The 121,896-nt window shown below is 46.1% G+C and overlaps 3 protein-coding genes across 4 annotated transcripts; 2 read left to right on the plus strand and 1 right to left on the minus strand.

Moving 5' to 3' along the window:
* Positions 1-23,491: 23,491 nt before the first annotated feature.
* LOC144253882 (adhesion G protein-coupled receptor E2-like) lies at positions 23,492-48,036 on the plus strand. Its single transcript, XM_077796540.1, has 20 exons — positions 23,492-23,522; positions 25,099-25,152; positions 25,328-25,447; positions 25,966-26,121; positions 32,992-33,123; positions 33,605-33,751; positions 34,164-34,310; positions 34,442-34,488; positions 34,599-34,676; positions 35,070-35,247; positions 40,593-40,700; positions 41,030-41,257; positions 41,445-41,620; positions 43,280-43,477; positions 44,811-45,046; positions 45,277-45,343; positions 45,911-46,002; positions 47,028-47,196; positions 47,280-47,390; positions 47,951-48,036. The coding sequence occupies exons 1-20, from the start codon at positions 23,492-23,494 to the stop codon at positions 47,957-47,959; spliced, it is 2,484 nt and encodes an 827-aa protein (XP_077652666.1). The 3' UTR covers positions 47,960-48,036.
* Positions 48,037-50,758: 2,722 nt separating this feature from the next.
* Positions 50,759-69,297, minus strand: Znf333 (zinc finger protein 333). Of its 2 annotated transcripts, XM_077795738.1 has the most exons (10): positions 69,219-69,297; positions 66,805-66,848; positions 65,344-65,467; positions 61,998-62,080; positions 58,466-58,553; positions 54,860-54,939; positions 53,958-54,084; positions 53,464-53,559; positions 52,845-52,921; positions 50,759-52,281 (listed from the first exon to the last, which is right to left on the minus strand). In XM_077795738.1, exons 2-10 carry the CDS (start codon positions 66,805-66,807, stop codon positions 51,169-51,171), a joined length of 1,791 nt encoding a protein of 596 aa, XP_077651864.1. In that variant the 5' UTR covers positions 66,808-66,848; positions 69,219-69,297; the 3' UTR covers positions 50,759-51,168. The 2 variants fall into 2 exon arrangements, with proteins under 2 accessions (XP_077651864.1, XP_077651865.1); XM_077795739.1 differs by lacking the exons at positions 58,466-58,553; positions 65,344-65,467; positions 66,805-66,848; positions 69,219-69,297 and having other exon boundaries at positions 61,998-62,071.
* A 9,622-nt stretch (positions 69,298-78,919) lies between these two features.
* Adgre3 (adhesion G protein-coupled receptor E3) lies at positions 78,920-120,054 on the plus strand. Its single transcript, XM_077795740.1, has 13 exons — positions 78,920-78,992; positions 83,552-83,602; positions 85,608-85,730; positions 98,145-98,264; positions 100,724-100,908; positions 102,327-102,494; positions 103,825-104,022; positions 106,125-106,360; positions 113,580-113,646; positions 113,872-113,963; positions 115,057-115,225; positions 118,303-118,414; positions 119,991-120,054. Exons 1-12 carry the CDS (start codon positions 78,971-78,973, stop codon positions 118,411-118,413), a joined length of 1,542 nt encoding a protein of 513 aa, XP_077651866.1. The 5' UTR covers positions 78,920-78,970; the 3' UTR covers position 118,414; positions 119,991-120,054.
* Positions 120,055-121,896: the final 1,842 nt, after the last annotated feature.

Raw genomic sequence — 121,896 nt, forward strand, 5'->3', positions numbered from 1 at the left:
ATTTTTCGTTCCTGATTGGAGAGGCTCTGTTGGTCACTTCCCAGGATCTGGCCACATCAAACTGTACATAGACTGAGTCCCAGATCTTGAAAGTCGTAAAAACGTCACCAAATGTGTCTTCATGTGTGGTGTGCCCTCCTACATCCCCAGGGATCAAGTTACCTTGCCTGTCCTTGTAACCTGCCCCTCTTGATCTTTATTGGATGGAAGTTTCTAAGAGAGTCTCCCAAATAGAGGACCACTCCTGAACCTGCTCGCTGTCTCTCTCGCCAGCCTCTTCTGACATTCCTCGCTGTCCCATTTGGGGAGCTTGAGGCCAGGGGTAGAGGAGCCTTCCTGAGACTTGAATGAAAGGTAAATTGTGTGTCTATGGTTTATTTGATAACTTAGGAAATTCACTCCACTGACCCTTAGTTTAGCTGCCCAGGCTGCTCGGGGTGGCAGCTCCATTTTTAAAATTACTTTTCCTTCCTTTAGATCAGGATTTTGGATCACAAGAACTATTTGAGCTCAGGAGGTGATAGTCATGGACCCCCATGTGGGGAGCCACTCTGAATGCCTCGCACCTTCCATCCTGAAGCAAGAGGCTCTCACCAATCACAACATTTCCTGGTAACTTGGCATTGTCCCAATTCAGGAAGTTGAGGGCCTGTCTTCAGACGTAGGTGACACCCCTTGGGTTGAATTACAATTACCTGTCCCTTGTAACCCTGCCCTTTCTGGCCTTCTTGGGATAGAACTTTCTAAGAACAAATTCCCTCCAATACAATCCCACTTCTGAACGTGCTTGCTCCCTCTTGCTTGTGACTTTCTCTTTCTCTCCCATTTGGGGAACCTGAGGCTGAGAGTGGAGAAAATCTGGGCATGATGACTAACTGGAAAATTTGTAACCAGATCTCTGTGGGGCAAAATCAGAGAGGAAAACAGTTTATAATTTTGATGACAACAAAATTTACTAATTAGGGGCTGGCATTGTGGTTCAGTGGGCTGGCGTTTTGGCTCAGTGGTAGAGCACTTGCCTAGCACGTGTGAGGCACTGGATCAAGCCCTGCACCACATAAAAAATTAAATAAACAAAATATATGAATTGTGTCCAACTGGGGCTAAAAATATCTTTTTTAAAAAGGAGAGAGGAGAGAAAGAGAGAGAGAGAGAGAGAGAGAGAGAGAGAGAGAATATTTTAACATTTATTTTTGGTTTTCGGTGGACACATCTTTATTTTATTTTTATATGGTGGTAAGAATTGAACCCAGTACCCTGTGCATCCCAGGTGAGCACGTTACCACTTAAGCCACATCTCCAGCCCTAAAAATATCTTTTTTTAAGTGCATGAATGATATTTTATGGATTTGAACCAGAAATAGTGAGACGCAGTGGGGAAATAATTTGCTGTGCCAAGAAACATCTCCCCACTTTCACCCCCTCCCACTTCCCCATCCTCTACATTTGCAGCTTCTTCTGTGGACACTCCTCCTCCTCCTCCTCCTCCTCCTTCTCTTCCTCCTCCTCCTCTCGACACTCCTACCACTTCTGTTCCTTCCCCCCGGGTCCCTCCACCTCAGTTTAGTCCACCCGCCAACCGTTCATGCACTAATGCAGCACCTAACCCACAAGTCACCACATCTCATCACCCGACTCACACTTCACAGGTTGTGGCCCCACTTCATGAGGTCACCAGGCCAGATGGGATTTTTAAGGGTTTATTCTCCTATTTTGATGCTTGACCTTTCTCAAATAAAAAAAAAAAAATTATGATCTTACACTGCACACTGTCTCTTACATTAAAGAGTTTCAATATTAGCCCAGGCCTACAACCTCGTATTTCATGATCTCTATGATTGTGTCCGATACTCTCCTCCCTGAGGAAAGAAGGGTCTGGGGCCAGGCTAGGGCCTATGCACACCAGGTTCATCAGACTGATGCCCACCATCCCCTAGGGGCCCAGGCAGTTCCAGACCAAGACCCGTTGGGTTATAATGACCCCAAGACCTGGGACGCAGGGAACACCTCATTACCTGTCTGACAGCTGGCCTAAAGGTGGAGACACAAAAGGCTATTAACTTTGATAAACTCCAGGAAGTCGTCCAGGAGAAGAATGAAAACCCCTCGGCCTTCCTAGACAGACTAACAAGGCTCTCTTCAGTGCACTAACTAGGACCCTGAATCCCCGGATGGGAGGCAGCATCTTATGACCTGTTTTTTCTCACAAAGCTACTCTGAAATATGGGCAACGCTAAAAACAATTAGAGAGGGTCCCTTGACTCCTCAGATGGAGGTGCTGGCCATGGCCTTCAAGGTCTATCACCACAGAGATGAAAGAGCAAAACGCCCAAAAATGCCAGATGTGGGCCCAGGGGTCACAGGGCTCCTTCCAACCTATGGAAAGGGGGACACAACAATCCCCACAACGAGGACCCCCTGGGCCCTGCTTTAAGTGTAGCAATGAAGGACACTGGGCTATGGCTTGCCCTAACCCCAGGTCACTGCCCAGACCGTGCCCCAGAGGCCGACGTCCTGGCCACTGGGGATCGGACTGCCCCAATTCCCGGAGGGGAACTGAAGTCAGTTCCTCGCCAGTGACTTGCTGGGCCTAGCAGCCAAGGATTGATGGGGCCCTGGGTCTTCTATCCCGACCTACTCAATCACCAAGCAGGAACCCAGGGTGGTTATCTGAGTGGATGGGCGTCCCATAAACTTTTTTGTAGACACCAGGGCCACAGTCTCAGTTATGAGAGAGTTTTGAGGAACTACCTATCCCCCCAAATCTCTGATTGTCGGGGTAGGAATTCAAATCATCATCCCACGCAGAACTCCTCACCTTCTCCTTTTCACTCCATTTTTAGGTTATGCCTCAGTGTCTGGTCCCCTGGCTTGGAAGGAATATTATCCATCTTGAAGGCCTCCAAAACCTTATCCTTATTGTCCTCCCCTACTCATATCTTCATCAGGGCTTTACTCCCTGACAAAGAAGAGACTTTACCTCTGTATGTGGTGTAGAGACCCCAATGACCACCAGAACACACATTTGCCCCTCCCCTGTAAAAGAGTAGATCCAATTGTGTGGGACACTGAAACCCTGTTCTCAGCAAATTGCTCTCCTGGGGAAGTGCATCTTAAAGACCCTAACCACTTCCCAAACCAGGCCCAATACCCACTGCCAACTGCCACTCTTAAGGGCTTAAAGCCAATCATTCAGAGCTTCTTAAGAAACTGGTTTCTCCATCCCACACACTCTCCATTCAATAACCCAATTTTAGCAGTAAAAAAGCTTAATGGAACATAACGTTTGGTTTAGGATTTAAGGTTAATAAATTCTTCAACCAGGCCCATACATCCCCTGGTTCCAAACCCTTCTACTATCCTTTCCTCCATTCCTGTAAACTCCTCCTGTCTTTAAGTTACTGATCTTAAAGATGCCTTCTTTTTGATTTCACTATCTGTCTCTTCCCAAGACATATTTGCCTTCACCTGGACTAATCCAGAAACTAGGTATTCCTGACAGTTAACCTGGACTGTCTTGCCCCAGGGGTTTTGAGACAGCCCACCTATTTTTGGACAAGTACTCTCTGGAGATCTTGAGGATATTTGCCCTCTGTGCCCCAAATCAACCCTCCTACAATATGTTGATGACCTCCTCCTCTAAAATTCCTCATTAGAAACCTCAAAGTCTGACTCATGCATGCCACAGTCTGGCTGGGCACAATTCAGGAGCCTCTTGTCAAAAGAAACGAACTTTATTTTTAGAACACACACACCGCACCACACAGCTCTTCAGGAATTCCCTCAGAGCCCAACTGCTACCACTGGCTTCCCACAAGCCTCTCAACCTCCCCCACTCCTCCTGCTCTTGAGGCCGATTGGCTGGGTCGCATGGGCGGAGCAAAAAAAAAGTCCCCCAGTGAGCAGCTCCGTGGTCTGAAAGGGCTGGGAAATAGCCCAATGAGAATCACCTCAAAGGAGCCAATCAACTGTCAGCTGGAAGTTTGCTGGGGCCCCTTCGGCTGTGGCTCTCAACATCTCCCCCTAAGCATGTGGCTTAGGGACCATGCCTGCCTTAGGTTGTCCAATACTACATATAGTCCATACCCATCATCAGATGAGCTGACCTCAAGGCATCAGCCTCCTGTCTTAGGTTGGTACCATTGCATTTGGATCTTACCCGTCATTGACTACCGGTGCAGCATACAGCCACTACTGTGGATAAGTCTTTGAACTGGGGGGGGTGAGGTTCTTTGCCTCACCTCTGTTGGCCCCCAACATTTAGCTAGACAACCATCATAAGAAAGGGAGGAAGATACACCAAGCCAATTGACAGCTCCTTTTGGAAAAATTGTACCACCGATGACACCATCAGCAAAAATACCCCAACACTATCACAAGTCGCTGCACCAACAGATAGGTCACAATGCATACAAGTGATACATAGTCCAAGCTAGTTCTTCAAGCAGTTCAGTGATAGCTATTGCAGAAGCTGTAGATTGGTTTTATCTTTGTCTTCACCGGCACTGGGATGAAGTTAGGCATTCTTGCAATAATGGCTAAAGAAAAAATTATGTAACATTCCAGAAGGCACTAAAAGAAAACAATTTTCTGAACAATTTACATTATCTTGAACAGAATTATTAAATATAATGAAAAGGAAAGGTGAAAGTAAAAAAAAGATCTGTTAACCTCCTTTGTTGTTCACATATTAAAACAATCCTCAACAGCTGTTTACCCAATTTAAATTAACCATTTAAATCACGTGAATAAAAAAATTGGATACATTTTTTCATGAGCTCTCATCATATGTGATATATGGACATATGTACATACAAACATACAACAAAACACAAGTGTGCACACATAATATAATACATACAACACATAACATAACAGTAAAGGCCTTAATAGCTTTTTACAGGTAAAATCTCCATTGAAATGTTTAAAAACTCTATAGTCAAAAAATAGAACTGATAAGCAAAACATTAACCTAGGTCTGTATGAGCTCAAAAAACAAAATAGAAATTCATGATGTGGTAAAGGGTAATAATAAAATAGATATTGAAAAAAGCATCCTGGTTCTGTCAAAGATGTAAGGGTAGCCAAACTGGAGTTCTGGATATCAGCTGTTATGGATTTGAGCCAAATCATCTTCTTTTTGGTCTGTGGAAAACACTTTAGTTAATCTCTCTCGAATCCAAATTGGCTGCTGTTCTCCCTGTGGAAACACAGAAACAGACCCTCGACTCCAGACAATTACTGGGTCAGGACCTTTCCATTGTCCTGTTAGAATATCCTTCCAAAGTACCTTGGACTTATGTACATTTTTTGGACACATATGCCTTTCTGCAGCACTAAGCCCTGATGAATCCAAATTTAAAAAGTTTAGAGTAAAAAGTGTTATTTTAAGTTTATCTTTGGGGAATATATACCCCTTTCCAATTCCCTCTTTTTTTTAATAAGTACATTTTAATAGTTTGATGAGCTCTTTCAACTATGCCTTGTCCCTGTGGATTGTATGGGATTCCTGTTATATGAGTAATGTCAACTGTTGAGCAAAATTGTTTAAAAGAGGTAGAAGTATAACCAGGGGTATTATCTGTTTTTAAGTGTTTTGGAACGCCCACAGTGGCAAAATTTTGTAAGCAATGAACTATAATATCTTTAGTTTTTTCTCTGGCATGAAGGGAGCCCATCAAAAATTTGGAAGAAGTATATCAACTGTAACATGCAAATATTTTAATTTTCCAAATTCTGGCAAGTGTGTGACGTCCATCTGCCAAATATGGTTAGGTATCAGTTCTCTAGGATTGACTCCAAGATTAACTTGTGGTAAAAAGGTCACACAATTTTCACATTGTTTTATTATTTGTCTAGCTTTTTCCTTAGTTATTTTTAAATGCTTTTGTAAAGTATTAGCATTGACATGGAATTTTTTATGAAAATTTGTAGCTTCTTCTAGTGTAGAGAAAATATGTATGTCATGTGTAGTTTTATCTGCTAAATCATTGACCAAACTAAGGGCTCCAGGCAATCCTGTATGTGCCCTGATATGTCCTATAAAGAATGGATCTTTTCTGCCCCAGATTAAACTTTGTATAGCGGAAAACAAAGAGAAAACAGTAGGGGAAGGGGAAATCCTACCAGCATCTTCAAGGGATACTATAGCATTAACTATATACTGACTATCAGAAAATAAATTAAATACAGAATCTTTAAACATCACAAAAGCTTGTAATACTGCATTAAGCTTTACCTTTTGAGCTGATTGTTTGGGTACTAAAAATGTAAAAGTTTGATCAGGTGTAACTATTGCTGCTGTACCATTATTTGACCCATCAGTGAATACATTTGGAGCATTCATGATAGGTGTTTTTCTTGTCATTTTTGGAAAAAATCACAGGATGCAATGACCAAAAAGACAATAAAGGATTAGATGATAAGTGGTTATCAAATGAAACATTAGATTTGCACATGATTATTGTCCAAGTATTTAACTCATTAGCTAACTCATCAATTTGATCCATAGTATATGGAGTAATAATTTTATTGGGAGAAATTCCAAACACTCCCTTTGCTGCTTTTATTCCTTTGAGTATTAATTGTCCTACAGCCTCAGGATACCTAGTAATAATAGTGTTAGAAGAATAAGATAAATGTATCCATAATAATGTACCTTCTTGCCAAAATACTCCTGTAGGGATTTTTTTGTTGGTAGTACAATAAATAATAAAGGCAAACTTATATCAATTCTATCCAAATGCATATTTTCCATATATGTTTCAATGATTTTGAATGCCTTTCTTGCTTCAGGCGTCAACATTTGGGGTGAATTTGGATCTGATGGACCTTTTAGGATATCAAATAAAGGTCCCAACTTTCCTGTTGGTATACCTAGATAATGCCTTATCCAATTTATGTCTCCTAATAACTTTTGGAAGTCGTTAAGTGATTTGAGTTGATCTACTCGTATTTGAATTTTTGGTGGACGGACCAAGGTTGAGGATAATAGAACTCCTAAATAATTAATTGGAAAATTTAATTGTACTTTATCTATTGCTATCTCTAGATTATAATTTTTTAAGAAGTTTGTAAGTGTGGCATAACATTCTAGCAATGTGTTTTTAGCTTTGTGTGCTAATAATACATCATCCATACAGTGAAATATTTGTAGTTCAGGATTTTGATTTCTAAGTGGCTGGATTACTTGGTTAACATAAATTTGACACATAGTTGGGCTGTTAGCCATCCCTTGAAGGAGTAGTTTCCATTCATATCTCTGATCAGGACCTTCACGATTCAGTGCAGGGATAGTAAATGCAAAATGTGGACTATCCTCAGGATGAATTGGAATTCAAAAAAAATCTTTAATATCTATAAAACATACCAGGTTTTTGGCAAAGCAGACAATTGAGGAATCCCTGATTGAGCAGGTCCCATAATAACCATCTCATTATTAATGGCTCTTAAATCTTGCAACAATCTCCATTTACCAGATTTCTTTTTGATGACAAAAATGGGAGTATTATGGGGAGATACAGAAGGTTGTATATGTCCTTCCGCTAATTGTTGTTTGACCAGGTCATGGGCTGCTTGTATCTTTTCTTTAGTCAGGGGCCACTGAGGAAACCATACTGGGTATTTCTAATTTCCAAGTAATTTTTATTGTCTCAGTGACCCCTTCTGAAAATCCAACCCATGTCTGTCCGTTCCTTGATCTATTTGTATTGGTGCTGCTATACCTTGTTCTTGTTCTTCTAATCTTTTTCCTTTCCTAAAACCTTGTCTAGCCATAATAATGGGCGCATTTGGATTGATGTTATGTGTTAATGTTAGTCCTAATTGATCTAGGACATCTCGTCCCCATAAATTCACGGGAAGATGATCCAATACATATGGCTGTAGAGTTCCTTCACATTTTTCAGGATCCTTCCAATCTAATACCATTGCACTTCTATAGGGATTATTTGCCACTCCTAGGCCTCAAAGCGTTTGAGTGGCTTGTTGTAATGGCCAATGTTTTGGCCATTCTTCACAAGAGATGATGCTAAGGACTGCACCTGTATCCAGTAGCCCATTAAACTCATGTCCTTGAATATTTAGTTTTAGCATGGATCGAGAATCTAAATTTAAAGAAAGCATAGCCCAATCTACACCTGTGGAGCCTAATCCCCTGGAACCTCTTTCTACAGTACGACTGGAAAATTTATCATGTAGGCTGGGTATTATTAGTAACTGTGCTATTCTATCTCCTGGTGAAATTACTGATATACCCTTTGGAAAACTGGCTATAATTTTTATTTCACCTTCATAATTGGGATCAATTACCCCAGGACTTATCATAAGTCTTTTTGAGTTTGAGATTCTGTCTCAGGATCCCATCTATCAACTGCAGGGGTTGGGGGCCTCCCAGCATATGGAGGTGGTGCTGTTAGTTGGACACTTACGTCTTCTGGTGATAGAAAGGTGTTAGTAGCAGTCTCCTGTAGAGGTGGCGCTGTTGGTTGGACACTTATGCCCTCTGGTGATAGAAAGGTGTTAGTAGCAGTATCCTGTTATAACTTTTCCCCTGATGGATTTTTCTGCTCTAAACTTTCTTCCTCTGTCTGACTGCTCGAGAGACCTTCTCTTTTACTTGAATTTTTATGTCTTCTCCTTCCTCTACCATTGTCTGAACTGAAGGCTTTGGACTAAGCAAACAAGATACGAACGTCCACAATGGCAATGTGCCAACTGGCAGAGTCCCTGGGCTTTTCTTTTCTATTCTTTTTAAATCTTCACCATGATGGTTCCATTGTGATGTAGTTAACAACTCCTCATTAAAAAGCCATGGGCTACATTTTTGTATTGTATCAACGTATGCCCTGACTGCTCTTGATTTTACTCGGATGCCTCCTTCCTCTAACAATTTATTTAACACTCTTTCAGTTTGTTTTTTACTAATTTATGATCCCATATTTCTACTATAACTATAATACAACCCAACAAGATAATGCCAAACAAAACCGAAACAAAATGAAACAAAAATGGAACAACAAAAAAATATTATTATAGCCTTTCTATCCTCCTAAAATGTCCGTCCGTCCTTTCTCCCTATCTGTTCCTCAGATGTGAGCAGTTTTTCTTCCATCTTACACATCTCCAGGGACAGGCAACTTAAAACAGAAAAGAAACAAAACAAGAGAAGAATCTTAAAATGGCTACCCATCCTCTCGCCCTGCCCTTAGGGGCGAGCAGATTACATTATCACTTACCCTCAGCAGATCCCTGTACGGGCCACCAAATGCCACAGTCTGGCTGGGCACAATTCAGGAGCCACTTGTCAAAAGAAAAGAACTTTAATTTACAACACACACACCGCACCACACAGCTCTTCAGGAATTCCCTCAGAGCCCAACTGCCACCACAGGCTTCCCACAAGCCTCTCAACCTCCCCACTCCTCCTGCTCTTGAGGCTGATTGGCTGGGTCGCATGGGTGGAGCCAAAGAAAGTCCCCCAATGAGCAGCTTCGTGGTCTGAAAGGGCAGGGAAACAGCCCAATGAGCATCAACACAGAGGAGCCAATCAGCTGGCAGCTAGAATTTTGCTGGGGCTGCTGTGAGCCAATCATCACCTGGAAGCTGGAAGTTTTCTGGGGCCCCTTCAGCTGTGGCTCTCAACACAGGCACCCTCGTAAACATTCTTGCTTACAGAGGATATAGGGTTTCTCCACAAAAGGTTGATATCTCTCTCTCTCTCTCTCTCTCTCTCTCTCTCTCTCTCTCTCTCTCTCTCTCTGTCTCAATGTTTACTTAGGGTTCCACATTTCCCCTGGGAAGAAAGCTATCACAACTGACAGAAAAGGTCACACTGCAACTAAGCAACATGTCTTCCACAGCAACAGGTCCTTTAGGCTGAGTTTGGGGGAAAGACTTACAGACTGGTCAGTGGAAAGGACCAGATCCAGTGATTATGTAGGGCAGAGGTCATGACTGTATTTTTCCAGAAGGTGCTTTTCATCCTATTTGGATACCTGAAGATGCCATCAGGTGAAGGGACCTACAGAAATTGACGTTAAGAGCCACACAAATGATTCAACTCCAAGGGAGAACTAAAACTCCAATCATGAGGCTTGCTGCAGGAATAGCCCTATTGGGCTGTCAGGTAAAAAGGAAGCAGGGAGAAACCTACTAGAAGTATTTTCCAGATCCACCTCTAGTACACCCAGCAGTGGACTGGAGAATCCATCCCAGTATTTACTCATGACTCATATATGATGGGAGGATGCACAGACACTCATATTACCCCCAATCATGTGACTGGATTTAATTATTCTGACTATAGCGCCCACCTACCCTTGTGTTGGACCCACGATAAACATGCTGGCTGTCTAAAAGTGTCATTTGAGGTAAAGACAGCAGTTGGGAGACCCAGACCAAATAATCCTACAGTTAATGGAGACTCAAAACTTTATATTAAATCAGTTCTTAAAATGGGACTTTCTCGTAACAAACCAGTCATCTCAGCAGAATGTCCACGAATATCTCATTGTCCTAATCAGTCTGCGATAGAAATTGGCACCTTTCCTAAGTGGATAGATTGTATACATACCTTTCCAGTACACCATAAGGTGTCTAGAAAGAGTGGGTCTATTTTGGATGGGTCTCCTAAAATTGACAAAGGCAGTTACACAAGAGAACTGCCATGACTCCTGGAGGATTTGTTAGCAACATCCTGAACTTCAGCGAAGGTAGCATTCAGAAAGATGTTTGTCGCTTAATTGCTGCCTCAGAATTCTTACATTTTATGGACAAACCTTTACCAGAATTTGTAGGCAGGAACTGTAAAGAAGGTTCTTGTTATGGTTTATGAGCCTAGTTCAATCTCCTTGCATTTTAATTGCTGGAAATATAAAAGTTAAATGGAAAGATGAAAGATATCTTGTAACATGTAGGAAATGTAATATAACTCATTGTGCCACCAGATATAATACAGGAAAAGGGATATTGACACTCCATCAGCCCTCGTTTGTCTTATTACCAGCTAAGATTTCAGAACCTTGGTACACGGATGCTGATTTTCAAGTGTTACAGCAAATACATGCCCAGTGAGTGAGACCTAAACATCCTCTTGGGCTCATAATAACAGGACTTGTCGCCTTGGTTTCTTTTATTGCTTCAACAGTCACAGTTTTGGTGACTATATCTTAAAACATTCAACATTCAAATTTTCTTAATAATTTGTCTCAGAATACTTGCAAGGCTCCCCATAATAAAATAAATATTGATGAAAGGATTAAGACTAAGCTAAATGCCTTAGAGGTAACTGTCATAAATATAGGTAATAAACTTTCAGCTTTGAAGTTCAAGGAAAGACTTAAATGTCACGCTAGCTGTGAATATGTGTGTGTTACTGTGGCCAAACACAATGCTTCCCAACAGTATTTGGAGAAGGTTAAAAACCATTTGGGGGGTCTTTGGCAAAATAATAATAACAACTTGGATCTTTTGGAGCTCCATCATCATATTCAAGATACACAGGAAAGTAAGATTGATTTTGGGAACCTACTTCCTTAGCTGATCGAAAATTAACTGGAAACATTCTTACACTCTGCATGGTATATTCTTGTATTGTTCTCTTGCTATTAATTCTCTTTTGTATTGTAATTGTAGGATGGCCAGCCTTCAAACAAGGATTTGGGGACTCGAAAAAGTGACCCATAACCTGCTTTTTTCAAATAAAAAAGGGGAAATATGTGGGAGGCCGTCACAGCATGTGACCAGCATTTTTTTCTTTCCTGATTGGTGAAGCTCTGTTAGTCACTTCCCGGGATCTGGCCACATCAAAGTGGACATAGACCAAGGCCCCAATCTGAAAGTCGTAAAAAACGTCACCTAATGTGTCTTCATGCGTGGACATGCCTTCCTACATCCCCAGGGATCGAGTTTTCTTACCTGTCCTTGTAACCCGCCCCTCTTGGTCTTTATTGGATGGGAATTTCTAAAGAAGGCGAGTCTCCCAAATAGAGGACCACTCCTGAACCTGCTCACCGTCTCTCTCACCAGCCTCTTGTGACATTCCTCTCTGTCCCATTTGGGGAGCTTGAGGCCAGGGGTAGAGGAGCCTTCCTGTGACTTGAATGAAAGGTAAATTGTGTGTCTGTGGTTTATTTGATACCTTAGGAAATTCATTCCAGTGACCCTTAGTTTAGCTGCCCAGGCTGGTCAGGGTGGCAGCTCCATTTTTAAAATTAGTTCTCTTTCCTTTAGATCAGAATTTCGGATCACAAGAACTGTTTGAGCTCAGGAGGTGATAGACATGGACCCCCATGTGGGGAGCCACTCTGAATGCCTCCAACCTTCCATCCTGAAGTGACAGGCTCTGACCCATCACTACATTTCCTAGTGACTTGGGCATTGTCCCAGTTCTGGAAGTTGAGGGCCTGTCTTCAGATGTAGGTGACGCCCCTTGGGTTGAATTACACTCACCTGTCCCTTGTAACCCTGCCCTTTCTGGCCTTTTGGGATAGAACATTCTAAGAACAAGGTTCCCCCCAATACAATCCCACTTCTGAACGTGCTCACTCTCTCGTGACTTTCTCTTGCTCTCCCATTTGGGGAACCTGAGGCCGAAAGCAGAGAAAATGTGGGCGTGATGACTAATTGGAAAATTTGTAACCAGTTCTCTGTGGTGCAGAATCAGAGAGGAAAACAGTTTATATTTCTGATGGCATCAAAATTTTACTAATTAGGGGCTGGCGTTGTGGTTCAGCGGTAGAGTACTTGCCTAGCATGCGTGAGGCACTGGTTCAAGCCCTGCACAACATAAAAAAAAAACTAAATAAACAAAATAAAGGTATTGTGTCCAACTGGAACTAAAAATACCTTTTTCAAAAAAAGTGCATGAATGATGTTTTATGAATTTGAACCAGGAATAGTGAGAAGCAACAGATAAATAATTTGATGTGCCAACAAACATCAGTTTTGTACATTTTCCCAAGAGTGGAACACCCTAAAATAGCATTAAAGAGTCTGAACACCCTTACTGTGCCAACGTGCAGCCATCATGAGTGGATCAGAGATGATGTCCATGAGTCTAACACAGCACAGGGTGGTGGACCAAGGCTCTGAGCTTCCTGCCTGGGTCCTGGGAGGACATCCGCTCAAACACCACTCCCTGTCTCCCAGGAGCAGATCAATGCTGGCTCACATTCTGTGCCAGGAAACCCTTGTGACATCACAGTGACCTGGGCCAATGAGGAACAAGGTGATGGTCACAATGGCTGCTATCTGTGGAGCATCTGATCTGGGCAGGTCATTTCCTGTGAGCTTTAACACACAGCTTAGTTCACAGGGAAACGGCATGAAGAAGGGGAAACGATCCAGTTTGCACCTAATTCTGACTCTGGATCACAGCCTCAGTGCAAAATAATGGAACCACCATGTGACCCCACAGTCCCACCACTGGAAATGGTCACCCAAAGGGAGTGAAGGTGACATCTCAGAGACTTCTGCACTTCCATATCTCTGCAGCATCGGCCAGAGTAGGCAGATATGGAATCCACTCAGGTGTCTATCCATGGATGGATGGATAAAGGGAACTCCATATGTATACTCAGGGAGTATGGTTCAAACATAAAAATGGAAGAACTTCTGTCAATTGTGACAGCACAGATGGAAATGGAAGTCCCCAGCGAAGTGAAAGTGAGACAGGAAGACAAATGCTGCATGATCACTCTCACTTGTAGAATCATAAAATGTTAATTCATAGAAATAAAAAAGTAAAATGGTGGTCACTGGGGACTGATGTGGTTGTGGGGTTGTGGGGAGAGATGTTGGTCAAAGGATCTGAGGTTCAGCTAGACAGGAGGAGGAGTTCAGGAGACCTACAACCTGGTAACCATAGTTAGCAACAGAATCTTCAACAGTGGTGAGTGGATATCTAGTGTCTCACCACAGAAATAATAACCACAGGAAGTGATGCACATGATGATTAGCTGGAGCAGTCACTCCACAGTGCATGTGTTCTTGAAAACTTTCTTTTATAGGCCATTATCACAATTTTACTATGTATTATCAAAAAACAAGAGAGTCCACCAGCCAGGACTGGCAGACTCAATGCCAACTGGGAGCTCTTACAAAACCACAACCTCTGGCCACACCAACCTGCCCCATCACAACCTGCATTTCAACCAGATCCCCAAGTGATTCATATTCTCACTGAAGTTGGAAAGATTCTGGTCTGGAAAGTGTTTCTCAAACTCTCCACTCTCAACCTGCTAGGCCCAGTGCAAATCCAGGTTGTAACAACCCCAACTTCCTCAGCCATTGCCACCCGTCTCCAGGAGCCCTCATCCTGCCTGGTGGAAGACCAGGGCCCTGGAGCAGGAGACTTGGGAGGGCCAGGAGGAAAGCTCATGACACTCAGTTCATCATTGGAGGCAGGTCCTGCAGGAAACGTTCAGCAAGAACAGAAGCTGACAACATGGACCCACCCAGCCCAGAGCTGAGAGAGCTGAGTGCTGACTCACTCATCTGCCACTGGTTAACATGTTAAAAAGAGAAGCGACTCTCAGACTCTGCAATGCTTAGATCATTGCTGACAACATATAATGGGAACAGAGTCCAATTGGACAAGACTGGGAAAGTGTATCAAGCATTTTCCTTAAAATGAGAACATATCCAGGGAGCTCCCCAGTGGCAGGTTGGGCAAAATGAGTCTCAGGGGTGGCAGGTTGTGCAGTGAGGTGAGGGCATTTCTTCCTTTAATTTCAGCCTGGAGTATATTCAAGTCACTTCCATATTCATTACAAAGGGGAGACTAGGGCTGGGGTAGTGGCTCAGTGGTGAGCACTTGCCTAGCACAAGGCCCTGGGTTCGGTCCTCAGCACCACATAAAAATAAATAAACAAAATAAAGGTATTGTGTGCAACTAAAAAATAAATATTCAAAAATATTTTTTAAAAAGAGGTGAGACTAATGGGCTGCTTACAAATACTGCCTTGCCATCATCCTTCAGGGGACAAACATCTCACACCATCCTCTCTCTTGCTGGGTGGTCATGGAATAACTTTTATTTCATGGGTTAAAGTATAAAATTGAAGGGCCTTATTTGCAATTCTTTCCTTACTATATAGGCTAAACAAATTTTTAGATTGTGAGCCTTTTTCTGTCTTTGGTATTGCAAATTCTTTGCATTTAGAGAATGGGCATCTTTATATTCTGAGTTCAAAGAAAGAATTGGAAGTGATTTTCACTAAGGTCCTGTTTGCCATGTAGTTCTTTATATGTTTTGACAGTTTAGGGGGAACATGTGAGCTTATGAATTTTATGTGGCCAAACCTATGAGTGGGTCCCCTTGCTGACCCCCCTCCATTGCTTTTTATATTTAAAGTTCTGCATGATCCATGGTGATCAAGTTCCTCTTACACCATTTTGCATCTTATTTCTCATCTGTTTTTCTGAACTATTGCTTTTTGGCCTTTGGGTTGTTTCTATTCTATAAGCATCAATCAGCCTCTGCCTTTTGGTAGAACGTACTCTATTGCATTCAAGTGAACATATCATGAGTACATGTTTCATACACAGGAGTTTCGTTACATCTGCAGAGATGTCCCCTCTGCAAGATTGGAACAGGCACCTGGCCTCATGGGCCTACTGCTGGGAATAGGTGGGAAGATGCAGGTGACACTCCTGGCCCATGTGTGTGGTGGGATCTCATGAAGGGAGTGGTGGTAATGCTCTAACCTTTGTTTTTACTCACTCCATCACTCCTGCCATTATGTCCACTGTCCTAAGTAGTACACACTTAGGTTTTTACAGGATGAAATTGTACCTTTGAACACCACTTCTTTCACTACTCCTAAAAAAAAATATGCTTTTATCATTTTATATCCAGGTCTTTTTCAATCTCAAATTATTCATGATGACGGAATTAAATGATTGTTGTTTTAGTTCTTTTGATGTAAATTTTGTTTTAGATTTTCAATCTATTTTGTTAAAAGAACTTGTTTTGAAACCATGTGTTGTTCTGGGCAGAAACTCTAAATTTCCTTAATGTTTCTCTATATAAATTTCCACCATTGATAAAAAAAAAATAAACAGAAGAGGGAGAATCTCTTCTTGTTTGGACCTTACTTTATAATGGAAAATGTAGGATACACAAAAATAAATGCATGTATGTTATAATGTTCCCAGGGATAAATCCTCTGTAGGAAGATGACAGAATGTCAAAAGAGGTGCAGATTTTTATGGAGATCAGTCTAGATCAGAGGCACTCACTCATATATACCAAATTGGGAATGATCCTTTTAACACACTGTTGAACTCATTTTGCAATTCTTTTGTTGCAGATTCTATGCTTCGGTGTTTATCAAGGATATGGGGCTGTAATGTTTCCTCTCTTGTATGGTGCTGCCTGCAAAATTGACACCATTATAATACAGACCCCTGTTACCAACTAACAGGGAGAAATGAGGAGGGACCCACTCTGGTCCACAGGGTACCTTTGACGTCAAAAAAATGTGTGATTATAACCTCCATGAGATACCTCAAGTTGTCAGATTCATAGACACACAGAATAGAACAGTGGTGTCAGGGCCTGGAGTGGGGGGACATGTGGGCTGAGTGTTCAGGGTATAAAGTTAAAGTTGTACATGGGATTGATATCCAGACACCTGCTGTGCAGCACAGAACCAGCACAATGATTGTAATGGTATAATATCATGGAGGTGAAAATTCGCTGTTGGGGTAGACCATAGGATAAGAGGTCCTGCTAAAGGAAAAAAAACAAAAAAATAAGAAACACAAGGGATCTGGGGACACTTGTGGAGGAGATGCACGCATCTATGCCACTGAAGTGGTAAAGGGACAGCCAGGGTCACGTGTGTCTGAATTTATCCTCTCGTCCACATAAAGTATGTGCAGCTCCTCAGGGGTCAGCCACCTCAGTGAAGCCGCCTCCAGCAACAGTCACAAGAGGGGAACAAAGGCCCCTCCTGAGGATCTCAGCATCTCCACAGCAGCCAGGAGCAGCTCCCTCCTCAGCATTCACAGACGGGGCCTCCTGTGCACCCACCAGCTCACGCTTGCTGCCCCCGGGGCTCCTTTGAAATGTGGATGTGCCAGGCCAGCGCCATCCTCAGGACCCTGCACTGTGGCCCCTCCCACCAGACCCAGGCCTATGCAGACCACCTGTGAGCACCCTCCTCTCCTGTAGGCCTCTGCTCAAGGTCACCTTTCACCTCTCCTACTGGACCCCCATAGGACCACCACCTCCATCCCCTTCCCCTCTGACCTCTTCGTGTTTGATTGCTGTTGATCACAGAGCTCAAAGCCTCAGAGGAAAACAAATTTCAATACTTTGATCTGAGAGAGAGAAGTAAAACTTGTTCCTTCTCCTTGTTCTCTGGAGTTTCTGTTCCTTTGATTTCAGCTTCACCCTGCTAAGCTCTCTGCTCCCTCTGAGATCCGAGCAGTCTTCCTATTTATCATCTGCTTACTCCCTCAAAGTGACTTTTCAATCCTGGATTAGTGATATTGGAAATTCACTTTCTTCTCACAGGATGACATGCTTTTCTGAAAATCATTTCTTCTCCCATGATGGATCATATGGCGTAATTTTTCTTTTATTGATACTGAAAAACACAGTCGTGCATGGTACTCCTGTGGGGGGAATGCATTTGACAGTTAAGATGGCCTGTGTAATAATCCTATACTGGAGGGAATCCCACAGTATGGCTTTGCCCTTGTGGGTCCCTCATGCCTCTGCGTGTCCCCATCTCAGCTGCTCTTCCTGATGAGGCAGATTCTAACAGACCAGTGAGCTTCATGGCTGAGCACTGGCTTTTCTTCTCACCATTGGGATTCTTTTCTCCTGCCCAGCTTGGTGTCCACAGCCTCTACCATAATCACTGGCAAAGCTTATTTTCAAACACATGTCTCCACTTGAAGTCTACGTGGAAAGGAAAACTTAAAAGTTTGGTTGCTTTGGCCTCAGAATCAGAGAGGTCTTTAAATATGATGAGGAAAATCATCTACATTACACATTGTATTGCTATGTAAAATATGTCTTTTCATCTTTCAAATATAATCACTGAGGTGTGGAAGGTTGGTGTTCATGTGTTGGGGGGTTCTCTCACTGAGACTGGTCAGCATTTGTAGGTTGCATTATTGAGTCAATGATCTGCTTGAAAATGTGTACTGCTGCCTAGAAATATTAACCCTGGTTTTTTAATTTATTTTTTAAAAATAAATGACAGAGGAATGCATTACAATTCTTGTTACACATATACAGCACAATTTTTCATATCTCTGGTTGTATATAATGTATATACATAATTCGTGTCTTCATACATGTACTTTGGATAATGATGTCCATCACATTCCACCATCTTTGCTAACCCTCTTCCATTAATCTAAGTGAAATATTCCTCCCATTTCTGAATTTTGCCACGGCACTAGAAGGGAACTAAATGAGCAATATCCGTATCCTCCATATGTGTGTCCTTCAGGCTCAAAATGACTTCAGTCCTCAAGATCAAAGGATGGCTCATAAGGGAGATGAATTTCCTGCCCATCTTGTGATTTCTGGCCACAGGCTCTCGTGTGAACATGCATATTCTTTTCCTAAGCCAGACTCAGAAAACCCCCAACAGGTAGTCCCATAAAAACCCTATTAAACCATTTGCATTGAGGATTGCTTGTTCTGCAGCAATAACTAGCCCTTGCAATAACTAAAGAGAACAGAGCTGAGGGCAATTGTAATAGAGTGCCAGTTTCTTTGTTTGGTTGGTTGGTTTTTGGTATTTGTTCTGATTTTAAAGAAAATAGTCATAGATACAAAAGGTGGGGTGAAATGATCACTGTCAGGTTTCTGTTCTCACGACTAAACGGCTCAGGGGTCACTCCAGGTAAACTGGGCTAATTGGGCTGTATGAAATAACCACACAAGAGACACAAGTACCTTTTTCTTTGGGGTCACTGTGATGGCTCCTCTGACCTTAAGGGTCCGCAGGAAGAGAGAGAGAGAGAGAGAGAGAGAGAGAGAGAGAGAGAGAGAGCGCACATGCTCACCCATTTTATTGAGGAGAAGCTATTCAAATGAGACCAGAAGTCAGGTTTCAGGGGGCTGAATCTATCTTCATGATGTCCACTGTCAGCAGGTTAACTGACACCTGGGTAGGCCACACCCAAGGGCACAGTAAGAGAAGGGGACACACACAAGGCACTTCCATGGAAGATTCTACCCTAAACAGGGCAAGGGGTTATAATACAAAGGAACAGGTGAACATAGTTCCACCATGGGGCTGTAGCAAGACACACCCATGTACGAGACACCGTTCCTTGAACACAAGAAGGGTGGGGAAAGCTCTGCCTCATTTCTGTGACTCAGCACCTCAGCATCCACCCAGGGAGTGTGACTCAGGCATGTGTGAGGTTGGTCTCCCACGGATCACAGGTAGCACAGAGGAGGGCTTGGACAGCTATGGGGAACTGTCCTTCTGTCCATCACACCCCCCCCCACCCAGCAGCTCTGACCTAGAGAAGCTCATGCAACACACACAGACACACACACACACACACACACACACACAAACACACTCACTAACATGGGTCTCACCTTGCCTACTTGCTTGAGTGGAAGTCCTAGCAAACTTCTGTGAAGGGGCAGAGAGTCAATGTCTTGGGCTTCACAGGCCACATGGTGTCTTCCAGTGACTCAGCCCTGCCATGAGGGTGGCAGTCACCACAGATGCCAAAGGAGCGGGTGTGACATCTCCCAACCAAACTTTACTTATGGAGACCAAAATGTGAGCTTGATGCAAAACCACAGTGAGATGCACTTCACACCCCAGAATGAACATAGAGAGGCAAAGACTGCAGAATACCCTTGAGGTGGAACCCAGAAATGCTGGTGTCTGGGAGAGAGAGGAGACTAATGGTTACCAGGGATGGACAGGGAAGAGGAAGGGTAGTCGAGGTCGTCAACAGGCACAAAGTCACACTTAGGAGGAATGCATTCTGGTGTTCTGTTGCATTCTAGAGTCACTAAAGCTAATCAGAATGTAATTGTTTTTTAGTCAAGAAGAGAAGATTTTTGGATGATCTCAGCACAAAGAAACGATATGTGTTTAGGTTGCACATTTGGCAATGGCCCTGAAATGACCATTACACATTATTGACAATTCTGTTGTGAATAAGTAATATAAAAAGCAACATTTTAATCAGAGACTCTATGACTAATAGAATAAAAATTAGGCCCTAATCTTCATCATATGGGATTAGGCCCCAACTTCCTTAATAAGACTCCTATAGTGCAAGAATCAAAACCAAGAATCAATAAATAGGATTGATGCAAACTAAAAAGTTTCTACTCAGCAAAAGAAACAATCTGTGAGGTGAACAGAGAGCCTACATCCTGGGAGCAAATTTCTACCCTTCACACATCAGAAAGAGCACTAATCTCTAGGATATATAAAGAACTCAAAAAGCTAAGCACCAAAAAAAAACAAATAATCCAATCAACAAATGGGCCAAGGACCTGAACAGACACTTCTCAGAAGAGGATTTACAATCAGTCAACAAACACAGGAAAAAATGTTTATCATTGCTAGCAATTAGAGAAATGCAAATCAAAACTACTTAAGATGTCATCTCACTCCAGTCAGAATGGCAGCTAATATGAAGACAAACAACAAGAAGTGTTGGCGAGGATGTGGGGGAAAAGGCACATTCATACATTGCTGGTGGGACTGCAAATTGGTGCAGCCAATATGGAAAGCAGAATGGGGATTCCTTAGAAAACTGGGAATGGAACCACCATTTGACACAGCTATCCCTCTCCTCAGACTATACCCAAAGGACTTAAAAACCAGCATACTACAGGGACACAGCCACATCAATATTTACAGAAGCACAATTCACGATAGCTAAACTGTGGAGCCAACTGGATGCCCTTCAGTGGATGAATGGATAAGAACTGTGGCATATATACACAATGGAATTTTACTCAGCAATAAAAGAGAATAAAATCATGGCATTTGCAGGTAAATGGATGGCATTGGAGAAGATAATGCTAAGTGAAGTTAGTCAGTCCCAAAAAACCAAATGCTGAATGTTTTCTTTGATATAAGGATGCTGATTCATAGTGGGATAGGGAGAGGGAGCATGGGAGGAATAGACGAACTCTAGATAGGGCAGAGGGGTGGGAGGGGAAAGGAGGGGGCAGGGGATCAGCAAGGATGGTGGAAGGTGATGGACATTATTATCCACAGTACATGTATGAAGACACGAATTGGTGTCAACTTAATTTATATACAACTAGAGATATGAAAAATTGTGCTGTATACGTGTAATAAGAATTGTAATGCATTCCACTATTACTTATTTTTAAAACTCAATAAAAATTAAAAAAATAAAAAGCATGACAACGAATTCTAATTCTGAATGACTCAGATAAAAAGAAAACATTGAAATTCTTCAAGTTCATAGATGTAGGAAAGAAAGTTTTTAAAAAATGTAGAAATAAGTAAAAATTTCACCAAGAATGAAGAACTGTACTGTTTGTAAAAAAAAAAAAAGGAGAAGAAGAAGAAGAAAAGAAAAAACTAACATTTTTTAAAAAGAAAATAATAATATTGGTGAGGATGGGAAGAATCTGGAATCCTCATGCACTACTCCTGGGAATGGAAAATGGTCCAACCAGTGTGGAAAACAGTTTGGCAGTTCCTCAGAAAGTTAAACAAAGAATTATCACATCACGCAGCATCTTGACCCAATCCATGTGCACCCCAAAGAATCGAAAACTGGGACTCAAACAGATGCTTGCACACCAATGTTCATAGCAGCATTATTTAGTGCTGAATTGCTGAGGCTGGCTTTATACTTGAAATCCTCCTGCCTCAGCATCCTGAGCCACTGGGACAAAGAGAAATTTATATGTTCTTAACTGAAAGAGAAAAACAAATGGTAAATAAACACACAGCAATCAAGGAAATTGAAATTAATTTTTTAAAGGGAGCTAATATTTCAAGCATTAGTTTAGGAAAATCTGCAAAACTGATTATATTTAACAGTTGTTAGATCGGGGTGAAATGGATATTCCTGATAGTAGATATTGGAGTCAAGTCATGTAGACACTTTATTCAGCAATTTGGTACCAGTTATGAAAATTTAAGTGGTGCATACCTAGGGCCCAGCAAACACACTTCTTTTGATCTACATCACATTAAACAATCCCATGTTTACCAAAAGCTATTAGGTTGGCTGTGGTATATTTGCAAGAGTGAAAAATTTCATGACATACAAGCAACCATCAATAAAGAATAGCAAAATAAATAGGGTATGTCAGTATAAATTTTTAAAAGAGGACACACCAGTCCATACTACGTATTATACTGTAAGTATTAATTTTTGTCAAGTTAATACTTACAGTATAATATTGTATCTTTTTACAGATGCAAGGTAAGGAGCCTGAGTTTAGGAGAAGTGATTTGAAAATATAACAGAACAGTCCCCTTTGGGAATATAAGATTTTTTTCAATACTGCATATACTAATTAATATTATTTAGTTGCTACAAGTGTCGCTTAGAACTTATAAGGGAGAACACACACCATATTTATAACATATGAGATTTCTGCAAGTGAACTCATATTGGGCCTGGAAGCAATACAGAATTTGGTGTAACCTGGGGGCAGGGACATTCTAATCTACAGTGTATGCACGGCACACTAGCACACTTAACAATAAAGACTACAAAGAATAAGGTGTCTTCTGGGTATTCAAAAGAATAGTCTGATTTTTCACAGCAATTGCCCATTTTTATTTCAATGTGATTATGAAAGATAAATACAGAAAAAAAATGCTAAAATTTGTAACAACCAATAGTAGTGTGGGGACCAGGTGGCTCTGCAGGACCTGCCTTCTCAGACTTTCCAGGTGTCAGTGTTGGGAATGCCAAGTCTTGTCTCTGGTTGGGGACACGGTGCTTTTGGTGGAAAGGAAACAGTAAGACACAAACTTACACAGACTCACCTTCTCCCTGCCCCAGAGGAGAGTCACGTGTTGGGCTGTTTGATTTCTCCTGTCCCCATCTACTGAAGCCCTGAGTTCTATATTTAATCATGAGCTTGTTTTCATGTAAGTTACACAAGTAAATCTAGGGATAGGTAATAAATAGATAAGTCTATTCATTCTGAACCAAGGTCCTAATGGGGCAAGAAGACCAGGAGAAAGATCCTTCATGCTTGAGCTTCTAATGCCCAGTGTCCCACCTTCCTGTCTCGAAAGATGTGTGTCACCTCCAGGAGATCTTCAGCACGATTATTACCCAAACTAAGCAAATATTTGGCAACAAACCTCTGAGTTCTGAGAAATTCACCAGGGAACTGATCGGAGGAAGAAAGCATCCAGACCGTGATTTCCTCACTGTGGTCAACTTCGTCACGAGTCATATTTAAACAGGAAGCATTCTTAACTCCAACCAGAACCAAACGTCCTCTGTCACTGAGCTGGCTGGTCTCGGCACCATGAGGAGCAGATGTCTAAGACTGCTCCAAGGTAAGTGGAATCATGACATGTGACAGGCAAGAAAGGGACCTAAGAGCCACCAGCAAGTCCTTTGCTTCATTTCAACCTGGATTTCTCACTGTCCCTTAAGGGAGAGCAGGGAGGGTATTTGTAAAGGATGTCAGCTCCTTTTTTTAAATTATTGAGTTCTCAAAGGAGAAAGTTGTTCCTAGAAAGTTACTCCCTAGCGCAAACTTTAGCACACAAGGGGGTTTCTCATTTACTCCCTGATGCAGCAGGGCTCTCCGGATAAATGGGACAAATGGGGCGCTACAGAGAGAGGGGAAGATGGTTATTTTAAGAACATGGCTCATGCAATTGTGCAGGCTGAGAAGTCCAGACTCCGCCAGGTAGGTGCAGGATGGAGACCAGGGAGGAGGGGGCAGGATGGAGACCAGGGAGGAGGTGGCAGGTTGGAGACCAGGGAGGAGGTGCAGGATGAAGACCAGGGAGGAGGTGGCAGGATGGAGACCAGGGAGGAGGTGGCAGGATGGAGACCAGGGAGGAGCTGATGTTCCATCTCAGGTCCAGAAGTAGTCTGGACCAGAACTCCGTCCTCCGGGGGCCAGTCTTGGTCTCTTAGGGCCTCCATGGGTTAGATGAGCCCCACACAGGAGAGGGGATCCTGCTTTACTTGCATCTTCACATTCAATGGGGTCTCCTCTGATGAAGGCCTCATGACAATGTTTAGAGCCTGACCAGCTGTCCAGGCAGCGCATTAAATAAATTGACCAAGAAGGAACCACCAATACCCCTAGACTTTATTTTAGGGATTGAGAACCAGACTCTCTTTGAATCCTCGCCTGTCTCTTTGTTGAACAGCAAAAGGCTCATGTACCTAAGGCCCCGTTGACCTGAGGAGGGTCCCCAGGATATGCCCTGGGAGGGGGCAGCTGCTGAGAGGCAGAAACAGCAGGAGGAGGCCCCCCCAGCCTGAGCCCAGCACCTACCCACAGCACCTTCCTGTTGGGGGGTAATAGGGCACCACGGGGTCCCAGGACAGGCCGTGGGGCTGACAGTGGTGGTGGCAGATGTGGCTCTCAGGTGCTGCAGCTACAGCTGCAGGCCAGGTGGCTGGTGTGGTGTGTGTCCCTGAGGAAGGGGACAGGGCCAGAGCACCTGAGAGACCAGGCAGGGGACCTGAGAGACCAGCTGGCCCTGACCCTCCCTTCCTACCTAAAGGTCAGTGATGGTGGTAAACACCCTGACACACTGGGGTTTGTTTTCATATGACCCTAGGACGTGGGTGTCATCTTGTCCCCACTCCACAGAAAGGGAAACTGAGGTGGGGCAGTGAGGCAGCCTGCCTGTGCTCCAGGGTCTGAACCAGGGCCACCAGGCTCCAGTCCCCCACCCACAGGCCAGGAGAGCCATGGCTGGAGCCCAGAGCTTGCCAGGCTCAGCCCCCTTCCCATCCCCCAGACCCTCTGGGAGGCCCCACCTGGGCTCCCTCTGAGGAGTGGACCACATCTGAGCCCAGGAGGGTCCACAGCCCCTGCCCTCCAGTGCATCGCCTCCAGCCTCCTCTTCCTGCTGGGCCCGCTGACCTGCCCTCTCTGTGTCTCAGGGCTGCTGTGTGTCCTGCTGAGTCTCTCCAGAGCTGGAGCCCAGGGCTCTCAGGGTGAGTGTGGGGGAGCAGCGTGTCCACAGCCAGAGCCTGGGAGGGGCCCTGCACCCGCAGCCCAAAGAGGAGAGGCCTGGGCAGGGAGGCTCAGGGCAGCTCCCCACCTCCTGGGACCCTCTTCTAGCGACCTCATTGCCCCCTCCTAACCTCTGACCAATCTGTGCCCCCACAGCCTGTGCCCCCGGGTGCCCTCCTAACTCGGAATGTGTCAACGCCACCGCCTGTCGCTGCAAGCCGGGGTTTGCCTCTTCATCTACAGAGATCTTCACTGACCCCCTGGTCACCTGTCATGGTAAAGAGGATGGGGGAGGGGCCAGGGAACATCAGAGACTGCGAGTGCCCAGTGTCAGTGGGGGTCACGGGTAATGTTCAAGGGCTGAGCCTTTGACCTCAAGGCAATCATCAAAGACAAAAAAGAGAAAGGAAAGAGTAAGATGGCAGAGAGACCAGGGAATTGCATGGCTTCCTGCACAGAGAGGACCTGGGCCCCAGGAGTTGTTCTCAGCCTGCCCTTAGGTCTGAAGAGGATGATGCTGATCTTCTAGCCCAACTCCCACCTTGGCATTGTCCCCTGTGTCCAAACTGGGAGTGTCAGCCAGAGGACTGAGATGAACAGAGCAGACTATGTGGCCTTTAGGAAGGGCTTGCTCCAGCTACAGCACAGCCTCAGCAGTACAGCTCAGGATTCTGTCCAGAAGACACTAACTCAACGTCAGACCCCATGCTGGGGGTTTAGAAAGGGGACAGGAGTCTCTTGCCTGTAAGACTACACATCTATGGGAGGTGACCCTTGGTCCTATTATGTTGCAGACATCAATGAATGTGTGCCACCCATGAAAGTGTCCTGTGGAAAATTTGCTGACTGCCACAATATGGAGGGGAGCTACTACTGCATGTGCAGCCCGGGCTATGGGCTCCTTTCTGGGGCAAAAAAGTTCACTAATGAGAGTGAGAACACATGTCAAGGTAAGGCCCACCCCTCACCTCCCCCCACATGCAGTTCAGGGCACCAGAGCTGATCTGGGGACAGCGCCCAGTTATAGCCTCAGCACCTGGACTGTGAGATGGGGCAGCTGTGTGTGCACCTGTCACCAGCACAAGAGGAGGGAGAGGGTCAGGGCACTCTGGGACCAGCTGCTTGGCCCCATCCTCAGTGTGCCTGTGACGATGCCCAGGGTGCTTATCAGGAAACCCTGTGGACATGTGAGATGTAATGACATCATTGTGTTTAAAAAAAAAAGAAAGAAAGAAAATCCAGGTATAGTGGCCTGTGCCTGTGGTCTCAGCTACTTGGGAGGCTGAGGCAGGAGGATCACTCAAGACCAGGAGTCCAAGGACAGCCTGGGAAACAGAGAGACCCCATCCCAAAAGAGAAAAAAGTGGGGGAGAGACAAAGAAAAAACAAAAGCCACAGGAAGGAGCCCCTATCTCCTAAATCTACAAACAAAGGTAGAGGCTGGGGTGTGGATCCCGGGCAGAGCCCTTGCCTGGCATGAGCAGGGCCCTGGGCTCCCTCCCCAGCACTGAGAAAATCAAAACAAAACCAGAGGTAGCTTTGCTCTTGGTTCACGGTGTGACTTCAGACAAGTCACCTCACCTCTCTGTGCTGCAGTGTGTCCATCTGCAGAAGGGGAGTCCAGGACTGGGGCGTAGCTCAGTGGTAGAGCACTTGTCTAGCAGGTGTGAGTCTCTGGGTCAGTCCCCAGAACCAGGGGAACAAAGTAGGAGAGGGGAGAGTCATAAGGAGGGGAATGAGATCCAAAGGCACTGAGCAGGTCCTAGCTCCCAGAAAGTGCTGTTAGCAATGGCTTCTGAGCTAAACAGGGCCTGGCCCCAGGAGTTGTGCTCACCTGCCCTTAGGTCTGGGGGGATAAGGAGCTTCCAGCTCACGCCCACCTCAGCATTGTCCCCTGGGTCCATATCCAGGGGTGTCAGCCAGAGGACTGGGACAGAGCTATCCTGTGGGCATCCAGGGGCCAAGGCCCTGGTTGACACAGGTGGTGCCCACTCCAGGCCACTGTCCCAGCAGCACAGAGAGGGAGGGTGGTGTGGAGGCCAAGGTCAGAGGCAGGGATCAGCTCCCTGGGTCCAAAGCCTGGACTGGCCACCCGAGAGCAGCATGGGATCAGCAAAACCACTTCCTCTCTTGCAGCCCTCCTTGTGTCTACCCCCAGGAGCCTGGAGCCCCAGAGATCCCATGAGGTGGGGGCTCTCAGTGGCTCATTACTGGGGAACCCAGGGAGCTGGGGGGAGGCTGAGCCCAGGATGTGGGGAAATGTGGGAGTTGGTGGAAGGTCCCCTGGGGGTGCTGCTGCACCTCATTCCCAGCTGTCCCCACACGACCACACCCCACCTGGTCCCCTCCACCTATGGCACACCTCTGCAGCCATTGCTACCAGCTGGGAACAGGGGAGGGGACTGTGATGGCCACGTGGGGGCTGGACAGGGGCCCTTAGGGAGCATCAGCCCTGCCCTGGCCCGTCCTGCTGTTGATCCACACAGCCCAGATGAGGGGTCCCAGCAGGGCATCCTCAGGTGCAAAAATGGGTCCAGGAGACCAGAAGCCCTCCCTGCCTCATCCTGACCCCAGGAATCCTCTGGGCTCCGGGAACCTTTGGCCCCTTTCTGGGACACCCAGGGCCATCTGCCATGAGCTGTCACTCACTCCTGTCTGGGGTTCTCTGAGGCTGCTGTGTCGGCCATTCACCTCAGGCCTCTGTCCTGTGGGACCCTGTGGCACTCAAAGGGGACCTGCTTCCTGAGCATGTTCCCCTCACGTTTAGAGACCAGGAGAGATAAGACGCCAGGAAACACCCTGGGCCTCAGCTGGGAGCTGCTTCCAGAAGCTTCCTCATTTCCTGTCTGTGGCCCTCTCTGATAAGGGGGAACTTCCTCCAGGGGTGGGGACAGCAAGACTCCCCAGAGACAAGCTGGGCATCTTGGAAAGTCTGTCAGTGTCCACCCCCAGTTCTGAGTGCCACACTAGGAGCTGGGGGGTTCCTGGGGACGATCGAGGTGCATTTGTGTCACTGTGAGGAAAGGCAGGTGGGACCTGCTGGGGCCTGGGCACCTGGGGCCTTTGGTTTTCTAGTTGTTTGTTTGTTTTGGTCCTGGGGACCTAACCCTGGGGCCTTGCCACTGACCACATCCCCAGCCTCCTGAGTCACTGGGATTACAGGCCTGTGCCACCGCACCTGCTTGAGCACCTCACTTTAGTTCTTCTTGTTGTTGCTCAGTGGCAGGTTTTTAAAATTGTGATGAAACCTGCATCCATAAAACTTATCATTTTAACCACGTTTCAGTATACTAGTTCTGTGGCACTGAGCACATTCCTGTTACACAACCATCTCAGTCATCCCTCTAACGAGTGTTTTCTTGTTTTTTTTTTCCTTTATTTCTTTAACTGATAAATAAAAATATTGTACATATTCATCATATAAAGAATGATATTTTGAAACATGTGTGCACACTGGGATGGCTCACATGCTGAGAACACCTCAAATCTAATCCCTTAGTGATTTAAAGAATACAGAACATTGGCCAGACCCAGTGGTGCACACCTGGGATCCAGCAGCTCTGGAGGCTGAGGCAGGAGGATCACAAGTTCCAGGCCAGCCTCAACAACTTAGCAAGGCCCTAAGCAACTTACTGAGACCCTGACTCAAAATAAAAAATAAGCAGAGATGGGATGGGCTCAGAGGTAGTTCTATTTTTAATATCTGAGGACCGTCCCCACTGCCTTCCGCCACAGCGGGGCTCACTTACGTTCCCAGCCATGGTGTGCACAGCGTCCTTTGCTCTGCCTGCTGGCCACCAGTGTGACCATCCAGCTTCCCCAACAGCCACCCAGCAGGTGTGAGGTGACATTTCATCACAGTTCCTTTCTAGTCCCCTGAGGATTGGTGATGGCGGGGGATTTCTCCTGGGCCTCTGGGCCCTTCTCCTGTCGTCCTTTGAGAAGCGTCTGTTGAGGGACTTGCCCATTGGCGGATGGGGTGAGCGGGTTTCTTACTGCTGAGTTGCTTGATCAAGCTCCTCATGATACTTTGCATTTTGACACCTAATAAGACGCGTGGCATGTGAGTGTGCCTCCCGTTCCCTGAGTTGTCCCTCACTCTGTCCACTGTTTCCTTTGCTTTTCAAAAGCTGTTATTTGGCTACGATCCCCTTGGTCCGTTTGTATTTTGCTGCCTGTGCCTTGGGTCCCGTCCAAACCATCACTGACAGGCCAACGTCGCCAGCTCTCCCCTGTGCTCTCCGCTAAGCAGCAGGGAAGGTCCAATCTCACCTTCACTATTTAATCTGAGGTGATTTTTATGTGGTGTGAGGGGAGGCTCTGATGTCCTCCTGGTTGGCATGTCCAGGGTCCCAACTTTTACTGAAGAGTCCTTCCCATTGTGTGCTCTTGGCACCTTCATCAAAAATCAGCTGTAAATACGTGGGTTTTTCTGGGCTGTCTGTCCTGCTCCGTGGCTGTGTGTCTGTCCCCATACAGAACCACACTGTGTTGTCACTACAGCTTCCTAGGAGATTCTGAGGTCAAGTCATGGGATGTGCCCAGCTTTGCTCTGTTTCTGAGCACCCGGCTCTATCCTCAGGTGTTAATGATGAGTGTCACTCTGGGAAACCCTTGGCCGTGATCTCCCACCCCCCACTGCTTAGGCATCAAGGGTGGCCATCACTGCCACCTTCTCCCTGAGCCTAGACCACCTGTAGGACCCCAGTGGTGCAAGGATTCCCACAGGGGAGGGTCCAGGGAATGGCTGGGCCTCCCTCTGCCACTCCAGGATGGAGAGGAGATGTAGATCCCTTGCCAGGCCCCACCATGGCACAGAATCTGAACCCACATGTCCTTGGGCTCTGCTCCAGAGAGCAGAGTGGTCCTGGGACTTCCAGAGCAGCCCGGCTCAGGAGGTCCACCTGGGGTCTTAGGTCTGTCCACGTCTCACAGCAGGGTCAGGCTGAGCACCTGGGTCTCTTCCCTGAGAGAAAGCACAACTTTGGGAGGTGAGCCTCTGACCCGTCATGTTGCAGACATCACCAAATGAGGGCCATGAGAGTGCCCCGTGGAAAATCTGCAGACGGCCAGGTCATAGAGGGCACAATGGCTGCACGTGCAGCCCAGGCTGTGTGCTCATTTCTGGAGCCAAGAATCCTTTATTAATGAGAGGAGAACAGCTACAAGGTAGGCCCTTCCACCACCTCCCCATCATCAGGTTGAGGTTGCCAGACCCTTTCCTGTGACATCTAGATGGCAGAACCCTGGTTACAGGAGTGTGCCTGGTCTGAGACAGGCAGGTGTGCATGTACCTGTCACCCAGCACAGAAGCAGGGTAGCATGAATGCCAGGGTCCAGCTCTGCGACTGGCTGCCTGGGTCCAAAACCTGCCTGTGCCACCTGTTAGCTGCATGTTATTAGTCAAGTCACTACCTCTCTTTGAACTTGGTCTACCCATCTGTATCATGAAGGTGATCATAACAGTGCCTACCTCCTGTGTCTTCCAGGAGGATTATGAAAATTACAGGTGCCTGTAAGAGAGCCTGGCTAAACTGAGGATCAAGGGGACTCTGACCAGACAGGGTACCTGTGGGTGCACATTGTGTCATATGTACAAGCCTTGACCAAAGGGAAAAAGCTTTTTTTATGAGTTTTCAAAAAGCTCCTCCTCTCCAGGTGGACACAGCCGCATCTGATGACTGGAAAGGGGGTTGGTTTTCAGCCCCTGCTTACCATGTGCTTGGGCACCCTGATGCAGTGAGCAGCCTGGACAACTGCACCTAAGGGTCAGGATCCTCCTAAGTGCAAGCCCTCAGCCTCAGATGATGGCTATCGTTATTGGCACACCCTCTGTGCCCCACGCTGTGTTGCTAGGTTAAAAAGAAGCCAGGGCTTGTGGGGGTGAGGGGGCAGAGCTCATTCAGGTGGATGGGCAGAGGAGGGTGAGCAGGGGTGAGGTGGATGACACCCCCGCCCCCGTGGGCTCAGCTCAGTAAGGGTTCAGCTGGGCCCTACTCATTCCCTCCTCACCCTTCAACACTGTGGTCTTCACTGCACCTGAAGATACGACCACTGGCCTCACAGCCCATGGAGTCAGTGATGGGCAGACCTGGTACCCACTCCCTGGGCTCCTTGCCCCACATTCTCCAGGCATCTCAGAGCCGTGCAAGACTCTTGACTGCTCATATCTGTTCACTCCCCAAAACTCAGAACCCTCCTCAGAGGGCCACTTCTGAACCTTCAGAACACCCCGCTGCCTAACTGGCACCTGTTTTGCATGAATGGCAAGGGGGAGGGGTCAAGATATCCCAGGAGCCCGTGGCAAGCTTGTTCCAGTGCCATTCTGTCCTCTTCCCACTGCTAGGGGCTGCTGGGATGATCCCTGCCCCTTCCGGGGCCCACAAGGACTCAGCCACCTGGAACACTCCTGGGCCCCCTAGCCACCATGGACCCAGGGACCCAGTCGGGAAATTCAGGAGGAAGGAAACTCTAGGGTAGGTCCAGTCCACAGCCAATACTCTGGCCTGGAGAGGACGCCCCCAGTGCCCCACGCTTTCTCAATGAAGCCCTCCTTGGACACGCCCTCCTCGGACACGCCCTCCTCGGCCAGCCACACCAGCCACGCCCCCGCCTGCCACGCCCCCATCTGCTACGCCCTGCTGCACCTCTCAGCCTCATTCATTTCTCTACACTGCCCTCTTCAGATACGCCCCCACCGGCCAGCCCCACTAGCCACGCCCCCACCAGCCACGCCCTCATCAGCCACACCCTTCTTCACCTCTCAGCCTCATTCATTTCTCTACGCTGCTCTCTCCATCCTGACTTTGGTCCACTTGAGGACACTGAAGGATGGGGTGTCAGGACAGGGGTGGGCAGGGTGACACTGAGTCGGGTGGAAGAAGATGCTCCGGTTGGAACACACAGTAGGAGAGGATGAGGTAGAACCACTGCCCAGCCCCAACCCTCTCCAGAGGAGGTCAATCCAGATCCCAGGGGCCTGACCACTGGGGACAGAGGCAGATAGTGGGTCCCATGCAGCTGGCCACAGGTCTGTGTCCTGGTGGAGGTGAAAGACAGATGACAGAAATGCCTGCCACCCCTCCCCGTCCCCATGGCTCCACTCTCTGCAGCTGTCCACCCATGGCTGGCCTCCATAGGACAAGGATGCCTTCATTGAGTCAGGAAGACACCTGCACCGTCCCAGGGCTGCCTGGCTGGATGTCAACCCTGGGCGCTCTGGCATGGTCCTCACTCCTGTCCCTGCCATTAAGTCTTGTCCCAGTGGGCCTGGCTCAGGGGCGGATCTCGGTTCCTCTCCTTGGAGTTGGGCTCTCAGAGCTAGTGGGATGAGAGAACCTGTCCTGCTAGGTCACTGGGACCCAGGGACAACTCAGCCATCGAGCAGTCACACTAGCAACATCAGGCCAAAGGCCACCCTGGAGCCAAGACAGGCCCCACTCAGGAGCTCAGCACTTCCCCTGCACTCGGGTCCCAGGGGGACCCATCTGGCCTCTGCTCCAAATCCTCAAGCCAGGACACATGTGGCCATGACACTCTGACCCAGCTGGCCCTGACCCTGCCTCCCAGAGAGGCAGAGGGCACTGGAAGGACAATAGAGGGTCTGGAGACCATGCTCCCCATGAAGAGCCTCCTTGTGGGTTAGGAAAGGAACCTGGGGACACAGTGGGTCCACCCCATGCCTCCATGCCAGGAACCTGGCTGACTCCCAGCCTGGGCTGACAGAGCCAAACCCTCTGATCACAACAATAGCATCCAACCCATCAAGCCACCTGAAGCTGCCGGCTGCCCACATCCTGCCCCTCTTCTTCCTCTTGCAGAAGTGGATGAATGTAAGCAGAACCCCAGAATCTGCAAGGGCCGCAGCACCTGCACCAACACTCAGGGCAACTACACCTGCAAGTGTCTGCCTGGCTTTGAGCTGAACCCAGAGGACCCGAAGCTGTGCACAGGTAGAGGCCCCGGGAGAACCCCTGAGGGTGGACAAGATCCAGGGGTGCAGCAGAGGCAGGTCCTGCACCCAAGGAGGTAGAAGACCTGAGGTTCCCACAGGTCAAGGGGCTCAGGCTCAGCCTAAGGGAGGCTGCATGGCCATCTGGCCTCAGCTCTTCCTGTTCTGTCACCTGAGAGTAAAAGAGAGTCACTTTCAGTTCTGACAAGGAGCATCCACCATGGCCAGAAAGAGGGCGACCAGAGTCCTTGGTCAGGAAATTCCACCCCCTGGCCTCAGTTTCCCTCTGGCTCCATCTCCTGTAAACTGCTGTGCCCTTCATGCAAGGTGGCCACCGTAGGGTGCTCTGAAGTTGAAGTCACCAAGTGAGGCACATGCAGAGGTCCTTGGCTTGGGACAGCAAAATGATGGAGAAGTGGGTGCAGTGAGTAGGGGCGTGGGAGCCGGTCAGGGGCGGGGACTGACCCCCTGCTGTGTCCTAGATGTGAATGAATGCGCCTCTGGACAAAACCCGTGCCACAAATCCGCCCACTGCCTCAACCAAGTGGGCAGCTACCAGTGCCGCTGCCGACCCGGCTGGAAGCCGGTGCGCGGATCCCCCAACGGCCTGAAGAACACCGTGTGCGAAGGTGGGGCTCAGAGGCCACACTCAGAGGCCCGCAGTCCAGCCGGGATCGCAGCCCTCTCGGGCAAATCGACCACGTCCAGTGCTGCTGCGCCTGCACCAACTAAAGCTCCAGGGGCTGGACAGGAAAGACTGGGTCCTAGGGGAGGAGCTGGGGTCTGTCAGGAGGCTCCTGGGGCCCCGGGCAGCAGCTAGTGACTAACTGGGTGATGAGTTACCGCAGCCTCACAGTCTGCACCTGCACAGGCCTCGCACACCCTTTGATCTGGCTCCCATCTCGCAAGGGTGTGGGTCGCCAGGTGGCAGCACCGCAGCCTGGCAGTGCACTAATGGCGGGAAGAAGTGGGTGGAGCTCTAACAGCAGAGAGCACTGGTCCTGGCTGAGGCAGGACTGACCCCTCTGTCTCTGTCCCCAGATGTGGACGAGTGCAGCTCCGGGAAGCATCAGTGCCGCCAGTCCGCCATCTGCACCAACACCCTGGGGTCGTACCAGTGCCACTGCCGCCCAGGCTGGGAGCTGATTCCTGGGAGCGTCAATGGCCAGAACAGCACCATCTGCAAAGGTTCCCGGCCTGCCCTGACCCCAGAACCTCCCCCCACCCCACACACGTGCACACCCACGTGCACATGCTCATACACACCCATACACGCACACCTGCACTCCTCCTAATGAACCACTGTCCTGTCCCTGCAGTCAAGTCCTTCTTCACCTGGCCTCTGCCCCCTGGAGTCCGCAGCCAGGTGAGTGCCCCAACTAGGACAGGGAGGTGGGGATCCCTGGGGCAGCACCCTGTCCATCCCTTGGCCCTGAGCTTCCCACCCACCTGTGACCCCTCATCTCACCTCCCCAGAGTCTCTCCCGCTTCTTTGACAAAGTCAACAATCTGCACAGGGATTTCAAGCCAGATCAGGCCAAGGACACCATCCAGGTAAGGGCAGGATCCAGGGGAAGCAGGGGGAGACCTCCCATAGAGGGAGAGGGCAGCTGTGGTCTGGGGGGAGGGAGACAGGCCCAAGCACAGTGGGGCCCTGCTCTGAGCTGGCCACTCTCCCAGGGCAGGTGGAAGAGGATACTGGGAGCCACACACACTGTTGGAGGCCCACGTGCACTGTCTGTCCTCTTGCTCTCATCCTGGTCTTTGTCATCCTTGACAATCACGAACCAGGGCTGAGGAACAAGGACCACCCAGGGAGTCTCAAACCATGCTCTCTCTATCCCCAACTGGACAGTGTCTGGGTCTATTCTCTGAGGCTGAGTGGTCAAGCCCTTCGTGTGGTACCTCTGGCCCGAGTCCACCTGCTCTGTGCCCCCATCCTTCCAGGGGATCATGCAGGAGGTGGATGAGCTGCTGGAGACCCCTGGGGACCTGGAGACCCTGCCCCCCTCACAGAAGCACTGCGTGGCCACTCACCTGCTGACAGACCTGGAGAGTGCCCTGAGACACCTGAGCAGGGCTCTGCCTGAGGGGACAGCGACCTTCAATTATTCTGCAGGCACACGTAAGTCCCTGGGTCTGTGCCAGCCCCTGTTCCTAGCCTCATTCCTCTTCTGATCCCACTAGAGCTGAGTGGCCACACTGTACCTCAGCGTGACTCCCATAAATAATCACAACAGTGAAAAAGACATAAAACCACAAATAGTACACATGTACAATATAGTATACATTATCAGCAGGAAATGACAATAAGGAATTTTAGGGGGGCTGGGTTGTAGCTCAGTGTAGAGCACTTGCCTAGAGGCACCACATACAAATAAGTGAATAAAGCAAAAGTATTGTGTCCATCTACAACTAAAAAAATTTTTTTTCTAAGAATTTTAGGTTACAAAATAGAAACAGCTTCCAAAAGCTAATTTGGAGTAATGTAAACTAATCTTGCTTGATATTTAGGTATTGTTTTATTGTGGTAAAATTCATTTTACAAGTTTCACCAATTAAGATCACCATTTAAAATCCAGGGTTCGACATTTCAGTGGAATCAAGAACATTCACAAACTGATGCAGCCATCACCTCCATTTTAAGACAGTTTTCTCCAAAATCAAACTCAGTGCCTCCTCAGCTTTCATCCCTCACTCCTCCCCTCCCCCAACCCTGGCATCCACTCACCTGCTTGCTGTATTAATGGAGCTGCCTATTCCACCATTTAGTAAAAAGCAATCATACAAAGTGTGACCTGTCCCTCTAGCTTCTTTCTCCTAGAATAATGCTGTTGAGCAGGGCATAGCATCACTCCATCCGTTTTCATAGCTGAACATGACTCCATCCTATGGGTGTTAGCTGACCCACTCAGCCACTGATGAACATCTGGGTGGGTTCCACTTCTTGGCTATTGTGACTTACCACTAAGAATATTGATGTATAAGTGTTTGAAAACTGTTCTCAGTGCTTTGGTGTGTCTGTAAGGACTGGACTTGGTAGGTAACATGGTAATTCTGTGTTCAGTTTGGGGGGGAACCACCAGACTGTTTGTAGAGTGGCCACACTATTTCATAGTACCACCAGCGGGGTGCAAGGATCCCCTCTCCATGGCCTCAGCAAAACATGTTACTTCTGATTCAGTTGGTTTTTACCACGACTGTTCTAGTGCATGTGAGGTGGTGTCTCGTTGCCTGTTTGAGTTGCATCTCCCTGTTGACTGGTGATGGTTAGCATCTTTTCATGTGCCTCTGGGCCACTTGTGGATCTTTTTTGAGAAATGTCTGTTCAGATCCTTTGTGCATTTGTGATTGGGTTGGTCCTTTGGTTCTTGAGTTGTAAGAGCTTTTCATCTATTTTGACAGGAAACCATTATGAGATGTGCAACTTGGAAATGCGAATTTCTCCACCCTATAGATTATCTTTTCATATCTGTGATAATCGTTTCACTTTAATGTCAGATGTTTTCAATTTTGAGGACGTCTACTTTATCTACTTTCTCCTTCATGGCTGTACATTCAGTGTCATATCTAACAATCCATTGCCAAATCCAAGGTCTCTTATGGGCTTCAGTTCTTAGATGGAGGCCTTTGTTCTATTTTGAGTTAATCTGTGTGTGTGGTGTGAGGTAGGAGTCCCACTTCCTTCATTTTCCTTGGATATCCCATTATCCCTCATCAGTCATTGAAGAGACTGTTCTTATGCCCATTGAATAGTCTTGGTCCCCTGGCTGAAAACCAATTGACTGCAGAGGTGCAGGTTTATTTCTGGGCTCACCTTTCCCTCTGTCTTCATGGCAGTACCACGCTGCTTTGGGCTCTGCTCATTTGCCATCAGTTCTGAAGTCAGGAGTGTGCGTCCTCCACCTTTGTTGCTCTTTTCAGCCATGCTTTAACTACTTGGATCTCTTACAATGCTGTGTTAGTTTTAAGGTGAGTTTTTCTATTCAAGAAAATTATAATATTAATGGCTGTTGGCACATGGATAGGGATGACATTGCCTTTGTAGATCTCTTTGGGGCATGTCGCCATCTTACCAATATAAAGTTTCCCCATCCATGAACACAAGGTGTCCTTGCCTTCATTTGGGGTCTTTAATGCCTTTCAAAACCTTCTGTAGTTCTCTATGTACAAGTCCTGAGTCTCTTACTTAATTTTATTCCTAATATTTTGTGAGAGATTGTTGTGTCTATGTTCATAAGATATATAGGTTTCTTGTTTTCTTTCTTTCCTTTTTTTATTTGTATTCTTTTATTTTTTAAAAAAATAAATGACAGCAGAATGCATTACAATTCTTATTACACATATACAGCACAATTTTCCATGTCTCTGGTTGTATATAAAGTATGTTGACACCAATTCATGTCTTCATACATATATTTTTATGCCTCTTTTTTAACCTTTTTTATTTTATTTATTTTTTCTGGTTGTATACATAGCATATTCACACCAATTCATGTCTTTGTATATGTACACAGGAAAGGGATAACTGAAACAAATGGTGGTTCCATTCCCAATTTTCCAAGAAATCTCCATTCTGCTTTCTATATTGGCTGCACCAATTGGCAGCCCCAACAGCAATGTATGAGTATAGCTTTTTCTCCACATCTTCGCCAACTTATTGTTGTTTGTCTTCATAATAGCTGCCATTCTGACTGGAGTGGTTTTGATTTGCATTCTCTAATTGCTAGTGATGATGAACATTTTTTCATGTGTTTGTTGACTGATTGTACATCATCTTCTGAGAAGTGTCTCTTCAGGTCCTTGGCCCATTTGTTGATTGGGTTATTTGGGTTTTTTGGTGCTTAGCTTTTTTGAGTTCTCTATATACCCTAGAGATTAGTGCTCTATCTGACGTGTGAGGGGTAAAGATTTGCTCCCAAGTTGTAGGCTCTCTATTCACCTCACAGATTGTTTCTTTTGCTGAGAAGGAACATTTTAGTTTGATTTCATCCCATTTATTGTTTCTTGGTTTTAATTCTTGTGCTATAGGATTCTTATTAAGGATGTTGGGGCCTCATCCCACATGATGAGGATTAGGGCCTACTTTTTCTTCTGTTAGATGGAGAATTTAATTCCTACGTCCTTGATCCACTTTGAGTTGAGTTTTGTGCATGGTGAGAGATAGGGTTTTAATTTAAAACCTCTTGTATTTGGTTTTCCAATTTGTTCTTCATGCTTGGGAAATTTTCTGATATTATCTCATTGAAGAAATTGTGCATTCCTTTGGTTTAAAACTCTGTGCCTTCCTCTATCTCAATAACTCTTAGACTTGGTCTTTTGAAGCTGTCCCATAATTTTTGGATGTTCTGTTCATGGTTTCTAACTTTCTTCACTGTGTGATCAACTTTATTTTCCAGACTGTAAACTTTGTCTTCATTATCTGAGTTTCTTTCTTCCAAGTGATTTAGTCTGTTGGTTGTGCTTTCTATTGAGTTTTTTATTTGATTCATTCTATCCTTCATTTCAAGGATTTCTGACTGGTATTTTTTCAGGGTTTTTATCCCTTTCTTAAAGTAATCTTTTGCTACCTGTCTTTGCTCTCTTATCTCATTGTTGGAGTGATCAATTTTTGCTTGTATTTGCTCATTTAGGTCATTCTTTAATTCAGAGATCATTTTAATTCTGAACCTTCTGAACTCCTTCTCCAACATTTCATCAACTTCTCTGTCCTTGGGTTCTGTTATTATAGTGTCCTGGTTTGTTTGGGGCACGTTCCTCCCTTGTTTTTTCATGTCGTCTATGTGTCTTCCTTTCTTGCAGTGTGGATCTGAAATATTACAGTTTCTTCCCTATATTCTTGTAGTACCCATGCAGATTGTCTGTACCTCACCTTGATGTTGGGCTTCCAGACCCTGCTGGTGTCCCTCAGGGGATGCTACTGCATCCTAGATCTGGGACCTGTGTAAGTTGGAGTGGGTAGATCTAGGCCGCTGGGCTTGACCTCCCACGGTAGTCTGCTGGTCCGAAGGGGTGGTCTTGCATGAAAGGCTAGGCTCTGGTGGTCTCTGCCCCACTGGGGGAGGGGTGTACAAGGCATGTTGTGCGCCTGGGCCCTGTAGAGGCCAGTGTGGTCTCTTGTGATGTCTTTATCTGGTTTTGGCCTCAGAGTAATATCGACCTCCAGGACTTACTAGATGCTGTTCCCTCTTCTGTTGTTTGAAAGAGTTTAAAAAGAAGTTATGTTCATTTTTCCATAAATGACTGGTGAAATTCACAGTCAAAGCCATCTGATCTTGGATGTCCATCAGGGAGGTTTTTCATTATTGATTCAATCTCTTTATCCATTATAGGTCTCTTCGGATTTTCTACTTATTGTTTTTTTTTTTTAAAGAGAGAGTGAGGGGAGAGAGAGAGAGAGAGAGAGAGAGAGAGAGAGAGAGAGAGAGAGAGAGAATTTTTTAATATTTATTATTATTTTTTAGTTCTCGGCGGACACAACATCTTTGTTGGTATGTGGTGCTGAGGATCGAACCCGGGCCGCACGCATGCCAGGCAAGCGCGCTACCGCTTGAGCCACATCCCCAGCCCTTTTCTACTTATTCTTGAGTCAGTTTTGGTAGTTTGTGCGACCATAAGAATTTGTCTATTTCACCTAAGTTATCTAAATAGTTGGTGACATTTGCTCTGTCATAATTCTTTGTAGCTTCAGATTTTGTAAATGTGTGTGTATATACACGTGTATGCACAACACATATAATACACATATATACAAAATCTGAAGAAACAAAGAATTATTATATACATATATGCTGCCCCCGACCAGCTCGGGCAGCTAAACTAAAGTTGCTTGAGTGAATTTACTGGGATACTAAATAAAACACAGACACATATTTTAACTTTAAATCAAGCTTCAGGACAGCTCCTCCACACTCAGCCTCAAGTCCCCCAAATGGGAGAGCAAGGAAAAGTCATGAGAGGCTGGCGAGAGAGAGCTAGCACATTTGCAAGTGAATTTTTATTGGAGGGACCCTCATTCTTTAGAAAGATCCATCCAAAAAAGGTCAAGAGGGACAGGGTTACAAGGACAGAAAAGGTAACTCGACCCCTGGGGCTGTGGGAGGCCACACCTATGCATGAAGACACATTCTGCTACTTTGAGGATAGGGACAGTGTCTAGAGCCACTACGAAAGTGACTGACAGAGCCTCTACCAATCATGGGAAGGAAAATACTAGCCATTCAGTGTGACGGCCCCCCACACATATATGTATGTGTATATATATTTGTGTCTATATAAACACATATACATGTGTGTGGTTATAGTGAATTGGAGGTTACATGTAGGTCCTTGATATATGTGATATACACGTGTACATATACAATATCCACATACACACATACACACACACACACACATATATATATATATATATATATATATATATATATATATTCCTAACATAACTCTTCTTCTTCCCATGACTCATAGAACTGTCCCTAGAGGTACAGGAGCGAGGAGATGGCAATGTCACCTTGAGTCAGAATCAGGCAAAGATGCAGCTGAACTGGAATCTGGCACAGGAATCTTGTTACACAGGTAACATCTGAGATGGGGAGAAGGTGGAATGTCCACCTTACACCAGTACCACACTGTTTGGAAGAGGCCTCAGGGTGGAAAAAGATGCCCAAAATACAGAATTAAAGACTAAAGGGTGATGTGGGTGGGAAGAGGTCACTAGAAGAGCATCCAAAGGGGAGGTTCTGGGAGTGGTGAGGCCACATTCTGTTGTGTGCACGTGTGAATGTGGAGCAGCAAGTCCCACTATTATGTATCATTATAATACAACAATTCAAAATGAGGAGAGGCCATCTAAAGAGGAGGCCCTGGAGGAGACCCTGAGACTCACCCGTGGCCTCGTCCTGCAGGCCCTTCTGTGGTGGGCTTGGTCTCCACCCCAGGGATGGACAAGCTGCTGGCTGAGGCTCCCCTGGTCCTGGAGCCTGAGAAGCAGGTGGCTCCCCATGGGACACACGAGGACTTGCTGCCAAGAGTCTCTCCTGTCCTGCTCTCAGATGTCATCTCAGTCTTTTTGAGCAACGAGGACACCCAGAACCTCAGCTCGCCAGTTACCTTCACCTTCTCCCATCCTGTGAGTGGGGGGTGGGGGACCATGGTGTCAGAAGATCCCCAGGCCCAGGAACACCCTTGTTGTCCTCTTAACCTTGAGGTTCAGCAGGACTCCCACAGGTGCACCCCACACAGGAAAGCCAGCCCTTCCTGGGTCAGCATCTCTGTGCACAGGAAGACCAGCTCACACCCCTGTCCTGTTACTACAGCCAGTGACCCTTGCACCAAGGCAAGAGGTGCTCTGTGTCTTCTGGGACCACAGCCAGAATGGATGTGGTCACTGGGCCACTGAAGGCTGCAGGACAGCGGGCACTGGAGATGGCAGCACCACCTGCCACTGTACCCACCTCTGCAGCTTTGCCGTCCTCGTGGCCCACTATGATGTGCAGGTGAGAGGCTGCCTTCAGCATCGATTGCTGCAAAACACTGCTGAAGTAAAACAAATTTGTTCCCTCACTGTTTCTGTGGGTCAGCAACCCAGCACAGGGGGATGAGTTCCTTGTACAGATTCTAAAAGACTGACAAGATCACATCAGCCAGGGCTGCAGTCTCTTCTGGGTCTTGCAGCCCTCCTCCAGCTCCCTGGTTGCAGGCAGAGTCCAGTTCCCTTCTCTTAGCAGCTGTCAGGGGGGACCACACTCAGTTCCTAAGAGCGACCCACATTTCTTCTCATATGGCTCTCTTGTTGGCCTTCTCACAAAACACCAGTGTTCCCATCTAAAAACCAGCATGAAAACGTTCCTCTTGTGGAATCCCTCTCAAGTTTTGAATGTGTTTTCACAGGAAGAGTCCAGATCTTTAAAGCAATCACCTGATTACACCAGACCCAGGAGAATAAACTCCCTAATCTAAAAGTCAACAACCTAAATTCCACCTGCAAAATCCCAACACCTAGCTTATCACAGGACTGAATAACTAGAAAAAGGTTTGTGTCACAGCAAGGAGTGGAGATGTAAAGATAAATTAGAATTCTGTTCACTACCGATCTGTAAGACTAGAGTGGTCATGGTCATTGGTTTGCAAAAAGAAACATCTGGTTATAAGGAGGTCACAGAGGACAAGGGGTGTCAGGACAAGGGATGAGGGACCAGGGGCTGCACTCTCCTATGGCTGATTCAGGCATATCAACCGAACATCTGTTTTGTGTGTGTGTGTGTGTGTGTGTGTGTGTGTGTGTGTGTAGATATAGATATAGAAATAGATATAGATATAGATATAGATATGAAATTAGCTTTAATTGACTTTACACCAGAAATTTCAAAATTCAGCACATGTGAACTGGGGCTGGGGCTCAGTGGTACAGATCTTGCCTAGCACATGTGAGGCACTGGGTTCAATCCTCTGCACACATAAAAATAAATAAATTAAATAAAGGTATTGTGTCTACTACTAAAAAAAATTTTTAACTCAGCAATGTTAATATCACCTGGAGGAACTTTTATTTTTAAATGCTTTCTTAGGAAACAATTTCAAATTTTTAGATGTTTCAAGAACAAAAATAGTACAAATAGATCAGATACTTGGTTAAAGGAAGAAAGTTAAAGATGATGGTAACTTAAAGTTTACACTTTCCCACCTATTTCTCCAAGTCCTCTTAAAACCCACCACCCCATTACTCTTTACCCAGAGCCATTTATTTTGAAAGTTTTGCCTCCGTTTCATGTATCAAATGTCATTCTTTCCCTCTGCTCCTCCCCTATCCTGCCTCCTAATTTCCCAATTTTGTCTTTACACCAGGGTCTCAAATGTAGCATGCACAAATGTCACCTGCAGGGTTCAAACTTTGTTTTCAAACATTTTCTTGGGAAACCATTTCAAATTGGCAGATATGTTGCAAAAACAAAATCCACATAAACAACATCTGTTTACCTGCTCCATTCAGAAAACCTAACAGTCCAACCTTCTGAACCTGGAGCCCCTCCCCTATCAGCTTCACACATGGACCCCGTCCCTCCTTTCCTGAATCTGCTGCACCAAATGATAGATAGCGGAGGGTTCCTACCCCACAGCCGGGCACGTGGCTGTGAAGGCTCCTCCCTCTGTCCCAGGACGACGACCCGGTGCTGAGCCTCATCACCTGCGTGGGGCTGGGCGTGTCGCTGCTGTGCCTGGTTCTGGCGGCCCTCACCTTCCTCCTGTGCAGAGCCATCCAGAACACCAGCACCTCCCTGTACCTGCAGCTCTCGCTCTGCCTCCTGCTGGCCCACCTGCTCTTCCTCACGGCCATCGACAGAACCCAGCCCAAGGTACCCAGGTGTCCCCGCCCCACCCTGCCCGCCCAGGGGTGCTGAACTCAGGAGCCAGGCTGCCTGGCTCCTAATCAAACAGCCTGGGTCCCGGGAAGTCCAGAGGAGGTCGATGACTATTTCACGTTGACAGATTCAACGAGAAAACGAGCTCTCTTGACGACTCCATCACCTACATCTCGTGTTGCTTAGCAACAGGGCTTGCATCCTGGGGAAGTTCCTTTTTTAGGGGACCATGTAGGGTGAACCCTGACGCAAATACTAGATGGCATCCGTCAATCACCAGACGTGGCCTCCTGATTCAATCAGGAGACACGATGGAGGCGACTGGCTGGCGTCACGGGGCACCTCATTTTACAGCAGACATTTTTTACGAGGAGAAACAGGAGGTTCTACTGAATTTTTAATTTGGTTTATCAAGTAATTCATTCTCAAAATTCCTATTTGGTTCATTTTTAGAATCTGGCTTGATTGAAATGATCCTCCACTTCCTGTATCTTCTCCAGGTTAATTCCTTACATCTTTTTTAGCTCTTTCAACATTTTAACTAGGAGCTTTCTAAATTCTTCTCCAACATTTCCTCTGCTGTCGTGCCTACAGAGTCAGTTGTTGGAGTGCTGGGGGCTGTGTGGTTTGCTCCCTTGCTCTTTCCTGCTGCTTGTAGGTCTGCCCACCTTCTGGGTTGATTATCTTCTCTGCTTTGATTCAAGGAATTACTTAATGAGCTTCTTTCTCTTAAGAACCCAGGGATGGGTGAATATCCAGCTACTGATAATGTCATTCAGTGTGCACCCTGAGTTGTTCCCAGGATCAGCACCATTTGGAGAGAAGATACTAAGCCCTGTGAATTACAGTCACTTTTAAAATAATGTGAAAAGCATAGTGTAGTAAATTCATGATCATTGGTTGGCATTTGTAAGTATTAGGTCCTGCCCGACCTTGTATTTACCTGCTGTTCGGTAACCAGCAGCACAGCAGGTTTGTGCATGAGAGCATCCCCACTACTGCATGAGGAACGCTGCAGGGCAGCACTGGGAGGCTGTGACGTCACCACTAGTGCATGAGGAACACCTCAGGGCACCATTGGGAGGCTGTGACATCAACACTACTGCATGAGGAACTCTTCAGGGCAGCTCTGGGAGGCTGTAACGTCACTGGGCAGCAGGACCTCTCCAGCTCTGCTGTGATCTATGGGAGCACACACGCAGCCCATGGCTGAAGCACCACAGTGCAGCGCCTGGTGCACAGAAGAATTACCCGCCACAGGGCGCAGGGGGCATCCTGGGCCAAGCCCAGACCCTGACTGCTGCCCCAGGGTCTCTCTCCTCCCCAGGTGCTGTGTGCGGTCACCGCGGGCGCCCTGCACTACCTCTACCTGGCCTCCTTCACCTGGATGCTGCTGGAGGGGCTGTTCCTCTTCCTCACCGCACGGAACCTGACCATACTCAGTTCCTCCAGCAGAAATAGGCTCATGAGGAGGCTCATGTTCCCTGTGGGCTACGGGGTCCCGGCCGCCATCGTGGCCGTGTCTGCAGCAGCCAGACCTCACCTGTATGGCACCCCTGCTCGGTAAATACGCACCCCACTTGTCCTTCTCCTCTCGAGCATGTCCACAGCCATCACTTGAACCAAAGTAGCATTTTGAGTACTTCAGAGCTTAAGCAGTAGAGTGTACTGTGACATATCACACATACAGGGGTCTGGCTTCCCGTCCTTGTGGTTGTGCATGTGTGGAGTGACTCTGGTTGTGGACTCCTACATGAACACAGCAAAGTGATGCTGTTCTCTCTCTTGCTCAGCTGCTGGCTCAACCCAGAACAGGGGTTTGTGTGGGGCTTCCTTGGACCTGTCTGTGCCATCTCTTGTGTGAGTGATGTCATCAGAGTTCCTTGCTGTCCACATGACGGTCACTAGAAGAGCAGGATTATAAGGATGGTGATGAGAACAGGACTATCCTGGATTGTTACGGGTTGGGTTGGGTTTTCCAAGACTTCTTCATCTACAAATTCTAATCCTATTGTCAAATACTAAAACCCACTCTGGTGTAGAATTGATGCTGCAAGGGCTAGAATGGAGAGATAACTGATTTAAATTTTTATTCAATAAAACTTTCCCTGATGGGGATAGGGCTTAAGGGCAGAGAGCTTGCCTGGCATGCACTAGGGTCTGGGTTCCCTCCCCAGAACTGCAAAAGAGAAAAGAAGATATTAATAAACCTCCTGCGGTTTCTTTTGGGGGGGGTTGTTTTAGTTATACGAGAAGGTAGAATCCATTCTGACACAATTATACAAGCATGGAATATACCTTATCTAGTTAGGGGCCCATTCTCATGAATGTACATGATGGTGGGATTCACTGTGATGTGGTCATATATGTACACAGGAAAATTATGCCAGATTCATGCTGCTGTCTTTCCTCTGTGGTTTCTTGAAGGTCAATTTGGTTTTCTTCCTGATGACCCTCTGGATTGTGAAGAGCAAGCTGTCCTCCATCAACAGTGATGTGTCCACGCTCCAGAACACGAGGTGAGATGGAGCAGGGGACACAACCCCACCGACATGGATGATGCCCAAGAGCAAAGCCAGTGCCTGGGCAGCCCCTCATGTCCCTCCTTGGGGGCTTCTGAGTGACCCAGAAATAACAAATGCAGCTTCCCTTCTACGGCTGCCATCTCTGACTCAGGACTCTGCTGTTGATGCCCCAAAATGCCTCCAACTCTGATCCCAGCTTGGGACTCCCTCAGCCTCAGGAGGAATTGGCGTTGGCTGATCAGCAATGCTTGGACTCTTTTTCAGCTCTTCTACAGCAAGAGTGCCAAGAGCATTGTTGTTCTCCTGACAGTCCCCAAGTCTCAGGCTGCAGTTTCTTGCCCCACTCTCAGCTCAGAATCCTTCCCACCCTGTAACTAACTGTTCCTCCCTGTAGAAAAACGCTACTCCAGTTCAGTCCTCCAGGGGGCGTGGTTGTTCCTTCACTCAGCATCTTGTGTAAAATTTATGTTCTTTCAACTGGGTTCCTCTGATTAACCTTTCAAATTTTTGCATATCGCTATTTAGTTGTATTACCACTTGAACAGAGCATATGATTAATGAAAACAGAAATTTTGTCCTGTGTTTGTTTTCTGAGACAGTGTTTCCCTGGCTGGCTTCCAATCCCTGAGCTCAAGTGATCCTCTTGCCTCAGCCTCCTGAATAGCTGGGGCTACAGGTGTGCACCCCTGCCCCCAGCTTCTCTTTGTGTTTTTTTTATGTCCAAGCCCTAGCACAGGGCATCCTCAGTAATGCTGGATTAATGAAATTAGGGATCCTCATGGAACATCATAAAATTTTTTGAAGTAAGCTTATGAATTGATCACTGTCCTGGATCCAAGTCAAAAATCTATCCTGGACCCAAAATGGCATTTCTACTGTGGGGTATCATTGAGAGTAAAGATCAGAGCTCAGTCCAAGAAATAGCTCACAGGGAAGAGTAGGTGCATCCATGGGTGGAGAGGAGAACAGACTGATTTTGTTGTGGGTGCATTATAAGCCTCCATTCTCCCCCAACCTAGGGTGCTGACATTTAAAGCAATGGCTCATCTCTTCATCTTGGGCTGCACCTGGTGTCTGGGTGTCCTGCAGGTGGGCTCCCTGGCCCCCATCATGGCCTACCTCTTCACCATCATCAACAGCCTTCAGGGCGTCTTCATCTTCCTGGTGTACTGCCTCCTCAGCCAACAGGTACCCCTGCCCAGCTCCCACCCATGCCTCCCCACCTGCACCCCTCTCGGTGAGCTGACCCAGAGCGTGGGTTGCCTCTGCAGGTCCGGGAGCAGTATAGGACATGGCTCAAAAAGATCTGGAAATGGACAACTGAACCTGAGTCCTACACTCTGACTAGCAAGGCTGTGTCCAACACCTCCAGACCCAGCACGGTAGGGTCACTCCCTGCTCCCAGAGCTCATGTTCCCTGGTACTGGCAGGATTTCTCTCCTCCTGTTCACAGACCATGCTTCCCCTGCCCTCCAGGACTCCACCATCATGCCTGCCTGTGTGCTGACTTTACAGTATTCTCTCTCCCTCCCTCCCACCCACCTCCTTCCCTCTTATTATCATTCTGTCCCCACTCCTATCCGAGTCTCCTAAAGACCCTGGTGATGACCTTAGGCTCACCTGGACAATTATTTGTCAATTGAAAATTTTAAAAATTAGGGAGCAGGATGGTTGCTAAGACCCTCCAGTGGTCATTCATCAGGCACAACAGCTTAACAGCTACAATTTAAAAACTCGTTGTGTATATTTGGGGTGTGCCACATGAATATACAGAAAATAAAATGGTTACTGTAATAAAGGAAATTAACTTACCCATCATCTCACATTCTTGTTTGTACAGCTAAAATCTCTTTATCTAACAAATCTTTTCTTTCCTTTTTTAAATGGAACTTGAGTTATTTTTCAATAATCTTATGTCATTTTTAAATAATTATCATTCCAGAATAATTAGAAAGATCATCGGAGCTACATCCTCCTTCCCCATGGAAAATCTGAACAGTCATTTTTTGAACCATTAGGACAGGACAAAGACTCTGGGCTGTGTTTTTCAAGAAATCCATGGTGTTGGCCATGTGAAGGGATTCTTGGAGGACATGATTGACATTCAACTCCTGCAGAACCTGAAATGTGTCCATGCCCGACATGGTGCTGAGCAAAGTCAACATCCAGATGCCATCTGCAGCCCAATTCCTCAGTTTCTCTATTTAACATTCTTCTACTGCCCCCCCTACCTATGAGGCCTCTTCCATGCAAAAATTCTAGAAGCAAGAAAACCAGCCTCCCTGGATGCTCACATCCACAGCATTCAAAAGGACTAGAACTCCCCTTAAACTTTTTGACAACAACAAAATAAAATTTCATGGAAATAAAATATTGTGGTGTCTACAAGGAAGACGGCATGCTCTATGTGGGACTTGGGCTTCTGAGCATGTGGAAGGCTCCCCAGAATGCCATATTCCACTCAAGATCTTCATAGTCATGAAGTAGTGGCCAAATTGCCAAGAAAATTGATCCCCAGATAATTTCTTGACAGACATGTTAGTAAGTAAGAAGTAAAGAGTAGGAGACAAGACTGGGAAGACAGGGAGATGGGCCTGGGTCACTTCCTGGGCAGTGAGTACAAACAGCACCTGCAGATATTTGCTAAGAAACTTACGAAAAGGCTATTTTTAAGTCAGGACCTATGTGGCTCTGGTCCATGCCCCTCCAAGGCAGGAAAAAGGCCTGATGGACATTTTGACTGGACTAAAGGCTGCATGGACACTCCTTGGACACTGCGTGCCTTTAGTACAATCAGGAGTGGGCAGGGGGTTGACTTCTTTAAACCTCTAGATCTAGATAAACCCCTAGACAACAGCCACACTTTGTTGTCCTTCTCTGAGACCCCTCCCTCTTGGGGAGCTCTGCTTTCTGCTTATTGCTCTAGTAAATCCTATTACTTTGCTATCATTCTTGTATCCAGGGACTTTATTCTTTAAGTTCATGAGAGAAGGAACCCAACCCCACATTCTGTGCTACATTAAAAATCATGTTTTCATTCTGAAAATAAGCTAAATCAGAATTTTTACCTTAAATAAAACCCACTAAATATCTGCATACTCCAAATTTTCTAAATAAAGTGCAAATACATATTATTGCATATGCTACATGTTTATCTCTGTATAGTAAGTTTTCAAACAAGCTTTGCTTTCTGCATTTTTGCTCTTGACATTTTTTAAGTCTTTAGGCAACGGGATAGATCACTTTTACAATAGGAAATATCCAATGCTGTCTCAAGGATCATCATGCCTCTGTTCACCACAACATCACAAAGCACTGGGTAAGAAAGAGGTTAGGAATTACACAGGCAAGTTAGGCATAAATACAATGATAAAGTTGTTTCTTTGGAACTCTTTAATTATACTGCTACAGTAATCAGTGAAAAGGACATAAAACATGGAAATCTTACATCTCCCGCCAAACCCAAGTCTGTTTACTCCCCTGCTTGAAAAGGGCCCAATGAATCAAGGGCAGTTGTTGGGGTGAGGAAAAATCATTTATTTGCTAAGTCAACAAAACTGAGCTGACGGTGGTCTAGCAGCCTGAAAGACTGCCTCAACTCAGCAGACGCTTGAGCTCCTTTCAATCTTCAGGCAAGGGGGAAAGAGGGGGAGTTAGGTTAGGAAATGACAGGTGACCAGACTTCTAGACATCTCTCCAATGGCCCCACACTGGCCACCTGATGATCATGGTGCTCCTGTAAATCCTGAAAATGTCTTAGTTATGCTTATCTTGGTATCATCAGCCTTGAAGGGGGAAGAGAGAGATTAGGGAGGTTTCAGATAAATCAGATTTGTGCTGCTAGTTTGGGGAAAACATTCCTCAAAAGATGGACTCACCTATATGCAGAGTGGAGCAGAAGCAGTCTCATCAGTGGTCGGGGCAGCAAAGGGGGTGGACACGATATGGAGGCAGAGACGCTGAGGCAGTTCACAGCTGCACAGGCCCAGGAGAAGCACTGTTGACAGAAGAGCTCAAGCCCCTAAAAGGCAGCACCAGCCACTGTTACCACGCAACGTGGATCAACCTCACTGACATAGTATTGAGGTGTGCCACGTGAATACAGGATATATACAGTGGAAAAAACAACTGAAGAGGGCTCTGTATGGTTCAATTTCCATGAACAGGAAGTGAAAACTTATGGTGGTAGAAGTCAGAGCAGTGGTGACCTCTGGGGACAGGGCATACAGACTGGGGTGGTGTCCAAGGGAGACTTCTGCAGTGATGAAGTATTTACTTTTTGATGGGGTAGTAGTCAGTGTAGACACACATAAAACTCATCAAGGTTCACACTCAGATTTATGAACTTTGGTATAAATCATCCCTCAAATAAGAGTATTTTAAAACATAAAAGAACACAGTACAAATGAAAGCCAGGCTAGTCAGAGCACCATGAGAAAGTCACTCCCTGTCCCTCACATGATGGTCTCAAGTACTCCCCTCAACTTGCTGAGCCCCAGCTTCCGTGTTCGGTGGGGGTGAACACAGGACCCACCTCAAGGCATTGCTGAGAAGACTAAGAGATGCAGCGCCTCTGGCAGAGGCTGCAGTCTATTAACAGCAAGCTCTAAGGGCGAGTGGCTCTTGCGGGGCACAGGGCTGAACAGCCATCACTAGGGAAAAAGGGCCAGTTTATAAAAGTAACAATTCTCAGGAAATGCACAAAATGTGAAAAGCTTTCTTTAATTCCATTGCTTCAAAATATACACATACACTTAAAAACTGATGGAATTATTCAGTTCTCCATCACCATCGTGGGGAGTATAACACACCTCTCTCAGTAAATGACCGATCAGAAATCAATATTTATAAGTGTGTTTACGCAAATAATATGCTTGATCCAGTGGGCTAATGTAGAACTTAATACATTAATTTCAACCACCATGAAGTGTTTACATAAACAGACATGATGAATGCGTCAGTTAGGGATTTGTGGTGAAATAAACATACACACCCCCATTCACTCCTATTCTTTCCTCAAAAACAATTTCTTGTGTTAGTAAGAAAGCATTCTTTTCATGTAAGAAGAAATAAACAGGCCAGGGCTGGTTTCACCTGCTGGACGTGAAAACATGAGTCACATGCTAACAAGTATTTTATGAACATCGGCAGCCCAAATGTTTACACTTCTACAAACCCACAGCTAACTGACGAGGGGCCACTGTAGGAGTGAGACGCTGACAAAGGCAAGCCACCTTTCCTTATGTTCTCTCTGCCACTGTGGGTCCTTTTGTGCACGGCAAGTGAGGAGCTGTGCCTGAAGGCTTTCTCACACTGATTGCATTGGTAGGGTCTCCCCGAGGTGTGGGTTCTCACGTGCACAATGAGGTGTGAAGACTGGCCGAAGGCTCGCCCACACTCCTGGCACGCATAGGGCTTCTTGCCGCTATGAGTCCTCGCATGTTTCCTGAGGGACGAGGGCTCACTAAAGGCTCGTCCACACTCCTGGCACTGGTAGGGCTTCTCTCCGGTGTGAGTCCGCATGTGACTCTTGAGGGTGGACAGACGACTCAAGACCTGACCGCAGGTTGCACACTCATACAGCTTCTCCCCCGTGTGGATTCTCTTGTGCACGTTCAGGTGTGTGCTGGTCCTGAAGGGCTTCCCACACTGGGTGCACTCATAGGGTTTCTCTCTGGTGTGGGTCCGCAGGTGCGTCTTCAATGATGAGTGTTCCCTGAAGGCTTTCCCACACTGGCTGCATGCAAAGGGCTTCTCTCCAGTGTGAGTTCTCACATGGCTCCGGAGAGATGAGGGCTGGTTGAAGGATTTCCCACAGTCCTTGCATGCATAGGGCTTCTCTCCTGTGTGGTTTCTCTGGTGCAGAATCAGGTTGAAGTTCCTGGTGAAGGTTTTCCCACACTGACTGCATTCAAAGGGCTTCTCTCCAGTGTGAGTTCTCAGGTGTCTCCGCAGATTCGAGGAATACTTGAAGGCCTGTCCACATTCTTGGCACTGGAAGAATTTCTCTGCAGTATGAGTCTTCTCGTGCCTGAGAAGGTCAGAGCTGTAGCGGAAGGACTTTTCACACTGGTCACATGCATAAGTCTTATCCATGCTGCGGAGTTTTTCAGGTGTGATTAGGTGAGTGTTCTGGAAGAAGGACTTCCTGCTCTCTTGACATTCATGGGGGGCCTCTCCAGCAGAAATTGCCTGAAATATTGGTTCAATAGTATTAAAGGGTTTCCCTGGCTCATTATAATCATAGAGATCTTCTCCAGGCTGTGGTTGCTCCTGTCGGTTAAGGAAAACGTGAAGACAAAGCTTTATCACACTCAGAGATCCTGTTCCCCATGGAAGCTGAATTCAGGAGAAAGTCAGTCCTACATCTACTCAGAGTTCCCTCAAGAGGCACAGGGTGGACACTCTCCACCAGCGCTCTTTTCATTACTTTCCTGGGGCTTCTTAGATCAGAGGTTTTCTGAATTATTTAAGCAAAATTAAGTTTTAAACACTCAATACCTGCATTCAAACTGTGAAAATGATTACTGATGGAAAGATATAAGGGTTTTTTACAGTACTGGAGATGGAAACCAGGGCCTCTCAAATGCTAAGCCCATGTTCTACCATTGAGCTAACCCCAGTCCCAAGACACAAGTTTTACTATACATTTAGAGTTTTACCCCAATTCATGACATTCACTGTCTCAAAAAAAAAAAAAAAAAACTACTACATCCTGGGAAAGTGCCCTTGGCCACCAATCTCTCTGGGCTCTTCCACTGCTTTTCTACCCTACAGCAACAACCACAGACTTGTCCTTCTATAGAGGTCTAAGAGTAATCCCTTGTGAATCTTACCTGTTTTGTGCCAACGGATGGAATCCCCACAAAAATATCTTGGCTAGAAATTGATTCTTGGGGTTGAAGTTGAGGTTCTGAAATGAATCAGGTAATAAAAAAATCAAAGGCACAGAGAAAGAAACTCTGGGATCAAGATGACCAAAAAGCATAACAAGGCTAGTGTGGATTTTTTCAATACTTATCCCACACATAGGAAGGCTATTGCAAAGAGGAAGAATGTATCAGAGAGCCAAGAAAAATTACTGAAGTCATTTGACTATGTGCAGAGTTATGTAATCACAGAACAAGGGATAAGAATCATAGACAATTTGCTGAGAAAAGATTCCATGAAGACTGGGAGTGACATTGAAGGGAAATATTAGCAAGAATGTACAGTGGGAGGTATGGATAAAATACATGCATAAAAACAGTAAATATGAAGAGGAGGAAGGACAAATATTTCTATCAAATCAGAGGAAAGTATTAAAGATAAAGAGGAAAGGTTGATTTTCTAAAGGAGCTCAACCTAACATCCCTCTCATTCAAGGCACTGAGAATGTCCCCTGTTGACAATTTCCAACTCTTACGCCCCTTTTTCCTCCTACAGCTGGTGCCCACCAGGTCTGCCTGAACTCACCTAAACAGGTCACTGGGAAGACTCCTCTCTCACGGCTCCACAGCTCCTCTCTTGGCTCCCAGGGGGACAACATACTGGGTTTTCCTAGTTCATCTCCTGCTTGCGGGAAAGAAGATGCCCAGTGTGGGATGATCAAGCCCTGCTGTGACCCCAGGACTGACATCCCAAAGTCCTTAATGTTCTAGAGATTCATGCCTGAATCCTGAGGGACACAGCAAAGTTCTTCCACTAAGGAGTTAAATTTAACCCTCCACACTGGGACATAGGACACCAGAGCTCCCTGGTCCACACAACCCAGGGCCTGGCTCAGAGATATTTTAAAATCCTGGAATCTTTTGATCATGGAGAGACAAGAAGAGAACAGACATTCACTTCCATGGGGAGGCCACTGGAAGCATCATGAGGATGGCCTGGCCTATTTGCCTCCTGATCTCCCAAACACAGTTTCTAGAACCCATGGTGGCTGTGTGAGGAGGCAACAAAGCCAGACTTACCCAAGAAGGCCAGGTTCCTATAGTTTTCCAGCATCACATCTCTGTACAAGCTTCTCTGAGCAGAGTCCAGGAAAACCCACTCTTCTGCAGTGAACACGACTGCTACATCCGCAAAAGTCACTGGTTCCTAAAACACATACCCATTCTAGCTCAGCCAGGAATAACCCCTCTCTCCCACCCAGTCTCAACAGGATGGTGGGGCTGGTAGGCCTGGGAATGGGAGACATCAACCATAGGGTCTTCAGATCGGGCTCTGAGGTCTCCAGTATCTGCCTCTCAGCTCAGGCCTCAAAATTAGAACTCTGAGGGGGTAGAGTGCAGCTTAGGGGCACACCATGTACTTAGCATGCACAAGGCCCTGGGTTCCAGCCTCAGCCCCAAAAGCAAAAATAAGAGAGTAAGAGAGAGGGAGGGAGGGACAGAGAGAGAGAGAAAAAGACACAGAGAGACTTAAAACTCTTGTGTATCTACTCGCCACTCCATAACTAACAGCAGCATGAGGTTATGCCCCTTGCCAAAGACCTCTACTTCATGAAAGGATGCCTCTCTCCATGACCAGCCAAAAAGCCTTGCAGATTTACCCTCTCCCAGCTCCAGGGGCCCAGAAGACCTGAGCATGTTGCAGGCCAGAGAGAAATATCTTATAAATGACTAAACCCTATGTCCACTGAGACCACAAAGGTCGTGAAGCAAGGACAGCTCTGGCTTTTCCCTCCTGGTGCTCAGCAGCCTGTGGAGGGTCTAAATGAGGGTGTGGAACTGTTTCCTGGGCTGCCCCCTACCCAGGGCAAAAGCCTGGCTCCTGATGGCTGTGGGGTAGAGAAGGCCCAGGAGGTCCATGAAGGGGGCAAGTCCTTCTCCAGCACCACAGTGTTCGTTTGAAGAAAGACTTTCTTACTCACCTGGGAACAGGTGGTCAGCCACCCAGGAGCCATAGCATCTTCCTCTTCCTGGAGCCAGGCAGGATCCTGAGCAGGCAGAGCTGGGGGAGAATAGCTGAGGCATGAGGGTCAGGGCCTGGCCATGTCCCTATGCCATCCTCTGCTCTGAGGGGCTAATCCTGCCCCCAGGGCGCCCAGGAAGGGGAATGATAAACCACCACCACCCTGTAACTCTGGCTGAGGAGGGCCGCCCTTCTACTCACCTTCACATGGACACCAGCCCTCCCTCTGGCCTGCAAAGGATGAGCAGACAGCTCCGGGCAGCCCTCATCTCCTGCACCCCACCTGTCCCTCCTGATGGGACCTTCCCCCTCACTGTGTAAACCTGTGCCATGGCCATTCCCTATATTAGTGTCATCACAGTAACAAAATACCACAAGTTGAGTGGCTTACAGCTACCAAAATGAGGCTGGGGTAGTGGCTCTATGGCAGAGCACTTGCCTCGCACATGTGAGGCACACTGGGTTCCATCCTTAGCACCACATAAAAATAAACAAAATAAAGATATTGTGGCCAAGTATAACTAAAAAAATATTTTCTAAAAAACACACCAAAATGTCTTCTCTCACAGTTGTGGAAGCTAAAGTCCCAATCCAGGAGGCAGCAGGGCCACACCCCCTGAAATGCTTGCCTCCTCCTCCTCTGGTGGCAGCTGTGCACCTTGGTATTCCCTGGCGTACACAAGCGCCCTCCGGTGTCCACCTCATCCTCACATAGCCTTCTCCTGTACCTTCACCTGGCATCTCTCTCTCCTTACAAGGACACTTGTCACACTGCATCAGGGTCCACCCTCATGACCTCATCTTCTCTTGAATACATCTGCAGAGGTCCTGTTTACAAGTAAGGTCACATGCCCAGGTGCTGGAGGCTATGACTTCAATGGATCTTCTTTTGGGGACACAATTGAGCCATAACACCCCACTTTTCCCCCTGGATACTTTTTAATTTTTACTCTCCATAGTAGGCTATCGCACTTCTGCACCCATTTCTTCACCTCCTGTTACTTCCCACCACACCAGGGACTAACTGAGCAAGAATTAGAGGTGGCCTCCACACAGTGGGGATCCAGTCAACACGTGCACTCACCCAATCCCTGTCTTGCTGCCACCCTCTAGGGCTCTGGTGACCACAGCCCAGCCTCCTCCTTGGTCTCCTGTATCAGGCTGGAGGCTTCCACAGGTTAAAGACCTTCTTCTCAACTCCCTCAGAGCTTTGCTCAGGGGGCAGCCTCATCCATCCTCTGGATGTTGATCCCATCACCAGGTTCACTATTACCCAGGCTGTGTGCCCAGCCAGCAGCTCAACCCTCCTCACTTATCTGAGGAAACTCCAGTGAAACAGTCAAACCAAGCGCCAGAGGACAGGCCTCAAGCCAGAGCGACTATCATCAGGCCTGGAAATCCCAGAATTGCCTGGCTGGGCTTTGAATTTGGCCTTGACCTATGACCTCTTTGTTCCCTCCAATTTCCCACCTTTGAGATAGGAATGTCACTTGTGTCTGGTCCACCTCTATATTTTGGGAGCATACAACCTGTTTTCTGGTTTCACAGTCACAGATGGAGGGATCACACCTCGAGTCCCATTCATAGCTGACTTAGAGCATGTACCTGATGAGATGTGGACTTTTTGGAGTGATACTTGGATGAGATTCCGCGATTAGGTTCTTGTTGGGAACTGGTTAAAACTCAGGATGATGGGATCATGTGGAGGTAACCTGAATGTATGACCGAAAGTCAGCATCAAACTTAGGAGGACTGTGGTTGAGAAGCCCTATTCTAAGATTCTATTTATGTGATTTATTATTTTTATTTTATATTATTCTGGAGGGGGATGGGGCCTCACTATGTTTCTCAGATCTTGAACTCCTGGACTCAAGCAATGCTCCTACCTCCCCTAAACCCCTTCCCCAGGAGCTGCAACCACAGGTGCACACACCACCTCCAGCCCTGGTTTAAGTTTGAACATCTGTCTTTTCCCAGAATTCCTCCCTGCACCCCAAGATGAAGGCCTTGCATTGTGCTTCCATTGTGTTCTAATCTTATTTAAAAACCCTACAGCCATCTAGGCTGTGAGCTCCATGGAGTGAAGGGTCAATGTTTCTTTGTAGTTATTTCCTGGCTCCCACCTCACCACAGGACCAAGTCATACCCCTTTAAAGAATTAACAAGGAGGGCTGGGGTGTCCTTCAGTAGTAGAGTGTTTCTGAAATCCCGGGTCCATCCCAGAACCATGAAGGAAGGAAGAGGAGGAGGGAGGGCCGGGGAGGGAGGGGAGGAGGTAGAGTCCAGCCCAAAAGACTTAACCACAGATAAACTGAAGAGCAACACAGAATTATACCCTGTCCAAAAGACTTAACCACAGATAAACTGAAGAGCAACACAGAATTATACCCTGTCCAAACAAGATGGGATGATACTGGTAAGAAACAAACTTCATTTTTCTCACTAGTAGGCAGACAAAAAGAAACCAATACCTTTCTATTAATGCTAAGATGTTATTTGTCTACTTGAATTAATATACTTTATTCATTTCTCAGAAGATGCGGTTTTTAATCTTTTTTAAAAGCTCAGATCATTAAAATATAGATCATTTCTAGTAAATTCAATCATAATTTTCAAAATTAGCACAAATTGTATAGTCAAAAATTAATGGTGGGCTGGGGATGTGGCTCAAGTGGTAGCACGCTTGCCTGGTATGCGTGCGGCCCGGGTTCAATCCTCAGCACCACATACAAACAAAGATGTTGTGTCCGCCAAGAACTAAAAAATATTAAAAATTCTCTCTCTCTCTCTCTCTCTCTCTCTCCTCTCTCACTCTTTCTTTAAAAAAAAAGAATTAATGGTGTTGAAACTACTCTTGATAAATTGCTTATTCAGAAATATTACTTTTTAAGTTACAAGGAGAATAATTTTATGCTTCCCAGATCTGGGCCCTCTCTTTTATTTTAAATTGTTATTGTTATTATTGTTATTGCTCTTGTTGTTATGTTGTTTAACTGAGAAATAGAAATCATATGTGTTTATGGTGTAATGATGTTTTGAAACATGCATAAATTGTGGAATGGCTAAATCAACATGATTAATATATGCTTGGCCTCACATAATTATGCTCCTGCTATCTCATTACAGAAAAAAGAACAAAGGGTCCCAGCCCACAATCTTAGCAAGTAACTCCCCCTGGAACACTCAGATAATGAGACAGCTTCACGGTCTCTCCTCTGACCATGGAAGTGCCTACACTCAAGAAATGGAGGTGGAGGGCTGGGGATGTGGCTTAAGCGGTAGTGCGCTCGCCTGGCATGTGTGCTGCCTGGGTTCAGTCCTCAGCACCACATACAAACAAAGATGTTGTGTCCGCTGAAAACTGAAAAATAAATATTAAAATTCTCTCTCTCTCTCTCTCTCTCTCTCTCTCTCTCTCTCTCTCTTCTCTCTCTCTCTCTCTCTCTCTTTCTCAAAAAAAAAAAAAAGAAAGAAAAAGAAATGGAGGTGGAATGGGTCACAAACTCCGGGACAAAACAGAACACTGAGGCCCTGCAGCCACATGTACCACACATCACTCACTCACCAGAAGCCCTGGCCACCCATGGGTTGGGGAGACCCAGCGTGGGCACCGGCGTCACCACCCTCTGAGTCTGCAAGGCCACCTGCAGTCCCTGGACAGAGGGACAGGGTCAGAGATTAGTCACACAGCCAGGGGGAACTGCTCACACCCATTCACCCTAACTGATCTTGTGTGGTTGGCCCTGCCCCAGGGAATGTGTGACAAGAGCGGCAGACACCCCTTTACCTTGTCAAGATACACCTAACTCTGAATACAAAGCTAATCACTGTGATAACATGTCATGCCAAAATGATATGCAGAGAGATGCCCCCCTCAGGGAAGCAGCCTCCTGCAGGGAGGAAAACACTAGAACAGAAGGGGCTCTAGCGAATGCTCCAGTGAACAGCCAGCAGGTTGAGGGGCAGAGAGCGGGTGCAGGGGACCTGAGGGCAGTTAGCAGTTATTCCTGGAAGGAAGACCTGACACGTGTTGTGGTTGGATGCAGTTTGTCCCCCAAAGCTTCCTGGGTGGGTGCTCAGTCCTCGGTGTGGTGATGTTGGGACCTCTAAGAGGTAGGGTTTAGTGCAAGGTAATTAGGTCGCTGGGGTGATGCCTCTGGAAGGGATTAATGTAGTTCTCACGGGTCCCCAGCTAGTTCCCAAGAGAATGGACCATCATAAAAGAGCAAGAGTGACCCCTGAATCTCTCTCTGGTTGTCTGTTTCATTGTGTGATCTCCCCGACTTGCACACATCTCCCCCTTGACACCATCTACCACAAGGCCCTCTCCAGAGGCCAAACAGATGGGACCACCCAATTGTGGACTTTCAGCCACTTCAACTGTAAGCTATAAAAAACTTTTTTTAACAAAGTACCCAGTGCCTAGTATTTGGTTATGGTGAAATAGAACGTGTGGGAGAAAGGATTTGAACTCTTCTTTACTGGCAGCTGCTCCCTCAAGGGGAGCAAGAAAGATGTCCCGCCTAACGTGCATTTCTAAGAGACCCCTCTGGTCTCAGTGTCCAAGGGAGGGTCTAGGAGCCTGCTGGGAGTGGTCCCTCAGTGGAGAAGCGATGGTGGCCCTAGGCAGGGTGACAGCAGTGAAGCGCTGGAGGTGGGTTATACTGTGTCAGTAAAGCAGGCAGGACAAGGTGGCAGCTGGGAGATGGGAGGCCCTTGTAGCACGGACCTGAAGAGAGGTGGTGAGGCAGGGGCAAGTGGGAGGAAGACCTTTGCTCGGGGCAGTGCTCAGGATGTGGCTTACCGTGTCCCTCTCCTCTGCTCACTCTGCTGCAGTAAGGAAACGCAGGGACCTGAGCCAAGCACTCTTCACCAACCTCAGACCATGGAACCCACACATTCCTACAGGTACCAGGTCTTGGAAGGGGTAGGGGATGGGGTGGAAGAAAGGCCACAGGAAGAAAGGCTACAGCAGACAAGACAGGGCCCAGGGTCCAGCTGCTCTTCCCTCCCCCAGGATTCTATCCCTGCCCAGAAGCACTTTTCCCCAGGAGACATGGCCACAGAGCTGCCAGATGACTGGGAGAAGGCTGGGTGGTGCCCAGAAGAGACAAGAAGAACCAGTCAAAGGGACCATCAGCCAGTGGCAGTTGTGTGGCCTCAGGCTGTGAAGAAGGCTGCGGTCCTGCTGTTAGGCCTGGGCTTGACTCCCAGCTCCAAAGCCACTCTGCCACCTATGGGCTGCACACCTCCAGGATGCACTGCTCAGTGTCCCTGGGTGGACCTCCTCTGCCCTCTCAGACCATCCTGAAACCGCCTATTCCTGGGATTCTGATGCAGCAGAAGCCCCTCCCATCCCTCAGTACTGGGGATCTTGTGGGGCTGGGCCAAGCAGAAAGATCCATGGAAGATGCTAGAACTCTGTGCTCAAAGGACAAAATCCACAGAACCTAGAGAGGAGCCCCCAGCTGTCAGGGTTCCCTCTCCCTCCTTCACTCTCCAGCTCCACCACTGACCACAGACAAGGTGGTGACGGAGCCCAGGCCGTTTTTCCCCAGCACCTGTCCACTCATTTCTTCACACAACAAGCACGAATGGGGACTCTGATGACATGCAGAACCTCTGTAATGGGGCTTACTGCAATGACACAGCCAGAGAGGTCCCTTCAATCCAGCAGCTCAAATAAGGCATTTTGGGGTCTCAAGTTTTCAAAAACTATGTACCTGTCCCAGGCAGCCACTGGAAGATGTTCTCAACCAAAATAAGTAGAAACCAAGGACAAAGAGGGTGCAGGGAGGGAAGGGTGTCGACTACCGGGACCTGTCACAGCCAAGAAGAGCAAGGGTTTCAGCTGCTTGGCAGCCCATACCAGGCTGCCCAGGATGGAGGATTCTCCATGCTCCAGAAGGTTCCCCATCAAAGGAAGAGAGCATGGTTCGCTACATCCCAGGACATCCCACCCTGTCCATGGGGATGGACGTCTCTGACACTGATGCAGACACTAACCCATGGCAGAGACGGGGTGCAGACTGAGGGATTCTGGGTACCTCACTGTCTCTGGGACAAGCAGGCCCAGCTTGGGTTGGGGCTCTGACGCAGCAGAAGCCCCTTCCATCCTATAGGCAGTGCACACTACTGAGGTGCGAGGCCAGGCTTTGGGCTCCACTCTACCCCAACCCAACCCCAATTCTTGCCAACTCCCAAGACTGGGAACCCAGGCTTTGGGGGTGGGGAGGCCTGTCGTGTGAGGAAGAAGGAACTCAGAGCCCAAGTGGGGAACAAGCGGACTCTCTGCATTTCCTATGCACAGTAATGTGTAGGCCAGTTCTGAGGGCTTCCCCACACAAAGGGGCACCTTCCGGGAAGGATTCTAAAGGATCCCAACGACTTTCCAACATTCCTTAAAATCAAGGTGGCCTCTCCTTCGCCAGGTCTCTCATCAAATCCAGGTTACATGTCCCCCAGAATCCCCTTCTGCACTGGTTAAACTCACTGGTCCCTTCTCTCTAGGTGGAGGCTGCTCCCAGCAAGAGGTGAGTGACAGCAAAGAGTTTGCCAGCACCCCAGACAGAACCGGGGATCCTCCCAGTAGGGAGCACATTTTCAGCATTTTCGAGACAGGCCTGGTTTAGAGGGCTTGAGTTCTTTTCGACCAAGTATCTTGTCTGCTCCACCGAAGGGCTCTCTCCTGCTCATGGTTTTCAGGGGGCTTCTACACCTGGCCACATTTTCCTGATCATTGTTGAGAAGTAGATCATACCATGTATAATATGTATAATATGTCAAAACACATTCTCCTGCCATGTATTACCAAAAAGAATAAAAATTTTTTTAAAAGAAAGAAGTAATCACATCTTATACACTCAATGTCTGACTCACTGATGGAAATGTGCACTTGACAGAAACTTCTAGAAAGAACATTAAGTGACAGCAGGGATTTGCCCTAATTCAAAAGTCATATCTCCCCTCTGATGCTGCTTCCCTTTGAGGAGATTCCCCTGCCTCAAATGTCTCCCTGGTTCTGGTGCTGGTTTTCCAGTTCATAGATTCCTCAACTTTGCTGCAAAAGGGAGCTAGAGATAATCCAGGAATCTTACCATCTGTGTGTCCCTGGGTGATATGTCTTCCAAAATACCCTGCAGAGACGCTGACTCTTTAGATTTGCATTGAGACCCCCAGTCTAAAATGAATTGGGAAAAAAATACTTTCAGAAAGAAGTGGTGATATAAATGGAAAAATATAGTCAACCCTGTATATACCTATGCATACACACACACACACACACACACACACACACACACGCCATATCTATACAGGGTTGGTATCCAGGTCTACCCTTAGATACCAAGATCTAAAGTTAATCAAATCCCTTATACAAAATGGTGCACTATTTGTGTAGAAAATTTATAATACCCAATAGGGCCAGGCATGGTGGTGCACTAACTGAGGGCTTCCCCACACAAAGGGGATGCTGTAATCCCAGCAGTTCAGGAGGCTGAGGCAGAAGAATCACAAGTTCAAAGCCTCAGCAACTTAGCAAGGCCCTAAGTAAGCAATTCAGTGAGACCCTGTCTCTAAATCAAATACAAAAAGCCTAGGGATGTGGTTCAGTGGTTGAGTGCCCCTGGGCTCAATCCCTGGTACCAAATATAATAACATAACACCCAATAGAATGTACATGCTACATAAATAGTTGTTCTCCTCTAGGGAGTAATGACAAGAAACAAGTCTGCATGTACATCTGTATGTACTATTGGTCTGTGTGTACACAGTACAGATGCAATTTTTTCCAAATATTTTGTGTTTATGGTTCGTTAAATTTGCAGATGCAGAATCCTTGGATAAAGAGGGCTAGAGAGAGAGAGAGAACATATATGTATATATTTGTAGGTTTTTATATTTTCATGTTGAGCCTAAACTTGGGAGGATACTGAAAGAGAAAAAGGCGTCCACCAGTAGGGCCGTGTGAGGAACTCAAGCAATCAACGGACTGAGGGGGAAATGAAGGGTGATTCCCCAGTTGAAGATTCTATGAGAATTGCGACATATTTCCAAAGAAGGGTGTTACTAGAAAACCAAGTAAGAAGCAACTAGTCAAGAACACACACAGTGCTGGGCGCACAGCTGAGTGGCAGAGCACTTGCCTGGCACACACAAGGTCCTGGGTTTATCTCCAGTTTTGAAGAAAAAAGGACACACTTGGAAGTGTTAAGTTTAAAGAGGAACTGAGCAACAATGGTGGCTAAGAACGGGAGACATCAGAACCACCACAACCACAGTGGGAAAGCAGAGCAGTGGGACAGCTCCTCCAAACACCCAAAGTGGGCCTCCCAGATGACCCAGCAATCCCACTCCTGAGTGCAGACCCAAGACAACTAACATCTGGGGCAGAAACGCTCATCACAGCATTTTGCGTAACAGTCATGCCATAGTTTGAATGTGCTCTGAATGTCCCCAGGGTTCAGGTCTTGCAATCTGGTCACTTGTGTGGCAACGTTGAGGGGGCAGAACCTTAAGAGGTGGGGTCTAGAGGAAGATATTTAGGTCATAGAGGCTCCACCCTCACGAATGTATTACTGCTGGTCTTATGGAGTAGACTGGATATCTCCAGAGCAGATGGTTATAAAGCAAGGCCACCTTATATGCCTGTCCCTTCTGCCCACAGCGGTTTCCCTTCCTACTTTGCCATGTTGTGATGTGGCTAAGGAGGCCCTCACCAGGACACATAGTGCCGGGATACAGCTCTTTGTACTTCCATGATCTTTGAACTTCCCTCCACTAGGACTGTGAGCCAAATAAACCTCTTTCCTTTTTATATTACCCAGCATTAAATATCATAGCAAAATTAAATGGACTAAGCCAAGCCAAAAAATGGAAGTACCCATCAACTGATTCATGAACAAACAAAACAAACATATCTGTACAATGGAATATTATTCTGCCTTAAAAAGGAATAAAGTTCTGATTCTTGCTACATTATGGATGAATCTTTAAATCTATGCTAAATGAAAGAAGACAGATAACAAACGCTACATACAGAATTACATAATTTCATTTATATGAAATGTCCAAAATAGGAACATCCATAGAGATAGAAAGTAGATAATGGTTGCCAGGGGCTGGTGGGGGGGAGGTGGTAATTGCTAATGGAGACAAAGTTTCTTTTTAGGGTGATGAAAATGTTCTAGAATTAGATAGTTTATGAATACAGTAAAAGTCAATGAATTATGTATTCTAAAAATTTTTATTATATGTGAAGTATATCTCAATTTTTTAAGAAAGAGAAATTGGGACATACTTTTCTGAGACCTAAGGAAAGTATTAGAGAAGGGCTCGAAAGTGAAAACAAAAGAGAAGCTAAATGAACTTGAAAAACCTCTCATAATTCTCCTTGGAACAAAGAGCCTTCAAAATTGCCCTCAGACTGACACTTCCCAGGGCACTCACCCTAGCCAGGTGGGTCAGCTCTGCAGCCTGGTACTGACCCCCACCTGGGGTCTGGAGAGCCCCTCATTCTACTGCCTTGACTCTGCTCCTGTCCCCACCAAGGAGGCCAGGTGGGACCGGCACAGTGGAGTCCCTGTGCCTAGAGAGAGGTGCATGGCTGAGGGCTGGCAGCTTCCAGAGGGCAATAAATTCACCCAGGCTCAGCTTCAACATGGGCTTCAGGTGGGGAGGCTGACAAGTACGATGGGCAACAGAGTGACCATGCCCAGCTGTTAGTGCCCTCAGCAGAGCTCTTTGCTCAGCACCCTGCAGCGGGTTGGACATGGTCTGGGGGTACCCGCGCAGGGTTCATGTGCTGCACTCAGTCTTCACTGTGGCGCTGTTGGGAGGACAGGGAACCATACAAATTGGAGCCCAGTGAAAGGCAGGTAGGTCGTTGGGTCTCTTAGAGAAGGTGAGTAGTTCTCACAGGATGCCCATTAGTTCCCATCCTATAAGAGGGGGTGGTTATAAAAAGAGCAAGCCTGGCCCTGAATCTCGCTGGCTCCCTGTCTCGCCATGTGATTGCATCTGCAGGCACTTCTACCACAGTGATGCCATCTATCAGAGGCTGAATTGATGGGGCCACCAGATCTTGAACTTTCAGTCTCCAGAAGTGTAAGCTAAATACATGCCTCTTCTTTACAAAGTAGCCAGCCTTCAATGTTTTGTGACAGCACAGAAAATGCCCTAATAGTAACCCAAATCACAATCCCCTCTTCTCTGGCCCAAGAGGCAGAGGCTCCCTAACCCTTGTCCAGGGCCAAGTTCAGTGAGGCCCACAGACATCCTCCCTTGGGACAGAATGAAGTAATGCAATAAATGGGGCTTTGTCGATCTCAGGACTCCAGTGGACAATAAACCCCATAAGCCTAACCCATGCTCGTCCACAGGGCAAACACTGAGGAAGTATCCGGCATACACATGCAGCAAGAAACGGCGCAATGCCAGCCTCACCTCTGCAGGCCAAGGTCTGGTAGTTGTCCAGTAACACATATCTGCACAGGTCCCTCCGCACGTCGTCCAGCAATGCCCACTCCTGGGAGAGCCCCACGGCCACATCCTCAAAGGTGACAGACTCCTTAAAAAGCACACACGTTCGGGTTCAGCAAAGACCATCCACCACTGAAGGATGAGGAAGTGAACCCCCATGCAAGGACATGCAAGAGGGAGTTCTCTCTACACCTGGGGGCAGAAAAGCTGGCCTCCCATCACTCTGGGTGGCGGAGGAGGGCACGTTTGGACACACAGACACACCCTCTGTGACACAACTACAACAGCTTCCATGCTGCTGGGGCAGAACTGAGGGCCCGCCAGGGTGAGATGGTTACTTTCCTTTCACATTTACACAAACCCTCAAGTGTAAATCTGCTCTCCCGGTAACCCAGCTGACTGGCGATGGCAGGACCTGTTCATCCCAGCTTTGTGGGCTTTTCCTGAACCTTCTTATTTATGGAATCACAAATTTGGGTTTGACCTCTTAATTTGGGTGAAGTCCTAGGATGCCCCCCAATACTTAGAGTATAGTACCCCTCTAATATACAGGGAATTCACCCCAAGACCCCCAATGGAGATCTAACACCACAGACAGCACTAAACCTCTATAAAACATGTTCTTTCTTTTGCGTACATACCCCTGATACAGCTTAATTTATAAATTAGGGACAGTGAAAGATGAACAATAACAATAACAGAACAAGCATGGCATTACACTATACCTCAAAAGTTATGTAAATGTGACTATTTCCACCCCCTCCCCAAATATCTTGATGTACTGTAATCACCCTTCCTCCTGTTGATGAGTGAAACTGAAACCACAAATACAGACCTGTAGACTCCCTGTACCTGAGGGTGGTCTACAGATACAAGGGGTATACTGTAAGAATTTAATAGTCGTTTATACTTGTTAAAATAGGCTTCTATTGCATCTGAGAAACATCATGGCCCCTTGATCTCCAAATTCCCTAGAGCTGTGCTGTCCATCAGGGCCCTCTGTGATCATGGGATGCCTGCCTGCAGTGTCCAAGATGGCATGTGCAGCTGCAGAGCACTTGAGGAATATCATTGCGGTGACTAAGAAACTGGGTCTTTACTTTTACTGAATCTTAACTAACTTCAAGTTAGATTTCTACAGCCACATGTATTCTCAGTAATTCTCACAAAGGATGACAGAGATGGCCCTAGAGGAGCCCTATGCTGCAAACAGTGCCTTGGGGTGTGTTGAGGGATCCTCATCCCATAACAGTTCCCTCTAGAGGTCATGCATAAAAAATGTCCCCAGGTCCTCTGGGGCAGGAATGAGGGTGCTCCACACTCCCTCTCCCCTTTCTCCCTCAGTTGGGATGGGGAGAAAATAGAGCCCAGAGTACATGGTTATGAGCCCCATCTCAAGCATCCAGATTCCCCCAATCTCCTCACCATGACATCAGCAGCGGGGTTCAAGATCTCAGTAGATGTCCTCTCTGCAATAAAAGAGATACTAAGGTGAAAAAAAGTGGGGTGTGAGGGTGGCAGAGGCAGAACACCAAGCAGGGCTTGAGCTGGGGGATCCCACTGTGTGGGCCTCCAGCAAGGCAGCCAAGCTGAGAATCATTACAGGGAATTTATCGTGATAAGCAAGAGTAGGGCCCTAGACCACCTTCCAGACAACAGTCCCTGGTGATTCCTACTGGCCCTCTCATCTCATGAAGGAATCATGTTTCCTCTTACATGCCTTCTAGTTACCTCTAACAGCCTCTACTTTTCCTTCACTGCTCTTTTCAAGTTGTGGTTTCAAATTTATTTCTTTAGGTGATTTTGCCTGTCTCTCTCCAACTGTGATGTAAACCTAATAAGCCTAGATAGACCTGTGCCCACTCTTTTCAAAACTTCACACCCAGCCACCAGCACAGAGCATGATGTGTACCAAGTACTGTTTATGGGTTTGCAAACTTTTTGCAAAGGACTACGCACCAACTGTCTTAGGAATTATGAGCTATGTAATCTCTGTCATATCTACTTAACTATATGCTTGTAGCACAAAAAGAGCCATGGACAACACATCAACAAATAGGTTCCAATAAAACTTTATTTGTATAAGCCAGCAATGGACCATATTTGACCTATGTATGGGCCATAGATTGCTGATCATGTGACACAAAAAAAAAACACATCATCTATCAAATTCTCTCAATCCTACTTTCTACACATATCTCAACCTTTCTGATTTTACAGTCATCAACTCCTTTCTATCATCCTGTAACTTCTGAAATTACTGAGGCTTCTAGATAAACTGTATTCATTCATGTTCATCTCAAAATCCATACTCAATCCAGGAGCCAATTTTTTGTTTAAATCACAAACATAATTATGTCACTCCCCTCCTTAAAACTTGGATTCAGCCAGGCAAGGTGGAGCAGGCTTGTAATCCCAGTGGCTCAGGAGACTAAAGCAGGAAGATTGCTAGTTCAAAGCCAGCCTCAGGAGATTATCGAGGCACTTCGCAATTCAACAAGACCCTGTCTCTAAATAAAATATAAAAAGGGCTGGTGATGTGGCTCAGTGGTTAAGTGGCCCTGGGTTCAATCCCTGGTTAAAAAAAATAAATGAATTCAGGGGCTTCCCTATGACTTATAACACAGTGCAAAATTTACTATTACCTTCAGGGAACTGCCCTCTCTAGGATAAAACCTTCAGGGGAACAAGCGCTATATGTATTACCGCAACATTATTTCCCTCTTTACAGGGCCAATTCATTGAGGGAACCCCAATGAAAATGTGCTCCAAAAGTCAACACTACTCAAGAATGATTCAAAAAAAAAAAAAAAGAATGATTCAGTACAGTAAGTCTGAGAAGCCTTATGCCCACACATGCTCGCAAACACATATGCAAACCCATAAAACAAGATATTAAAAACCAAACAGGAGAATGACTTTAAATGCCTGTTTAAAATATAAAATAAATCACAACACTAAATTTCAAGTATCTTTAAAAAACAATGATTCTTTCTAAAAAGGTAAGGAGAGGCATTTATTTCCTTGGCAAATACTTCATTGATAAAACTGAAATCTGATCTTTAATTTTCCTCTAGAGTTAATCTTTCCTCATTTCTCAGTAGAAGTTAGTTTTAATTCCATTATCAAGAAAGACATCCCAACTCAGTTTCAGTTTCTGGTACTAACAGAATTTATCTTGTTTCCAGAGTCCAATATGTTTGGAAGATTTGTAGTTCACAAGTTTGGGCTAAGGACTGTAGCCCACTTGAAAAGAACAGAAAAGAAGAAACAAGAGAAGTGAAGCTAACACATATTAAGCTAAGGGACCACAAATTGACAGTCACCAAAATAAATCCCTTGTCATCTAGTTCATCTCTTCAATTTTTAAATAAAGTCGCTCAATCAAACCAATTTGCACACCTACACCAGACCTAACATTGCAGTTGCAAAGCTAGACAGATTAAATGTCTTATAAGATAAAACCTGAATTACCAATATACAGTTATCTTGCATAAGGGAGGCAGAGAAGGGTCCTCTTAATGCGCTTTTCCTATAAATCAGGGAGGGCAGGAGGGAGAGAGGGACGGTGTCACCACATTCCTGAGCTGCCAGACCTGGACTGCACTATGGGATTCCTTTTGGACAGAATGACAACCCTGTCTGCCCAGACCGTGAGCAGACCAGGGCGAGCTATGGGGCGAGGGGCGGCGAGGCCCGAGAAGTGCGGGCCTCTCCCAGGCCCTCGCCTAGCAAAGCGCCTCCAGCCAGGTCTGGGGCTGTCCTTGGCCCTGCGGCCCCTCCCAGCGTCAGCCAAACAGTCCCCTCCCGCCCCGCCCTCCCGAGGGGCCGGGCCGCACCTGCAGACCGGCCGGAGACACTCCCACCGCCGCGCGCCGCGCAGTCCCGCACGGCCGTAGCCGCCCGCCGCCGCCGCGCAGTTCCGCTTCCGGTCTCGGGGCAGCCGGGAACGGAAGTGCTCGGGACTTCGGCTCTCGAAATCAGAGGCGCTTTAGGAGGCCGCGGAAAGGCTGACGCCTTCCTCAGTCTCCTCAGAGAGGAGAAATTCCAACTCCCTTCCACGGGAGTTACGTTAGAACTCTAGAGTAGGGTCCGACACGGCCGGGAGGGCGGGGCTGGGGGCGGGCCTACATCCGAGGGATGGGGGGCTTGGGTGGGGCTTAGGTCCGGCTGCCCGGGATAGGGCGGGGTCTGCTCTTGAGGAGTGGCTCGGGGCGGGGCTTGACTGGTGGGCGGGGATAGGGGCGGGGCAGGAATGTTTAGTACTTAAGTTTCTATCTCCTAACCTAATGCTTTGCTCCTTTGGCTAAATCAGGCGCTCTATAAAAACATACCCGTACCTAAGTTTTTGTTTCTAACAAAAATTTTCTGATTTGTATTAAAAGTAGGAGTATATGTTTAATTGCTTCTACATCTTGCTTTTCTCACTAGTAAAAAATGTGATCTAAGACAATACATGGGAGATCTGGCTCTTGTTTTTAAAAATTACATATTTGTTATGTAAATATATATGTAACAAAAGGTAATATGTTTGTTTTGTAGCTATGAAGGAAAAGTTTCAATAGGGTGTCTAACTCCATTCCTAAGCTTTCCTCCTCAGAAAACCAGTACCCTAATATTTTTTATATATGAAGCTTATGTGTGTGTTCTTTCAATAAATAACCTCTAGAGCATCAGCTCATTGCTTTATGCTGGGTGCCAGGGTTACAAAGGTGAGATGTTGCTTTGTACAAACGTGCTCCAAAATGAGGAGTGGAGGGGAGTTATAGAGAAGGAAATGAGGTTGCTCAATTCCAATAAAATGAATTCAACACATTGAAGTTTATGCTACATTAGCATTTTTTTAAAAAAATGGTAAGAAGTGAAGGTAAATATGAAGAAATCTGGCATAGAAAAGTTGATTGAAGGTGGGTCCTTAAGAGTGACTATTAAGATTCAGGGAATGCCCAGTGGGGAGGATGAGGATCCTTGTGAGTTGGAGGGGTAGTGTAGTTTAAAACAGGCATGGGGAAAATATGCAATCTGAGGACACTTGAAAATATGCAATCTGAGCCATGGCAAGAGATTAGGGGCATAAGTGTGTTCTTATCATAAGAATAGACAGAGGTCAGAACAGACAGAGGTCCAAAGCAGACTGGGCATATGTGGGTATCCAGCACATCTTAGAGGAAATATCAAAATCACTGAAACAAGGAAGCCATTGGGTCAGTTGGCTAAAGGATTAAACCAAATTAGTTCCCTATTTCACATCATTCAAAAAAATAAATTCCAGATTGATTAAAAAAGAACTTTAGAATATTATGGTTTAGATGTGAGTTGTCCTCCAAAAGATCACGTGTGAGACAATGCAAGAAGGTTCAGAAGATAAATTATTGGGTTGTGAGAGCCTTAACCCAATCAACAAATTAGTCCCCTGATAGGGATTAACTGAGTGGTAACTGAAGGCTAGTAGGGTGTGGCTGAAGGAGGTGGAGCATTGGGGTGTGGCTTTGGAGTATGTATATTGCATTTGGTGAATGGAGATCTGTCTCTGCTTTCTGATCATCATGTGAGCTGCTTCCCTCTGCCACACTTTTCTGCCATGATGTTCTGCCTCACCTGGAGGCCTGAGGAGTGGAGCCGGCCTTCTATGGACTAAGACCTCTGAAACCTCTGAGCCCCAAAAATAAACTTTTCCTACTCTACAATAGTTCTGTTCAGGTCTTTCAGTCACAGCAGTGGAAAAGCTGACTAAAATAAGTATTAAAAGAAAATTCAGGTGTATTTCTGACAGGTTTTGCTTTATATTTTTCAAGGATATGATGGTATAATGGTTAGGAGTCCTGGAGTTTGGTTCTTATTAACCAACTTACAATCTACCTAACTTCTCTCCATGTTCAGTCTAAAACTGTTGAACTGGAATGATAATGGTGTGGGTGGTAAAGCTGAGAATGCCATAACACCTAGAACCTATACAAGAGAGTCCACCTTGCTGTAGCCCACCAGGTGAGGCTCCCACCCATGTAATTGGTAAATGCATTGATTATTACTTTATTTTGTTCTGGGACCATAAAAGTTCATCTAATTTTTTTCTACAGTGGAACCTGTTATTCAAGGTAACTTGAATCTGTGTCAGGTCCATGGTCACTCATACTTGACTCAAAATAAATTTTCTTATTTCCTTAAAAAATATAGTGGAATTGGGTCAATAATGGAATTTCACTAAGGATTGGGTGGTATAGCACCTGTGTGTGAAGCACTTACAGTGCTCAGTAAATATTGGCTGCTATCATTATATTTTTGATAAAGTAACCTTATATCAATCATTCTTTAGTAATCCTCTCTTTCCTAATTAAAACAAATGGGATCAATGAGACTCATAAGACATGTGAATTAAAAGTAAGTTGATTATGTGTGTGTGAAATAGAGGAGGATGAGGAGGTTCTTGGTGTGCCCCACATACACACAAAGTACATGAAGCACTCAGTGTTCCTAGGGCTCAATGCCAACACCCACTGATGACACCAACAGTGGCCCCACATGTCTTCTGCCTAAGAAATGTCATGGCCCCTCAGTAGACTAATTGGTGAGCTACAGCTACGGCCACATGTACTGTCCCCTGGATCTCTCCAGACAGTGATCTGTTGCAAATAACTCAAACACAGGACAGCATGAGCAAGGAAGAAGAAGAGAAGAAGCTCCTTTATTGAATACAGTAGTCCTTTTATAGTATTGTCAACAAAGAAGGCAGCATTCCAACAGCAATGACTCAGGTCTATAAGCTTGCAAAACATTGTGTGCAGAAGTAACTTACTAATCAGAAGTAACTTGCTGATCATGTCTTAATCTACTCTTGGGCTGGAGCATTCTGAGCTCTGTTCCTTTTTAAGAAGAGATAAACATTCTTGTTTGCAAGTAATGTTCTTTTCTCAGAGTCCTCCTATCCCACTTGGTAGAACATCCTGTTTGCAGGCAAGCTCCACCGAGGACTGCAGAGCATCTCGTCTGCAAGCACGCATGCAGTCACATCCGATTCTCTACAGTGATTCAAGACCCCCTATCTGGGGGCCCCTTGCTCACCACAGGTGTGTCCTCAGGAGCACGGCGGCAGCAGCAGGGAAGCCTGCTATGGCAGAGAGACGGGAGACACAGGAACCTTACAAACCCTGGAACTCCGCAGTGTCTGTCTTTCCTGAGTGTGTTAGCACATGAGGATGTTCACTGTGGCCTTATTTGTTCTAGATTAAAACTGGATGGGCCTGGGGATGTAGCACAGGGGTAGGGTGCTTGCCTCGCATTCATGAGCAACTTAGCAAGCCCCCAAGCAACTGAGTAGATCCTGTCTCTAAATAAGATATAGAAAGGGCTGGGGGTGTGGCTCAGTAGCTGAGTGTCCCTGAGGTCAATCCCCAGTACCAAAATAAATAAATAGTAGAGTAGAGGGTTGTTGCCAGTGGCCAGATGGAGGGGAGAGAGGGAGCTGGAGCTCAAAGGTATGAAGGTTCAGCTGGGTGAGATGTGGGAGTTCTGAAGTGATTACACACAGCAGTTAACCACAGAGCATTGTGTGCTTGAAATTCGCTAAGGCAGAACTTAAGTGTCTTCATCACACACAAAAAAAAAAATTATTTGAGATGATAAATATGTTAATTAGCTTGATTTTCAGGGTTATTTCAAAATATCAAATTGTACATATTAAATATATACAGGTTTTATTTTCTTCAACTAAACCTCAATAAACTGGCAGTGAAAAGAAAGAGTATCTGGAGGCAAGATCCACCCCATTTTATTTTTTTTTTATTGGTTGTTCACAACATTACAAAGCTCTTGACATATCATATTTCATACATTATCCACCCCATTTTAAATGTGAGAAAATAAATATTGAGTAAAATGAATCGAGCTGACAGGAAATCGCTGAGCACTGAGGCAGCTTATCTTAAATGCGTTGATGGATGGATGGATGGATGGAGGTCGGGTGCGTGGATGCATGGGTACCTGTGAAGACCGTTTCATGTGGAAAGTACTCCCATTTCCATGCACTGGTCACTAAATTTAATTTATTAACTTGAGTATCTTTGGGCCGGAATTTTCAAGTGTAATAAGAATAGAATAATAAATTTAAGATGACATTTGCCACAATCAGCACCCGCCATTAATTCTGAATCTGGAGGGGCAATGGGGGATGAAGAAAAGATAAACAGACTCACATGGAGGAAAAGGTGGGGCCCGGTGGGACAGCCAAGCCTTGATGAGGCGTTACTGACCCCAGAGCTAGCTCAGCATGTTTATTATATAGGTTTTGTCACCAGAAGGTTATTCATGGGAAAGTTTCAGGAAAGCAGGCAATTTGAAGGACGCGGCAAAGCTTGTGAGACTTCAAGGTCCTCTTGTTACGCCCAGGATTCTCTACCCACAGGGCTTGGTACCTGAGCTCAAGGTTCCCAGTGATACAGCTGTGCGCCTTCATGTGCATCCTTCTCTGGACCAGTGTTACCATAGCAACTGGGCCATCCTGATCTTCACCTTTGCTCAGGCAGTTCCAGGCAGACGCAGCCAGGAGGGAATCAGAAGCCATGGCTCAAGTCACCACTCTCCACAGACATTAGAAATAACTAGCTTCCAGGCGCAGGGTTGCACGCCTATAATCCCAGTAGCTCCGGAGGCTGAGGCAGGAGGATCAGGAGTTCAAAGCCTCAGCAACAGCAAGACACTATGCAACTCAGTGAGACCTTGTCTCTAAATTTTAAAAAACACAAAATGGGGCTGGAGATGTGGCCCAGTAGTTGAGTGCCCCTGACTTCAATCCCTGGCACCAAAAAAAAAAAAAAAGGTAACTAGCTGACATCTCTTTGGGTTTGCCTCAACTCTTGGTATCCTGAAGGTTTAGACCTGTCTCGGCGACCTAACAACTCTCAAAGCAACTTCAAGTACCGCTCCTTAGTTTCACCAGTAGGTGGCAGTGTGGGGTAAAGACCAAACACTACACGGGAGGAATGAGGTTTGTGGGGGTTGTTTGTCGCTGTTGGTGAACGTGCTTTTACTTTTTTATTCTTTTTGATTTTTACCCCACATTTTAACTTGGTGCATTACAGTGTGTACAAAATGGTAGGATTCATTGTTAAATATTCATACATGCACACAGTATAACAATATCATCTGACCAATATCATTGCCCAGTATTTCCCCTTTCTCTTCCCTCCTCTCTCCCCCTGGTCCCTTTCCTCACGCTATCCATCTCCCTTTGGTTTTTATGAGATTCTACCCACTTTGCTTTTCCTTCTTCCTCTCCAGCTTCCACATATGAGAGAAAACATAGTACCCTTGACCTTCTGAGTTTGGCTTATTTTGCTTGACATAATGGTCTCAAGTTCCACCCATCTTACTGAAAATTACATAATTTCCTTTTTCTTTATGACTGAATGAACTCCATCATATATATGTATGTATGTGTGTGTATATTATTTTCTTTATTCATTTGTCCATTGATGAACACCTAGGCTGGTTCCATAATTTGGCTACTGTGTGCCTTCTTATTCCTATTGACCTATAATACTTGTATATATTTCTAGATGACAATATGATAATTTGATGCATGCTGAGGATGTGTAATGATCCATTTAGGGTAATTAGAATTTACATCCTCTCCAACATTTATCATTTCAGTGTTCAGAGACTTCAGACTCCTTTTCACTTATTTTGAAATACGAGCAAGTTGTAGGAATAAGTGTTCAAGACCTACCGAGTAGCAAAGTGACCATAGTTAATAATATTGTATAATTCAAATTAAAAAATAAACTCTCTATAATGTTCTCTCTATAAATGTCCTCTCTATAAAAAATAAGTATGGGAGGTAATGAATGTTAACCAGCTTGATATGATTATTCTGCAATGTGTACATCTATCAAAACATCACATTGCACCCCAGAAATATATGCAATTATTATTTGTCAATTTAAAGTAAAAGATTGAGGGGCTGGGGTTGTGGCTCAGTAGTAGAGTGCTTGCCTCGCACGTGCAAGACCCTGGGTTTGATCCTCAGCACCACATAAAAATAAATAAGTGAAATAAAGATATTGTGTCCAACTACAACTAAAAAAATAAATATTAAAAAATAAATAAATAAATAAAGTAAAAGATTGGGCTGGGGATGTAGCACAATGATAAAGGGCCTGCCTAGCATGCACAAGGCCCTGAGTTTGATCTCCATCACTGCAAAAAAAAAAAAAAAAGCAAAAATTTACCAATGCAATGGTGCATGCCAGTTACTCAGGAGGTGGAGGCAGGAGGGTTGCAAGTTCAAGGCCAGCCTGATAACTTAGGGAGACCCTGTCTCAAATTTTTAAAAACATAAAAAATTTAAAAATTTAAAAATCATGCAGAAACTGCTCACCATGCCCTCCACCCCGTCTTTATCATTACATGGCTTGGCTCACAGGAAATGATTGTTATTTTGAACACTCTAAAATGAAGAGGAAGTGACCTTCACACAACCCATGTGGCAATGCCTGAGACAATAGGAAAGCCTGATAGAGAGAGGTTTGAGCAAACAGTGCTGCTCCTGGGGCTCTGCCCCGCATGTCTCAGGTTGTGTCTGAACCCCACCCCGTGGCAGCCCACAGCCAAGGACTGATGCAGGCCTGTATGAACCCGAGCCTCAGGATGGATCCACATGTGGGTGCATAGTCCAGCACTCCCACGGGACGAGGCTGAGGCTGACCTCTGCTGGGAAGACATCCTTGCTTAGCTCCTCTTCCTGCCCTATCCTGCTTCCTCAGTACCCCTCTTCTGAGACTACCCCAACAAACCATGTATCCAACCTGCAATGACCTGCCAAAATCATGGGCATCCCAAACTCTATCCCCCAAACATCATGTGTGTCCAAAATCTCACCCCCAGCAAGTTAGGTGCCCCTCTTATGGGCCAGGCTATATGGGCAATGGCCGAACATTTTGCCCCGAGACTCCACATGTAAGAAATGCTTCTCCCATGGGAAAGCTCTGCCTCCCTACCCATCAGTAGTTGCTTGGCAGAGCATGTTTGGCAATTCAAAATGGCAATTTTATACAATGTAAAATTGTTCTCTCTTTGGTGCCTAATTTTCTTGGACAATGTACCCTGTCAGAGATTGATTGTCTAGATATTAGTAACCATTCTTGAACTTGTACTCCACTAGGGTCATTTTGGCCCACTCCCTTTTCCGCTTATGATTTTAGATCTCATGACGTTTGTTTATGGTTTTGAATCATAGCAACAGCCACTTATGATTAATATGGTTTTGGACTATGATAGGTATACTCACCTATGAGGTGAAGCCTACCCCTTGGCCCGCCAGCTGGTGGATCCGGACCATTGGCTGGTGAAGAAAGTTTCCATCTCCTACTTTAAGAGCAACTCAGTGATTTATTGCAATCTCACCTTAACACCCCATCACCCCCCAAAAAATTATGTACATCCAACTTCCATTCCCCCAACAAATCATGTGCTTTCCAACCCTCACCCTGCAAAAGTCACCTGCGTCCTCATCCCTACTCCTCCAAAACTCTTGGTCGTCTCAGCTTCTGTCCCTCCCCTAACAGATCAAATGCATCTCAACTCCTGCCTATCCCCAGAAAATCACTGATTCTGTAGATTCCCCGACAAGAAAACCTTTGCCACTCAACCCCCATGGACCTCCAGCCTCTAAAACCACACACTGAATAAATCTTGATTTTTTTTTTCTTTTTGTACCAAGGATTGAACTCAGAGGCACTCAACCACTGAGCCACATCCCCAACCCTTTTGTATTTTATTTAGAGACAGGGCCTCGCTGAGTTGCTTAGTGCCTCACCGTTGCTGAGGCTGGCTTTGAACTCACAATCCTCCTGCCTCAGCCTCCAGAGCCTTTGGTATTTCAGGTGTGTGCCGCTGCACCCGGCTTTCCTTCTTTATAAACCACCCAGTCTCGAGGACTCTGTTATCGCAGCAGAAAATATATGAAGATACCACACCTGCTTTAAAATATCCAAAAGCTCTGTGGGGGAACAGTTGTCTTGCATCTCAAAGCTCTGAGTTTGATCTCTAGCACCCCCCCAAAAAAAATCCAGTGATTCAAATGTTCCCCAAACTCTTCTCCAACACAACTCAAAGAGAAAAAAATAAGACTTGGGCTGGGTCTGGGGTTCAGCAGTAGAGCACTTGCCTAGCACAGGTGAGGCCCTGGGTTTGATCCTCAGCACCACATAAAAATAAATAAGCAAAGGTCTTGTGTCCAACTACAACTAAAAAATAAATAAATATTTTTTTAAAAAGACTTCAGGAAGCAGCTTCATACTTGGGAAAAAAAGAAAAAATGATGTTAAGCCTTTTTTCTGTACATATTATGAATAAAATTCTTTGTTTTAATACTTGAATAATGTTTTTTGTGTATTTCTTGAGTGGTGGACTTTTTGGGGCTTGTTATGTGTTTCTTTCTTGGATCTTGGATGGTTGAATGTTCACAGAAACATCCCCTGGTGTACACTGGAGCGTGAAGGGGCCCCAGCCCTGTGTGGATTACACCTCTTTGGGGGTCTGGCTTGCCCGCCAACTCTTGGCTGTACGTAGGAAAGCCTATGTCTGCAGGAAGACAAGTACCATGTGTTCTCTCTCACAGGTGGAAACTAAATAAAAGCCACTCTGAAGGTAGAGTACTGAGTACTAGCCATTAGGAAGGGTGCAGAGGAGTGGATTTGATCAGAGCAGACACCATGCGTGTGTGGGAATCGATGCACAATTAACATATGTTAAATTTTTAAGTATAAAAATAAGGTGTCTATTTTATTCTCTGCTCTACTCCTAGATGTACCACAGGTCATTGAACAACATTGTCTTAGAAAATTTTCTCTTTGACTCCAGGTGTCACTACGGTCCCCAGCTGGCCTTGAACTCTGGGATTCAAGCAACCCCTCTGTCTCAGTCACTCAAGTAGCTGGGACTCCAGGCCATAACTGGCCACCACACCAGGCTGGTAGATATTGATTAAAGGTGGGAAAGGTTGAGAGACCTTTCCTCCAAAATCTTTCATCATTTTGGATTGCCCCCAAATAACCAAAAAAATGTATAGTCCTCTGTCATATTTTGAGACGCCGGTCAGAACTGGAAAGTGTCATTTGCTTGGGGGGACGCAGATTTCCAAGAATTGGGAAAACGAATCCTCTAGGAACTTTTATTGTCAACACAAACACCCTAAATTCTGGCTTATCCCACTCAGAAACCTCAGATCATTTAAAATCTGTTTTGAATCCAAAGGCACTTTCTGGTCTTGGGGCCACACAATGTAACCCAAGAGCCTTTCTGGACTGGAGGCAGCAGATCCTGTCATCCCAAAGGCAATCAACAAAACCAGGAAAACCCACCGCCAGGAACCCTAAGAAAACGAGCACACAAATGGTGTCAGAAGTAAACACACACAAAAGAAAACCACAGAAACTTGGGTCTGATGATGAAAGAGGAAGAGAAGTCACTTTTAGACCAGCAATTGCCTCAGTAGACCTTGTGTCCAGTCTCATGAGATTCCCTGAGACTGCAGAGGTGGCTGGCTGAGGGCACAGGAGGAGGCCTGCAGAGCTGGGCGCGTGGCCTGCACCACAGAATGCAGGGGTCACTTCTGGCAGGTACGTGAGCGCGGCGGTCACTCCTGTGACCCTCCCCATCAAGGGTTACTTGGTTCCATCATGATCTAGGTTTTCCTTCTGCTTTGAATATTCTCTCCGTCTCCCCTTCATTTCTGGCTTCCACCGGAATCTCACTAGGCTGTTGACTTTCCCTGACATTTTCCACAAGGTCCAGTCCAGTGAGATTGTCATCTCCCTCTTCTTCTGTTTTTTTTTTTTTTTCTTTTTTCCTCTCCTAATTGCCACCCTCCCTGTCTTGAATACCCTGTGTACCAGCGCCACCCCGATTCATTTTCCTCCCCATCATGCTGTTCTTTTCTCCTCCTTTTTCTCTTTCCTGTGCCGAGAATATTAAGTATAATGACCAACACTTTTGAGTACTCACCATGCATCCAACGTGTACAGATAGTCCCCAAATTATGAGGGTTCAGCTTGCAATTTTCCAACCTGGCAATGAAGTGTACCTAGGCAACAGTTCTGTTCTTCACTTTTGAGGGCAGTACTGGAATATTGCATGAGATATCCAACAGTGGATTATAAATAGGTTTTCTGCGAGATGGTTTTGCCCAACTGAAGGCTGAGGTAAGTGTTCTGAGCTCATTGAAGTTGGACTCTGCTAAGCTGTGCTGATCACTAAGTTATGTGTATCAACTTGTGATATTCAACTTGTGCTGGGTTTATCAGAATGTAACCTTACGCTGAACTGAAGGGCATCCATGTAATCCCATTTAATCCTCACAGTAGACCAGGGAGGTGGGCACTATTATCCCCATTTCACAGATGACAAGATATGGACACAGAGAGGTTGTTATTTGTCTGAGGTCAAACAGCTGAAAACTATTCAAATAACAGTGACAGAATTCATACCCAAGGCTTCTGGCCTGAGATCTGTACTATACTGGAGACCTCAGTCTTTCCAATCCCTGTCTCTTGTGATTCTATGGCTTTAGTGACCAGCTCTTTGAAACCCCATTTTTGAAACCTCATCCATCCTTCAAATAATATCAACAGCCACAATATCAAACAAAGCTTCATTTCATTAAGCACCTGTAGAGGGGCTGGGGCGGTAGCTCAGGGGCAGAGCCCTTGCCTAGCATGAGTGAGGCACTGGGTTCGATCCTCAGCACCATGTAGAAATAAATTAATAAAATAAAGGCATTCTGTCCATCTACAAAAAAATTAATTAAAAAATATTTTTTAAAGGCACCTAAAGAAGCCTGACTTCAGGCTAAAATTGCTTCCCACTGATTAGGACACAGGGTCCTCACATTATAGATGAGAAATGGCACCGTGGAGAAGTTATGTGGGTTGCTAGAAGTGTCACTGCCACTTAGATATTAAAGTCTATTGCCTGCTTCTGAAACTATCAAAATGCATCACCTACTTGGAGGCAAATGTCCTCACCCTTGCAGCTTCCAGCAGAGACTCCCACATATAGAAGGTGTTCGGTACATATCTGTGGAGTCCAAGGTGAGACAAGCTCCAAGCAAGATATTTCCTGGTTTTGTTTTTTGGTTGGTTTGTTTTTGTTTTGATATTGTTTGTGGTTGCTTTGTTTTCTTTTTTTTTTTTTTTTTTGCAACTGGAAGAAGAGTCCTGGATATTTCTAAGATGGATTGTTTGTGAATTTCAGTTATCCATGGACTCTCTGCCCACATCATTGGACAGAAGCAGCTTGTGTGGTGGAATGGGCATCAAGTCAAGAATTAAAATAGATTCTAATCCAAATGATAATCGAAGTAGCAATGATGGGGTGCATGTAACACGTTCCACATGTTCCCCAATTTAGCTCCTCACCACAATCTCATGAAGTAGGCTATGCTGGACCATATAAGGAAACAGAGAAGTCAAACAGCCTCACCAACCTTGCACATCGAGAGTCCTAGCAACTTAACTCCTGAGGACCTCTTTCCTCATCCACAAAATGAGTCAAGGAGTGACTTCGAATTTCTTAGAATTCTGGGCTTCCACTCTGCTGAATGACCCTTTGGAAACTCTAATTTAAGACACATTCACCCATATTAGCAAGTTTGGGGTTAGTAGCTTGTACAAAGACTCATCTTAAACATGACGGTGCCCAGACAAGGAGCTACTCTATTCAGACATATATTTTACCATCTGGCTCTGTGAACTAGTTATATTTGGGAAGGTGTGAAGCTTAAGTGTCTGCTGCAACATTAATTGTTTCACAAAAATAAAAGGAAGGGAGTTTTTAAGGAAACATGGAAGGGTCAGGCCATGAAGCAGTTCATAGCTACCTTAGTCAGTTTTACATGGCTATAACAAAATCCCTGATATAAATAAATTAAAAGGATGAAAGACTTATTTGGGATCACAGAGAAATCAGAGATTTCAGTCCAGGCTTGCTGGGCCTCATTTTTTTGAATCTGTAATGAGGCAGGACACCACCAAGGGAAAGCATAGTAGAGCAAAGTTGCTCACCTCATGGTGGCCAGGTAAAAAGAAAGAGAGAGAGAAGAAGGGGCTTGGGTCCCATGGTTCCCTTCAAAGGCATGCCCCCAATGACCTAACTTCCTCCCATTAGGCTCCACCTCTTAAAGGTTTCTCCACTTCCCAATTACACCATAGGCTGGCAACTCAGCCTTTACAGATGGTGGGCCTTGGGACACTCAAGATCCAAACTTCAGCAGGAAGAGCATCCTGAATTATCCACGTGGGCCTAATGTCATCGCAAGGGGAAGGCAGGAACCAGAAAGAAGAGATCACAGTGTCGAATCTAAAGGTGGAGTAAGTCAAAGAACGTGGGCCTCTTTTACAGGCTAGAAAAAGCAAGCCAAAAGTTTAGCCTGGAGAGACTGATTCCAGACCTCTAACCTCCACAACCATAAGAGGATATGTTTGAGCTGAGTTAAGCCACTAAGTTCATGGTCATCTGTCATAGCAGCCATCAGAGACGCTTGGAGGTCCCGACGGGTTTCATATCACTCTTTCTCCAATTCTTGAAGGATCACTGCCAGACTTTTCTCCCAAATCCTGCCGTTGGTCTGGATTGACCCAAAATGACCAAATAAATTTACTGGACTTTGAGACTCAGATCTGGATCTCGAGATGGGTAAAGAGGTCATGAGCCAAAGAAGGAAGGTAGCCTCTAGAAGCTGGAAGGACGTGGTTTCTTCCCTAGAACTTTCAAAAGGAACCAGGGTGGGTGGATGGGTGGATGGAGGGATGGATGGATGGATGGAAGGATGGATGGGTGGATGGGTGGATGGATGGATAGATAGATTTGAGAAGGGATTTGTTAGGGAATTTTCTTACATGATTATGGAGACTGAGAAGTTCTACAGCTGGCCATCTGTAAGCTGAGACCCAGGGATGTCTGTGTGGCTCAGTCCAAGTCCAGAAGCCTCGGCACCAGGGAGGTTGATGGTGTAACTCTCAGTTCAAAGACAAAGACCCGAGAACCCGGGGGATGGGAAAGGGTACTGCTGGCAAAAGTCCCAGAATCCAAATGTCAGAGAACTTGGAGTCCTGTCTGGCATCCAAGGGCAGCAGAAGACAGGTGTCCCAGCCCCAGGAGACAGAGGAAGCTCACCTTCCCTTTGCGCAGCCCTCAGCCGGTTGTATGGTTCCTGCCCTCCATAAGGGAGCGGGGAGGTCCTCCCGACTCAGTCCACCAACTCAGGCCAATCTCCAGAAGCACCTCACACCCACACCCAGGTATAAAGCCTGGCCAGTTCTCCAGGTATCTTTTTACCCAACCAAGACAACGTAACTAAAATTAACTGACCCAGGTATTATGGAGACAGGACTGGGCTTTGCCCAGCTCCACCCCAAGATATTAATGACTGATGGAGGGTGATTCCTGAGTTGAGAGCTTCAGTTCTTCCAGGTGAAAAGAGTTATGGAGATGGGTGGAGGTGGCTGCTGTACCGAACTCCACTTAGAAATGATGAGGGTAATTTTATGTCATGTGTGGGTTACCAAAATAAAATGATGGGGGGAGACATCAGTGAGTGTTGTGATTTGGATGTGTTCCCCCAAAGTTCATGTGCTGGAAACTTAATCCCCAGGGCAACGGTTTTGAGAGGTGGGAACTTTAAGAATGGATTTCATGTCATGACCCTGGGAGTTGGTTCATGATCACAGGAGAAGCTTCCTATAAAGGATGGCATCCCCCCTCCTCTCCCCACCCCCTCTCCCTCTCTCTTCCAGTTCTGCTTTCTGGCATGTTTTGATGCAGCAAGGCACCTCTAACCACAAAAATATAACGGGCACCTCACTTGGACTTCCTAACCTCTAGAACCATGAGTCAAATTTCTGCTCATTATAAATACCCACTCTCTGGTTCTGTGTAATAGGAACATACAACAAACTGAAGCAGTGATCGAGATAGATTTTACTGGATCGTTCACAAGCCAGATGAAGGGGAGATTGCATCACGGGGCATGTTGCATTTTACTCAAAAAAATTACAATTCCCACCTCCTCACTTCACAGCCACCAGCTGCCACATGTCCTCTCTGCTAACTGACACACAGTCCTTGGAGGAGTTACTGGAATCTTTCCTCAATTTTCTCATGTCTCTCCCTTCTGTTCCAGGACTCTGCTTTCTGCTGAGCTTGTCTGGAGCTGAGGCTCAGGTTGTCAAAGGTGAGTGTCCGGAGCCTGACAGGTGGCTGTGAATCAGGGGTGGACCTGGGGCCACCCTTGTCCTCAAACACGGGAGGTCTTTCCATCTTATAAAGTCTTCTTCGATTTCTTCCTTCAGTGTGCCGTGGTTTCCATTGTAGAGGTCTTTCACCTCTTTGGTTAAACTGATTCCCAAGTATTTTATTTTTTCAAAGCTACTGTTTTCCTAATTTCTCTTTCAGCAGATTCATCATTGGTGTATAGGAATGCAACTGACTTGTGGGTGTTCATTTTATGTCCTGCTACTTTTCTGAATTTATTTATGAGTTCTAGAAATTTTCTGGTGGAGTTTTTGGGGTCTTCTAAATATAGAATCATGTTATTGGCAAATAGACTTTCATATCCCTTTAATTTCTTTCTTTTATTTAATTGCTCTGGCTAGAGCTTCAAGGATTATGTTGAATAGAAGCCGTGAAAGAGGCCACCCCTGTCTTGTTCCAGTTTTTAGAGGGAATGCTTTCAGCTTTCCTTTATTCAGGTTGGCCTTGGGTTTGACACATACAGTTTTTATAATGTTGAGGTATGTTCCTACTATCCCTAGTTTTTCTCGTGTTTTGTATGTGAAGTAGTCTGTATTTTGTCAAATGCTTTGTCTGCAGTTATTGAGATACTCATGTGATTCTTGTCTTTAAATCTATTGATGTGATGAATTACATTTATTGATTTTGGTATGTTGAACCAACCTTGCATTCCTGGGATGAGCCCCACTTGATCATGATGCACTATCTTTTTAATATGTTTTTTATGTGATTTCCCAGAATTTTATTAAGAATTTTTGCATCTAGATTCATCAAGGATATTGGTCTGAATTTCTTTCCTTGATGTGTCTTTGTCTGGTTTTGGTATCAGGGTGATGGCCTCATAGAACAAGTTTGGAAGGGCCCCCTCCCTTCCTATTTCATGGAATAATTTGAGGAGGATTGGTGTTCGTTCTTCTTTAAAGGTCTTGCAGAATTTGGCTGAGAATCCATCTGATCCTGGGCTTTTCTTTATCGGTAGGCTTTTGATGGTGTCTTCAGTTTCATTACTTGAAACTGATGTTTAAATTGTCTCTGTTCTCCTGGTTTAGTTCTGTAGGTCATACGTCTCAAGAAATTTGTCAATGACTTCAAGATTTTTCTAATTTTCAAAATCGTTTCTGATGATCCTCTGCATTTCAGTAGCTCCTGTGGTGACGCTTCCTTTTTTCATTCATGAATTTTAATAACTTGAATTTTTCCCTCTTTCTTCTGGTTAGAGATAATACCTTGCCTTCTAGCAGATAATAATGGAAAGAAATGAGAAATCAACAAGATACAAAATAGAAGCTTCTCTAACACCTGGATATGGAATGCCTCCAGCATGGATTGCTCTTTTTGCTGAGGAATTGCTTTGACTGTTCTGGGTCTTTGGTTTTTCCCTGAGTGTTCAACCCCAGGGCTGCAGATGCCCCACGCATACTTACTACTCATCCCAAAGAAATAACTTGGAGAGCTCAAGGGAGAGGTTTGGAACATTTGACCTCTTCCTCCTCAGCAGCAGGGAGTTGGAATACAGGGAGACTTCCCGGTGCCTACAGAATGGGGACTACCTAGGGCAGGTTGCTGGCCACTGCCCAGGTGGTCTCTTCAGATGTCTTGTGGGTACATTCCTCTACTTCCCAACCAGGGTCCCTCTGTTTGGATCCTCTCCTGAGGACTGGGGATGAGGGAAGTGACCAGCTCCCCCTCCCCATTTCCTTTGTTACCCCCATCTTTAGAGACCTTCCCTCACCGCGAGCTTTCTTAGGCACTGATTAGTGTTTGACCCGACACTGTGAATTTTAGGATTTTTTTCCTAGTTCCATGAACAATGTCTGCTATTTTGACGGGGACTGCATGGAACCTGGGATCACTCTGGCAAAATGGCCGTTGTATCAATATTCATTCTGCTGACCTGTGATCGGGAGGGCCACGTGAGGTTTGACCCGCCTCTCTTCTCCCGGCAGGCCCTTGCAATCGGTGCCCCTTGCACGGATCCTGCGTCAACAGCACTCACTGCACCTGCAACCCTGGATTTATTTCTGGATCTGGGAAGCAATTTTTCACATACCCCCTGGAGATATGTAAAGGTAAGGGGCGTTTTGCATGAGGGTCGTGGAGGCATCGTGAGGGATGCAGGTGAGAGAATTCTGGGGAATCTGCCCTGCTGAAAACTGCCACTCAGCCTGCCCCGAGAAAGAGACACCTTGAAGAAGTCGGAAACAGCTGTGCTCTCAGCTGGTCGCAGTGGCACAGGCCTGTCATCCCAGCCCCTGGGAGGCTGAGGCAGGAGGATCTTGAGCTCAAAGCCAGCCTCAGCAACTTAGTGAGGTGCTAAGCAACTCAGTGAGACCCTGTCTCTAAATAAAATACAAATTAAGGCTGGGGAGGTGAAAGAACAAACAAGGCTCATTGTCAGAGAAAATGCCTGTTTATTGAGGAAGAGCTCTGCATATTTATAGAGCCGGGGGTGGTTTGACAGTTATGACAGTTTAATGGTTGAACGGTTTGACCTTTGGCATGGGGTGCTTTCTGATTGGTGGGTAAGGATCATGTGAGCCAGCAGGGCTAGTCTGATTGATGGATAAGGATCATGTGAGCCAGCAGGGCTCACCATTGGACGGCTCTTCTCTGGGGATGGGGAAGTTAGTCTTTGGAGCCAGGATGACTCCCAACAGGAGGTGGCTCAGGGGTCGAGGGACCCTGAGTTCAATCCCCAGGTACCCAAAAAAGAAAGGCAGGTTCTTCCAGAATCTACTGGGTCTCCATTTCCTCCCTTATCCCTCTGGGCTGACAATGCTGACTTCACAAGTGGTGGGGGAACTGAAGAGGATGGTGAATGTGACAATGCTTCTGGAAAAGCATAGTGTCATTTAAAAAAAAAAAATAAGGAGAGAGAATATGTACTGAAGCAGGAGGAAATAAAAGCTTCAGCTGAAACATTTCTCATATAAAGTTCTGTGGTCACCCAACATGCCAACTGTAGTCTCCATTCAATTATGGGAATGTACTGTCCCGTGGGACAAAAAGCACTCCGGGTGGGAATTGGTAGGGGGTTGTTCCCCTTCCCGAGTTCAAGCTCCCTCGTGGGGGGAAGCCTGCAGCCAGGAACTGGCAGTGTCTCTGGCTTCCCTTCTCTTTCCCCCACTTGGCCCTTCCTCCCAGAATCTTGGTAGAAAAGAAACCCTGGAGGGAGAGGAAGAGCAAGGAGTCTTCACCCACCCGGCTCAGGCTCGGGTCGTGGTTTAGCTTCCATGTTCCTGAGACACAGCAGATACTTTGAGGGTAAACTTTGCCAGATCTTTGGGGAGCAGGCCCCCATCCCCCCACCACTCTCCTGCAATTCTCTTGATGACAGCAAGTTCCTCCCTGCACCTTCCTCACCTGCGAACCCTCCAGTCTCCCAGTACCCTCCACTCTCCGAGTGGCCACCCTGCTCCAGCAACCTCCACACTCTGCTCACCTCCAGTCCTGGGGAGACACTCACCTACCTTTAGCCCAAGAAATACGGAAAGGGCATGTGCACAGGTGCACCTCCCTGGCCCCGTCTCCAGCCCAGTGGCTCACTCTTTAGACTTTTCCAAGGGAAGCAGGCACTAATCAGTTTGATCCCCACAAAATGCAAGAAGTAACAAGCCTGGAACACTCCTTAGCACCCCCCTCTCCTCAGCTGAGAAGGGGAGCTAACTATGTGGCATCTGCTCTCTCCAGATAAATCTCTTACTTGCCCACTCCCAACCCGTAACTCACCTGCCTCTGATAAAATTCATAGCAGGACCCTCTCCTTTCAGTTTCCTGCCTTGGGTTTCCTATAAGGCATTTCCAAATGTCCACCCAGCCCGCCATGGAGGTAGTGTGAAGTCTGTTCTCCGGGAGGCCCCTTGGGCACCCTTCCATCCAGACCCAGCAGTTACACACCTAGGAGAACCAGAGAGGTGGTGGTACATAGAGGAAGAAAAGAAAAACCCCATCCAAAAATGTTAGAACCCTTTCATCTGCTTCTAAGAGATTTTGTTAAGGCATGGAGCCCAGCATGCCTTAGGGGCCAGGAAATGTCCCCAGCTCAGGCTGGGAATATTTTTTTCTTTTTACCTGTTAATAGACCTTTATTTTATTGGTTATTTGTGGTGCTGAGAGTCGAACCCAGTGCCTCACACATGCCAGGCGAGTGTGCTACCGCTGAGCCCCAGCCCCAGCCCCAGGCTGGGAACATTTCACATGGATTCCAGAAACCAGACACCATCCCCCTCTGTTTCACTGTCCTGGCCTGCCAAGGTGATCACAATGCTGAGAAACACCTTCAGAAGGAACAAAATGAGAGTTTGCAGCCTTCATCCTTTGACCAAGACCTGGGGTTGCCACTCATGAAAACATAATTATTCTTGCTACCTATTGGGGCATTTTTAAAAATACCCCCAAAACAAGACTCTTCAAACCAGCATTCTGTTTTTCTCATAATTCTGTGAGTCAGGAGCTCTGGAAGGACACGGCCAGGGGTCTCAACTCCATTCCACCGATGTCCACTGAGACAGGAGGAGCCGCCTCCAAGACAGCTTATTCTCTGACACGTTTGGTCAAGCCTCTCTCCCTCTTTTGTTCTCTCTATCCTTTCATCCATCTCTTTTTTTCTCTCTCTCTCTCTCTCTCCCTCCAGAATGTTCTCACTGAGCCTTATGGTCTCAGGGGAGTCAGTCGGCTTGAAGCTGCTGCTCCCTAATCCTGCTCCGTCACCCACAGCCTTCCCCCCCACACCCCTGTCTTCACAGGGCATTTTCTTCTTCTTAGAGGAACATCAGTCACATGAACCTCATCTATTTCTTTTTTTTTTTTTTTTTTTTTTTTTGGTACTGGGAATTAAACCCAGGACACTCAACCACTGAGCCACAACCCCAGCCCTTTTTATATTTTCTTAGAGACAGGGTCTCACTGAGTTGCTTAGTACCTCACTAAATTGCTGAGGCTGGCTTTGAACTCACCATCCTCCTGCCTCAGCCTCCCAAGCCTCTGGGATCACAGGTGGGTGCCACCGTGCCTGCCACAACCTACCTCTGAAAAGACCCTATTTCCAAGCAAGGTGAAACTCACAGGTTCAAGGTTGGGACTTCAGTCTACACTAGCAGGCATAGGTCAGTATCCAGCATATATAACCTTGACATTTCCCCCCATTCCTCTGCATACCAAATGTGAGGTCTTTTCTGGATACTGGAGACCACTCAGCCCCAGCTCCTGAGAGGCAGAAAAGCTGGCTGCTTCCTGGGAGCACCAGCAACAGTGCCTGTTGGTGGGTAAACGCCCACGTCTTCTCCCTTCCAGAGAGAGAATGCGGACAGGTGTGCTCTACATTGCCTCCCAGAGGTTCTCAGAGGAACTGCACCCCAGGTGCCCCCTAGGGAAATTTGCTAAATAACATCCCTTTCATCATCTGCCTTCCCTTCCCTTTCTCATTTCACCACTTCCCTCTCAAGTGTTTTCTGGAATCAACTCCCAAATAAAGCGCTTGCACTTGAATCCTTGCTTCGATGTCTCCTTCTTAAAAAAAAAAAAAACCCAAGCAAAATCAACCAAGAAAGAACAAAGACAATCACTACCTAAACGAATTTATCTCCAATACCCAGGACAGACCCTGGGGGAAAGGGCACAGCGTCTGGCACAGAGTAGATGCTCAATAAATGTCCATTGGATGACTGGCCAAATTTTCCCTTTGTCTTTCAGATATCGATGAGTGTAAACCGCCCATCAGTATATACTGTGGATTAAATGCTGAGTGTAAGAATGTCGAAGGAAGTTTTCACTGTCGCTGCGTGCCTGGATATGCGCTCCTCTCTGGAGATGTGCAATTCAACAATTCCAATGAGAACACTTGTCAGAGTAAGGCAATTCTTGTCCTCTCGTCTCCCTCCCTCATTTTTAATTGAGTCTAACACAGGGTGGGGGGAGGGGGTTGGACAAAGAAACAGATTTTCTTATTATGGGACCAGATTATGTTTCTATTTCCTGGAAAGAAGATAACAAAGAGAAGGAGGAAGTTCAAGTTCAGAGGAATAGTAGAGTAAGGAGGGCAAGTGTAGTCTGGAGATGGAGGGAATAGAAAGTAGTGATTGAGACAGAATCCTTTGAACCACAAGGAAGAAACTAACTCAGGCTAACTTGTGTGTTCCTATGAATGCATGGATGAGCTTGAACTCCAGGCCAAGAATGAAGCTGGGATTTGGAATTAGCCGGAACAGGTGACCCCAGCATGCTCCGCTCCCTCCACCTTAGTCACCCTCTTGTGTCTGTTCCTTTCTTCTCGTTCCCTGAAGGCTGGCTCTGCTTCCTAGATCACAGCACAGAAAATGACCACCCTCGGCTCCACATCTTACCCTGTCTATGGCTCCAACCAAAGAGAGGTTAATGAACCCTCTCTTAAACCGACTTGCAAATTCTTTGGAAATGGGCAAAATGTTCCAGTTTAAATCATGTGCCCACCCTTGGGTCTGTGCCCACCAAAAGTTCCATATTCTATAAACTTAACCATTCCTATGGGAACCACCCAGATGGGGGAAGTCCACATGCACGAATCAAACTGGTCTTGTAAGCACGTGACTTTGCATTCTTGGGAAAGGATGGTCACCGTCAAGTGCCAACTTGCCCTCAGATTTCCACCCACTCTTTTTCATGTCCTGTTTTATTTCACAGAGAGCTTTACCAGCCCCGAGCTATTGGCCACAGTTGGCCTCACAGAAGAGAGACAAAACTAAAGTCAAGGAAGCTACTTTGATAAGAAAATAATGATGCTAATAGCTATTCTTCTTGTCATTATTCCTTATTTCCCTTGTGCCACATCCTAAGGTCTCCACTAAATGCTGCCCAGGCTTTATGTCATCTGCAGTAATCCTGGGAAGTAAGCATTGCAGATGAAAGACACTGAGACAACCAGAAACTCGAAAGTCTGCTGATAGTGAGGTCGGTCATCCATAAACAGGTTTCAGTCATGATTCACTTCCTGTATTCTCACCTGGGTCTCATGGAAGCCCACGAAGGACATGAAGACTCTTTTTCTAGTAGGAAAATAATAGTTATCCCTCTTGATCAGTCAGAATCTAGCCTGAAAACAGAAATCACACCAGATGCTTTGAACAAGAGGAATTTCATTTCAGGACTTGGTACTGGTAAAGGAATTGCTGAGATGTCAGAAAACCTTCTTCCCGAGCTCTCTTTGAGAAATAAAACTTGTACCTAGCATGCACGAGGCCCTGCATTTGCTCCCCAACACGGCAGAAGAAAAGAAACTTCCTCATTTTATACATTAAGTTCTGCAGATTTGTTCCGTTCGTTTTTCTATCGATGGTTTTGTTAAACCACTTTGACTGTGGTGTTATTCATTTCCAAATTAGAAATGATAGACTTTTTGCTTTGGGAAAAGTCGTATCTGCATTGTGATAATATGGGACACCCTAATAACCTTACAGACAATTTTCACTTATACATTTATATGCTTGAAAGACCAAGTTTACCCAATCTACATGGTAGTGTTGTATTGTAGGTAGTTCATGCTAAAATCATATTATAGATGCTCAATAAATACTGAATGAATTAATATTGGGGGAACCAGGGGTAAGATGTAACTCAGTGTTAGAGCTACAGAGGGCGCTTTGGTGCAAGGACCTGAGATGATTGATTGATAGATAGATAGGTAAAAAATTTTCCCAGCTTTGAAAGGCCATTTGAAACAATAATGCTTTAGTAACAATATTTTTGGCACCAAGGGTAAGATGCCTGCAGCATTCAAATTGACATTCCCATATTTCCCAAGTGGAATCCTCACCAGGGTCTTGGACCTGATGAGCTCCATGTCTGAGATGGGGGTCCAGGTGGGAAAAGTGACAGAGAAGGGGAGGTGACTGAGCCAATCTACATGGTAGTGTTGTATTGTAGGTAGTTCATGCTAAAATCATATTATAGATGCTCAATGAATACTGAATGAATTAACATCGGGGGAGCCCTGGGTAGGGTTCCCACCCCTTCCTCCCTTCCTTTCATGATCGTTGCCATGAGCTCACACTTTCAATCAGTGGTTGTAAAGTGAGCCAGTGGAAGAATGAACCCCAACCGCACCAGACTCTTCCCAGGCAGCGGGCACCTCTGCCCACCAGACACGGACTGACCGAGGCTCCCCCTGGGCTTCACCTACTTAGACTCACCTTATTTTAGAAGAGAAGAGAATTCCTTTGGTTATTTTCCTGATTTCAAGAGTTCTGCACAATGCTTTTAAAGAGACTGACCCCATCTGGAGTTGATTTTTAACCCCCGTTGGAAGATCCAAGCCACTTCCCGCCATGACAAAGTTTCTCCAGCCTTCCGTCAAAATGGCATATTTCTACCATGAACATGGTGTCCTAGAACAATCACACCTCAGGTGGGAGGTCAGTGTTCCTGGAGTCTGAAGACAAAGCCATCCGTATTACAGGAAAGCTCTGTGCCCTTGTTAGCAAATAGACTCAGCTGAAAACCACAGACTCCACTCGGCCTGATGGTCACAGGTAGTAACACTGCTGGCCTCTCCCCGGCTTTCTAGGACAGAAGCGACCACCTTCACAAGGTGCAGGCAGCAATCAAAGGTCTTCGTCGGTAGCTGAGAGCCAGACTGGATGCTCTGAATCTGCGTTGACCTGTAGCTTGGCTTTCAGCTGAGTCACTGGGCTAAAGACGGCAAAGAACTTTCCTGTAACATGATGATGATTCCCAGGCTAACTTTAAAAAAAAACTGAGGCTTCTCACTTTCCCTTTCCTTGGCCATTTCAGTTATAGTGTCCAGGCAAAACTGAATTGAAGAACGGGACACCTACACTTGTGCCTCCTCCGTGGAGGGGTCTGCCCGCCACACGCTGTCCCCCATCATTCTTCCTGGAGGGGGCTGTCTGGCTGCTGTAGGAGGTTGAGCCACATCCTGGCCCCACCCACTAGAGTCCAGGGGTATCCACCCAGGTCAGACTTCCCCAAATGTCTCCTGGGGCACAAAATCACCCCGATAAAAATCCCTCAGGCTGTGAGCCCCAAACAAGCAAGCCACCCTGTAAGTGAACGTAAGGGGGAACACAGCCCTGCAGGGCAGAGCGGCGAGCACCCCTCTTCCTCCCACCAGTCACACCTCTCTGTGTCCTCTGCAGATATCACCTTCTCAAAGACACCCAACGGCCACACAGAGGTGAGTGAAGGCCAACCCCGGAACCTAGCCAGGTTATGAACACCAGGTAACTGATATCCACGAAGCCCAAAGTCAACATGTGGAGGGGGTTTAGGGCAGGAGACTTGTATTATTATGAACGTGTAATGTTAGCTACTCATAATGTTGTATTATATAATAATGTACTGTATCATGTGTCATTATGTATTAGACGATATTCCTACATTACCCAGTACTATATGTATTGTTTAATTATATTATATAGCATAATTATATGACATTCTTATAATAGTACTGTTATATATGACTAGTTATATGATTTAATTATACATTATAAGATAGTATTAATTATATATCATATTACATACAATTATATGACATAGTATTCGTTTAGGATACTAGTATATGAGACAGCAAGATAAAGATAAATGGTAAGTAGTAGATACACAGAGAGCTAACAGTTCATTATGAGGAGCCAGCTGACATGATTATTGGAGTCTGTCTGCAGTGGGCTAGCCCGTCAGGAGCTCTGTAGCTAGACACCAGGGAAGCAGAAGGATATTAATCTACTTCAAGGGTTGGTAGGCTTGAGTCATAAGAAGAGCCAGTGCTTCTCACTTGAGTCCATGGGGGGGGGACGATGATGTTCCAGTTCAAGACAGTCAGGTAGGAGGTAATTCTCTCCTATAACCTTTTGGCTCCATTCAGGCCCCCCACTGATGGGATGAGCGCCCCCCCCACCTTTGCTCATCCATTCATTCCCTGATGAATATTTAGGTTGTTCTCACACTTTGACCATTGCGAGTTGTGCTCTTATGAATAAGTACTTGTAGGCATCCCTGATTTCAGTTCTCTTAGGTCTCTACCTAAGAGTGGAATTTCTTGGTCGTACAGTAATCTAAATTTTCACATATAGGATTCAGAAAGGGCCATCTGTTTGCTCCATCTAGAAACGCACATGTTAATGTCATCCAGAAACACACTCACAAAAACCATCCAGAAGAATGCTTGACCACATACCTGGGCACCCCCGGGCCCAGTCAAGTTGACACACAAAGTCAACCATCCTGTTCTCAGTCATTGATTTACTCACCTGTAAAAATGAGGTGATCATGGAACCCACCTCCCTCAATATTTGAGAAGATTAAAAGAAATAACGTCTCTGAAGTACTTGGTGCAGTGCGGACCCAGACAGCATATTACACACGCACTGCCATTGCTGTCTCCAGTAGACCGATGACATTGACATGATGCAGAATCACATCACACAACCACCCCCAGGCTGTGGGCAGAAATAATACCAGGCTTACAATAGGAGTTCAAAGAGTGCCCACTGCAGTCACGAGCACACCAATCAACAGGTCATCACAGGAACACTGTGTTACAAAATCGCATCTTTGAGTTCCTCAGAAAAATTAAATGTAGACTGGCCATGTCATTCGACAAGTCCACCCTAGGCATACACCCAAGAGAACTGGGACTCAAATACTGTTCATAGCAGCTCTGCCCACAAAACGCAAAACATGGGAACAAGCTAAAGATCCATCAGTGAGGAAATGGAGAAACAGAAGGTGAGCTCTCCAGACAGTGGGGTATCACGGAGAACCAAGTCCTGACACGTGCCTTGCAAGGTGGAAGAAACTCTAAACACTGTAAAGAGGCCAGATCCAGGGCGAGGGGGGTAGCTCCATGACAGAGCACTTCTCCAGGACCAAAGCCAGAAGGAGCCAGATACACAAGGTCACACAGGATGACTCCATTCACATGAAATGTCCAGCCATGTGCTGTGGTGGGTGCCTCTAGACCCAGCTTCTCTGGACCGAGGTGGGAGGACCACCCGAGCCCAGGAGTCCAGGTCCAGCCTGGGCAACATAGTGAGAACTCATCTCAAAAATAAATAAAGAAAAAGTTAGAAATGTCCAGAACAAGAAAATCCACAGGAACAGAAAGAGGACGGATGGTTACCCAGGACTGAAGGAGGGGAAAGTAGGGGCTACTGGGTATGGAGAGTCATTTAGGAGTGACAAAAACATTTTAGGACTACAGAGGGATATTGGCTGTTCACCGTGAGTGTGTGCATGCCACTGACGTGTTCACCTTAAAACGATAAATTTTAGGTTATGCAAATGTCACCTAAAAATGCATTTCAAAAAAAATGTCATCTTTCTGGGTGAGAATTCTTAAGGGCAAAGACTTCAGCACCTACTCTGTGCAAGTGAATTTAAGCCAAGAAGACTTTAAACACTGTTCAGAGGAGAGGGATAGACTTTATGTATCGGGCAGGAGAATGGGAGGCTACTCCCAAACTAGAAAGCTCAGCTCAGAGCTGGGCACACCTTTCATTCCAGGCACTCGGGAGGCTGAGGCAGGAGGATGGCAAGTTCAAAGCCAGCCTTGGCAGCTTAGTGAGACCCTGTCTCCAAAACAAACAAACAAACAAAAACAAAAAAGCTCCACATTTTCATGAAGATGTTAAAAAGATTTATTTGAACCTCAATTCTGAGAGTTCCTCTAACCCTCTCTTTATTTCATTTTTTGACTGACACACAATGTGTCCGTATCTATGAGATTCAGTGCGATGCTCTCACTCGAGTACATGAGCAGTTATCCATGCAGGGTAATTAGCAGATTCACACCGTGACTCCACCATTGCTTTGTAGAGAATCTGCTTAAAATCTCTCTTGGGTGTGTTATGATTAACTGTACCCACTCTCCTGCTCCACAGAGCACCACAACTCCTTCCTCCTGTCCATCTGTGGCATTGAACCACTGACCGACCTTTCTCCCTCCCCTCCCCCTGCCCTTCCTGCCTCTGGCAACCACTATTCTATCCTCAACTTCCATGGGATCAACATTTTTAGATTCCACAGTGAGATGGGGCAATGTTCGTCCTTCGTGGCTTATTTAAATGTTGCTCTGCTCACATCACTTGGGTGTGATCCCATTTCCCTCTAAAGAGCATCCACTCATCCCAGGAGCATTTACTGAGCATCTTTGCCAGTCTCTATTCCACCTCCTGAGAAAGACCTGCAAACAAGAAAGGTCCCCGCGCTGATGAAGCTCGCCATCTGGGGCTCGATGTCCTCATGAACCCCCAGAGAGTCTTGTGAAGTACAGGTCTGGCTTCAGCATACCTGGCCTGGGGTTTGAGATTCTGCATTCCTAACAGGCTTCCAGATAATGCTGGGTCCTCCAAGGACCATATTTTGACTGCAAAGATATGGGGGGAGACATTCAGCATTAAAAAACTTTCTTTCAAATCACCTTGGCCCTTCCTTCTTCCCCAGCACCTCTCTTGGCTAGTCATCTCTATGAATCTGTTTTCATTACTATAATAAAACACCTGAGACAGGCTAACTATATAAAAAAAGGTTTATTTAGTTCTAGAGGTCAATGAAGTTGGCATCAGCTTGGCTCTAGAGAAGATCTCATGATGGCTGGTGTCACAATAATGTGAGGGGCAGTAGAAATGCGGGGAGGCTCACAATCCCAAACAGGAAGCCAGAGAGCAATTCGAAGGTCAGGTTTTCTCCTATCAGAGTTCACTCTCCCAAGAGCACCGCCCTCAATGACCTAAGGGCCTCCCATTAGACCCCTCCTCTTAAAGGTCCACAGCATCTCCTCACATGGCCACAGAGAACCAAGCCTCTGCCACAGAACCCTCAGGGTGCGCCTTCAAACTGTATCCAAGCTCAGCACCATCAGGGTCACGTCACTTGGTTTGGAAAGGCCAGTCAGAGTGCTCTGAGCTGGAACTCGGATTCAGGGGTTTCTTGGCTTTGCCTACTGGCACTGGAGAGTGAGTCATGCTTGGTAGTGGGCAGGTGTCCTAGTTTCATAGGACATTGAACAGCAAGATGCCAAGAGCAGCCTCCCCCTTGCTATAACACCAACGATTTCTTTCACCACTGGTAAAGGTCTCCAGGTCTCCAGGGTTGGAGAAGGAGCAGATTTTCCACCCAGTTGAGATTCACTGGCCTGTTTCAAACTTACCACGATGGTAATAACTAGCCTTTACATGGTGTTACCAGGCAAAAAGGCTGTTCTGAAAGCACAGCATCTCATAACTCATTCAACTTAAAAAACAAAACAAACACAAAAAAAGGTCCTGTGTCTGTCTTAGGCACAGAAGGATTGAGTGACTTGCCTAAGGTCACACAGCAGGAATGAATAGTGGAGTTAGGATTTGAACCTGGGTCCTCTGGCTCCAGAGCCACCTTCCCACTCTCCCCCTGGATAGGAGAGCTACCAGATTTGGTTTCTAAGAATTCTTTATGTCTTCCAAGCTCCAACAGATTGTCAACAACGTTGAGTCACTTCTCACCAATCAGACTTTCTGGGGAGCAGGAAGCAAGCAAGAAGTCGCTTCAACAGCCTCATCTATCCTCCAGAATGTGGAATCCAAAGTTCTAGAAACTGCCTTGAGGGCCCCAGGACAAAAAATCCAGAAGGTCCAAAACAGTACTGTGGGTAAGAAGAGGAGCCTGGGTGAAGCGATTAACAAATACACTGCGTGAGCCATTTATATCAGCTGCTAGGAATACAGACTGTTGTGGGAGGAGCAAGGCTGAGAGGGACGACAGGCAGGAGGCAGAACCTCTGGGGAGCCCGACGGGGTGATGGAAATGTCCTCCTAGCACAATCGTGCGGTGGCTTCACAGGCGTAAACTCAACGACTGGAACACTCTGATGTGTGCGGTTTCTTGGACCTTGATCACACCTCCATGAAGATATTGAAATCCCAGCGGTTCAGGAGGCTTAGGCAGGAGGATCGCAAGTTCAAAGCCAGCTACTTAGCGAGGCCCGAAGTAATTTAGTGTCTAAGTAAAATATAAAAAGGGCTAGCTCAGTGGTTAAGCGCCCCTGGGTTCAATCCCTAATACCAAAAAAAAAAAAAAAAAGATATTGAAGCATGATGGTGCATGCCTGTAATCCCAGCTATCGGGAGGCTGAGGTACAAGGATTGCAAGTTCAAGGCCTGCCTTAGCAAGTTAGTGAGATCTCTGTCCAATAAAAAATAAAAAGGGCTGGGGAGTAGCTCAGTGGTAGAGTGTCCTAGGGTTCAATACCCAGCACTGAAAATAATAATAATATTACCATTATTATTATTATTATTATTATAAACAATGGTCTCCAATCCTGGGTCTATTATTTTGACTTAAAAGGAATTTAATTTTTGGTGCTGAGCCTATAATTTTGACTTAATTTTGACTTGGGGAGGTGCTGGGGTCTTGTGGTGCTAGGTAAACGCTCCACTGCTGACCACACCCCAGCCCACTAGGTGACTTTCAAAGGTCCTTATTACATCAGTAAACTTGACCCTTGCTCTCCTCACCAGCTGTCGAAACTCGAGTGGTTTCAGACAATTGCTCCAAAGAAAGAGAGGCATTCCGCTTACACACCCAGATGAACTCCGTGGACATCCACTGCATCGATGTCATCCAGGGACGCGCACAAGGTACCGGCCAGCGGCACTCAGGGCCCTCAGAGCGGGGCCTTCGGGCAAGTCCCTGGGAAATGTGCCCTGAAGCCTCCTCCCCAATGGGTGGTTGCCCTCGGGCTTTGCCATTCGAGTTTTTTCCTTTCAAAAATACACAAAGACATCTTCCGCAAGGGGAGACGCTCTGATCTGCCACATGGAAAAGACGTCTATGAAATTTGGGAGTCGGGGGTTAATCGTCCCGTGTCTTGGTTTTGCGTTCACCCAAAGCAGACCTGGGTGAACAGATGTACGGAGTCTGTTTGGAAAATGACACCAGAAAACACCAGCAGGTGTATGAGTGGGGGATCTCCATGAAACCCCACCGACAGGGTGAGGGCCTAGGTGTGTGCTCCCAGGATGACAGAGGCCGGTCGGTCCAAAATCAGCAGTGGGCAGGCCAGTTGGAGACCCAGGTAAGAGCTGATGTCGCAGCTTGAATCCACAGATATTCAGGAGGCAGAAGTTCCCCTTCTCTGGAAGTTCTCAGTCTGCTTTCTCTCAAGGCCTTCAACGTAGATTAGATGAGGTCCACCCACATTTTAAGGAGGGAAATCTGCTTTTACTCAAAATCTATTTACGTCAATGTGAATCTCCTATAAAAATTTTAAAGATATTTTTTAAAAAGCCTTCGCAGCAACCTTCAGACTGATGTGGTACCCAATCTCTAGGTCCCATGGCCTAGCCAAGAGACACATTATTACCTAGGTAAAGAGAAGTGAGACCAAAGCAAAGGCAACCTGTCAGGATACCTGAGCCATCAGGTAACTGCTGGGGCCCAGGGGGCTGCCAGGTGTCCTTCCACTGTGATCCAAGGGGCGCCCTCCCACCTGGCTATTCCACTTAAGGTAGGGACTGAGGAGCTGACCACCTGCTCTGGTCTGTTTGTGGGTGGTAATGGACCCCACCAGCCACCCTGTGGCGGTCACTCAGAGGGTCATGCTGCTTGTCATAGAATCCACCTGTAGGTCGGGGTCCCTACAGCAGCTTCCACAGCTCATACAGAAATGGTTCTTACCCGTTGTCCCGGGATCAGCAGACTTTCTGATCTTTCAAGACAAACCAAAAATGGGGTTGCATAAGGAAAACTTCCAAATTTTAAGTTTGGCAATGTTTTTCCTCTACTTGCAATGGAAACTTGATAGCTAACAGCATAATAAACGGGGTCTGGCTTCGTCCATTTGGGTTGCTGTTCACAGAATCCTGAGCCTGGGTAATTTACAAAGAACAGAAGTTTGTTTCCCACTGTTCCGGAGGCTGGGAGTCTAAGATCAATGCACGGGCTCTTGCTTCGTCCTTCCATCGTGGAGAGAGGAGGGGTGGGAGAAGACCAACTCCTTCTAACAACTTCTAGAGTGCCGTTCACGTGTTCATGCAGGCAGAGCCTTTGTGACCCAAACGCCTCCCAAAAGGCCCTACCTCCCAACACGGCTGCATGGGGGATTAAATTTCCAGCACACAAATTTGGGGGAACACACTCAGACCTAACAGGAACCATCAAAGGCTTTATACCTGTAACTAATTCAGGCCATCCTGATCCACCCCATATCTCTGATCAAAGGGAGGCTATGGGTGCTATGGGTCCTATGGATCCTGTGATTTGGAGGCATTCCCTAAAATTCATGTATTGGAAAGTAAATCTCCAAATTCATATGTTGATGGTGTTTGGAGGTAGGCCTTTGGGAAGTGACTAGGATGGGACGAGGTCGGAAGGGTGAGATCCCCATCGTCATGGGATTAGCAGCTTTATAAGAAGAGGAAGAGGGACCCAAGTTTGCAGGCTCCACCTTTTGAAGGCACTCTCTTGCCCTTCCGTCTTCCACCATGGGATGATGCAGCAAGAAGGCCCTCATCAGATGCCGTGCAGATATCAACATCATGCCCTGGGACTTCCCAGCCTCCGGAACCGCAAGCCAAATAAGTTTCTTTTCTTTATTAATTACCCAGCCTCTCGTACTCTGTTGTAAGCACACACTGACAGCAGGTGTTCACTGAATTAGACTAATGTTTACAGATCATCTCTACCACTGGCGTTTCCACAGCTGGTGAGTTAGGGGACACGGTCTACTAGTTAAATAAAGGGGCATAACGTGTGGGTGCTTTTAGGACTGATGAAGAAGGATAAGAGAGACATTGGGAAGGAACTGTTTTGTACGCCATCCATGAAGCCTTGGTTGGGTGATGCTGGAGCAGAAACCTGTGGAACGCCAGGCACCCCCCAGGCAGCTGTGTGGGGGAGTCTTGGAGGCAGCAGGCACAGCGTACAAAGGCAACCACAGGGAGAGTCGAGGAATGGGGAAAGGCCGACGGGGGCGAGGTATTGTCTCATGGTAGCGCGGATTGAACCCAGGGCCCTGCACACTAAGCGAGCGCTCGGCCCGGAGCCCCAGCCCCAGGCCGCACTGCCCCCCCCCACACTAAAGGCTCCCTTTCCTTAGGTCCCAGTGCGGTTGCTTTCATCTCCTATGCTTCTCTGGGAAACGTCCTCAATGCGACTTTTTTTGAAAAGGCCGAGGAGAAGGACCCGCTCTACCTGAACTCCCAGGTGGTGAGTGCCGCGGTGGCACCCAGAAGGAACTCGTCTCTCTCCCAGTCTGTCACTCTGACCTTCCAGAACCTGAAGGTGGGTGGAAGCCGCCCTGGCCTGGGTCAGGTTTTGTGAACCTAAACCCATTTGCATGCCGTTTCCCCACCCACCACCCCCACCCCACAGGCCACCCCCAGCCAGCCCACCTCCTGGGCCCATGAAGTGACACCCTGCAAGTCCTTGAGATGAGGGAAAGGGCTAAGAATATTTTCACTCTCTCTCCTTGTGGCATCGCAGTCATACACCATTCTTCCCACCACAGGATCGATGCCTGTGTTGATAAGAATCAGGGACGGCATTGGTGTAAAGGGACTGGGCTCCGAGCCAGTGTGGAAGGAAACCAGGTCTCAGGCTCTGTTTTCACTGGACTCCCACAGGGAGGGGCGAGGTCTGGCCCCCAACAGCCCTGGCTTTATTGTACCTTATGGAAATAGAGCTGAGGCTACACAGCAGGTGCCCTGGCAGCCACTTAGAATGTGGGTTAACTTGGGAGACACTGTGCTAAGTGAAATAAGCCAGAACAGAGAGACAAGCCCCGCAGGGTCTCACTCGCACGGAATCTAAGGAACTTGGCCTCCTAGAAACCGTGAGCCCAATAGTGGCCACCAGAGACCATGGGGAGGGCAGAGAGGGGTGGGGGAGGTTAGTCCATGGGACAAAGTTGCAGTTACATAAGGAAATAAGTTCTTCCACTTTATTACATCATAGAATGACTTTAGTTAACAATAATAACAATTGTAAATTCTATGTTTCCAAATAGTTAAAAGCCAAGATTTTTAATATACTCACCAAAAATAAAGTGATATAGGGGCTGGGGCTGGGGCTCAGTGGTAGAGCACTTGCCTAGCATGTGTGAGGCACTGGGTTCAATCCTGAGCACTGCATATAAATAAATGAATGAAATGAAGATCCATCAACATTGAAAAATATATTTTTTAAAAGTGTTACATACTTGAGGATATATACATACATTATATGCTCAAGTACATATGTATATATATGGTATATATATCCTCAAACGTATGTGTATATATAATATACATATATGCATATACCCAGATGTACAGCATAGTCAAGTGTGATGGCCCATGTGTGGAATCCCAGCTACTCAGGAGGCTGAAGCAGGAGGATTGCAAACTCAAGGCCAACCTGGGCAATTAAACAAGATCCTGCCTCAAAATAAAATTTTTTTAAAAGCTGGGAACATAGGTGAAAGATAGAGCACCCTGGGTTCAATACCACTACCACAAAAAGAGCACAGTCTACCCCATAAATGTGTGTAATTACTGGCTATAAACATGCATGATTATCAGGTATCGATTAAAGATGATTTTAAATAGAGGTCCCTTGAGTGGCTCCTAACCCATGAGCCTTCACATGGGCGCCCTGGCATGGACCAACCCTGGGAATCACCCCTCCCGAGGAGGAAGACCATGAGCTCCTTCTGTTTCCAGATGAAACCCAGCAGCCGAAAGGCCTTCTGCGTCTACTGGAAGATCACAGAGGCGGGTGGCCACTGGTCCAGGGATGGCTGCTTCCTCACACAAGTGAACCAGAGTCACACTGTCTGCAACTCCACGCACCTGTCCAGTTTTGCTGTCCTCGTGGCCTTCACCAGCCAGGTACACTGTGAGCATTTAACTCTTCCTCCTAGGACAGTCATCCATCAGTGTCCACGGACCAGGAGCCCATGAAGACACCAAAATCAACAGAAGCCCAAGTCCCTTATCTAAGATGGCATAGCATTTGCCTAGAACCAACCCACGTCCTCCCGTATATTTTAAATCACGTCTAAATAACTTACAATACTTCATACAATGTAAATTCTGTTCATAGTTGTTATACTGTATTGTTGAGAGAATAATGTCCAAACAAAAAAAAAACTGTACACATTTAGTACAGATCCAATTTTTTCCTGAATGTTTTCAGTTCAAGGTTGCTCGATTCCTTGCTGTGTTAGTCAGATCCCTGCGACTGTGACAAAACACCTGAGAAAATCAACTTAGAAAAGAAAAGATTTCTTTTAGCTCATGGCTTCAGAGGTTTCAGTCTGTGGTCACTTGACCCTGTCTGTCACTCTGGGGGGAAGTAGAATCAGGTATCATGAAGACAGAGGGAAGGTCAGCAGAGTAGAGTGTTGGCTCTTTCCTCTCATGGTCACAGGGGCTACCTGAAAGCTGCACTCCCTGCTGCTGCCCCGCATCACAGGAAAATATTATATCATATCAGTAGCCCAAGAAAATTACAAAACCCAACACACACTTTCTACTGAATGCACAGCACTTTGGCACCACCAAAAAATCAAGAAACTGTAAGTCAAACCATCCTAAGTTGGACTCTGCATATTGAATAGGACAAACAGTAGTAAGTTGTAAATGTGTGACAAAGCCACGGAGCTCGAGCTAGGGCAGTCGACTGGAGGGAGAAGTGGCCAGGGAGAAGCCAAGCAGGCCTGTTATGCAGAATTCTCTCAGCTTCCACTTCTCCAGTGAGAAGAATGTTACTTTCTCAGCCTGGTGTAGGGAAATCATCTTCCATATAGAGGTTTCGTCTCTTTCTTTTGAAGAAAAAGAGGAAGTCCAAGTGCTTTTTCTTGTGCCTTCTGGTTTTGGGGGTTTTGTTGTTTTTTTGAGGGGATGGGGGAAGGTAGTGCTTTTAGTTCCAAAGAATTCTTCTTGCCAAAGTGACGTGTTTGGGGGTGGCCCATCCAGCCACCCATATTTGCATGCATATGTCCAAATGCTTCAAATGTCTACATTGAACAGGTCCATTTTGTTTACTAAATATGCCTCAATAAAGCTGAAAACAGAAAAAAGTCATCTGGTAGATGCTTCCCTCCCACCTGTCATCAGGCATCATGCCTGGGTGGGGGACGCCCTAGTCCAGCGATGAGGGGAGGCTGGAACCCCAGAGCAGGGCACGTGGCTGTGAAGCCTTCTCCCTGTGCCCCAGGACGACGACCCCGTGCTGGACGTCATCACCTGCGTGGGGCTGGGCGTGTCGCTGCTGTGCCTGGTCCTGGCGGCCCTCACCTTCCTCCTGTGCAGAGCCATCCAGAACACCAGCACCTCCCTGCACCTGCAGCTCTCGCTCTGCCTCCTGCTGGCCCACCTGCTCTTCCTCACGGCCATCGACAGAACCCAGCACAAGGTACCCGGGTGTCCCAGGGGGTGCTGAACCGCGTGAGGCTCTAATCAAACGGCCTTGGGTCTGTAAGAGAGAAAAACAGTTTCCCTCGGCCCTCCTGAGATCTTAGCTGGGGCTCCTGTAACAAAGACTATGAGCCAGAGAAAGCAGGCCGAGTTTGTCACCAGGTGGATTTCACGTACCGAGGGAGAGAGCAAGGCCATGAGGAACTCTCCAAGAGGGGGCTTAGAACTGGGTTACATGGCATCCTCCACAAGACGGTCAGGTTTGGGAGAAGGACAAGGTAAAGGAAGAGAAGTTTAGGGTGCCGGGGGGGGCCACGTGTGGGAAGGCAAATAGGCAGGACATGCATGGTGGTTAGAGTGTGTTCCTGCTCCAGGCTGAGGAGGATCTGAGTTGTCCTCAGGGATCAACTGTTGTCCTTCCTGGTAGAGAGGAGAGGAGGGACCCCCTGTACATGTGTGTCTGCATATATTATGTAAAAGGAAGGAAGGAAGGAATCCTGTCACTTGTGGCAACATGGTGAACCTGGAAGATGTTATGGTATGAAACAAGCCAGGCCCAGAGAGACAAACGCTCTGTGACCTCGTTTACATAGAGCACAACGGAGGTCACCAGAGGCCGGAGGAGGGGAGGGGTGCTGGAGAGAAGTGGTCAAAGGATACAAAATTTCATTTAGACTAGAGGAGTAAGTTCAAGGGATCTATTGAGGAACATGGTCACTAGGGTTAGTAACACTGTATCGTGTTCTCTGAAAAATCACTGAAGGCCAGGGGTATAGCCCATGCCCATAATCCCAGCAACTCAGGAGGCTGAGGCAGGAGGATCCCAAGTTTAAAGCCAGCCTCAACAATTTAATGAGACCCTGTCTCAAAACAAAATATCAAAAGGGCTAAGGATGGGCTGGGGTTGTAACTCAGTGGTACAGTGCTTGCCTCCCACACATGTGGCCCTGGGTTCAATCCTCAGCACCACATAAAAAATAATAAATAAATAAATAAATAAAGATTTTGCGTTCATCTACAACAAAAAAAAAAATTTAAAGAGTGAGAGCTAGGGCTATAGTTCAGTGGTTAAGGGTCCCTAGGTTTAATCTCTGTTATCAAAAATGTGGGGTGGGATTATATGTATATAAAGAATAGATTATTTAAGTGTTCTCATCACAAAAAGAATGATAAGTATATAAATTTATGTCTTGCTTCTTCAGCAGATAATGGGAAAGCTGAGAGCTCCTTTTTTGTTGTTTATTTGGTTGGTTTTTGTGTTTTTATTTATTTATTTGTTTGTTTATTTTATGTTTGCTTCTTTCAGTTGCCTTTGGCTCAAAATAATTCTTATGTCAAAATGGCAATTTCTTTCCAAATTTTATTTTTATTTGACAAATGATAACTATAGATACTTAAGGGTACAATGTGAGGTTTCAATACATGTCTACATTGTGCAATGATAATCCAGGCTAATCAACATATTTACCGCTTATTAAAAATCCTCTCTTTTAGCAAGTTGGAATCTGCAGGGTTCTGGGGTGTAGCTCAGCAGTAGAGTAGCATGCTTGGCGTGTGCAAAGTCCTGGGCTCAACCTCTGGTGACAGGAAGGGTGGGAGGGAGGAGAGAGACAATACATTATTATTAACTATAGTGACTTCGATCAAATGTTACAAATTTTTGGTTAGATCAGAGGAATAAGTTAAGGAGACCTGTCTTACAGCATGGTGACTATAGTAAAAAACATGTATTATAGTCTTGAAAATTGCAAAGAGTGGATTTTTAATGTCCTTATCACACACACAAGAAAGAAAAGAATGATCAGTTTGTAACTTCTGAGCAGAGAGTGGTGGTTTCAGAGGCGTTGGCCAAGGGGTATCAGCTAGACGGGGGAATAAGTTATAGAATTTACTGCCAAGTACCTTATTTTGGGGCATCATATTCTGGTCCTGGGTCGGGCTGCAGGGGCTATTGCCCAGGTGCCCAGTGCTGGCCTTGGCCATCATCGCTCTTACTTTAATGCCCTTGGTCTGACATCAGGTGTTCTGAATCCAAAGCCAGCCTGGGAGAGGCCCGGGCCGCACTCCAGCTGGCACCCCTCCTGGGCCTCTCCTCCCCAGGTGCTGTGCGCGGTCATCGCGGGCGCCCTGCACTACCTCTACCTGGCCGCCTTCACCTGGATGCTGCTGGAGGGGCTATTCCTCTTCCTCACGGCGCGGAACCTGACCGTGGTCAACTACTCCAGCGTGAACAAGCTCATGAAGTGGCTCAGGTTCCCGGTCGGCTACGGGGTTCCTGCAGTGATCGTGGCCATCTCAGCAGCCGCCAGGCCTCACCTTTATGGGACACCTGCTCGGTGAGCGGCACCCTCACCCTGGGTCCCAGACAGTGTCCCGGGATCGCCTTTCAGGGACAGCGTCAAAGGGCCAGGATCAGAATGCGGGAATCCAACTGTGTTCCACGTTCTTTTTTTTTTTTTATGATTAGATAATTTTTTTTTATTGGTCGTTCATAACATTACATAGTTCTTAATACATCATATTACACGGTTTGATTCAAGTGGGTTATGAACTCCCATTTTTACCCCGTATACAGATTGCTGTATCACATCAGTTACCCTTCCATTGATTGACATATTGCCTTTCTAGTGTCTGATGTATTCTGATGTCTGTCCTATTCTCTACTATCCCCCCTCCCCTCCCCTCCCCTCCCCTTTTCTCTCTCTACCCCTTCTACTGTAAATCATTTCTTCCATTTGTATTATCTTGTCTTACCCCTCCTTTCCTCTTATATGACATTTTGTATAACCCTGAGGATCGCCTTCCATTTCCATGCAATTTCCCTTCTCACTCCCTTTCCCTCCCACCTCTCATCCCTGTTTAATGTAAATATTCTTCTCAAGCTCTTCGTCCCTACCCTGTCCTTGTTTACTCCCCTTATATCAAAGGAGTCATTTGGTATTTGTTTTTTAAAGATTGACTAGCTTCACTTAGCATAATCTGCTCTAATGCCATCCATTTCCCTCCAAATTCTATGATTTTGTCATTTTTTAATGCAGAGTAATACTCCATAGTGTATAAATGCCACATTTTTTTTTATCCATTCATCTATTGAAGGGCATCTAGGCTGGTTCCACAGTCTTGCTATCGTGAATTGAGCTGCTATGAACATCGATGTAGCAGTGTCCCTGTAGCATGCTCTTGTTAGGGCTTTAGGGAATAGACCGAGAAGGGGAATAGCTGGGTCGAATGGTGGTTCCATTCCCAGCTTTCCGAGAAATCTCCATACTGCTTTCCAAATTGGCTGCACCAATTTGCAGTCCCACCAGCAATGAACAAGAGTGCCCTTTTCCCCGCATCCTCTCCAGCACTTATTGTTGTTTGACTTCCTAATGGCTGCCAGTCTTACTAGAGTGAGATGGTATCTTAGGGTAGTTTTGATTTGCATTTCTCTGACTGCTAGCGATGGTGAGCATTTTTTCATGTACTTGTTGATTGATTGTATGTCCTCCTCTGAGAAGTGTCTGTTCAGGTCCTTGGCCCATTTATTGATTGGGTTATTTGTTATCTTATTGTCTAATTTTTTGAGTTCTTTGTATATTCTGGTTATTAGGGCTCTATCTGAAGTGTGTGGAGTAAAGATTTGTTCCCAGGATGTAGGCTCCCTGTTTATCTCTCTTATTGTTTCTTTTGCTGAGAAAAAACTTTTTAGTTTGAGTAAGTCCCATTTGTTGATTCTATTTGTTAACTCTAGCGCTATGGGTGTCCTATTGAGGAATTTGGAGCCCGATCCCACAGCATGTAGATCATAACCAACTTTTTCTTCTATCAGATGCCGTGTCTCTGATTTAATATCAAGCTCCTTGATCCATTTTGAGTTAACTTTTGTGCACGGCGAGAGATAGGGATTCAGATTCATTTTGGTGCAAATGGATTTCCAGTTTTCCCAGCACCATTTGTTGAAGATGCTATCCTTCCTCCATTGCATGCTTTTAGCCCCTTTATCAAATATAAGATAGTTGTAGTTTTGTGGATTGGTTACTGTGTCCTCTATTCTGTACCATTGGTCCACCCGCCTGTTTTGGTACCAGTACCATGCTGTTTTTGTTACTATTGCTCTGTAGTATAGTTTGAAGTCTGGTATCGCTATACAGCCTGATTCACACTTCCTGCTTAGTATTGTTTTTGCTATTCTGGGTCTTTTATTATTCCATATGAATTTCATGATTCTTTTATCTATTTCTACAAGATATGCTGTTGGGATTTTGATTGGCATTGCATTGAACTTATAGAGAACTTTTGGTAATATCGCCATTTTGATGATGTTAGTTCTGCCTATCCATGAGCAGGGTATATTTTTCCATCTTCTAAGGTCTTCTTCTATGTCTTTCTTTAGGGTTCTGTAATTTTCATTGTATAAATCTTTCACCTCTTTTGTTAGGTTGATTCCCAAGTATTTTATTTTTTGGGGGGATATTGTGAATGGAGTAGTTGTCCTCATTTCCGTTTCAGAGGATTTGTCGCTCATATACAGGAATGCCTTTGATTTATGCGTGTTGATCTTATATCCTGCCACTTTGCTGAATTCATTTATTAGCTCTAATAGCTTCTTTGTAGACCCTTTTGGGTCTGCTAGGTATAGAATCATATCATCTGCAAATAGTGATAATTTAAGTTCTTCTTTTCCTATTTTTATGCCTTTAATTTCTTTTGTCTGTCTAATTGCTCTGGCCAGTGTTTCGAGGACTATGTTGAACAGAAGTGGTGAGAGAGGGCATCCCTGTCTTGTACCAGATCTTAGAGGGAATGCCTTCAATTTTTCTCCATTCAGAATGATGCTGGCCTGTGGCTTATCATAGATTGCTTTTACAATGTTGAGGTATGATCCTGTTATCCCTAATTTTTCTAGCGTTTTGAACATAAAGGGATGCTGTACTTTGTCGAATGCTTTTTCTGCATCTATTGAGATGATCATATGGTTCTTATTTTTAAGTCTATTGATGTGGTGAATAACATTTATTGATTTCCGTATATTAAACCAGCCTTGCATCCCAGGGATGAATCCTACTTGATCATGATGTATAATTTTTTTGATATGTATTTGAATCCGATTCGCCAGAATTTTATTGAGGATTTTTGCGTCAAGGTTCATTAGAGATATTGGTCTGTAGTTTTCCTTCTTTGAAGTGTCTTTGTCTGGTTTCGGAATCAGGGTGATGTTGGCCTCATAGAATGAATTTGGAAGTTCTCCCTCTTTTTCTATTTCCTGAAATAGCTTGAAAAGTATTGGTGTTAGTTCCTCTTTAAAGGTTTTGTAAAACTCTGCTGTATACCCATCCGGTCCTGGGCTTTTCTTAGTTGGTAGTCTTTTGATGGTTTCTTCTATTTCCTCTATTGTTATTGGTCTGTTTAGGTTGTCTATATCCTCCTGGCTCAATCTGGGCAGATCATAGGACTCAAGGAATTTATCTATGCCTTCACTATCTTCTATTTTATTGGAGTATAAGGATTCAAAGTAATTTCTGATTATCTTCTGTATTTCTGAAGTGTCTGTTGTGATATTGCCTTTTTCATCCCGTATGCTAGTAATTTGGGTTCTCTCTCTTCTTCTCTTCGTTAGCATGGCTAAGGGTCTGTCAATTTTATTTATTTTTTCAAAGAACCAGCTTTTAGTTTTGTCAATTTTTTCAATTGTTTCTTTTGTTTCAATTTCATTAATTTCAGCTCTGATTTTAATTATTTCTTGCCTTCTACTTCTTTTGCTGTTGTTTTGCTCTTCTTTTTCTAGGATTTTGAGATGAAGTATGAGATCATTTATTTGTTGGTTTTTTCTTTTTTTGAGGAATGAACTCCAAGCAATGAATTTTCCTCTTAGGACTGCTTTCAATGTGTCCCATAGATTCCGATATGTTGTGTCTGTGTTTTCATTTAACTCTAGGAATTTTTTAATTTCCTCCTTGATGTCTTCTAAAACCCATTGATCACTCAGCAACCTATTGTTCATTCTCCATGTGATGCTTGATTTTTCCTTCCTTCTTTTATCATTGATTTTCAGTTTCATTCCATTATGATCAGATAAGATGCATGGTATTATCTCTACCCCTTTGTATTGTCTAAGAGTTGCCCTGTGACATAGTATATGGTCTATTTTTGAGAAGGTTCCATGTGCTGCTGAGAAAAAAGTGTAGCTACTTGATGTTGGGTGGTATAGTCTATATATGTCAATTAAGTCTAGGTTGTTAATTGTGTTATTGAGTTCTATAGTTTCCTTATTTAACTTTTGTTTGGAAGATCTGTCCAGTGGTGAGAGAGGTGTGTTGAAGTCTCCCATGATTATTGTATGGTGGTCTATTAGACTCTTGAACTTGAGAAGAGTTTGCTTGATGAACACAGTTGCACCATTATTTGGGGCATATATATGTATGATTGTTATGTCTTGTTGGTGTATGGTTCCCTTGAGCAGTATGAAGTGTCCTTCTATATCCCTTTTGATTAGCTTTGGCTTGAAATCTATTTTATTAGATATGAGTATGGACACTCCTGCTTGTTTCCGCGGTCCATATGAGTGATATGATTTTTCCCAACCTATCACCTTCAGTCTATGTATATCTTTTCCTATCAAATGCGTCTCCTGTAGACAGCATATTGTTGGGTCTTGTTTTTTGATCCATTCTACTAGCCTGTGTCTCTTAATTGGTGAGTTTAAGCCATTAACATTTAGGGTTATTATTGAGATATGGTTTGTTCTTCTATCCATATTTGTTTATTGATGTTACTAAACCTGATTTGTTATCCTCTTTGACTACTTTCCCCCCTTTACTGTCCTACCTCCCATTGTTGGTTTTCAATGTTATTTTCCATTTCCTCTTCCTGTAATGTTTTGCCAAGGATTTTTTGAAGAGATGGTTTTCTAGCTGCGAATTCTTTTAACTTTTGTTTATCGTGGAAGGTTTTAATTTCATCTTCTAACCTGAAGCTTAATTTCGCCGGATACACGATTCTTGGTTGGAGCCCATTGTCTTTCAGTGTTTGAAATATGTTATTCCAGGATCTTCTAGCTTTCAGAGTCTGTGTTGAGAGATCAGCTGTTATCCTGATTGGTTTACCCCTAAATGTAATCTGCTTTCTTTCTCTTGCAGCTTTTAAAATTCTCTCCTTATTCTGTATGTTGGACATCTTCATTATAATGTGTCTAGGTGTGGATCTCTTATGATTTTGCACATTCGGCGTCCTGTAGGCTTCTAGGATTTGGGATTCTGTCTCATTCTTCAATTCTGGGAAGTTTTCTCGTATTATTTCACTGAATAGACTGTTTATTCCTTTGGAATGGAGCTCTGTGCCTTCCTGTATCCCAATGACTCTTAAATTTGGTCTTTTGATATTGTCCCATAATTCTTGGATGTTCTGCTCATGGTTTCTTAGCAGACTTGCTGAGCTGTCTATGTTCTTTTCCAGTTGAAATACTTTGTCTTCATTGTCTGATGTTCTCTCTTCTAAGTGATCTACTCTGCTGGTAGTATTCTCAATTGAGTTTTTAAGTTGGTTTATTGTTTCCTGCATTTCTAGAATTTCAATTTGTTTGTTTTTTATTACCTCTATCTCCCTGTGAAATTGATCTTTTACTTCCTGGATTTGTTTGTCAATGTGATCTTTCATTGTCTGATTTTGCTGTCTCATGTCTTCCTTGAGACTCCAGATCATCTGAAGCATATATATCCTGAACTCTTTATCTGATATTCCATCTGTAGCAGCTATTACCTCTTCTAAAGTTGAGTTGACCTGCATTGCTTGTGGTCCTTTCTTTCCTTGTCTTTTCATACTGCTCGCGTTTCTTTCTGCTTGGTGCAACTGTTGTGTTTTTGAAATTTACCCCCTATTTATTTATGTTGCTCTTGTATACTTGAAAAGTCTCCCTTGCAGGTGCGGGCGGCGGCTGTGCCCCTACTCCAATTGGGGTGACGTGTCTACCACGCTGGCGGCTCTCTGGGCCTGTTCCGGGAGTGGAAGGCGGCTCTGCTCTGTCCCTATTCCAATTGGGGTGTCGTGACTACCATGCTGGCAGGTCGCTGGGCCTGTTCCGGGCGTGGGCGGTGGGCTTGGCTGGTGGGATTCCACCTAATGGCAGTCCCTAACCTCCCTGCTTGCTAATTAATGGCTTCTCTGAGGCGCCACGCCTTCTGTAGCTGCGGGGCAGGCCGCGCGAATCAGTTGGCCTGGATCTCCGGGGTCCTGCTGCTGGCTGTTTTGATGTTGCAAGCTGTTGGAGAGTGGTGGTGTATCCTTCAGCTTTCCCGGATGGTGGCCGCTGACTGCCTCGGTGGAGTGTCCGCTGTTTTGATGTTGCACTCTGAAGGAGAGAGGCAGTGTATCCTTCAGCTTTCCCGGATGGTGGCCGCTGACTGCCTCGGTGGAGTGTCCGCTGTGGGGGATGGGACTGTACCGCTTTCTTCCCCTTCTGAGATCCCGTGCTCGGCCCAAGGGTCCGTGTGGGCTTGGCTGGCGGGATTCCACCTAATGGCAGTCCCTAACCTCCCTGCTTGCTAATTAATGGCTTCACTGAGGCGCCAGCCTTCTGTAGCCTCAGGGCAGGCCGAGCGAATCAGTTGGCCTGGATCTCCGGGGCCCTGCTGCAGGCTGTTGGGATCCCTGGCACTCTATCACTTTGATTTTTTCTGCTTGCCCCTCCCCCAGCACTGGCTAGCCAGGTTTCGTTTTGGCTGCTACTGGGAGGAGGGGTTGGAGGTCAGGTGTCTCTAGTTTCCCCCTAGTCTTTATGGAGGCTCAGCTTGATACTCCCTCTCCCGGCAAGCCTAGGAGAGATTTTATGCGAATTCCCGCTGTCTGGGGGGTGAGCTGAATGACACCAACCTGTTTTGATGTTGCACTCTGAAGGAGAGTGGCGGTGTATCCTTCAGCTTTCCCGGATGGTGGCCGCTGACTGCCTCGGTGGAGTGTCCGCTGTGGGGGATGGGACTGTACCGCTTCCTTCCCCTTCTGAGATCCCGTGCCCGGCCCAAGGGTCCGTGTGGGCTTGGCTGGCGAGATTCCACCTAATGGCAGTCCCTAACCTCCCTGCTTGCTAATTAATGGCTTCACTGAGGGGACACGCCTTCTGTAGCCTCAGGGCAGGCGGCGCGAATCAGTTGGCCTGGATCTCCGGGGCCCTGCTGCAGGCTGTTCCCACGTTCTTAATAATAGCTTCCACCTACCTTCCAGAGAGACAGTTGGAGATGGTGGCAAGAGTACAGAAGGTTCTGGAAGGAGGGAGTTTTGTGGTTCACTGTCAACTTTATCCGTCTCCTAATCTGGGACCTTGTGTCCTCAGGATTTAGCCCTTCCATGCAACGAAGGTAACCATTGTCCCACCCTCACAGTCCTGTGAAACTTCCACAGGACGGTGCTTCTAAAATGCTCACTGGGACACCAATACACAGTAGTAAGCAATCAAAGCCATTGTCATCAGGTAGCTTTCAGGGAGAGCCGGGAAAGCCCTCTGATAGGGAAGGTGTCACCTCAGGTCCTTCTGACATGTGCTTGCTCTCATCTCTCTTTCGGTCCCTCTTCCCGTTGTCTCAGCTGCTGGCTCCGCCTGGACCAAGGATTCATCTGGGGGTTCCTCGGCCCCGTCTGCGCCATCATCCTCGTGAGTATGGGCCCCCGTGTTCCTGACTGAAGAGGGGCCACCACAAGTGCTGGGTGCAAGACAGGACGGGGCCGTGCATTGCCTCAGTTCTGTGGTTTGACTTTCCTCCTGCTGCCCATGTATTCAATCCTACGTGCCTGGCGGTAGAACTGTGCGTCTTTAGTGTGGACAAAACATACATTATTTTAACTGGTACTCTGTGCCCGGTCTGTGTCACTCCTGCAGGTGAATTTAGTGTTTTTTCTTTCGGTCCTTTGGCTTCTGAGAAAGAAACTTTCCTCCCTCAACAGTGAGGTGTCAACCATCCAGAACACGAGGTAGGATGGTGGGGGGGGGCTCCTGCCACTGTTTCCCCCAGCCAGGCCCCGCCCGTCCCTCCTGCCCATCCACCCACAGAGGCACTCTGCAGCCATGCTCGGGGGGCTAGCGGGGACACTGTAACCGTCCGCTGCCACAATAAACGAGGACTTGTATTAGCTGGAGTACAGGCTGGACCCCTGAGAAGGGGCTTCCCACTTCCCTTCCCAAAGGAGTGGAGGAGACGTTGGTCCCTCTCAGCCGTCCAGGGCTGGTGGACAAGCTGTCCTCCACAGAGTGACCAGGGACTCACACACTTTCTGTTTTTGCTGTTCTGCCATCCTCTGGGATGTTGTCCTTGTCAGTATCCCACCCGTGGGAAAGAGGTGACATAGAAGTCATCCCATTGGCTGACCTTGGTCACATGATGATACCCAACTGCAAAGAAGCCTGGGAAATGTAGTCTAATTGTCAGCCATGTGCAGGGGCAGGGGGAGCTTAAAGGGAGAAGTCATCTAACACTGAAAGGAAAAAGAAAAAAAAAAACAGAAAAGAAAGAAAAAACTGGCAGTTTCTGCCACAGAACACAAGATGCCTCAGGAGTTCCATAGGTTTTGACTTAGTGAAATTTTCAACTTTCCTTGAGTGTATGGGAGGCAATCCCAGGGTGAGTCAGGAGCATCTCTATTATGAAGATAAGGGAACTGAGTTACAAGAAGATAAGGTAACTTGCCTGACCTCCCACAACTAGCAAGTGCTGGACTGAATTTAAGTCCTGGTCTCTCTTGAGTCCTCACTACTAACAACTACACTACAGGGCTGTCTGTGTCCATTACAAGCTTTTTTTTTTTTTTTTTTTTTTTTGCAGGGTGAGGGTGCCAGGGATTGAACTCAGGGGCACTCCACCACTGAGCCACATCCCCAGCCCTATTTTGTATTTTACTTAGAGACAGGGTCTCACTGAGTTGCTTAGCACCTTGCCATTGCTGAGGCTGGCTTTGAACTCGTGACCCTCCTGCCTCAGGCTCCTGAGCCGCTGGGATGACAGGCGTGTGCCACCGCGCCCAGCTCCATTACAAGCTTTCTGACGTGACCATCTCTGACCCCTCTCAGGATGCTGACCCTCAAAGCCACAGCTCAGGTCCTCATCCTGGGCTGCACGTGGTGTCTGGGCGTCCTGCAGGTGGGTCCCGCTGGCCAGGTCCTGGCGTATCTCTTCACCATCATCAACAGCCTGCAGGGCTTTTTCATCTTCCTGGTCTACTGTCTGCTCAGCCAACAGGTAAACGCTGAGCCCTTTCTCCGTTGTTTTAAAACTGTGTTTTAAACTTTGGAGGCATTTACGTTCCAGGTCATTAAATTTTCACGAGTCCGTCATCAATATGTGAGCACACCCTGTCCTTTATCTACTTTAAAGTGCTCTTGAAGGCGGACATAGAAAGTAGATGAGTTATTCAGTGGGCTGAAGAGACTGGGGGAGAGGATAGGAGGGGTGGAGGAGGAACAGTGGTTCTTGGATAAAGCTCTACACATGTTTAAGGTGATGGCTACAGAACCCTAGGAACATCCTAAAGCCATGGGGTTGAACACTTTAAATGGATGGGTTGTGTAATAGGCGAATTCTATCTCAGAAAAGCTAATAACAAAAGCAAGATGTTATTGATCCCCTGATTTGTTAGTAGCTTTCAGAAAGTAGACGGTTGCTATATGAGGGAAGGAGGTTCCTCCCACTTTCCCACCACAAGAGTCAGCTCACGCTCATAATGGGCTACGTCAAAAATCTCAGTGGCATGAACACAGAACTTCTTTCTGCTCCTCAGGTCTGCAGGTGGGGTGGGGTTCAGTGATCCCTGCTGGGCTGGGCTTGGCTTGGTTCCTGGATGCAAATCAGATTCTTATCTGCTCCTTGGACTCATCCTGAGGCTTTGGCAGAACTGGGAGCAGTTCTTCGGCATGTTTGTCTCATAACAATGGCAAAATTACAAAGAGGCCAGGGGTACCCTGCAGGGCCATTTTAAGCCTGTGACTCTGCTCATATCACCTCCACTGATGTGCGTCAGGTGGCCAGGCCCAAAGCTAACGGGGAAAGAACGCTTCACCCACCCCGAGGCTGAGACAGAGTGTACTGTTTCTAACTAGGAGTGAATAAAGCAACCTGCCACACCACTTGACACCAATTCTTCAGCCAATTTAACCAAGCCACGCTGATCTCAGGAAGGATCAGCCAAACCCCAAAGACCTGAAGACCTGAGAGTGAGAAAAGTAAATATTTGTTTAAGCCACTGAGGTTTCTTGAAATTGTTTGTTATTTAGCATTAGCTGACTATTACAAGTGGGAAAGCTGGAAAAAAAAAATACACGGTATAGTCTCCATGTTAGCACACTGACAGAATTCTACACGGAACACTCATTCTATTTTATGGAACTAAGTGTCATGTGATTTCAGAATTGGAAATAGAGCCAATTGGTATCTTTAAACCCAATTGCTGTAGTTTAACCTTTGATGCTAATCCAAATAAAGATGAGCTGTGTGTGCAAAACAAACACCAGATTTTAAAACTTTTGTACAAAAAACAAGGAAGATCCTCCCTCTCTTCCTCCGTGCTCCCCTCCTCACGCTGAACACATAATCAAACTGGAATGGAAAAATAGCTCCTCAGGGATAAAGCAACTGAGCTGTCCAGAGAGCAGACATTTCCTGGGTTAGAGCATCCACACGTTACTAATTGTCCAGGCACAAGAATATTCTGTGGCTTGTAGGACCCTGAAAATACTTTAGTGAAGAAAGCAAATTTCAGAGCACTACTTCAGAGGGCCCCATTTTGTTCATCTAACCATAGAAACACTCACCGTTTATGTCATTTTTGTGCACTCACTTGTGTGTTTAGGGCATATTAAAAGGGACAGTCAGCAATGTCTGGAGACATGTCCCACTGTCACAACTAGGAGTGGGTTGCTAGGGGCATCTGGTGGGTGGAGGCCAGGATGCTGTCCACACCCTCCAGTGCACAGGACTGTCCCCACCAGAAAGCACAATCCAACTCAAGATCTCTACGGTGCCGCCTTGGTTGGGAAGCCTTGTGTGGCAGATGCTGTCAGTGGCCCTCCCACAGCCCTTTGTTCCTCTCACCAGTGCCTGAGGTTTCCTGTTACAACATTTATGACTTGGAGCCTGTGGGCTTCTTACTGCCCAGGAGGTGTGAGTGGCCCAAGCCTGGGACAAGGTGGCAGTGCCAGAGAGCCACGGCACTTGAGAGCAGCCCTCGGCCAGTGACTGAACAGAGCTGGTGGATACACACCCCAGCTCCCTCCCCTCAGGTGCCCTGACTCTGGATTAGGTCACGTGTCTCCTGGGGCTGCCCAAGGGAGCTGAGCCCCAGTGGAAACTTCCTGGATGATGCATCCTAGGGACCACCCCTCAAATAAACTCCTTACACTTAAACTTTTGTTCCGAGTTCTAAATTCTTGGAGTAACCCAAATAAGAAAGATGGTTTCTGAGATATGAAATTTTATTTATTGTAGTAAAATATGCACCACATAAAATTACCACTTAAATAAATGTTTTGAGATAGGGTCTCACCATGTTTCCCAAACTGGCCTCAAATTCCTGAGCTCAGGTGATCCTCCTGCCCCAGCCTCCTGAGTAGCTGGGACTACAGGTATGTGCAACACCATGTGTAGTTTTTCCATCTGAATGATTTTTAAGTGCACAGCTTATGGTCATTATATTCATAATGTCATGTAACCATTGCCACTATCTCTAGAACTCTTTATCGGGACAAATGGGAACTCTGTACCTATCAGATAGTAACTCCCAATCCCCTCCTGCCAAGGTCCTGGCAACCACCAGTCTACTTTACATCTTGAGTAATCTGACTATTCAAGGTACCTTATGTAAGTGGCATAGTACAGTCTGTGTTCCTCTGTGTCTGGCATTATTCACTTGGCATGAGGTCTTCAAGGTAGAGCCATGAGTGGTGCATCCAAATATCCTTTTTTTTTGGGGGGGGGGTAGCAGGGATTGAACTCAGGGACACTCAACCCCTAAGCCACATCCCCAGCCCTATTTTGTCTTTTATTTAGAGACAGGGTCTCCCTGAGTTGCTTAGCGCCTCGCTGTTGCTAAGGCTGGCTTTGAACTCGTGATCCTCCTGCCTCAGCCTCCGGAGCCGCTGGGATGACAGGCGTGCCCCACCGCACCAGGCCAAATATCTTTCTTCTAAAGGCTGAATAACATTCCATCACATGGTTATGCCACATATTGTGAAATAAATCTCTTTCTTCTTACTGATTCACCAGCTTTTCTCCTGTTTTGCATCTTAACAAAAACCATCCTGGTATTTCCTTTGATATGTCAGGTCCGGAAACAATACCGAAAGTGGTTTAGTGATGTCACAAAATCAAAGTCTAAGTCTGAGATACAGACGCTCTCCAGCAGGCTTGGCCCCGACTTAAAACTCAGCGAGTGAGGTAAGAGAACCCATGACTTTCTCTAATGTTTTGCCACCCCGGACACCCCAAACTTCCTCTCCTTGTCTTAGCATAAGTTCCCTTTGAAGAAGAGTATGAGGAAGAGCACTGTGCTACTCAGCTTTCTGTGACTGTGACAAAATACTTGAGATAAACAGCTTACAAGGAGGAGAGTTTTATTTGCTGGCTTCAGAGGTCGTAATCCATAGTCACTTGGCCGCATCACACTGGACCTGTGGCAAGGCAAAACATCAGGGTGGGGAGTACATGGTGGAGCAATGAAGCTCACCTTGTGGCAGCTGAGAAAGAAAGAAAGAGAGAAAGGAGCTGAGGTCCCAATAGCCCTTTGAGGGCATGCCCTCAATGACCTAACTGCCTCCCATTAGGCCCCACCTCCTAAGGATTCCATCACCTCCCAATAGCGCCCCAGGACTGGGGACCAAGCCTTTGGAGGACACTGAAGGTCCAGACCACAACACGATCTTTCCTGATACCCTAGCTTGAGTTCCTCATTCCCACTGAATCGTTCTTCAGTGACTCTTCTCCGTTCACTAAGAGCACTTCAGCTGACTTTTGGAATCTGTGCAAAGAAACATGGGTTAAATATGTCACCAGCAATGCTACCATTCAAGTATATGCCACAGGGGGAAATTGACTTGCACAGACATAGAAGAGTGATCAGCATCCCTCAAAACACATACTGACCCACAGAGAGATGGATGTGAGCCCAGGGGAACTGGTGGACCATTGAAAGGGCCCCAGGAGAGGGGACTGCTACCACCCAGATGTTCTACCTACCTATAGAGGTTGCATGGAATAATGGGACCTTCCTAGAGGGATGAAATGGTCTTGATAGAAAGGTAATACAAAAGAGAGCAAAACAATACAGTCCCTACCTTCATGGAGCTTAGAGTACAGCTTTTCTCCATAGACAAAAACCAGCCTCCAGGGAATTGAAATTCTGGAGTGGGATACTGTCTTAGTCTGTTTTCTGTTGCTATAACAGAATTACTGAGATTGGATAATTTATAAAGAAAATAAGGTTATTTCTTATAGTTGCAGAAGCTGGGAAGTCCAAAAGCAAGGGGCTACCTCTGGTGAGAGTCTTCTTGTTGGTGGGGAATCTCTACAGAATCCCACAGAGGTGCAGAGCATCACATGGAGAGACAGAACAAGTGTACCAAAGAGTTCTCACCTTGTAGCAAAGCCACTCCCTCAATAACCCACAATCCAATAATCCATTAACCCACAAATAGATTAATCCATTGATGAGAACAGAGTCCTCATGATCCATTCACTTTACCTCTCAAATGTTCCACTTCCAAATACCATTAGCATATGTCTTTGGGAATTAAGTTTCCAACATACACATTCTGAAGGACAAACATTTTGAGACGTCCACCCACCCAGATTAGAGAACACATCTGCCCTAGGATTCTAGATTGTTCCATCCCTGCCTGGTGGCTGGAGCTGGCTTGCACTCACTCCTGCTCTTTCTCCATGTTTGATTTGCTAACCCTTAATCCACCATTAATCTAAAAATCTTCTGTGGGGGACCTTTTTTTTTTTTTTCCAGAACAAGTGAAGAGATGATACTAAAACTAGAACATTCAGCTCCATATGGAAGATCCTGCCCATGGATCTCGTTGGCATCATGAGGAATGAAATGTGACCTTTGTAAAAAGGAATGAAGTTGAGGCCCCGGGAACTCATTCTGTATATCACTGTGGGAATGTTTAACCTTTACTTCCTGAAGCGTGTGCTCTGCTTGATACTAAGCTTTCAATAAACGTGTGTTGATTGTATTTCTCTGTGTTGCGGTGTGTTCAGTCAATGCCTGGCCCTGGGTACCCAAATCAGGGTGGTTGCAATCACCTCCTTGACGTTTTGCAAATGGGGAGACCCCTCTCAAGGCCTTTCCTCTGGTTCACTCATCCTAAACTTGCTCTTTAAACTTATGAATCCCTTTAAACTATCAACTTCTCCCAAAGCGTCTCATAAACAAGCAGCTTCTTCCTGGCTTCACCTCCTTTTTTATCCTACAGAGGTGATAAAGGTAGTGATGGAAGTCCCTCAACTTCCTGATCCCAGACACCCCTTACCACACACCCCATCCGCCTCTCCTGCATCTACACTCACACTCAGCAAAGGAGGCCCTTCCCGCTCCAGACTGGCCCCTCCTCCACGCTGTGGTCTCCCCTGCCCCCTCCTGCCTCTTTGGAGACCTTCCTCCAATGATTGCAGCCCCCTTTCGCCTGAGTCTCACTTCTTCCCCACCCGGGGTCCTGGTGGTGTTGAGATATGCTGAAGAGAGGTCAGTCGGCTTTCTTTGTAAAGGGCAAGATCAATATTCTAAGCTTTTCAGGACACAGGTTCACACGTAGGTGCACACATAGCTTATGGTGTTCAGTTATCCTCGGTAACTGCAGGGGGTGACCCCAGTACACCCCACAGACGCCAAAATCTGCAGAGGCCCAAATTCCTTGTGACAAATGGCATTGTGTTTGCATATAACCCATGACTTTAAACCATCTCTAGATTATTTATAACACCCAATACAAAACAAATTCTGTGAAGGAGTCCTTATGTTGGGTTGTTAAGGGAATAATGATAAGATTTAAAAGTCTTCGTGTTCGTGTGGCTGTCACTTTTTTTCTGAATGGTGTTGATCAGCAGTTGGTCGGATCCAAGGATGCAGAACTGGTGAATATGGAGGGCTGCGTGTGAAGAGACGGGTGCACGTAGCCCTTCAGAAACTGACAAACTACTCCTAGCTCATTGAGGGAAAAAAAAAAAAAAACAGGCTACAGGAAAGTTTGGGCTGTGTGTTAAACAAAGAGAAATGAGAGATTCTGGGAAATGGCCAGCCAGCTTGAACTCTTGATCCTCCTGCCTCAGCCTCCTGGGTCACTGGGAGTACAGGTGTGTGCCACTGCACCCAGCTGTATGTGGACTTAAAAGTTGCTGGAATAATAGATTTTACTTCTTCTCACCACAAAAATAATAATAATAAACATCTGAGGTAATGCACCTGTATTTAGATCCATGCAGCCATCCCACAACATATACATATTTCAAAACATCTATTGTACATGATAAATACATACACTTTTACTTTCTTTATTTAAAATATACAATTTACATCAATTTAAAATAAATAAGTTAATAGTTTCCAAATATATATGAGATCTGGGACCCTAAATTATTTTGTACCTCCAATAAAATCTTAAGAAAAGGTAAAAAGACTATAAGGAGAGTTCAGTCCAGGGCCCACAAGTTCTGGTCAACTAAATTCGAAATCCAGCTTCTACCCACGTGCGTCACTTTCACACCGAGGAGAGGTTGACACACTGGTCAGTGGAGCCGCCGACCATCGAGTGGTAGTTGATTTGGAGGTGCTGGTCGGAGGAAGGGGGCAGGGAAACCAAGGAGCCTGGTAGGACCCAGGGTACAAGGCGTGGTTTTGAGCAAACTACAGCTGC

Source organism: Urocitellus parryii, chromosome 3 (assembly GCF_045843805.1).
Source record: "Urocitellus parryii isolate mUroPar1 chromosome 3, mUroPar1.hap1, whole genome shotgun sequence".
In the NCBI taxonomy this organism is placed as follows: domain Eukaryota; kingdom Metazoa; phylum Chordata; class Mammalia; order Rodentia; family Sciuridae; genus Urocitellus; species Urocitellus parryii.

Bases quoted from the DNA above. Each gene is read 5' to 3' on its own strand.
- LOC144253882 (XM_077796540.1), top strand. From the start codon at position 23,492: ATGAGGAGCAGATGTCTAAGACTGCTCCAAG. The intron at 25,153-25,327 runs GTGAGTGTGGGG...GTGCCCCCACAG, and splicing joins TGGAGCCCAGGGCTCTCAGG to CCTGTGCCCCCGGGTGCCCT. The intron at 34,677-35,069 runs GTAAGGGCAGGA...CCATCCTTCCAG, and splicing joins AGGCCAAGGACACCATCCAG to GGGATCATGCAGGAGGTGGA.
- Znf333 (XM_077795738.1), bottom strand. The intron at 58,554-61,997 runs GTAAGATTCCTG...CCCTCTGTCCAG, and splicing joins CACCCAGGGACACACAGATG to GGACTGCAGGTGGCCTTGCA. The intron at 53,560-53,957 runs GTAAGTCTGGCT...TCCCGCAAGCAG, and splicing joins TAGGAACCTGGCCTTCTTGG to GAGATGAACTAGGAAAACCC.
- Adgre3 (XM_077795740.1), top strand. From the start codon at position 78,971: ATGCAGGGGTCACTTCTGGCAG. The intron at 78,993-83,551 runs GTACGTGAGCGC...CTTCTGTTCCAG, and splicing joins GCAGGGGTCACTTCTGGCAG to GACTCTGCTTTCTGCTGAGC. The intron at 106,361-113,579 runs GTGAGCGGCACC...CCGTTGTCTCAG, and splicing joins CTTTATGGGACACCTGCTCG to CTGCTGGCTCCGCCTGGACC.